We start from the raw sequence: 131215 nt of genomic DNA, 5'->3' as shown, positions 1-131215 counted from the left end.
GTTTTTTCATATTAAGAGGTCTTTTCAACACCTCCTTTTGGAACTGATTCCCTGCCCTCCCCTTTGCAGCCAGGGCAATAAGCACTGAACCGATCCAGCTCGAGGATCCTACCCTGCTCCCCCAGCTTCTGTGCATGGGTTGTCATCACTTGTCACGGGCTCCTTCAGAGCTAGACCACGTCACCGGCAGCGGCAGGGACGCACGCAGGTCGCGAAGCTGCCTCGGTGGGGAGGGGTGCATTTGCCTACGACGGACCGAGCAGAGCAGAAGAAGGTCTTTGTATGTGCTCTGCCACCACGTTTTCCATCTGCACGCTGTGGCCAGGCTCTTTGCACAATTCAAAGCAAGCTTTGAGCGGGGCATCATCAAAGCTCTCCGGACTTCTGAAAATGAGGTACTGTCTGTAACAGCATCAAGTCACGAATCTTGTAGCCTCCAGAGCAGTCAGCATTATTATCACAAAAATGAGTAATAAAAATAAAAGGCTCAGAGCTTTGTGCACGCTAAGTGCCATAAGCAAATTCTAAGCACGTGGCAATATGCCTGTACAAACCCTAAAAGCATAACTACACGGTGGGAACACGAGCGTGTTCTCCACTTTGGACCAGTTTTCTGGCTGGTTTGGTCAACGTCTCCAGGAGCCTGGCTCCGGACTTCAGTGAGGTCATTTCTGCTCTAACTTGTCTGGGAGAAGCACGGGCTCCCCCCTCTCCCCATGCAGCTCCTCGCCTTGTGTAACCGCTGCGTGTTGTAAGGGCGGGAGAGCAGCTCGTCCCTCTTAGCCTTTGGCTTTGCAGAGCTCATAAATCAGGTCCAGGCATCTCAGGTATTCAGGAGGTTTTGCGGTGTAACGAGCCGCGTGGAGGTGCTGGCGCACGTTATATCTGAGAGCAGCGTTTCTGCAAAGACACCAGATCAGTTAAAAGCAAATTAAAAAACCCCAATGTCTGGAGGGGATGTGTTACCCCTGCCAGGAGAAGGGTGGGTGGTGAAGCTCCTGCTCAGCCGATAGGGACTAAAGCCCTGCGAGTCTCTGTGAGATAAAGGATATGCAAAACACATTTGGGCCTGCAAGGACTTGAAATGAGGTTGCTGCTGGCCCTGGCTTTCATTAAACAAAAGTCAGCAGACCAATTGCACGTAGATAATAAAACCAACAGTACATGTAATCTTTCTACATCGAGCCTTGAGAAAATCAAGGCGAACGTTTTGGGGTTGTACCAACAGCAGCTGGGGAAGCGGTTGTGTGGCGAGAGGGAGATCGGGCCAGCCAAAGGCACGCGAGGGGGAGCTCAGTTTGCAGACATCACTGCAAGACCTGAAAAGGATGCCCAGACTTGGCAGGCCACGCTGCCCTGCCCCTCTGCCAGGCACTGCCAGCCATGAAGGCTGCCTGCAAGTCCCCGGGACACGGGCACTGCCGGGGGAAAGCTGGCTCGATCGAGGAAAAAGCCACCGCGTGCCTCAGGGACCCAAAGGAAAGATGCTTGGGTGACCATAAGCTGCCAATGTACCACCTTTCCACTGCTTCACCATTTCTTGCATGTTTAAAGTCAGCTGGTTGTTCGGATCTTGAGAGGATTTTTCCAGATGTCCTGATGAACTTGCAGGGCTGGGAATGCTCGTGCCAGGCTGAGCTCCCTGCTATTAACCACAGCCTCCTAACGCTGCCGAAGCCACCCGTCTGTCCGTCCGTCCGCAGCGTTGCTCCTGCTAAATGGCATTTCGCCATTTGCCAACGTTGTGTTTGCCTTAGGAAAAATAAATAAATAAAAAAACAATCCAGATTGATAAAGTCGCTTGAAACAGTCTTTTCAAAGAGGCGCTGGCTTTCCACAATGTAAGGAGTGTAAGCTCCCACGTGACACGTTGGGTTGTGCAATTACTGCAGAAATGGGCAGTGGCTCCAGACAGCGCGGTCACAGGGGGGAGCAGGAACCTGAGAAAGCAGCCAAAGGGAAAGCGCTGGGCTGACAAGCTGCTAATTGGACAGGCCTTCCTCAGGTACCGAAGATAATTGCTTCAAAATAAAAACGCCAGTTCCCAGACCCATTTGAAGTCACAATAATCCCAGTGTAGATTAGACCCGCTGAGTAACCAAAAATTACTATTTTTGCTAGCCACATTTCTTCTTTAGAAGGAATATTTGGGGATGGAAAAATCCTATTGTTTCTTGTTCGTGTTTGTTTCCTTCATATACCTCTAATATTCTCTAAAAAAGGCGAGAGGCCTGGCATTCCTAGTTAGAAAGCCTACAAGTCTCAAACCTCTCTAGCTTTTTTTTCAGTTTCCATGTTTAATTAGAATCAATATTTTAAATTAAAACATAGAGAACTTCAGCAAAAATAATCTGTCTTTTTTCTAGTACCCCGTGGAGCTTCTGAGAAGGTGCTATCACTGCTGAGCAAAGGTTAAACAGCTGTTGCCCGTCTTATTCATTAAACCAAATTTGAGAGAACCTCCTGCACCCAAGTCAAACAAGATAAACCCAAAAATCTTGCAAAATATTCTCTATGGGCTTTTCTTCTTGCTATGTCAGCCAAATACCATCTGGATTTCTTCCCTGCCCTCAGCACAGAAAAATAAGCCTGCGAAACCACTTTTATACCCGCCTAATTCTGGCCGTGGGCTTGCAGCCTCTTCAGTGTCTGATGCAAGACCTTACCAAGGGCCATTGCATCAGAAGAAAACAGCAGGATCCATTTTGCAGCCTATGGGGTGGGAAAGTGCCCGCAGAGGCACAGCTGTGCCCCGTCCTCCCCCGAAACTGGGGGCTCTGCTTCTTCCCTCGCAGGAAGCTCTTTTTTTTTTTTTGCAGGAAAGGAGCCTTATACTCAACCCAGCAGCCGCGAGGCTGCCCAGTGCAGAGCTGTAATGGTGGCTCAGAATTGGGCTGATTTGTTCCAGAACAAGATCCCCAGCAGAAACAGAATTTACTGCAACTATTGGTGTTTTAACCACCTTCTTGTTGTGGCCTGTTCTCGCCTGTGTGCTGTGAAAAATGCTTCAGCCTGAGAGCTTTTGGACACTGAAGCCAGCTCTGTTGATTCATGCAGGGGGTTAGGCAGGGAAGGATGCTTTCATTTGATTTTCCTTGCCCTTATTAAATGAATTCCAGCCTTTCCGTGCAGCTACATACCCTGCTTTGTGTGCCACGGTCTCCCAGGCACCAGTCCTGGTGCTGGTGCAAATCACGGTGCTGCGTTGGTGTTTCGGGGCGGTTTGCTCCGAGCATCGATGTGCATGCTGCGAGGGTTGACCTGCCGCGTCCTCACCCCCGAAATCCTGCCGGGATGGGGAGCTGCAACCGGCAACCCGCAGCGGCTGCATGGTCAAACCCTCGGGGCCTGTGTTGGAAAGAAACCACAGACATGGGGGAAACTCCTCTCCCACCCATCTCTGAGAAAATAGCATGGAGATGAAAGGACAAAATTAATCTCAAGGCTGGTTAATTCCAGCCAGGTGTGATGGAAACAGGGCTTGGGAAGAGAAAGGGAATTGGAGACAAAGAGGAAAATTGACCTGGAATGAAAAAGGCATCTTAATCCTGCATTAGATCAAAGAGCAAAAGGCACGTCAGGAAGAGCTTCCCTGCCGGGTACGTGGTTTGGTGGTGGGGCAGGCGGAGGACCTGGCAATCCTCCCCTGTACAAATAACCCTGCAGGGGTGGCAGGAGGAATTGGGCTACAACGTCTCAGGTTGGATTGCAACGCCTTTGAAAAGTGAAGGGCTCTGGATACTGCTGCTCAAAGGCCAGCCCAAACTCCCCGCACCGTTCAGGTGAAGTTCCCCATGTATTTAGGCCGATGGAGTTACCACCTGGAGCTAAAGGATTTTCCCCAACCGCGTTTGGTGAGGTTGCCCTCGTGGCCTCGGGCGCAGGCAGTGCTCGGCTCGCTGCCTCTCCCCAACAAATAACCACTGGCTTGTTCAAACCGTGCCGGCCCCCAGGTGCAGCGGATAAAAGTGAGGGATTTAGTAGGAATGAGGAATCCCAGCACCAGCCCATGCCTGCCTCCAGCTGAGCCCTTCGCCAGGCAAGTCTGTGCCTGGGGACAGCTGCCAGCCTCTCCTCGTAGCTGCTCTGCAGCTCAGAGCATCACCAGATTGCTTTGCTTCATATTTGGCTGATACGTACCGATTTTCAGTAATAAAAAGCTGTAATATGGCTCACATGAGCTAACAGCTCTGTGCAAAAGAAAACACCTTCCTGGTAGACCTCTCTGCTGGATGTCCCATGCCAGCAGAGCGGTACAGATGGCCTGTGTGGGCTGTGCAGCATCTTTATTTCATGGTATCCTGAAATACCCGTACTCTTTTTCGGGGACCGGCATCCCCTAGTGCCACAAGTGAGCAGGAGGAGTCTGTCCATGAAGGCAGCAAAGAATGGGCAGCTTCTGCAGCTGGCATTGCACATCCCCTGTGTCCTCTTCCTGGCACCTGCCCTGGGCTCTCAATTTGTACCTGGAGAGCAGGGAAGAGCGACTGTATTAAATCAGAGCTGACCCTTTGCCTGGGAATATAACCCACCCCTCCCGCTGGCTGCGATGCAGACAGCCTGGGCGAGAGGAGCAGCCCCAGAACGGGCATCCTGCAGCCCACCGGAGCCAGGCGCCCAGCCCCACTCCCGCTCCCGCTCCCTCCCTTGTGCGCCTGGGTTGCTTCCCACCTCCGCCCCATAATGTGACAGTTTATCTTGTGGGAAAGCGTGAAGCTGGCTTGAGTGTCAACAGCCACCATAGAAACCCAGTTTACACTCCAGATCCTTGCCAGTCAGCACTGCAGAGCAGCAGCAGATATCAGAGTAAATATTGGTTTTCACATGGGACCTAATGGGACCTAATTCCCATCTGCTTCATCAGCAGAACAGATCATGTGTGGCGCGTCAGATTGTTTTTCATGTGGTTATCTTAAAAATAAAGCTGTGCTTTCCATTCAAACGGCACAGAAAAAAACCCCACTGTGACTTATCACCAAGATCTGGTCTTTGCCTTCCTGTGTGACTCTTTCTTTTCTAGTGAGAGAAATGACATCACAGGTCAGGAAACCAAGATGGTTATTTCCAAGAGAAAAGAGTACACCTTACAGTGACAGAAAAACTGTTAATGGATATTATTTTCACTGGGATTGCAGCCTGAGGTTAAAATTAAACCTTTTCTTCAAAAAAACGAGTCACTGATAGACAGATATGGGAAAAATAATCTATTACATCATGTCTGTAAAAGCACCCTGAAACATGTTCAGAAGTGGATGTGATGTCAGCTTTTAAAAACAACATCATACTAATTGCTGGAGTATGAATCTATCCAAGCAGTCAGTGCAGGGGAACAGTATCGCAATGAGGTGGTGGGCTTTGTAGATGACACGTGGTGTTCTGCTGGAAGGCAAAAAGAAAGTTTTACCTACACTTCCCGGTCCCTAAATTGCTAACCAACCTTAGAGGGTCCGCTGAGTTTTTGGGGGTTCACAGGGAAGAGTGAGGAAGAGACACCTCGATATAGTTACAACCATGGGGCATGCATCTCCCATCTCCTGCTCCATGCACGGCTTCTCATGGCCACCACAACCAGACCAAAGCACAGACCCCACTACAGCAGCTCCTTCTCCTAAAGCCTAATGCTTTAGGAGTTTTTCTGCTTTAGGAGAACATTTCTGCTCATGAAAGTGGTTAATATACCCAAGTGTACCTTTTTAAGCCACTGAGAATTAACATCTATTTTCTTTTCTTCTGCAAAACCGCAAGGAATCTTGCCAGGGTCATCATTTCCTAAGGGTAAATATTTACCATGATAAGGGATGTGTAGAGCTATCTTTACTGAGGGGCTCACAAAACCAGACTGAACTGGAGCAGGAGAACATACCAAACCCCTCCAGAGTGCATTGCTCAGACCGGTAGAGCCTTGTCAAATCTAGGTGACAGCAGCAGGTACGGCAGTAAGCAGATAATCGGATCCCAATAGCTCGCGTAGCACTACCAGGAAAAGCAACTGCCAATCAGTTGTGGAAAAACCTGCTCACCCATCAGGCCGGGGTCAGTGGCTTTTTGTGAAGATAAACCAGAATTAATTTCATTGATGCCACTGTTATCCAGGCTGAGGTAGGTAAAAATCAAACACTAAGGGTGAGTCCATGTCCTTTACTTCCTCAGCTGTAAAAAATGGTAAAAGTTGGGCATGGGAGAAGAGTGAGAAGTGACTCGTGGCCACTCGCCACAGGGCAGGTCGACTCGCTCCAACCTTCTTTGGCCGACATTGGCCTCACAGGGTCTTAGACACGTCTTTGGAAATTTCACAGCCACCCCAGACAGTCTCTTCTCATGTCTCACCAGCCTGGCAGTCAGTAAGTTTTCTCTAATGTCTAAATTAAACCTTTCTCCGTTAATATAAAAGCCAGCCTCCTCACCCTACCTGCCATGAGATTACGGCAAGGTCTCCCCCCCTTGAGAGCAAGCCGAGGGAGCCACCGACACCAGGTTGATGTGCTCCCTTACGAACTGGTGGAGGAAAATTAGTGCTTGAGAGCACCTGAATGAGAGCATTGTATTTAGCCTGGTGACTGCAACAAAAGCCAGGAGAGATACTAATCCCTGTTCTGCCACAGCCTGCCTTCATATTACTGGGGATATCGTTTGCCCCCAGTATTCCTCCGTTAAAGTGAAACACTCCTCTAAAATATTCTGAGATCCCCTGATGAAAGGGTTTGTAATGGGAACTGAGCGTTGGCGAGGTGTTAACAAAGCACCGATTCTTTTTAAGTGAACTTGTATCTGCCTACTGAGGAAAAACAGGACTGATACCCATATGCAGTGGCCGGTCCTTTGAGTCCAAGAGAAAGCAACACCTGCAAACCCACTGCACGCTCTGCCTCTGGAGATGGTGTATCGCAATAACCAAGCATGGGCTGTTCAGGCACCTCACGGCAGAATAACTCTCCCTGGGTGAAACAAATGTGCTTGGACTTGTTCTTAGGCAAACAAAAACATCAGCTTAATACTGAGTCCCCACTGGAACCACTTTCTCTGTCACCTAATTCCTGAGGATTTAAGAAGAGGGAGGCACCACCTGAATCAGTGAAAGCTGGAGAGATTGAAATACAGAGGATTTCTTCACGTAAACAACCTCCCTTCGCTTGAGTACATCGTGCTGCTTTTCTCCTCGTATCCTGAAGCCTGGCCCTGGGCTTGGTTATCCGCTTCTCACTAGCAAGAGCTCTGCACCTCCGCAGATGATGCAACGCCTCAGCAATTCTTGCACCACGGTGCGTGTAGCCGGCTCAGGGCCCTTCCCTGCAGAGGAGCTGACATCTGGTGGGACAGAAAAGCCATTACAAGTCTTACTACATTCCAGTCTGGGTTGCATCAGACTTAGAATTTGAATAATGGGGGGGGACCGGTTCTGTACATGAGAGGGGATTTTAAGGTATTTTTGGCTCCTTTGCTCTTACGAGCAACATGACCTTTCCTGTCCAGAACTCACTTCTCACCCCAGGCTTTCTGGAGTTTCCTTTTACTCACTTCTTTTCTACCCAGTTCACTCAATTATTTATACTTCTCTTTAGAAACAATGGATTCAAAAATACACAGGGTGCTGTGAATGGGGCTGAGCCCCAAACTGTGCTCCTGGACCCAACCTCTCTACAACACCCTGACCCCAGGATGAGGTGAGCCAGAGACCTGTGCAAGGACACTGGCTTTTAAGAGGAGTGCCTCCGCACCACCTTGGTGCATAAATGAGGGGAAAAATATCTAAACAGGTTAATAAATAAATGGGAAAAGAGCAAAGCAGGCCTGATGACCTGAGGAAAAAGGATTTCAGCTGATATCAGCCAGACTCCGTCCCTAATACTATGAACCCTACAGTGAAGATTAAGCATCTCTAAAGAAGCTTAGGTAGCCTAATTAATGGTTCACTAGCCTAATTAATGAAGATTTAGGACAAACATAAAGGCAGTCTAAGATTTCTGCTTTCTCATTGCCGTTCTGGGAGCGGGCACGCTGACTCGAGCAGATTGATGGGGGCCACTGGCACAGAAAGACGTGACAATAGCTGGACAGAGATTTTCTGTGCAGCTGCTGGAGCATTTTAATCAGGAGCAGCTTCAAGGCTGGGCTGGTAAATACTGCCATGGCTTGGTGACACCACAGACACCCTACACACTTGAAATACCACATCAAATCTGCTCTGGTGAAATAGCGGAGGCAAAGACTAGTCCCTGCAGCAATCCATGATGTCTTAAATAGGATAAGGAAAAGAAAGCAGTGGCACATGCAGAGGAATTCAGCTGCTCTACGAGGAAATTTGTAGAGGCTGACTTGAATAGCATGAAAACCTTAGTTTCCCCAAGAGCCCTGTCCTCCGGTGCTTACTCATACATGCATGCATGCACGTGTCATTGTATGAAGTTAGCAAAACCTTTCTTTGAAAAGAGTTTCTGGATTCTGGTGCTTATCAGCATGGTGGTAAATTGGAAAGACGCTCAGGAAACAGTGGGAGCAGACCCTTCTCACGTGGCAGCTGTTCACAGTGAACAGCTGAAATAATTTAGCAGTCTTGGGCTGCTTGCTGGAAGAGGAGGAGTGTGCCCCATGAACAGGATCCCTGGCAGTACAAGGCAATCAGCATTCACTCATCACCCTCGTAGGCAGTTTCAGCTGTTTTGCACAATCAGAACATATATAATTCTCCCAGTACACAACCACTCTTAAAATGCTGATCAGCCTTAGCACTGAGCTGGGTATTTTACTGCCCTGAGAAGGCTCCTCTTCCATCTTTGATGCTAGAAATGCTGCTTGTGCAAAATGACCTTGCTTTCAGACCTAGAGCTATCTCCCACAAGAGCCTTGCGTGATGCTGAAGAATGAAACGTTACAGTGGGAAACATGTATTAATGCTTCCTGCTCTCCATCTACCAGGCTTCTCTGTGAGTAAATTCATTAAAACAAAGCCAGCACACCCAGGCTGGGCAAGCTTCATGCGTGCAGAAATATAGCGTGGTGCAGCTCAGTTTGATGTTAAAACCAAACTTACTATTTTAGGTATTAGCTGTTCATTTTAGTGCTTAGATGGAAGCATCTGCATTTAAAGCCTAAGCTCAGAGAGGGGAGAAGCAAGCTCATTTGTTCTGGATCAGTGATGGAGACATTCTTTCTTATTAGCTCTCCATCAGTGGTGGATTCGGATGAAACTTTATTTTACTGAGTCTGTGGGGGTTTTTTGTACCTGCAGGTGTTTTCTATATGTTAGCTGGAGTGGCCATCTTCATTATTACTGGTACTGATGTTAATAATTAGTGCTATAATACCACAGTGCTCTAACATCCTTAATTGGGAATACTGCACCATTATTAATGATCAGAAATGAGACTTTCTAAACAGCTCTCCTGCTCTGTCTTGCTTTTTAATTCTTTCTCTGCAATTTTCTTTCCAAAAACACAGAAAACCCAATGAAGTCCCACTGGAATGGCAAAAGTAAGGGCTTTTGCAGATTCACTGAGAATCTGTGGCTTCAAGTGTGATAATTTGCTGATGGATTTAGATTGATGTCCCTTGGGATCTGTATCTGAATGAAGCCACGCTTCGTACCTTCCTCCAGGGAAGCCTCTGTCTTCCTCTGCTTCCTCTGTTTTCAAGATATTAAAGCAGCAATTTCAAAACAGAAAATTCAGGAAGCCAACTGAATGGCCATGAGATATTATCAGCTTCTGGTTATAAATAAGCCTGAATGGAGCAAAGTACCATTGCTGTCTTGCAGCAGCTGCCTGCTTGGTCCAAATCCACTTTCAGGTGCTACATGCATAAGCAGGGATTGAGGGGCCTCCGCTGGACGGGGAGCATGGCCAGGATAAAGCCCCAGACTTTCTGATATGAGGGACTCTTTCCAAAACAAGCCTTGGCTATGCATGTGCCCTTCCTTGACCCTCAGCCATATTTGCCTTTGGAGATGAATGACTCTGAAATGCTGTCACCAGAGCCTGGAGGTCATATTTTTTTGTGGTTTTCTCCTCCCTATTTTATATGTGCGGAGAGGAAAATTGTGGCCCAAGCCTGGAGGAGACAGACGGACCTGGGCTTTTGACTTGTTACATGAAGCTTTCCTGCATGAGTTATACACCACGCAGCAGTCAAAGGAAATATTTTTTCCTGTGCTTCCTGACATGTCCCAGGGCACATGTGGCACTTGGAGCCCCGAGTCTGCTGATGTCCTCCAACACACTGGTGTTCCTGGGCATTATGCAGGCATGACTTTGTGTTCCCTGGCAGCATTCTCCTCTTGCTCTGCAGGGCCTACACCAAAATCCCGTTGCGGTGGATCCCAGCATGGCTGAAGCAGTCCCCACTCAGCAGCCCCACGGTCCTCTCTGTTTACGGGGCTTATCTTCATTCTCATCTTTCCATAAAGACAGTGTCAGTATACTCTAACACACCAGCTCTTCCTACAATTGCAATGCGTTTTTGGTTGATTTAGTTACTGTGCTGTCAGCATGTCCTCCCGCATAATCTGTGTCATTAATTCCTTCCTTGCTACTGGCTTCAGAAAGCATTAACAAGGGAAAAATAAATCAAGTGTTAGAGCACAAAGAAGACTTGTGGGAAAAAGCTTTTGAGTCTTTTCTGAAGCTTTCATGCCTGTTATTCTTTACTTTGCTGATACAGCTGGATTTACCATCCTGTTGAATGAGCATATTCCAGACTATAAAAAAATAACAAAGTAAAAGCCATGTGCTCTTTGTATAGGTCAGAACTGGAGATGGGCTGCCAGATATAATAGCATAGGACAACTTCATAGCAGTAGAACAAAATGTGCAAACACAGGCAAAGTCGAGCTTGTGCTATGTTCCTCAAAACAAAGCGGAAACTAAACCGAGACATAACAGAAATGAGAGTGTGAGGACATCTGTGTGTGGCAGCATGTGTGTGCGCGCCTGAACTCGGCCACGTTTGGGAGCGCACATCTGTCTGCCAGCTGGGTGAAGATGTTTGTGTGAATGTGTGGAGTACATCTGTGCATGCCGTGTGGGAATGTGGAGCGGCCCTTCCCGTTCAGGGCGATGGGAAGCCTGTGAAAAGGGTTCACCTTAGTCAGTTTTGGAGTCTTAAATTCATGTTTTGGGGCATTGGTGCTCTTGTGGCACAATTTTTAGTCTCATCTATGCAGTCAAGGTGTCCATCGGATCCCTTCAAGGAAGATGCATCTCTTAACAGTTGCCACTATTGCTGCAGCAGGATTTCTACACTGTGGTGGGGCTGGGGTATATTTATTCCTGAGAAGTTCACGCCCTGTTTCATGCTTGTATTGTGCTTTGTATTTTCAATGTGCAGTGCAAAGTTTTCTTTCATCATCTTTTTTCACATAAACCATGAGAAACTAGATTATATAGTTCAAGAGATCAGAGAACTCATACCAAGAATGTTCTACCCCATGCAGTTCCCCACATGGTGGCTAGCTCCGAATGACCCTGAACATCTGAAACTACACTCAGAAATATGGAAAATAAAGTTTTGAGAATGTAATCTGAGCGTACAGAGCTGAGGCTCTCCACCCACTCAGTTATGGAAATACCCATGAATGCTGCAGCATCAAAAAGGCTGATGCCTGGAGACAGGAGGAGCAGGGTGTGCAGGAGGTGAAAGACTCCTTGCTCCCCCGGTAAACTGATGGCTGGTGAAGACTTCAAGAGTGTGTTTCACAAAGATGAGGCCTTTTTTATTTCAAAGTCCTCCTAAAAAGGGTTAGAAGGTCTGGCCCCAGAGGAATCAGTGACCAAACTCCTGTAGACATGAGAAGGGGATGTGTTTTCACATACTGGTGTCTTTTTGAGGTTAAAGACCAAGAAGCAGCAGGGAGACTTCCTAGCTTGTGTGTAGCGCCAGGGAACTCAGCAGAGCTCCTGCATCTTATGTTGGCTGAGAAATTGCCCCATTCACTTGACCTGGTGTCTCCATAGCTTTCTGTTCACTTCCTGGACATAAACATTGACACCAGGCAAACAAAACACTGCTCTGGATGTACGTTGTCTGCAACCTCAAAATATTTTCCCAGCTCTTCCCTTTGTGCTTTGGGGCTCTGTTTCTAAGACCTGAGGTTCAAGTGTAGGAGGACGTTCAAAACATAGGATCCACCTGCAATTTCCACAGCACGTACTGGATGTTTGTGTTAACTTGGTGGGCATTGAGCTGTACCTTCAGTGAAGGATGAAAAACCTCACTGGTTTTTGAGTTAGGCGGTGGGTTGGACAGCAACGAAAACCACCTGGCTTCCAGGCAATGTGGGTTTTTGTGGGAATTCAGTAAAAAACATAATGATTATTCTTCTTCCCTGGAATGGAGAAACAATCACAAAGGCAATTTTAAAGTGCAGGGCGATGAAAGGAAACTGACAGATCAGAGATGTGCTTGAACCCATATTTACAATATTACTGCTGGTTATATGTTCAAAGTTGGCATTTCCCCAGAAATTCTACCTGGGCTCAGCATCTACATGAAATACCACATAAAAAGTGAAATTGTCATTATTCCTTCCCCACCATCGAGAGAAAAAAGCAGCTGCCTGGTGTCACCTCGCAGTGCCTGCCGTTTCCTTCATCTCTCTGATGCCAGAGGTCTCTGGGACCAGCCTGGATAAAACCCCATTTCCAAAACTTTGCATCTGAAAAAAGCCCCCCACCTTGTCTAATCCCCAACCCCCAAGGTTTATCAACCCGCAGTTTATTTTTATTTCTATGCAGGGCCTCACCCCAGACCTGGCTAAGTCCTCTGCCTCTCTAGGAGGGGCCATTTTGTGTGAGGGGAGGGGGCCATTTTGTGGGCTCGATGGTCTCCTCAGGGCAGGAATAAATGGGGACATGAGTCAAAAGGGGGTCTGGGCTCCGAGGATGGGTGGCAGGCAGTGCGTGAAGCGGCGTTAAGGCCTCTCCCCGCTCGGCAGGGCTCGGGGGGCCGGGCCTAGGCAGCCACCGCTCGCAGCACTGCCTCAGCCCCAGCCCGCAGCGGGGCGCCGCTGGCGGGAAGGCGGCGGGCCGGTGGCGGCCGAGCCGAGGCCGCCGGGCCTGCAGAGGGCCCCCGCGGCCACGCCGCTCCGGGAGGAGGCGGGCCGCGGCCTGGAAGCCCCGGGCCGAAGCGGACGCCGTTGTCCGCCCCGCGGCGCGCCAGGGGCGGCCAGCGCGGCGCGGCGAGCGCGGTGCTCCCAGCGCGGCCTAGCCCGGCCTCTCAGCCATGGGGAAGAAGGGGAAGCGGGAGAAGAAGGGGAAGGGGGCCGAGAAGACGGCCGCGAAGATGGAAAAGAAGGTGTCCCGCAGAGCCAAGAAGGAGGAGGTGAGGGGCGGGAGCGGGGGGCTGCGGTAGCCCTGTCCCGGGGGGCCTGGGCCCGCGCTGGGGCGTTGCGGTGCTCCCTTGGGCCCGCTGTAGGGCTCGGGGCGTTTAGTGAGGCGCGGGGAGGTCGGAGGAGCGGGCTGGCGGCAGGGTTGTTTTGAGTTGAAAGCAAAGGAGCGTGTGGTTTTGTAACTATAAGTTGTAGCCTTCTCTCTACAGTACACCTGCTAGTTTTTGAGGGTTAAACGACTTGTGCTGCTAAGCAGGTGTGCAGCCGTATTTTGTATCATCCAAAGTTTTCTTAACGACCTCTGGTTACTGTCCTTGATAAAACGAGTTTTATTTATGGTGACTAGAAGATGTTGAGTCCACAAATGATTATGGCCGCATCTGCGGGTTGCCTGTGCTTGACAACCAGACCTTCATGACATCTGGGCATCAGGGGTTTTGTAACGTAATGATAAGGCTGGGGCCAAGCAGATAGTATCGTGGGAGAGAAGATGACCCCCTGGCCAAAAACCCTAAAATCCCACAAAACACCTTCTGATACTGCTCCAGGTGTTCTGGTATTTTTGCTGTAAAAAACACCCAAACAACTTCACAAGGGAAGAAAATGCTATTTTGTGGGAAAATAGAAACACAAAGAAGACAAGTTCTAGAAAAGATGCAGTGGAAAGACTTCTGGGGTGAATATAAGGACTGACACAGGACAGAGCATATAAGGTCACATTTTGCATACTGTTGCCCTTAAGAAAAGGGCTGTGGGTGTCATCGTCTTCTCTTTCTGACACACCGATGACAACCTGAAAAATATTTGTGACTTCAAGAAATGGGAAAAATACTGCTAAAGCTTTCTTTATGGTATTAGGTGGTAATCCACATTCTGTCCTTGCTTGTGATGATATAAGCTCACAGTATCCACTGATTCCAGGTAAACTGTTCTATATTTGCCTATACTAACAGAGTAAAATTCACCCTGATATTCTTACAGGCTGTTATTTGGCAGACCAACTTAGCTTTAATGACTGTATCCAAACACAACTGGCTGTAATTTGATTAAGTGACTTAGGGACCCGCAGGTTATCAGCTGGGTATGAGATGTGCAGGCAGAGGGGTTTTGAGGTCAGTGCTCACCTTGTGAAGCTTTTAAGGTTAGCATTAGTGCGGTCCTGGTGAAAAGGTGGTGCTCTTTCCCCATGCCAGTGGGTCAGCATGTCAGGGCTGCGGACCCCTCAGTGCCCGTGTGCCAGGGTGCTTGGGAAAAGGGGGTAAGGGGTGCAATGAAAACTGCTACCAGGAAGATTTTTGCCATATCACTGAAAAGCTGGGTGCAGTGTGTGACAGCAGGTGTAAAAGGAGGCCAAGAAAATGCAGTTCAAGGCTCCTTGCCTTCCCTCTCCCCCATCCTTTTCTTCTTGTCTTAAAAGCAAATTAGAATGTTTGTTTCCCTCACTCCTATAGTGGGTGCTTTTATTTAGGCCTCAAAACAGCTACCTTTCCCTGGTCAAAACATGGTGTTACCAGCATAATGCAAAACTTAAGGCATGGAAGGTGCTGGTGTGCATGTATGCTGGCTGCAGGGAGAGCTGATGCCGTGCTGCAGAGGCAAAATCCCCAGATTCTGGAAATACCTGCTTTGACTGCACCTTCAGAAAGGTTAACTGAAGGGAGGTGGTGGGCAATGGGGGTTGTAGGAGAGACCATGGATCAGAAACTCCCCCTAGCTGCGATCCTACTTCTGCCCTTGCAACTAGGTGTATCTGCAGTTTTGGAGGCAGATCGTATTTTAAATTGACAGAAGTTGAAAGGGAGTACAAATACGTGCAGGTTTCTCTCCAGTTAAAGTATGAGCTGGGAATAGAAAAGAGTTTCTACTTCCATTTAGGCATTTTTCTGTTGCAGACAAAGTACTAGCTGGACTGTAGCATATAGCTGCTGATCACTTTGTTAGGGCTTAAATGATGGGCGTTTACTTGCTGATTTGTGCGGTGTGTCTGCTGCAGGAATAGCAGGTGTGCACTAAATGCACTTTGCATACCATCCTTTTAGGACTCTTCTGAGCAACTTGTTAGTGTTTTAGGGGAGACCAGTCTTTAAAGCATATGTGGAAATACTCAGGATCCATTTCTTGTAGCTGAATGAAGGGAACCTAAGCAGGCAGTTTTGTTTGTTTGTTTTAAAAATTGTGAGGGTGAGCGCTGGTTTCATGTGGTGTACCGGTGGCTCTGTGCATGTCAAGGAACTCATGTCTGGCTTTTTACTTTCAGGAGGATCTCGAAGCCCTGATAGCAGAATTCCAGAGTTTGGATGCTAAAAAGACCCAAGTAATTGAGTCATCCTGCCCACCGCCCTCACCCAGGTAAGAGATTGTATGAGGCTTTGGCCATCAGTTATACAGCGGTTGATGGTGCCTTTAATGGAATTTATGCATGTAAAGTTATTTCTCGAGAATGGAAAGCATAATATCTGGCGTAGCTGGTATCTGGAGTTATGAAATAGCTGGTATATTGCATCCCTGGTTAAAAAAGGGCCAAAAGCTATCTTTGGCCTTAAAATCTGCTTTTTAATCGTCCTATCAGTACAAAGGAGGCAAAGAGGGTTAGATTACAGGAAAAACAAAAGGTAAGAGGAAGTTTTGGATTTGGCCTAGAAAGCTGAAAGGACTTCAGAGGCAAAAGGATGTCTCATGAGATACAAGGCACTTGATATATCAAGTATAGCTTGGGTTCCACCTACCTCTAAGTTCTGTATTTCTGTTTCCTGTGGCCTTTCTCTGTGATATCTGTTTTCCTCTCCATGTGGTGGGACACGTCAGTACGCTACTGTTAACTCACAGGGGTGTTACAGTGGTCCGTTAGTTTCTCCTTGGGAGTGGTAGGGGTCTGTCTCCGTGTGGTGCACAACACTTTGGTGGTGTGTAGATGAGCAATGACCAGTGGTGACTGCAGAATAGTGACGCAGATAAGTTGATATGAGACAGCCCAGTTCTACCCATAGTTATGTGCCCCCATAAAACTAATTTTTGTTCTCGACACACCAGCATTAAAATTCAAGAGCTCACGTCAAAAGGAATGCTAAATGAACAGTGTAACGCATGCTCCCAGAATAGGAGAAGATTTCAGACAGTGCCAAATTAATCTTGCTGGAAGTTTTTAAGAAGTTAATTTCTTTGAGAAGTTTTTAGCCCTGGGGTGAATATCACAGCCTAGTAATTTGGCAGATGATGGAGAGACCTTTGTGGCTAGAGGGCAGAGGTGCTAGCGCTGGCTGATTTAAAGGCTTCTGAGCTTCAAGACTCTTGTACATCTACTGTTTTGGCCATTCTTCTTTCTTTTGCAGGCTGAACGGCTCCCTCTCTGCTCACCCTGAGAAAGACGAATTGATCCTTTTTGGAGGTGAATATTTCAATGGCCAAAAAGTAATGTATACTTAAATTTTTTCTTCTTTATTCTACCCTCTCCCTGCCTTTTACTGTAGTTTGCATGAGTCTCATTTGAAGTGAAATTTAAGGCAGCCATCATAAAATATGTATTTGTCCCTGAATGAGAGCAAAATAGCCTTTTAATTCTGCCGTGATACTGTCTCATGCCTGAAGAGTTGGCAGGAAGGAGACATGTTAGAACCCATTAAGGAGTCAGAGTGATTGTCTCAGCATCAATATTTCAGGGCTTCATAATTTCTCCAGACTTAATTGTAGCCATATCTGCCCCTAATTTTTGATAACTATTGAAGAATCTCCCCCTTCCACCTTTCAAAACAAGATACTTCTGCAGTTTTGCAGCTGGTGAGGCATTGTCTGCCTTGGAGATGTGTACAGTAGCAAATATTTGCAAGTGGGCACTCTCGCTACTGAATTTCTGCAAGTTGCAAATGTTCATTGTGCTCCTGGAGGCAAACTGGTCTTTATAATCCTAAGAAATTGTACATACTCTAGCATGAAAACTCAAGCCTGCCAATGATATTTGGCCACCTTAGTCACACCCAGTGTGATGTACTGAACTAATTCTGCTTGCATCACTACCTTAAGCTGTTCCTGTCTCTGGAGTTGAGCAGCAGTTTGGGCAACTTTAACCTGCATATCTGTGTTAAACTCCAGTTTCTTAAGTCCTCAGATCTTGAGCTATCACAAGCTTAACCAAAGGTTTGGGAAAGAACAGTCCAGTCCAGTGGATCACTGATAAAGTTGCTGACTCCCAGTCTAGCGGAGGAGGTGGTTGTCCTCCTTCCCTGCCTCATCAGGCAGGTGAGCTGTTGATTGCAAAGCTAGTGGTGTGCTCCTCCCCAAGACTCACGGGTAACCCTCAGGGGTGCCTGTGCTTGGATAGACTGACTCTGCTCACTGGAGAGCTGTGGTGATGTGCATTTTCTCTTGCTCTCTAACAGACGTACCTGTATAATGAACTGTATGTTTACAACATCCGGAAGAACAGCTGGTCTAAAGTAGAGATCCCCAACCCACCACCAAGGCGTTGTGCTCATCAGGTAAAGTACTGGGTGCCAGAGCAGCAGTTGGAATTGTACTAATGCTGCATTAAAGATGGATGGGAGTTGATTTTTCCCCTGCTCCCCACAAGGGTTTCTGGGTTCTCTTCCGTCCCCTTGTAATGGGCTGCCAATGGTGTCACTTCACCTCTTCTGCTGAGGGGGCCTGTACAAGCCTGTCAAAGGTGCTTGCGCTGATCACTGGGTGGCCTCTGGAATTGTTAGAGCTGAATGAAGATTTAGGGTTGTTATCCGATGGGTTGGCAGGACCCAAGCAGGACTCATGGGGGAGACTCTTCTTTTGAAGATGAACTCCCTTTGCGGCATTATATAGGGACCAGCTCAACCATCCGTAATCCCAGGATGGCACTGAATTTTCAAAATGCTGGTCAGGCTGTAACTTTGAATTTACCCAAAGTGCTATGAATGGCAGAGTTGCTGTGCATGATTATTTCCTTAACGCCCACAGGCCTACATACTGCCACTCCAGCATGTGAAAGACTTGTTACTGTAGGGTATCCCTGCTAGCACGTAGCGCTTGGGCTTTGCCAAGTGTCCCAACTGTACAACACGATGGACCTCTAGCACTGACTGTGTGTGTCGTGCCTTTGGGTTGTGCTTCTTCCCCGGGCCCGCCATGGCAGATGGGCTCTTTTTCTTTTGTCTGCAAAGGCAATAGACAAAGTTGTCTGAATTTTTCTGCGGGATATCATGGCACTCCCTGAGAATTCACCTCTCTGGTGCCTGTGTCACTAAGGTCGCTGGCTGGTTGTGGTGTTGAAGGATTTGGGTTTGTTTACTTTATGTGAACACCTGCACATTAGAAACTGGACCAAAGACTCATATTTTTTGCAGGTCTTTGGCCCTCGCCAGCTGCCTGATAGATTATCTTACCTGTCGCAGCAAGTGGCTGGGTGACTGGTACATTTCAAAAGCTGCCATACAGGATGTGAATGTTATTTTCCTATTCATGGCCAAAGCCCTTTAGAGCTTCCTGGTAAGATCCGATACCCTGGTTAGGTTCATACACCCTAGTTATGCTACATGTAAATGCCAGCCTTCCTCTGAGCTGTGTGTCCTTTCTTGAATTGTAAGGTTCTGACTTGATTTTTGGGCTACCTTGTCATGCTTAAAATAGAACTTGATTTCAGAGGCCAGATTCTACAAGGAAACCATAAATTCAAGTCCTGTTTCCCTAGGTGAGAAGGAGGTTTCTTTGCGGGTGTGGAGTTGAGAGGAGCTTGTTTGGGGTTGGTAGCCAGCAGGTGGCTGTCTAGCAGCTGAATCTGAACCGAGCAGGCAGGCTGTGCATCAGGGAGCTGCAGCGGGATTACAACAAAAATAAAATGACAAACCTGTCTGAGGAGTCCTGCTTCAACAATAAGTTTTCTGTCTGATAATTAATTATAGTCACACAGGAGACAGTTCAGCCTCATTAGTTGACTGGTTTGTTGTCTTCATTGTGACTTTATTTTTAATGCATATTCTGTATTAACTCAAAGGTAAACAGAAGTGTGCCCGTGGGTTTGTATGAGCATGTTTTCAGTCTTATTTGTCATTTCTGGTCTCTGACACACGATCTTCTGTTTGAGTTACACTGGCTTCATTACATCAGTTCAACAGAGCTGAGGTGAGAATAGCTATGGATCGGTGTCGTCAGTTGTTTGAGGAAAAGGTTTGGCTTTGTAATGAATTTTGAGCCAGCTCTTCAAAAGGTCACAGACAAGTATGAGCAGGCTGTTGCATATACCTTCCCCTTAAGCTTTCAAGCACTAGTTACCCATGAAAATCAGGCGTGTATCCCCTTTGTTTAGGTAACTTCGTGTTCCCACTAATCCTGCTTGCAATCACACCCTGTATTTTCTCATGTGTTTAATCATTGCATGTCTAGGCTGGTTTATGTCAGGGCATGGTCATGTGTCTGATGCTAAAAATCTTCTTTGCTGCTTGCTGGGAAAGACAGGCAGGTAGCAGAGACCTTCTGAAGAACGAGATCATTATCCCAGTGTTGATCTGTGATGGGTGCCCTGGAAAAAACACCGGTGGAAGAATTTATTTATAGTGTAAACAGCCCAAGAGGTCCCAGTCAAGGAAGAAATTTGCATAGTCACATTGTTTCCTTTTTGGGATTCCTTACTTCTTAGTCCTTACATAGATAATTTTGATGAAATAGGGTCTTGCTGCCTTCTCTGTGTGTTTAACTGTCAGCTTGCATCCCAACAGTGTGTTGGTGCTGCTCTGTGCCAAAAAAAAACCACACAAAAAATGAAAATCCCCTTTGATACTTTCCTCCCCGCTGCTCGCCCTAATCAAAGCAGTAACAGTCTCCTCCTGTCCAAATGCTGTGCGTTTCCTTCTGTAGCTGGGTTTTTTGTTTGGTTCGTTTGGATTGGTTCGTTTGGATTTGTTTGGGGTTTTTTTTGGTTTGGGTGGGTTTTTTTTGTGTTTTGTTTTTTTTTTTCCTTCACAGGCAGCAGTAATTCTTTTCAGATCTTGGGAAGTGTCAGGTTTGGACTTGTGCTGCAGCTTGGCTTCTTTACCGTTTGTTTTATAACCTACAAAAACTGCAAAGGGAAATTGTGCACCGTTAATTGCCTTTTTGAAGACTTTTCCCTGGATTACTCTGCCTGCCCGGTGCTGGGATGTTAGATGCGTCTTGGAGGCAGGACGTGCCCACGTTCCTCCCATGGCTCAGAGTTCATCAGCCCCAGTATGTCTTTCTCAGGACACTATTCATATGACTAAAGGATGGGTGAAGTGTTGCTGAGCCTTAGCAGTGGAGAGGTTTCCCTTTGGTGAACAGAGAGATTTGAACAATTGTTGTTAAACTAAATCCCAAGATTCTTCCCAGGGAACTTTGAATTTGTAGAACTGGAACTCAAGATGCTAGGAGGTGGGAAGAACCCAGCTCCTTGGCTGACTCTCCTTTGCTATAGAGAAGGTGTGCTTAACAATAAGGAACATGCATTTAAAATTGCCCTTCTTTCAGCCCCAGAGAGCTCCTGTTGCCAAGCAAGGCAGCAGCAGCCGCTGCCACTTGTCTGCTCTCTGGTATTAGGAGGCAGCTGCACATTTGACTGAAAGTTCTCCTGTCTCTGGTTTCTAAACCCCTGTTTGATCCAGCTCTTCCTTCTCCTGGCAGGCGGCGGTGGTGCCCACAGCCGGCGGGCAGCTGTGGGTGTTTGGCGGGGAGTTTGCATCTCCCAACGGGGAACAGTTCTATCATTACAAGGATCTCTGGGTCCTGCATTTGGCTACCAAGACCTGGGAGCAGATCAAGTAAGTGATGTGTTCTCAAGTCAACGATGTTGACTTCATGAGGAACTGTGTCAGCATAATCTGAGTTTGATTCCGGGTGTAGTGTTGTGATTTCTCTGCTGTGCACTTATCTGTCCCTTGAGTACAAAGGTGTCCATCCTAGAAACGGTGGAGAGGACAGCTTCCAGAAAGATGTGGAAATGAGATGTATTCCAGGTCTACTGAGGCCAAAGCTATTTTATTTAATAAGTGATGTTTGGAGCATGGGTTTGTGTGGGTGTTACTTAACTGAAAGAAAGAGTATTATGAACGTTGCTCTGTCCTCCCAGCCATGGTGGGTGTAGATGTCCAACTTCTGAACAGTACTTGTTACTCCATCTGCCTGGGCTCCTCCTGGCTGGGCTGTAGAAGACCGGTACAAGGGCCTCACCCAATTTTACCATTGCTTGAGAAGACAGCTTGTGTCTATCCACAGAGCCAACTTCACTCCTGATACCTGGCATTCATTGCCTCAAGATTCTTTGGGATAAACAAGCCAATAATTCAAACCTTTCAAGGTAAGTAGATGCCAAAAGCCCTGCTAGTTTCTGACAGGAGTTAAGGTGTCTAAATATCTTCTGTAGATCTGGCCTAAAGTCCTCTGCTCATGTTTCCTTAACTTTTGGCTTCTCGGTTTTGCTGCTCATGTTATATTAGCATGAGAGAAAAAGAGGTCTGGTGGGCCATCCAGTGGACTCAGAGGCAGGAGATGTGACTGTGACATAGACTTTCTGTTGGGCTTCGGGGCTGTCTTGACTGTGGGATTAGTGAGAGCGCAGCTTTGGGAGGGCTGCAACTCTGGTGCAGCTGACCGTTGAGGTGGCGGTTGGGAAGGCAGCAGCTTTTGAACACTTGCTCATCTGTTGTTTCACCTGTCGAGCTCCTGGTTATGAATTCCATGCCTTCCTTAGGCAGATTTAGGGCTTCCCACCTAGGTTGATCACTTTTCACCTGCTTACAAAGTGCAGGTGCCTGTTGTGTCTGCCTCTTGCACAGTAGTTGAGAGGGTGGTTTAGGACTGAGCTGTGCAGAGATGGATACCCTGGCTCTACCTTGGCACATGCCTGAGGCCACACAGTGCGTCATTGCACATGTCTGCCTTTTTCCCCCCTCCCTGCAAAATGGGAGCATCAATATTGCCTGAAAAGGGGGAAATTTAGAGGTTTGATTTTGCTCATATTAATGTAGCGCTGAAGGCACTCTGACCTGGAAGGTACAGGGGAAGGTACAGCCAAAGTGCAAGAATCCAAGGAGTCCAGAACAGGCTGTGTTAGAAGGATGCTTCACAGCACGGGATCCCAGGAGTCGACTGCTTTGTGAGAATCCAGGGATCGTCCTTTTGAGTAGCTCTGGGAGACTGAGGGAAAGCTGTTCAATTCATGAGTGGCTGTTTCCTGTTCATCAGTGTGGTTCTTGGCTTCAGACCTGGCAGTGTTAATCTAATAACAGCTGTAATTTGTCATGTTACAGGAAGCCAGATTAACTAGTCAGCCCTGCTTGTTTCAGAAGTGGGGGTGAGAGAAACCCTCCAAAATGATGGAGGGCTCTTTAAGAGGTGCAAGGATGATAAAGATCTGTCACTGTACAGGCTGATCTGCCTATTGTTGTTAGGCAGAAGCTGACGTAATGACTGTGACTGTACCCCTCCCAGCTCCCCCAAAATAACTTCTGAATCCCTTGCTCAGTCTCAGCCAAATAAAGGGGATGAGCTCAAATGTGTTACATCCCTACTGGTTTCATGTAAGCAGGTTGGGGGGAGGAAGTGATGCTCGCCGTAGAGCCCCTGCTGAGAGAAAAGGTTGACATTTGAGCCAAACTCTTGGTTGAAAAAACCCTCACCGGAGAGCAGTATTAATACCCAGGTGCAGGGAGAGCGAGGGCGGGAGATTATTTTTTGTGCGCCATCCGAGAATCCAGATGAGGCTTCGTTAGCTCTGCCACTGATGGCGCAGATTGTTCTCTCGTGGGTTTGCAGATGCGCTGCTGTAGAGCTGATTTAGGGTTTTCTGCTCCCAGAACAAACGCTGCAGTACCTGGCCTGCCTGGGAAGAGGGAACAAGGTGGTGGTTATGAGGCTCTAGTCGTCCTACATCTTATCCTGTGGAAGAGAGCAGCCTCAGGGATGCTGACTCTAACTTACACTGCAAAAGCACCTGTTCCCTCCCTCGAGCTGAGCATGAAGTTTGCATGCGCTGCGAGTTGTAGGATGCCCCCAGCAGTCCCAGGCCTCCAGGACTAAAACCGTGGCAGGAGATTTTGTTGTGATGGGTCATTTGAGTTAGTGAGGAGAGAGCCAGTTTGGCAAGGTGAGTTCCTAGTCCCACCTAGGGCTGCCCGGAGCTACCCTCCATCCCCAGGTGTTGGTTGTCTGCCATGCACTTGGCTGCCATGCCACAGTGCATATGGAGACACTGATACTTCATTGTGTCTTAGTAGCTAAAAGGATATACATTTTCGAAGTGAACATCATAAATTATATGGGCGGAAGTGCCCTGGAGAGATGATCTTTTCTCTCTCCCTGCCTCGCGCAGGATCTACTCCATTTGAGCTTCCTGATGTGTTTGGGTGGATGTCTGTCTTTCAGCCTTGCTGGAACTTTGAAAATGCCTGTGCCCTGGTCCCAGTGTTCGAATAAAACAAACTGCATCTCCTCCCCATCCTTGGGCAGAGCTCCAAGAGCTGCATTAATGAGGCATCTGGAGGAGGAGGCTGGGAGGGGATGTCTTTGTTTTAATGCTAACCTGACTGAGTGTGAAAATCAAGTTTCTGCAGCCTCTTTGCTTTTCCATATGGCATCTTGATTACAGTCTGCTTGGAAAGGGGAAGAGGAAAGGGCAGAGATGATTTTTGAGTTGTACGAGGGATTTTTTCCCCCTACTTCTTCTAAAACTATGATCATAACACGTGCTGCATTTCACTTCCTTCAGCATTTCGCTTCTCTTGCCAGGGAACCCCATTGATGCTGTCATTTTTCCACATAGGTTTCTCATGTCTGTCTGAAGTCAAGCACTTGCTTATTTTGGGTTGCCATTAACCAGCTGGGATGACTGGTGAGAGTAGGGGTCAGCTTTTGAGGCCTAGCGGTATTGGGAGAGTGAACGTCTACGTTTGGGAAGACTAAATGGAGGGGGCAGATTGTGCAGGCTTTTTTGGGTCAAGGTGGGGCACCAGCCTTGGTACAACAAGCCTTCACAAAGCAGGCCAAGCAGTAATTCTACGTGTCCAATGTGGTAGCAGTGTTATCTGAGTAAATGCCTGGCGATGGACATTTGGGGTACAGACTAGCATTGAGTTGGGTTTGGAAGATGTAATTTTTAGTGTAAGTAATAGAGTAACACAATTATTCATTAAGAAACACCTGGACAAGAGAGACAAAGTTTCTGTTTGTTTGACATGGGAAGAATCACTTGTGCCCCAATTCAGGTGGGTTTGAAAGTGTTGGTTTGCGTGGATTGGAGAGTTAAGACGACCCTGCTGTGATCTGAACTTGCAGTTCTAGGACATCTAGTTATTCCAGCCCCACAGCTTAGACTTCAGACAATTACGTTGTCCTTCCTTGCCTATGGTTCATGCCGCAGACTATCTTGGTGCTGTAAAACACTTCTGAAGAGAAAACCTTGAATAACTCATCCCTGTGAATAAAACACCCCTGTGCTGTGCCTGTGAAGGCTGCTGGGGAAGTAGATCTCCATTATCTCCTAGCACAGAGCACAGTGGTGCCAGTCTGCTTGACAGAGTTAAAAATTGCTGTGTTTAGCAATATATAGCTGTATTTACTTGCATTTTGCATGCACAAAGATGGTCCAAACACAACAAATCCCAGCCCATTAGAAGACTTGCCAAAAACTGACTTTGACTTGTTGGAACCACCATATCACGTATGTGATGCACGAGGTTGCCTCAGAGCACAATCTGTTTGTTGCTCTGCCTTAGAGCTAAGCAGAAATTTAACTTAATTGCCTCATTCCTTACTAGAAAGAACTGCCTTATTCAGCTCTGTGTGGCCCAGCGCACTACCTCAAAGAGGGACAGGGAGCATCACGCTTCAGGGTTGTGCCTGGGAACTGGTAGATCCCGCTTCTGTGTAGTTCTTTGTCATGCTTTTCAGCCTGTATGGCTCCCTTCCCTTTAATAGTGGAACGTTAACGATACTTCCCAGAACAGTTTTGTGAGATGTGGTGCTATAAATATTTCAGGATAGCGTTTCACAAGTGTATGTTGAACGCTGTTTACAGAGACAACTGGAGCAGTCACTGCAGTGCAGGATGCCTTTCAGCATAGGTTTGTTTCTGATTGATGGCTCTCCTTGCTCACGTGCTGTCTGTCACCGGAAAGATCAGGTCCTGCAACACAAGGTAGAAGAGCTTAAAGAAGGGTATTTTAGTGTACCATTGAGCAGACTTCCTCTGTCAGCCCAGAAGTGAGCCTTGGGAGCTTGTTCTTTGGTAGATCAGGAGCCAAATCTATAACTGTTGATTGTCTTTGCAAGGGATTCGATTTGAGGATTTTGCGCCTTGTGCCAATTGCGTGTTCACTTGCATACTTCCTAACTGAGTATGTGAACACACGGGTGTGCTCTCAGTGTGTGCCATTGAACAGAACGCCTGTTTGCATTCACAAGTGAGATGTAAAACTGAACGCTGAAGTCCTGGGCTTCAGCCGCCTCGAGTACCAGAGGATAAAAGTGCTTTGTCCTGAAATGCCCCTTTGATGGGTTGTTCTATCCATCATCGTTTTCATTATTAAGGAAAGGTTCTGAAATTCATCTGAGCGTCCTCTGTATGAAGGACTAAATGAAAAGGTAACTCACTTATGCAGTCTGTAGTTCTTGTGACACGTAAATCTTTAATTCTTGAATCTGGGGGCTGGATTCAGGTCTGTTATGTTACTATAAGTCCCAGAGTAACTCCCGAAGAAAAAGCAAATCCCTTATGGAGCAGTTCTGATCAGACTCATGCTGTACATGTGTAGAGCCAGTCCTTATCCAGACTTACATTTTAATCTATTTTTAAAAAAAGTCTGGAGAATTTACAGCTCCCTCCCACATGTCTGCTTTCTGGTGTCAACCCCATGAAGTAGAGTATTAATCATAAAGTCTGTGAAACCATTTCCAAAATGCTTGTTTTGGACCATGAGCAATGATACAGGTAAAAGGAGACAGCTTGCACTTGGGAAACAAGTCTTCGAGCTTGCAGCAGGCGCCTTCTGCAGCAGCAGCGCGCTTATGCGTTACTGCCAGTCCTGCTTGGCTGTGCCGTTTGGCTTTTCCAGTGTTGTGTTTGGAGACTGGGGACAAAGGGCCTTGGCTGTATGAGTATCTCTGTGTAAAACTACTTTCGAAGAGCAGTTGTTGCAAGTTTAGGAGGGCGTGTCCTTACATCAAAGGCTATAAACTTTCCTGTATAGTCCATTCCTGCAATGTGTAAAGCTAAGGCCAAGAGATAATACAAGGCAGGTAATACAGTACATAAGAGAAGATACAATACTGTGCAGGGTGAGGCCCCCTGGAACCATGTTCGTGTAGCTGGTATATCTAGTCTAAAGAAAGGGGAGAACAGCCTTGCGATTGAGAGCAAGTGGTGCTGGTGCTAGTGAGACTTCTCTGAATTCGGCTCAGGCCCCAGGCTGGATGTTTTTGTTTGTGACTTTGAGTTAATTGTACACTTGAGAACTTGTTTATTAAAACAGACGCATCAATAAATAAACTTTTTATTGTTCAGAATTGATTTTTGACTTGGAGGAAACCTTTCTGAGAAACGAGGCAGAAGATATTCTCTGAGAACAGGATTTTGTTGTCAATGGTGATTTCTAATTCCTTCTTTCCTTTAAAAAAAAAAAAGATTTTTAAAAGATACCATCCTTTGGAATAATAACGTGGGAGCTTTGTTACAGAAGAGAAAAAAATGGTTTCAGATCTTGATGAAATTAATACTAGGGGTGCTGTTCTGCAGGGTGATACTTAAAAATCTAGTAAATGCCTAGAAAACCCTACTCTCTTTTAGAATAAGAACTCCAAGCAATCAATATTAATTCAGTCTTACCTAAACGCTGCTGTTCTGCTTGGAGTTTTTCATTATGACTGGTGTGAGATTGTCATTTCTGATGGTGAATAAGGGCCCTCATTTTTTTCTCTCCACAGAAATCTATCACCACTCTTCACAGCTACCTGCTGCCAGTTAAAGCATAGCAGTGGGGTTGTCGGTTTAGGTTTTGCTGTTGTTTTCAACGGTGAGCAGGCTTCTCATTTAGGCAGTGATTCTGCAACCACTTAATCCGTGTTAACACTACCTATTTGAGGAGTCTTGCTGAGTTCAATGGTGCTAATTCTGTGCACTTTGGGAGACTCCTCAGCGAGACTGAAAATGGGATAGATTAATCCATGGGGACAGAGAACACACAAAGCAAAACCCTGTTTCCTCTGCAGTTTGGCCTAAAGTTGCCTTTGTTTTGAGAGTTCTTGGAGTTGTTTTTGTTCTCTGATATGATGCTCAGTCTGTAGGTGAACATGAAGGATACACATCTTTGTTGCCTCTCAGGAATGTCATTGCCAGCTGCATGGCTTTGCCTGAACTGTTTGGATGTGACAGATGGGGCGTTGTTGCTTGTTTCTGGAAATGGAAGTGGCGCATTTAACTGAAAGGTCAGGAGGGCTTCAAAGAGCAGAACAGGGAGGCGTAGCTGCTTTTTAATGTGTAAGATAATAACAGTGACCTGTTTTGCTGCAATGCCTTTATTCTTGAGGAAATCTAAGTAATTTACAAAGTCTTCTCACTGGTTTGATGTTGTATCCTAACTGTGGATAGATGAGTGAAGACAGTACAGGTACATGATTTCCGAAGACGTTGAGGGAAAGTGGATGTCGGAGCCAGTCCCTGGCTCTCACTTGGCGCTTGGAGAAAACATCTCTGTCTGAAGTGCCTTCTTGCACTTGCAGTAGTTAACTGCTATTCATTAAACCCTCCTGAAGGATTAGCTCCTGAGTCATAGCAGAAAAGACTTAAAGACTTTGGGTGCTGTTAGAGACTAGCTGGCTTATCACTAGGAATAAAATTATTACTGCAGAATGCCTGTGTTGCAAATACCGAGAGTCACAGGAAGAGCACACACACACTGTTCTGGAGAAAAGCATACATATGTATTAAGGCAACAAAGTTCCCCATGGCTTCCCATTCCAGGAGAAGAGAATCTGAACTCAGCCAGCCCAGCTGCCAATGATGTCAATAAAAATTGATTGATACACTAACAGGAAAGGGAACTTTGCTGATAAGTGGAATTTCTTTGCATTTCAGGGCATCAGGAGGTCCCTCTGGACGAAGTGGACATCGTATGGTTGCTAGCAAAAGACAGCTGATCGTCTTTGGAGGTTTCCATGAGAGCGCGAGGTGGGTTACTGCAGGATGGCTGGCGATCCTGAATCCTCTGTGAAAAAAAATAAATCAGAATTTCACCAGTAACAGAAAGCTGGGCTTTAATGGAGAGATTATCCTCAGCAGTACTGTTGCTGATCTAGACTTTTATGTTAGAAAGAGAAGTCATCTTGATTTAAAGTCTTCAGGTGTTTGAGAAACCATTGTACCACTTAGCTACCCACTGAAGTAGCTACTCATCCTTGTAGCTAAAGCTCAATGCATCACTTTTGGCCTCTGAATGTTGTCAGAGAGCCTTGTCTTCCTAGAAACATCTTCTCCAGTAGGCTCTCACCTACTACGTGAGGTCACAGCTATGCTGTCATGGGGACTGTGAAGAGAGCTGAGCTACGTATTGTCTCAGAGACAGCAAGCAGCAGAACCGCAGCTCCTCAGAGCACAGCGCAAGTTGCAGAGCCCACTCTAGATTTGGCAGCATCCTTGGGAGTTTAACCTGTGCGGAGCATTTTCCCTTAGCAATATGTGAACTGGCTAGTAGAAGGAGAACAGGGCATATGTATATCTTTCCCACCCCCCTAGACAGACAGAGCTCTAACCTGTTTTGGTCTTGTGTGTTCTGGTTTAAGTTACCTTGGACCATGCTAACAGGGAAAAGTTGGTGAAACCTCTGTTGTAGTAAGGAACGACATAAGCAAACAAGAACCCAGAGAGGCCTTGCTTAAAGGAGCTTTGTCAAATGCGAATTGTTGCCCTGAAATGGTAACCTTCACCCGAACATAGTTTCTCTACATTGCTATGGCTATGGAAGGAGAAAAGCCATAAATGCAAGGAATTGAATAAGGTGTTGCACCTCTTCAGGGGTTCCTGGTGCTGTTCCTGAAGTGTTTTTTTTTATTGTGTCCTAAACGGTGACCACTATAAAAATCCGTGTGTGCCAATTTGCTCTCCCTAGAGATTACATCTATTACAATGATGTGTATGCCTTCAACCTGGACTCCTTCACCTGGAGCAAGCTGACCCCATCGGGGATTGGGCCTGCTCCAAGATCTGGGTGTCAAATGGCTACCACTCCTGAGGGCAGCATAATCATCTATGGAGGCTACTCCAAACAGGTAGGAGGGACTTTGTGGTAAGCCAGTGCAGTATTTCCTGGATGCTAAACAGAATAGCTGATGGAAAACCTATGGGGCTAAAGTGAAAACTAAAATACGACGAACTGAAGTCGCCTAAATGAGGTGAAGTCACCTGAATATGATGGTCTTAACATGTGTTGGCTGTGTTTTGACTGCTGGGAGAGGGCAATGGGCTTAGAGCTTCCTTCTGCTCAGCTTTGCAAGCCTTGTCTCCAGCGTGAGATTTGGTGATCTCGTCACACAACTGCCCGCTGCTCTGACTGATGAAGTTTCCGTGTGTCAGGCAGCTGCCAGATGGCCAAAACCCACTGGTAACAAGGGGGTGTGTTAGCCTGTGGTTATGCCAGCTTGGAGCAAATGTGCAGTTGTGCCCTTGGATTGTTCGTATGCAGGATGGTTCAGGCTGCCGTGAATCAGTACTGCTACCAAAAGAGGCATCTTGTCTTCTAATTGCGCCTTTCCTCATGCAATCGTGTGCTGATCAAGGAGCTTATCTTGATCAAAATGATTTTCTATTTTCCCTGCTAATCTAATCCAATATAAGGAGGTGATATCATGGTGGTAGGAATAAATAACTGGGAGAAATGGCAATTTTGGCAACAGTGGTGGTTACTCCAACTTAAAGCATTCTCAGGTAGTACACGTGTGTATTCCAGCACATCTAGGTTAAAAGCAGCAGTTGCCAGGAGACTAATATTTTCCTGAATCGGTGAAAGGGTTAAGGGAGTGGCACAAGTTAGCAAACTTAATAAACCAAAGAAGGCTTTTGATGAGCACCAGGCTTCCTCTGCTCTGCTTCTTGCTTTGTTAATCATGGTAATTTATACTGGATAGCCCTTTCAACCGTATGTCCTCATTGACCAAGTATCCCTGTCTCCATGCTGGGTGGGAGGAAGTAAATATTTCATTGAGCAAAAGACTCCTGCAAAAGCTTTTAATGTTGCAAATGCAGACAGAAGACCCGGATCCTGCTGCTACTGTCTCAGTGGAAAGGCATTGCTTCCAGCAGTGCGTCGCTGGGGGAGGAGGACGCGTTGTTCTTCTGATGTGAATAAATGAACAAAGAAGAAAAGCAGGGAAAGGGGAGTGAAGATAAGTCTGTCCATATATTTAGAAGCATTTGTGCCTCCTCACGGCCTGTGCTTAGGGCTCTATCTCATCAGATGTGCATTTGATTAAATAGCAGTAACAATACAGAGGCATTTTCTATCCAAAAGGGCTTTGTCCTCTTCCTTTCTCTGTCCTGTTTCCTCATTCTTGAGGGTGGGAAGGAAGCATGAGCCTGCATGCTACACTAGATGTGGATCTCTCGTGGCTACTGAAAGCAGCTGGGGTTCAAGTGCCCACTGAGCCCCATGGAAATATAAAAGTTGACGCATGTTTGCGGTTGGTTTTATTCCACTTTATGAGAGTGGGCTCTGTCACACTGCTCTGGGTTGTTTTGAGCTACTAAAAATGAAGTAGAAGGGATGGGGGAACACAAAGCTGCCCTCAGCCTTTATGCAGGACACTGAGCAAGGATAAGAGGTGGGTGCAGTTCCTCTCCAGCTTAGAAAACACCTTGTAGATTAAAACCACCACTCCTGTAATGAATCTACTTCCTTTGTAACACAGAGAGCTAAGTCTGCTTCTCTCTGATGTGCCATTCCGAACAGGGACTTTGCTTGTGTATTCTGTAACACAGTGACCTTTCAGGCAGGGGTGGTGCAGCTGAGCTACAAAAGGACCAAAGTACTGGACAGAATTGTCTCTCTCTGCAGCTTTCCTGAGATGCAAAGGCAACAAACCTTTAGCACGGTCCTGAAAATTTAATTCAGCAAGATTTAGCTCCTCCAGGAGAAGCACAGCTTCATTAACGTGTGGCTATTTAACTCTTATTGTATCTTTACTTATAGCTGATTGTGGAGCTGAGTCTCTCTGGGTTTGCTTTGAATTGAAGGAAGTGTGTTTGGCTTGTGTACTTCTCCCCAAGTCATTGGCCAGGGTACTCTTGGGAGAAATAAGAGGTAGAAGGTGGAGGAAACAATACTTAATTGGAGCTGGACAGGAGCAGGAGAAGACCTATTCCTTGTCTCCAATTAGAGAGGCAGATGCTACATCCAGGAGTGCTATGAAGACGGTTCTGGGCACATGAAGACATTTTTGCATATGAAACCAGACAGGTGTCCAAGCAAAGCGCCATTCACCAAGTCATGTAGAGACTTCTCTTCTAATAAGAGGCAGTACTAAGTTGCATGTGTCCTGTAAAAAAAGGTGCAGGTTTGTGTGGAGGCCTCCTGAGGCCAGAGTTGCTACCAAGCACGTGTATGGTGTGAATAGATTTGGAGGCAAGAGGAGTAGAAATCATAATAGCTCCTCTGTTTTAATATCAGCATGATATGGCTGTCCTGTTGCTAGAGGAGAGTTGTGATGTGGTGAGGCTGCTTTCCTGTGATGTGCAGTTCTGACGCATTATATCCTGTCGTGCCCTTAGCCCTTGTAAATCTGCCTTGAACTACTGTACCAAAATAGCTGTGTGGTGTGGTATAAATCACTTTACTGAGGGCAAAAAGAGATGTAAGCCCAGGAGGTTCATGGTTGTGGGTGGAACTGTAGGCATCGTTGTACCCAGCTGGCTGTTGGTGCTCTGTAAAGCTTGAGCAACACTATCGCCAGAGATGTTCCCCTGACTGAGCGATCAATCTGCCCGTCCTCAGTCTGGTCAGCAGTCGTCGTGAGCTGGGAAGGGAGAAGCAGAGGGCTTTGGTTCCTGCTTTGATTTTTCTGGACTTCCATGGAGAACTGAGCGTGGAGGGTCAGTTTTCAGTAACGTCTGTCAGCCCGGGCCATGTGGCTGAATTCCTTTGATGTAACCTGAATAAGAAAGTCTCTTTCATAGCTGGGGAAACAGAGGCGGGAAAGATCAAGTGGCTTGTCTAAGGCACTCCAGTGCTTGCAGAGAGAGCCAGGACACGAACCTTGGTACCCAGGCATGCCTTTGCCTGTGCCAGTCACTAGACTTTGCTGTTCACGTGGTGAACAACCGCGATGCAAATGGTGAAAAAGGAGCTTTACAACCCTGAGTGTGACTAACTTGAGATGTTGGTGCACAAACTGATAAGAGCGTGCCTAATATCTTAAAATGCACAATTCTTAGCACAATGGTGTCCCTGTTTCATCTTCAGCCGAGAAATTATAAAGGCAGCTACTGCGATCCATTACAGAAGGGGATGTTGTGGACCTTATCAGCTCTGCCTAAAATGTGCCTCAGAATCCTGCAAGGAGCTCAGCCTTGCTCTCCTGCTGATCTTAAAGATGTCTTTGCCCGTTTCTCATGCTGGGGATGGGGCTTGGTGCGGCAAGCTGCATTTTTGGCTGTATAAGGCAATGAGACCTCTCTATTGCTAGGCAACGTGAGCGCGCTGTGCCTGACTGGCACGGCAAATGCAGCCAGGAGGTGTCGGAGGCTAACAGAGCTCTACCTTGCAGGTGCAAGCAGCCCACAAGCCATGGGAGGGCTGGCATTACATGTGTGCAGGGCTTTTGGATTCCAAAGATGACTAGCGTGTGGGGTTTTTTGGGGTATGGGGATTTTTTTTAAGTGGCAAGCTTTGCAAAGCTGAATTGGATTCTGCTGTGTTTGGCTGAATTGCAAGGTCTAGTGGGACTCTGTAGTTCTGCCTGCTAAGGACTTCTGCTAATTGGATGTATTTTGCCATTGTTGATCTCTTTTTATCGGACATGTTTAGCATGTTATACACTGGGAATGCTGATGCCCCTTCTTCTCAAGAACAGCTCTCCGTGCCTCAGTTTCCTTGCTCTTTGGAGGGGAATAAACAGGCATCTTGCTGTCTGTCAGTGGAGGTAGGGTGTCTTTTTTTTGGCTGCTGCCTGTAAAGCTCATGTAACTTGCTAGTCTACCTGTATGTGCAAACAGTAGTCTGTTCATATCCAAATCAGTTTTGTACTTGAAAGCAAACACGTGGAACTTCAAGGCAAGAAGGACAGTGGGGGGAAACAGGAGCCTCTTGTGACTGGTGGAGCAATTTGCTCAGGGCAGGCGGCTGTCCTGGGTGTGAGGGGGTTGATCTCTCCAGTGGCAGTGTACTGCTTGCTGGTGAAATGTCTGGTTTTGAGCCAGTGTGAGTTGGGGGAAACAGGCATCTCTTTGACAACAAATAACTAACTCCCACTCCACCTCATTGGGGTTTTCTCAGCCCAAGAAGCTTTGTCACGTTGCATATGCAGCGTGTTTACTACAGGGAGCCGTGTGGTTTTCAGGAGAAAAATAATGCAGTTATTCTACGCAGCTTGTACGATAGCGAAGCCAACTGCTCTCTCTGTGTTTGTTATTTCCCCTCCTTTCGTGCAGACAGCGCACATCTTACTGTGCTCCTGTACCCTTAGCTCGTGTGTCCCCTGCACATAAGAATGTGTGCCCTGTCTAGCATTTAAGGACAAATTGCAGCCTACCTGGGACTGGGGAGGAAATAACCACCGTTTTTGTTATTGTTAGTGGACTGGGGTGCATGTCATGTAAGGTGTAAAGGCTCCTGCCTGTCTGTCTGTCTCCCTCCCTCTCCTCTGCCCATCCACCCTTGACAGCTCTTTGCTCAGGTGAGGCTTGGAAGGGTGTTTGATTAAGGCAAGGGACAGACTAAAAAAGCTGCTGTATCTCAGCTGTCAGCAGCCTGCAGCTCGGTGGCGACCTCTGCCACTCAAGACCTGTGTGACAGAGACAGCGAAGTGTGACATTGCCAGAGGATGGCACTTGCTTGGCACAGTGACTCACAGCCCTTTGAACCTGAGTGCTGCTGCTTTAGATGTCACAGTACGTGTGCCGTCAGGCTATGAATTGGTGTACTCGATACTTAACAGCACCTTTCCTAGAAGGCATTTTGTTCCCTTCCTGCCCTGACAGCTCTCTCTCAAGGGTCTGTTCAAAGTGGGCAGCTCCCAGCCCCTCTGACCACGTTTCCAATACCAGAGCTCCTCTAGCTACACCTCAGAACCACTCATCAATAGAAAAACTTGTCTTGTTTCTATTCCATGTGCTGGAGAACTGGCAGGGACTGAAAGAGTCATCACTGGTATAAACTCTTATTCAGAAAACAGGACTTTCACTGATTCTTGTTGCTACAGGCTTCCAGTCCCTTGCGTGCCTGATGCTCTGTTGCTTGAGGACACTAGGTGGAATAGTGAAGTTGTTGACTTCATTGAAGTGGTTGCACAGAAGAGGATCTCTGCAGTGTAGACATTCTGTCCTGAGGAGTATGTGTCTCTCAGTTCACTAATGGGCACGCTTAGGTGCAAGTGGAGAGCAAGATGACACGTGAGCCACAGCCTAAACTAATAAATTTCCCAAGACAGCCCTACAGACAAACCCTGGTCTTTAAGTTAACTGAAGCTTCCTTTCTGCCGCACTGTGAGCAGAGTTCTCCTCTTAACCTCCAGCACTTCGTTATCAGCCTTCCCCCAGGGCTCCTGAGCATCCTCCAAGTTACAGAGGTGTTGTGCAATGCCTGAAACACACTTTCCCCTCTTCTGCCTTTCTGAAAATTGAACACCATTCCTACGGATGGGATCCCGGGCCATGCAGTAACAGCGCAGCGTACCCTGCAATGACAAAACCTGTCAAGTGCAAGGCCCAGGGCTGGGCACAGTTGTGCAGCAAGAGCAGGAGAGCACTGTGCTGTTGGGCTCTCAGGTGCACCCCAGCCCTGCTCATCTTCCTGAGGACTGGACCCATCCCTCCCAGCTTCTGCTGGGATCCACTGCCCGCATCTTGGAAGCGCTTACACAGCATAGCAATGCCATTGCTCCCAGGAGGAAGGGAATTACAAGGAAGTAGGAGCTCTGCATGAAGGATGGGTGGATAATGACATTATTAAAAGACCTCCTACAGTGGTGTTGCATAGTGCTGCTTTCAAATGCTGCATGTTGCTATGAGTGCTGGAGTACAGGGGCTTACACTGAAAGGAGCAAGGGAAAATCGCATTTAAAATTATGCATTTAATTGCCTCAACTGAGGCTTGATCCTGCTCTTGCTGCTGTCTTGCTGTTGCCTTTAGTAGGGGTGGAAGTGGGGCCTTCTGTTCTGTTTCTGTTTAGGAGAAAAAAAAACTGTTGCTCAAGGCTCTGTGGGGCCCTGAATGCTAAAAATGACAGCTGCAGTCAGGCTGTGGTGCAGAGAGCGAGCTGTCACCTCTGCTTCTCTTGTAGTGGGATGGAGGTGGGGGGTGGCAGGGACTGAAAGCCTGCGTGCTAGTCACAGATTTGTACGTAAACTTGGGCCTTGCAGATGATACAGCACAGACGCTCTGAGCTTCTGCTCAACATTCAAGGGCAGAATCCCAGAGGGCCTTGCAAGCCCTGTGGAAAGTTGTTGTGTGCCACCTTGGTGGAGTGGGTATCTGCTCTCTTTTACAGCTAGAGAAGCAGAGGCACAGATGTTAAATTAGTCCCTTGAGATTGAGAGCACCTGATACTGTCTGTGGCAGAGTGGAAGGCAGGACCTTGGGACTCCTGTTTCCTTAGCGCTGCCCACCCTTCCTTTCGCAAAACAATCTGTTTTAATCCCTTGTCACAATTTATTTCTCTTCTCTACCAGAATTCCTGCCCTTAAACTGCGTCCTGTAGTCCTCTTACAGCCACGAGTCCCAGGATCTGTGGTGCAACCTGGAGAGCCCTGCCTGGGTGTCACAGGCAGAAGTTGGCTGTGGCTCACCACAGGAAGCAGTCCTGGTTTGAACACTGTGGTTGTGAGCTGCCTGATGCTCCAAGAGCCACAGCGTGACCACCCCTGGGACTTCTTGCCCCAGTCACCATGTTTGCGTTTTCAGCCCAAGAATGTACAGGTTCGGGCTGTGATGGGGCTTATCTGTGGGGTGGTGAGTTCAGAATGGCACATACCGCCATTCTGCTGTGGGTGACTTTCTAAGCCTTGAAGATGTTGGACCTTCTGTGTTTTGAGCCCCTGAAACTGTTTCACTGAGCGTCCCTGTCTTTCTCTTCTCTGCAGAGAATTAAGAAAGACGTTGACAAAGGCACCCTGCATACAGATATGTTCCTGCTGAAGACTGAAGGTGCAGGCAGGGAGGAAGGTAAGCTACTGCTGCAGCTAGGAGGGCTGTGATGCTGCAGGACTGTGAATGCAAATCCTCTCTCTTCCTTTGAATAACAGACCAAAAAACCCCCAAGCCTCGAACAAAATTTCCCTTTTAATGAAAAGCACTATGCCCCAGTGTTTGCTCTGGGGCTAAACGCAGCAGATGAGTTGATTTAAATATTTCTTCTTCCCAGGAGTAGCTAAGTTCACTTGTGTACTGTGACTCTAGCTTCAAAAGAAAGGAGCTAGGGTGAAGGAAACAGCAGTTGCAGGGGGATATTGGAGAAATTATGTTCTTTGTTTATGTGTGCTGGAGAAGGAAGACAGGCCATCACACATGCACGCAGAATGCCTCGCTGTTGCGCTCTGCAAAGGGAAATGGGAAGTGGGCGCTTGTTGCTGCAGCAGACTACGTGGCACAGCAGTTCTGTCCCCTTCTCGCACTCCATTTTACAGCCTGAAAAGATGAGGCTGTGTGTGTTTTGCTGAGCAAAGCTTTCTGGTTAGCCAAAGGCTGTAAGGAGTTGTGGTTCTCAGCTCAGGTGACTTGATTTCAGAGCTAACGTAAATGGTAGCTCTGGCACAGTGACACGCTGGGGGATTGTTGCTGCTGAGAAACTGGCAGAGCTCTGGAGGAAGGTTGGGGTATGCTTTTTGTTAGAGAATTGCTTCTAGCTCACAGCATCACCTATGTTGACACCTCCCAGTTGGTCCTGGAATAGTCTGAGATGGCGTGGAGGGTCTCCAGGCTTCTTGCATAACTATGTGAGAAGCTCTGGCCTGCACAGGCAGCTTCAGGAAAAACTACAAGAAAGATATTTTAGGGATTTTTTTTGCTTTGTATGTGGGAGGGAATTAAAACAACATTTTGAAATTCCTGTTCTCTGGGACATTTTGATCACTGCTCTTCTATTTCACAACAGCAAATCCTTCAGGATTGCAGAATTCTCCACACTGGAAATTCCTGTGTTGACAAACTCGCTTTGGTAGTGGTGTCACACTTAGAGACTCTTAAGAGAGAAGACTGGGGGTTGGTCTCATTAGATTATCTAGTGCAGGGGTATTATCAAGAGCGGTTTTTAGTTGATTGGTTGTTTTGTCTGTGAATGTCCCCAGAAATAGGAATTCCATCATTGTCCTTAGGAGAGAGTGTCCTTTGTCCTTGGCTCAGGGAATGGGACAATCTTCCTTGAGCTGAATTTCTAAAATGTTAAAATTGCGAGTGATTTCTTTAAACCTAACCATTTTAAAGTGGGATTTGGGGAGGAGGGTTGGGTCACATGTATTGTCTGGATTCCAGACCCTGCTTGCATTATGTCCTATTTACAGTTTATCTGGTTGAAATTGTGGTTCCTTCAGAAGCGCAGTGCCTAGCCAGTGTGTATGCTTCTGCCAGCCTGTATTTCAGGGATTTGCTCTGAATCCGGAGTAGAAAGGATTGGAGCAAAAGCGGAGGGTTTAAAGCACAAGCCTTTACCCGCTACTGAGCTCTTTTTTGTAAAGTGTGGTTGGGTCTCCTTACAATGAGCTGTACTTATTCCTGGGGTTAAGGCAGGGGTGCAAGTTGGCAGATAAGATACTGTAGTAGAAGGGGCCTGTGGAGAGAAGTGGTGTAGGGTGGGCTCAGTGGGGTAACGGAGCTACCTTTCCTCAGTACTCAAAGGCTATAATTGATCCTGGTTTGACTTCCACCCTCCTGTAAAGGTGTATACGCCTTTCAAGAGGCCCCTTACCCCAGAAAGCATACCCTGAAGGTAGCTCTCTGCATTTGCTTTTGCTGAAGACACAACAGCTTTCTAAGGGTAAAGTGATGCGCAGATTGGCTGCATGATTGAAGTGGAAACGCAAGCGATTCTGATTAATGTTGTTGTTGAAGGTGCACTGTGCAGTTCTGAGACTGTCCAAAAATGGGTCGTTGAGCTCCTTGCTGGAGTACTGAAAGGCCTTGGAAGATAGAAAAACAATCAGGATTCTCCTTTGCTGATGCTCATATTTGCTTTTATCCATTACCAGACAAGTGGGCATGGAGTCGGCTCAACCCATCTGGAGTGAAACCCACTCCCAGGTCTGGCTTCTCCGTGGCGCTTGGTCCCAATAACCGCTCCCTTCTGTTTGGAGGCGTGCATGATGAAGAGGAGGAAGAGAGCATTGAAGGGGACTTCTTCAATGATATTTATTTCTATGACATCGGGAAAAACCGCTGGTTTCCTGGACAGCTCAAGGTTTCATTTTAAAAATAGCACAGATATATTCAGTTCATTCTCCTTGATCGTCTGACACATGTCCTTTCGGCCTTTTTTGGCCTCGTACAACTTTCTCGCAGTGTGGAGCAAGCCTCTGTTTCTAATAACTCAGGGTGCTCCAGAAGCTGAGCCACCAGGTGTGGCTGCTGCTTTGCTCTGTGACCCACTGATGGTGAAGAGGGGGAGAGGCTGTAGAAATGAAGCTGGGGATGTGCAACTCTAGCAGGTTTTTGCTCAGACCAACTGAATTCTTTGACTTTATGCTGCCCCTCTCCTTCCCTGCCATGTAGCTCCTTATGCTCTCCATGCCTGGCACCCACAGTGTGAAGCAGACTGTCGCCCTGCTGGGGAGAGGGGAAGACTGGGCCCTGAAGCTTGGGCACAAAGCAAGAGTGGTTCAGGACACAGTCGCCCCTCCCAGGAGTCAGGCTGCATGTGCCCTATTGTTGTGTAATGCAAAATGAAACAAAGCAGCATGAAAACATGGTTCTGGTGTTTTACTGGAGGCAGCTCCAGGTCAGATGTGTAAGTCTGACATAACGTAGTTCAGTAAAAGCTACTGTGAAGAGACCTTGTGTTGCTTTGGGCTCAAAAAGCCTCCTTCTCTTCCCCAGTGTTGATGAAAGAAGAGATGAAATATTAACCTTGGCTCATAAGAACTTCAGAAACATGGCCCTCAGCTCAGATCTTTGATTTTGTTTGAACTACTCTTAAGGGGGAAGTGAGGTGCAAATGACCTGGTTTAACTTGCTTCTTTCCAGCCCCACCGTTTCTGGCTTTGTTCTCAAAAAGGAGAAGTCAATCACATAATAACAGACAAACATGCACTCAGATGTTTGCTTCTGCCTTCCTAGCTGACTGTTTTCCAGCCATTTCATACAGTACTTTGAGGACCTGGAGTGCTTCCTGGTAATGCCCTGTAATTTAGCACCCAGCAATTGTTTTGATTTCACAGAATGGTGGGTTATTTTCTCTTGCTCCTATCACAGACTAGTGAACTCTGTGTGTGTTTGCGTGCATCTGCAAGATAGAGAGCAAAAGAGCTGTTTTCTGTCCTTTCAGCACATCTTGCCATTAATAGAGGAAGCAACTCTGTGCCATGGGTTCTTCAGGAGTTTCATTGCTCCTTTAATGGCTGGTAGAAGTTCATGCCGAGTGGGAGCTTGCATCTATCACTCGAGACTTACTACTGGAGTGAAAAATAATTGGATTCTCCCCCCTCCCTCCCAGCAGCATCCACAGTATTTGTATTAACTGCTGTACATCCTATTAGGGGCACACAATTCACACACGGTCTCCTTCTGTTCCTTGTTCCTGTCAACAGGGACCAAAATCAGAGAAGAGGAAGCGAAGACGTGGCAGACAGGCTGAGGCAGAGGGTGCTGGAGATGAGGAGATGGAGAAGCAACCTCCACAAGGCCCGGTGGAGATAGTCAAAGAGGTGGTGGCAGAAGACGGGACTGTCATGACAATCAAGCAGGTGATTTCTGGACCTGCAGAAGAGAAGGAGAGGTCTGAATCGGAGGGGGAGGAGGAGGAAGATGGAACCTTGGGCCAGCAAGTGGAGCCATGCCCACGTTCGAATGCCATGTTGGCGGTGAAGCACGGGGTTCTCTATGTGTATGGGGGAATGTTTGAGGTGGGCGATCGCCAGTTCACCCTGAGCGACCTCTACAGCATTGACCTACACAAGATGGAAGAGTGGAAGGTGCTAGTGGAGATGGACCCAAGTAAGCTATAATGGTGGGATCTCTCTGTCTTTAGTGTAACAAAACTATGCTAGGGGGAGTGAAAAAAATTAACTATGGAGCTTCCTCAAGGGGTGGTGATGAGAACCTTCGAGTAGAGATTTTTCCTGGACAGTGGCTCTCTACAACTACCTGAAAGGTGCTGTAGTGAGGTGGGGGTTGGTCTCTGCTCCCAAGTCATTAGTGATGGGACGAGAGGAAATGGCCTCAGGCTGCGTCAGGGGAGGTTTGGATGGGATATAAGGAGAAATGTCTTCACTGCAAGAGTGGTCAGGCCCTGGCACAGGCTGCCCAGAGAGGTGGGGGAGTCACCGTCCCTGGGGGGGTTCAAACACTGTGCAGACATGGCACTTGGGGCCATGGTTTAGGAAGCCTGGTAGTGTTGGGTTGGGGTTTGGCCTTGATGATCCTAGAGGTCTTTTCCAACCTTAATGATTCTGATTCTATGAAAAAGCTTGGGAGTATGTGATATGCACTGTCTTTTGGTCACAGTCTCTGCAGAAACCTGTCTGGTCCAGAGCTTTGTGATCCCTGCACGGAGTGAGCTCTGCTCTGAAAGCTTTTCTTCCACAGCTTTTCTATGCTGTTTTCTTCCTCCTGACTCTATCTCATCTCTTCCTGCTGCTCCCTGTCAGAGCCAGGCCCTGTACAGTGGGTGGATCTGTGAGGGCAATGAATATAGCAGGGCTCTGAAGGAGGACATATGTCTGACCTTGCCCTGGCATCCTCCGTGGCAGTTCTGAGTGTAGGAGTGGAAAACAGCTTTTACTTATTTCTTCTATTTTCTTTCTCATCTAAGAAGCACAAGAATGGCTGGAGGAGTCAGAATCGGATGAAGAGGATGATGATATGGAAGGTGCAGAGGGAGGGGAAGAGGATGAGGAGAGCTCTGAAGAGGAGAGTGAAGATGAGGAAGGTAATGATCAAGATGAATGTTGTCTCAATGTGAAGGGGGGTTTAGCACAATACCTGCTAGTACTGCTGCCAGCCTGGAAAGCCTCACTGGCATCCGGGTGCGTTTTCCAGCAAAAGCAAAGCTTTTTCAGTACACTGCTCTTGGGGCAGAGGAGAAATTTCATAGGTTACTGGTAGGTTTTAGGCTGTTACATTTAAACACATTAGCTGAAGAGTAGTCTTGGCCGGGTTGACACATGGAAGAGCAGATTGCCTTCATTAGCTGTTTGTGACCTCTCTTTCTGTCTTCTTCCCATTGTGTACTAGGAGAGGAACAACACCCATCTGTTCAGCCCGATGAGAAGCACGCAGACTATCTCTCCAGGACGGAGCAGTATTGGATTAAACTAGCCCGCAGCAACATGGGCCCGGATGCCAAGGAGAAGAAAGTGGTAAAAGTGGCACATGCCATGGCAAAGACTTTCTACGAAGATTCAGTCTAGATGTTGCTGAGGCTGTTCCATGAGTAAAGAACCATGCTGGAAGCAGTGGTTAGTCCCACTGAACTCAGCCTGCTGTGCCAGGCAGTCAGCGTGTCCGGAAGGCTGGCACTCCAGCTTTGCCTACTCTGAGTGCCTCTGGGCTGAGCGGTCTCAGTATGCCTACTTGATTAATGCTCTGGATATGCTGTTATTCCCCTGGAGACTGAGGGGAGGGTCTTCAGGAGCAGGGTTGCTGTCCAAGGATTTGTTCTGCTGAGACTGGCATATATAATGCTGCCGTATTTTTGTTCAAAAGTTGTTTTGAGTCTTTCAAGACAAAGTGGTTCACTAGTCCCAATTCCCTACCCTGTCTGGGGCCAGAACGTGTCCACAAGGGTTTCTGCAATAAACTTGGTTACATTATTTTGGTTTTCTCAGTTAATCCCATCTTAGGTTTCTACTTCTCTTTCTCCCACTGTGGAAGAGGGATCACTGTTCCCACTGGAAAATAGGCAGGTAGTGGTGATAAGATGCACCAGCAGCCCTGAGCCGTGGCTGCACTGCCTGGAGAAGCCTGGGAATCCTCTCATACCTCGTCTGTATGAGAGCCGCTGGAACCCCTGGTGCATGTAACAGTAGAAGCCTCTTTTTAGGGTTAGCTGTAGCAGGTTTTGCCTTTGCTTGTGGAATCTCCCGGTTCAGTTTCTCACATGTAGGCCAAGAAAGCAGTTGTCTTGCAAGTGAACTCTTTATGACCAGTAAAATGTCTTACCTTGAGACCTGATGGCATGTTGAGGATAGGAGGGAGTGGGGTGACACTCTCAAAGGACTTTTTTCTTCCACCCCTGCTTCCTGGCTCAGCGCTTCTCAAGGCATCGCTTTCTTTCCAGCAGTGCTGTGGTCCATAGGGACAACAGATGGGGATACAAGTGTGTCTGTTGCAGCAAACAAGTGATGACTTGAGTTGACACCAGAAGGCACTGGCTGTCCTTGTGCAGAGAAATCCAGGGTGCCATGGGTATTGTTTTGGCAGGGACATCACCGGGGAGTCGGCTCTCTGGAGAGCAGTGCTGGGTTCTGTAAGGCTAATTGGGATGTAATAAAGATTAAATAAAGCAGGCTGCCAATGTGATTTAATTGTCAAGATAAAAACATTTGATAGAGAGGTACCTTCTATGCAAAATAACGGGAGGAGTGAAAACAAACCATTTTTTGATATCCTAGAAAAGAATCTGTAGCACTTGCTTGGCTGACAGCATCAGTTGCCCTGTTGTCCTGTCACTTGGGTTAGTTTACAATACCCTGATCTCACTGATACTGGATCCTTTTTGTATGTGTGATGTCCATGGCTTTCTCTGCAAAGTTTTGGGGAATCTGCCAGAGTTGCATTTGCAGATTTTGTTTTAATTATTATTAATTTTATTTATTTATGGGAAATAGTAGGTTTAAAATCACTGCACCTGTGCGCAAGGCTCCATTCCAAAGGCCCAGCCAGACAGGGGAAAGCACACTTTTTGCCACATGTACTTTATCATTTTTTGCCTTTTCAAATACAGATACATACCCTGAAAGAATTTTTTCCCTGAGCTGAAGCCAGGTTGCAGCAGTGCCAAGGATGAAGGATGGCTTTGTACAGTGCTGCTGCAGCCGCAGGAAAAGACTCGCCCTCCCCCTTCTGTGGTAGACTGTTGGATGAGGGAACTAGATGCATCAGATGAGCTGGAGTGTGTGCAACAATAATCTGAGGTTTTTCCTTTCATCTTTTCCTCAAGGGCTCTGGAACGTAGTCCTTGTTGTGCTCTGTGCCAAGCCAAGTGTGACTGGAGAAGGCATAGACTGGAAGAGATATGCTTCCAAGGAACCTGTGAGTCAGGATGGGCCGCTCCCGCTCCTGCGATCGGCGCAGCAGCGCGTTTGTGCCGCCTCCCGCAGGGAGCACACTGCCTGCCTCCCAGAGCTGAGGGAGAGGAGGCTTTGGGGATGGGTTGCAGGGGAGACGACGGCTTCCCAGGGCTGTCATTGCTCTGCCGTGAGCTTGGGCTGACCTGGGCGTGCGGCTTGGTTCAGTTCCTCCCAGAGCTGGGCTTTTGGGTGAGGCAGCATGGGCTGCGGTTGGTCGTACGGCTTGGTTCAGGAGGCTCTGGTGGCTATCCTTAGGCTGTATGATGAGAGGATGCTGCCGTGGCAAACTGTCCTGGCCTGAAAATCGAAGCTTAATTGTCAGCTCTGACAAAACGAGGCTGTAGCACTGTAATTGGAACAGCCTGCATGGGCACTGAAACCCACACAGCGTCCGGTCTCACTGGAGGCGGAAAGTAATTCTGGAGCGTCTGCAGCCGCTGCTCAGCAGAATGAGCAAGACAAATGCAGCACTCCCTTGAGCCCTGCGGCCAGCGACAGCCGAAGATCTGCCTGGACACCCCAGCCCATCTTTTGCTGGTGTAACTGTGGAAGCCTTGGAAGTTGTCACATGTTGGTTGAGCAAATGAAAGCTCTGAGGAAAGGTAAACTTCTCACCTAAGCAGGGATGACTGGTTATTATTACTACGTTAAGTGCCTACAGGTGAGGTCAGAGTGTGATGGGCTCTGCCGTGGTCTTATGAAATGCAAGCTCTGATACTTTGGTATCAAGCTGTAATGGTACCTTGCTTTTCCGAGCGTCGGCTGAAACTCCCCTGAAGCCTGGATCAGATATCTGGTTGTTTTTCTTGTATTGGGTCCAAACGTACCTTAAAGAGGAAGGTATTTTCCAGGCAGACACGTCAGTGAAGCGGCTTGCCTAAAATGATACCCAAGAGAAGGGCTGGGGCTAGAACTTGGGGGAAAACCAGGAACCAAGTAACTTCAGCGGTGTCTGTCCTAAGAGTAGTTATTCTTGTCTGATGCGGACAAAGAACAGCATGTACCTTTTTTAATGTGTGAACGCCCAGATAAAGTTCAGTTATTCCCTTGGCATCCATCAGACCATTGCTTTTCCCCATCTCATTGTAAAGGGATGAACGTATAAACATTTACGTAGGAGAGAGAGACCTCAGTTTGTTATTGTAGCTGGAAACAAGCTGTTGGGGTTTTTTTCAGCTAAAAGACAAGGCTGAAAGTACTCACTCCTTGAGGAAAAGGTATTCTGTAAAATCCCTTTTCTTTTGGGCCACACGCATACTGTAACTGCACTGTAAGTAACACAATGAAATTAGATGTCTTATTACATTTACATGCACAGCTAGGAAGGGAAAAGGAATGAAGGAGAGTGCCAGCTGAAGTGCATTTTACGTTAGGGGTGGCACAAAAAAGGCCACAGTAGAGGGTCAGTGGTTTCACGTCTAACTCAAGCTTAGCTTGTACCACATGGGGTTGTTCCTCCCCACGTCAGCGTGTGTGTTGCGGTGTGACGAGCGTGGAAGTGAATGAACCTTGCTGTGGAGTTTATCAGAAAGCACTCGGGGTAATTGGGCTGACCCAGAGACAAATGCTGTTTGTAGGTGGAAAGACTGTTCCTAGCATCTCTGCTCGTGGGATTTTGCTAATAGTGAAGGCTTAGTTGGATCACGCTGAGTTGCTGGTCTCCTTGCAGCGTCGCCTACCTGCTGTGGTGGCTTATGGAGATAAACCAGTCCTAAACTCTTCTGCTGGCCAGTGGCTTGTTTGTCAGGCTTGTCGTGCTCTGCACGCACTGGGCTGATCTCGTCCTTCCTCGTTCATCTTGGAGAGGATCTGGATTCATTCAGCCTCTGTTTTGTAGCTGCAAAACTTCCACTTTCTTGCTCCAGCAATACCGTGGGTGGGTCCCACCAGTACTGATCAGCCCTGAGCATTTTGTGTCTGTCAGCAAGACAGAAAGGCTGAGGACACACGCGTTCTTACAAATGCGGGTCTCTGAGGGATGGGGGACTGGGAATGGGAGCATATCAAACGCTTTAGCTTCTGTTGGGAAACAGCTGTTGGCCCAACAGCTGCAGCATCCCTCGTCACTAACCCACAGTGACTTAACATTACAGACGAGCAAGAGAAGAGCTTTGAAACAAGCTCCACGCTGAAGGGGTTGGGGAGCAGTGCTCCTGCTGCTTGCAGGGGTAATTCTCACAGCTCTGCCTTCCAATGAGACCAAACACCTGTACCACAATGCAGCTGCTGCTGGGGCGGGGGCGGCTGCCCTTACAGAGGAGGCGAGGGGTTGGATGTCCGTGTTCTTACCATGTTAAAACTAACAAGTGAGTCTGTAAGAGAGCCTGAGCCTTGCTGGACTATCAGCGCTGTTACTAGCGTACCCAGATTGGGGATAAGAGGAAATAGGCAGGTGATAATGATTGTGAGTCTACTAGGTAGCCATATATTGGAGCAAATAACACCTGGGCGTGAACGTGAGTCTCTCTAAGGTTTATCTTCGACTGGCACCTCCAGATGGGGCCTGCGCAACTCGCCACAGCATTTCAAAGCCATCCATCCAACAAAAACTTCTGGGCATTGCTCAGCAGCTCTCAGCATCTAGAAAGTGACATTTCCTTTAACATTACAGAGCGTGACCTCTGAGATGCCTCGAGTGAAGGGACGCGGCTCAAATGGAGTTACATATTCAGACCTTTGGGCGCTGATTAGTAGCCATGGGGGCTCATTGCCTGTTGAAACTCCCCGGCTTGGCATGGTAATGAGGTGATTACGCATACCCTGGAAAAACAGGTTGGTGGTAGAGCTGAATCTGAGTGCCTGTGGGTTAATATTAGTCAAAATAGACCAATAAAAGGAACTCACAAGCTTGAAGTGCCTCTGAGGGAAGCATAGTCCTGGTGGATGTGTTATTCAAAGGCACGTGTCTAGTGCTTGCTGTACTCAGCGTTGTCTTCAGCAATGATTCAAGTCTTGGGCTCAGCACAGAGCTGGTCAGGGAGCCTTGCCATGAAGGCCAGTGGTAGGCAACAACATGGCTGATGCAATTCATTTAGGGGCTGTGCGAGGAGGTGACCCGTTTCCCTGCGCCAGGAAAAGTTGCCACCACGTCAGGAGTCTGCAAAGCCCATCTTCTCTGTGAGCAATTTACCCGCGTGCAGCAAAGCTGTGCGGCACGGGCAGGAGACCCAGTCCGCCCTCTGCTCTGTTCTGCTTTAGCACAGATCTCCAGCCAACCTCACCCTATGACAGCTTTTAAAAATTCCCGCTTTTCCATCCTCCCTTAATTTCCCGAAGCCTGTCAGGACATGTAATTAGTCCTCGGGTTTCAGTTAAGACCTTTATCACTCATATGACATTATTTCTCCTCTCGCCCCTCCCCTTCTGTTGCAGTCTGGATTTCCCCCCCCGCCCAGCGGTACTTCATAACTCCACACAAGGTAAAGAGATGCTGCAACAGCTCAGTATCTCTGAAAGATCAGGCCCTGGAGAGTCCCAGCGCGCTTGAGAATCTGGGTCTCGGGTACAAGCAAACCAGACGCCAGATGGGCTGGTGAGAAGGTGACGTGGCACGAGCAGGCGGAAGATTTTCTATATTCCTTCCTTCTTGCCTTCCCCAGAGATGTGGGGGCGACCCAGCCCATCGCTCCCACCGGTGGGGGCTGGCCGGAGGACCTGGCTGTCCCCGGGGAGGGACAGGTGCCCTTTTCCCAACAGCTTTACTGCGCTGGCAGGAGGTGGGCCGGTTCCTTGAGCCCCAGCCCCTCCTGGTGCTTCAGGTGCTGCTTGTTCCACTGTAGGAACATAAAAACGCCATTGCAGCCTTAAAAAAAAAAAAAAAGATATAAACCTTCAACTGTTCACATACATCTGTCGGTGTGGACATAAAACGGCACGTATGGACAATTTAAGTAGATTTATGCGCCACGATGAATGATGTTTTAATGTGCCTTAGTACATCTGCATAAATCCAGGGCTCATAAGACAGGGAAATATACTGAATTACCTCTCTCTCTGGGCTACTTCTCAGGAATATTTCTGGCCTTGGGCAAATGTGAATAGCCCAGAACTAAGACAAATTGCTCAGCTCCCCGTGATTAATAAAGGAATCATTATTTTTAAACACGTGGTTTGGGAGCCAATTAATATTAGTCTTCAGCTATCTTTCATACTGAACAAACCTCAGCTCGACTGAGGTTTTATCCCGTGGAACAGAGAGATGAAAAATCCAAGTTGCATTTGTGTTTGTACGTAGCTGCTGGTACACGGGCGAGAGCTGGAAGAACTAGTCGGTCACCGGTGTGAAAAAGCTAGTTAGGAAATCACTAGTACTTTTATTTTGTTGATAATGAGAGGCCTTTTCCTGCTGCTTTATATACATCTAAGTAGCGTACTGTGTTTGCGTGTAACCGTTTAACCTGCTCCTGGCGGGACCTTTGTCGTGCACTCGAATGTACAAAAATAGTCCTCGAGAGTCGTTACAAAGCATCGCAACCAGAATTATGAAACACGTGGATGAGTGCCTAGGGCTGCAGTCACTATATGCTGTTATTTGGTTCATTTCAAGAGTAAAAAAGATGAATAAGGACTCAAAAGGAAATTAAAAACCAACAAAAGACGAGGGACGGTTACTGCAGAAAATTAAATTAAAAAGTTACTGAGGGTCTCGCTGCCTTCAGTTACCATTTACCTGTCCACCCATAGCCCTCTGCCTGAAAAGAGAAAGGGAGAAAAAGAGGAAGAAAAACTGCGACAGGAGGGAATAAGACCATGTAAGGAGAAGAACTGAATTTAACTGGCACATGCTCTAATCCTTAGTTTATTTCTGGTTAAAAATATAGCAATCCAGTGCAGTGTAATAAGAAATCTGCTGAAAAGGTAGCAGAGAAACAGCTAAAACAGAAGCAAAGCAAAGCTGAGTCCACAAGTCAGGGCTGTACCCAACAACTCTGTATGTGAAATGTCGAGGAAGATCTTTTTCCCTCCTTCCTTCCCCCCCCCAGATATATCTGTGTGTGGGTTTCATCCCAGCCTCAGGTTGCTGCCGCACTCGCATCCCTTCTCCTGTCGAACGGAGCTGCAGTGGGTAGAACTGAGGGTGGAATTTGGTCCCTGGACGTCCCAAATCCCGAACAAACCCTTTGAACCGTACCTGGTCGTGGTGGGCCACCGGCAAAGCCCATCCCCACGGCGGGGAAAGGCGGCGCGGGGAGGGGAAGAAACGGTACAGTCGTTTCTGAAAAGCAAGGGGACGTCGGCCATTTCCAAGCAATTGAGCTGAGACCACGCTCTCGTCATTGGGACCATAACAGCTCAGAACAGGGATACGGCATCTTTAATGAGTATGCATATTATCAGTGGGGACAGGGGAGGGGAGAAAATCAAGGCAGGCATATTACAAAGATGGTATAAACAAACAAATTAAGTGACATAGGAAAAAAAAAAAAAAGAAAAGAATACATCCTCAGAGGCTGCCATTGCCAATGATGTTTGGTTTTTTGTTTTTCTTTTTTTTCTTTTTTTTTCTTTTTTTTTTTTTTTACAGGGACATGTTGGAAGCTGGAATATACATCCTGCATTACAAAGTGCAAAATACTACATGCTCAGAGCCCAAGCATGATGTCTGAAACAGTCCACAGCAAGATGTAAGAGACAAACCCACCACCCGCTCCCTCCTCTCTGGGACATGCTCCAGTGCTCCTCCCCAGATGCCTTTGAAAAACAGTTTTATCTTATTTTGCTTTATTTTGTTTTATTGTACCCTAAGTGGATCAGAGTTGAGCCCTCTCTCCCCAGTCCCTCCCCACCAGTCTGCTCCCCGGCATCTCGGTGCGCGCCTGTATTTGGGATGGGATGCTCAAGTAAGGCTGCTCCTCGCGTGTTGGTGAGCACGGCACAATGACCAGCAGCTACTCAATTCGTGGTGCTGAAGGTGCTTGCATGGTTTTTGGGGGGCAATCTGGGTCCATATTTTTACCCAGGACAAATTGGCTGTGAATTAAAAGTAGCACTGGGTGGTTTTCCAGCCTTGCTATGGCGGGGGGAGCAGCCTGGGGAAGAGGAGTGACGGCAGGAGGGCGGTGGGGCTGCTGCTCACACCTTGTGTTCCCTAATCCCCCCCTGCCCCAAGAAATTTAGCAAAACACCAATTGCTGCTTTGTTTTAAATAACAAAACGGGGCCCATTGCCTTTGTCCCATCTTTCACATCTAGACAGCGTTCATGCCTTCCCCGTGCTCCTCCTCTCCTCCTTCCCACGGCAACGTTTCTGCTTTGCGAAGGGAGACGGAAGGAAAGCCTGGTTTGGCCTTTCTCTCCCATTTACCTTACCATTAAAGCTGTTGTGGATTTCCCTGGGAAACTCAGCCTGGAGCATCCCAGGGGCCGTACATACTTCAGACAAAATCTCCCCCATGGTCCCCTCATCTAGTCTCCGTTTTGGGGTTCATTACTGTTGTTACGAATATATTTTTGGGGGGTGAGGGGAAGGGAAATGAGGTTTTATTTTGTTGGGATTCCTTCTTATCCTTTCCAGTGTTGGGGGGGCAGAGTGTTGATAGCATTTTGCCATGCCACACAGCATAGTGTTATACAAGCAAAGAATTTTGGCTAAAATCCAAAAAACATTACCCAGGAAAAAAGGCAAACTGTGAGTGAGACTCGATCGTTTGTTGTTCTTCTGTGAAAAGACTTGGAAATTGTCGTAGGACAGTTCGAGTTACGATTTTTCCCTTTTTGTTGTTGTTGTTTGTTTTTGTTTTTGTTTTTTTCCCCCATTCATACATGTAACTGTTATTTTTGCAAACAAGACAGTCTTGAATTAGATGAAAAAGTTAATAAACAAAATGGCGACTCCAATATTTAGTAAGATCACCATGACTACCAGGATGGGAGCTGAGCCCTGGAAGAGAAAGAGAAGGAGAAGGAGTTAGAAGGTGCATTGAAAGTCCCTCTAAGGTTGCCTTGTAGCATGGGTCGGGCGCTGTGCTGGGTCCTGGATACCGCAGGGCAGGTCTGCAGGTGAGCAGACCCCAAACGGCCCGTTTACACCCCAAAACAATCCCAAAGTGCTTGGTAACCCTCGCTGAAGTTTTGCCGGCTGCTGCCTTAGTGAGGAAGGTGTGAATAAAGATCTTCCCCTTAGAGGAGAGCGAACAGCAGAAGCAGGGACTAAACCCAGATCTATTGCCTCCGTCCCTGTGACAATAAACAGGTGACCCCTACCTCTTTCATCTGGGCACAATGTCCTCCGAAGGCAGCCCTCCCATTCTGCCAAGGCAGACAAAATCCCGCTCCTTTTTCACCAACAGAAGTGAACCGGGCTCTGCCAGGAGCCCCTTTCCTCCCTCCCGACACTGACCCATAGCCCCAAGGCATTCTTGGGGCCCACAGATTCCCTGGTAGCACTGTCCCTCTTAGGCCTGAGTGACAACGAAGCTGCCGGACTCCTGCTTTTCTGAGCCACTTCAACACTTACTCTCCATCCATTTGCCTCAATAGACAGGTGTACCTGCGAGTCTTGGGGCAGACTCTGTTTGCTGTCATGCATTAGCACAACGGCACGTAAGTCCCAGTGTGAGCTCTGGACGCACGCCCACCGGACCCATCGATGAAGACAGCGGTCGCTTACGGACCCCCCCATGTCATGTACGTTGGAAATCTGGCCTTAAAAGATTAGCTAAAATCGGTGGCTTACCCAGGGTCATCAATGAAAAGGAAAAGTTTATATCGGATCATGTAGCTGTTTGGGGATGGTTTGGAGGAGTCTTTAGAGGACATCTCCCAATGGACACGATTGCTCGTGCAAGTATCCTGATAACGGCAAAAGTCAGGCCAACATACAGCGGTCTATGTTAAGGCAACATTTTAGGAAGGCTCTAACAACCTTCCCTGAGGTTCATGTTAAGCTGCTGGGGACTGCGTGGAAACCGTTGCAGCTGGCCCGTGTCAGCCACCCACCGTCGGCTGGGTTTGAAGCGCACCCCAGAAGCATCCACTGCTTCCCACCGAGCATAAAGGCAGCCCAGACAACTTGGGTGGGACGTGATGTGGCCGCGGCTGCTGGACCCCGTTAGCATCCCAGCAATGATGGGAAGAGGCCGCCGGCGTCGGCACTGCAGACGACCCTCCAACGCATCTTTCTGCAGAACACCGGTCAGAAAAACATCCACCCTGCCACCTCGTCCCTGCCATAAAACATTTGCTGTCCTAAAGTGTTAACGTGGCTGGCATCAGGGTGAGCAAGTGTGTGTGCGGGTAGGTGGTAGCTATTTCTCGGCGTAGCTGGTATCCTCGTCTATTCTTGCTGCAACGGAGCCGTGCCAGCTTTAATCGCCCGGAATGGCATAAATGCTTTTCCCTATGCTCTTGTCCTTGTAGCAAAGCTCCTGTGGCCGTTGGGTTGGCATGGGGCAGGGGTGGGCGCCCTTTCTATGCAAGTCCTTGTGCCGCTCTGTGGAGCTGCTGGGAAAAAGAGGGGGGGGGGAAAAAAAGCCCTCCTTGCTGGCCGGAGATCATTTCTCTTCTGAGCAGGCTGATTCAGTTCGCATTTGGGAGTGGGTGGGAGCGAGGATGCTGGAGCTTGCTGGAAAAGCATATTTGTAGCTTAGCAACAGGGTCAAAGGAAGCCAACCAAATGGAGGGATTGCGGAGAGCCTCTCCTGGCAGCCAGGTATCCACGCCTGACTGCTTCCAGCAAATCTCTCCGCCTGCACCACGCAAAGCCTTTCAAAGGCAGAAACCACCCCCCTGTTACCACTCCTCCCCCCCAGCCCTGCCGCTGCCAAGCACTGCGATGCGGTGTGTTATTTACATTTGGGGTGGGGGGGGGAGGGTGGTTTTAGCTTCATTTCAAAAGATTATTGGGTTTTACAATTTTTGAGCTCGTGTTAATATAATAACAGATTGCAAGTGATTATCGCTGTCATTGTTTCTGTTGGCAGGGCACTCAGAGACACAAAATGCATTCGGTTCCCTGCACCTCGCAGCCAGGGCAGGACTTAACTGCTCGCGCTTGTATTTGCATGAGCCTTCGTCCGCTCGCCGTTTGATTTCCCCTGCCAAAAAAGCAGCCACCATTTCTGCCCCTGCTCTGCTCAGACTGCTAGATCATTTCCATACCATGAAGGAGGCAAAGTTGTACACCAGCTGACGTGAGCCCGGGATAATCTGGAGGCTGCTTTCTCCTCCCTGACAAAAAGCACAGGGCAGGACCGGCTGCCTCTTAAATTTGAGCTTTACCTTCACAAATGTGGACACTTTGAGATGGACCTGTTAGGACTGGCCAAAATCACAACCCTTTGGTACTTGTGTTGAGAGGATGCTGATGGGATGGTGCCCAGGGAGGGAGCACGCCCTGCGTTTATACCCCAGTACATCAAAGTCCTGCCCTCATCTAGAAAAATGGGGCGGGGGGGGGAGTCAACAAACGAAGCAACGTGCGCCTACCCGCTCGCATCAGCAGCAACTGGGTTCCCATGGATGGATGTTTTGCTCATCTCCCTGGTTCAGCCTGCACCTATCTGCAGCTTGCAGCCTCTGTTCAATGCTTGCTTTGCCACCGCACATGCGGGGTCTTCCACATTTGCCAGCAAAAGCATCCCACAAATAGGATGACCTGGGAGGGGAGGGGTCTCTGCAAAATGAGCAGCTCAGATCCGACTGTCTGACAGCCTACGAATTCCGCTTCCTTTTTACAGTTCCCTTTCCTCAGCACCCTCTTCCCCGCGCTACCGCCAGCGAGGGCTCTCCATGCAGCAGTTGCAGGTGTGGCTGCTCCCCCCCGTGAGACGCTGGAGTACCTTAGCAGGGGCTGGAGTCCTGCCTGTGGCAGCTGGTGGATAAGCAGCTTTGCGACTCTGAAGCTTCTGTTTTAGCTCCAATTACGAATCCTGCTGCACTTCTAAATGCTTATGTCTGGCTTATTTCTAACTTGTAAGGTCTTTGTGCTTTAACCTCTGCTCAGGGGAATCGCTTGCCCTTCTCCCCTTTGATGGCAAGGATGTCCTGGGATATGTGTCATCTGTTTCTAAGAAGCGATTCCTGCTCAGTGCCCAGGCAGCAGATGAATCGCGTCTGGGTTTGTGCTTCGGCAGAGACGATTTTGCTGAGCCCAGCCTGGCAATAGGTCAGTGAACTCCCTTTTACTGCAGCTACAGCCAGCATTTTAGATCACGCAGCCTTTACAACTCTTCACGCCACATCCTAGCCCTCTGTCGTGAGCCACCCCCCCTTAGAAAGAAGAGCGATAGCCCTCGATTTGCAGCTTTGCATGTTCCTTTAGTAGTTCGGTGGTGCTTTATCTCATCTTCGGCCTTCTTCAGATTTAGAAAAGCCCAGAGAAATCCCTGAGGCTAGTGGTATCACAGGCTCTGGGGTGCTAGAAAGCTAGAGGCCGAGCTGATTTTCAGAGCCTGGGGTTTGTGTGTCCCGGACAGCAAGGAGCCCGCAAAGCTCTTCTTTTTTATCTTTTGTTTTTTTAAAAAGCTACAACACTGTCTTTAGCCCTGAAATAGTAGTGCTAAAGGAGGCTGTCAGGAGCTGCAGAGATTTGTTTAAACCACCCTGCCTGTCATTCAGTAGACGGGGCTCCGCTGCGAAACGCCGTCCTTCCTCCCAGCACAGTGCCCGCCAGTCCAGAACCTGCTTTACTGGGAAGCAGACGCCGGTTGGCAGCATCCTCTCACCCAATTTTGGCTGTCTAAATGTTAGACATCTAGTCTGCGCTAACCAGCTAGGCTGTCTGGAGACCAAGTGACGTGAGACGAATCCCACCCAGAATGGTTACCAGCCTGGCTCCAGGAAAGGAAAAATTAAATCAAGCTCTGGTGCGCCTAAGCATCATCCAGCGCACCGGGCGATGGCAAATTTCATCAGCAAAACGAGGCAGCTCTGGGACTGGGATTTTTTATTTTTATTTTTTTTTGTAATAAGATCCCTGGGCTCCTTCATATGAGGAGGAAAACACCTGCCAAGGATGGGCAACATGCACCAGTATTAGCTAGGTGAAAGGCTGCTTCTGTGTAAACAGGGATAGTCTCCAAGGACTTTTAAGATTTCCTCCAAAGTTTAGAGAGCTGGAACGTAGACCCAAACCCATGGAAGCACTAAAATGTGAATAAACCCTTGTCGTGGCGCAGGGATAATAACAGTAATCGTAGCTGTAGAAGTAAGGAGCGAAGGTTTCTCCCAGCCTGCGGTTTTTGGCACACTGCGGCCGAGCACCACCATTCCTGCCCTTCCGTCTTGTTTGGTTTTATCCTTTAACTGTCGTGTCGCAACTCAAGAGTCTTACTGGGAATACAAGGGACAGCTGTTACAAATACAACTGTAGCATAATTAATTAAGCATTAACAATCCATTACTATCTGTTATCGCAGGGTACAAGCTCTGTCTGTCTGCCATGGAAACCATAGTGCAGGTTACCTTGGAATCCCTCTGGGATCTATCAAGTGTAATTACTAAGGACCTGGATCAGCAAAACATATATGTGCATTGTTTTCCAGCCTCAGCACTGTGGAAAGTGCTGAAAACTTAGACATTTGCGCTGAATTGTCTCATAATTGTCAGGAACAGGCTGCTGTGAAACGGTTAAGGAGCATTTAGCAAAAGAAACATGAGGGATTTGCTTTGCTTTCTCCAGCGTATTACAGCATCTCCTGTGACTCGAGGAAGGGAGCCCAGGAGATGCTGAATGCGCCCCTGTAAGAGGAACGGGCACCTGCCACCAGTGTGCGCCTGAGTGGGGCGGTATGGAAAAACCTGCTTCTGCAGAAAAAATACCAGTGGCTAAAGTGAACGCAGGGATTTATCCCGTGATGGTGTCTCTTAATGAACTGCCGTGTCGCCTCTGGCTCAGTCCTCGCGTTACAGGTGCCCGCGCGGCTGGCAGCCAGCTGCCTGTTTGGAGCTGTAGCTCCGGTTTAACTTTATTCGTTCTCGTGCGGTCAAAAGCCAGCGTTTGACCCCAACTTATTCCAAGCTAGAAGAAGATGTGGAGCTGGGCTCAAAACCCCAAGGTGAATCCAGGATGACAGGAGCAAAGTCAGCGAGGTGATCTTTTCAGGTACATCAAAGGGCCCCCGAGATTAAAAGGGTTTTTAAAGGACGCTGTCAAGCATCACATTTCTCTCTGAACATTATTTACTCTGTGTTGTTACAAATAATGCCTGCGATGTCTGTACATGAAAGAGATTAAAGGAAGAACAGTTTCCAATAATTATTTGTTTTAAAAAGAAACAGCCCCCAAAGCATTTGCTTTGCGCGTGCGAGGGCTCTTCCCGCGCACGCCGCAGCCCCTGCTCAGACCTGGCTCATCTCGAAGGGTGTGATGGCGACAGGGTGTCTGCAGGGCTGACCCTTCTCCTTATCCCCATGAAATTATAGCTTATGTATGTATGGATGTGTGTACGTGCCACGGCCATTTGGGATTGGGCTTTGAACCTGCTTGGTTGAGATGAGAGAAATAAGGGAAGCCCAGACACGCCTGCGTTAGGAGACCTGGGGAAGGCTCCTGATGGGGAAATAATGGAAAGTCCTGAAGTGGGAAGGCTTAGAGGAACACAGGGATAAGCCACGGGGTTTAGTCCCCAGGAGGATAACCACAAAAAAAGTCCCCAGGCCCCTTTCCCAGCAGGGTGGTCCAAAAGCAGATAGATGGGAGCATCTCTGTGCATGGCATTGAGCCTGGTCTAAGGTGCAGGTGAAGTTTCACTATTCAAACAGTGGGTGCCTGCTCAGGACAGAGACAACAGCCAGCTGCTATTTTAAACTCATTTTACACCCTTTAGGGCTAAAGGTGCCTAACTTTTTTGAAGAAAACGCTCCCCCTGAGGTCAATCCCTTCAAGAATAACCCCACAATCGCCAGAAAAGGGAGCATCCGTCACCCGCATCGGCAGCGAGGTGCCATTTCTGGGGCGAGTTGCTGCCCTCCATCCCCCACCCCCCCCGCCGACCCCCCACCTTGCTCCCTGGAAGCCTGGGCTGAGCCCCCTGGCCGGGTACCCTCCGTCGGCCCCGGCTCCGGCTGCACGGCGCGCTCCGGCGCAGCCCTGCGCTGGCTGCAGATTGGCTGCCTCCTCCTCACTTTCCCCAGCGACAGCAAAACCTGCTCAGAATATCTTGATGGAAAATACGCCCCTCGCGCAGAAAGCGAGCGAGGAAGACGCTGCGGCTGCTGGAGTCCCTCCCCGCCTCCCCGGCGGGTACCTGGAGGCGACAAGGGGGTCTCTCTGAGATCCCTAACCCAGCAGATGCCTTGCAAACTCCATTTGCTGCAACGGTTTCCCCTGGTTTGTTTGCAGTAAGAAGCAGTACCGTTAGCAAACAGCTGAGACCACTGAGATTTTACCCGACAACATGTGACAACGGAAGAAAATGTCAGGGGTGGCTGGGGTGGGTTTTTTTTTGGCTGCTGCCCTACCGTCAGGCTTTCTCAGTGAGATGAGACAAGGGGATTTTAAAGGGCCAAGTCTCCAGCCTGCTCACATCTCCAGGATGCCTTTAGTGAGACCACAACGTGTCCCTAGAAGTCTTAATCTAAATACCCGTGATTGCTCCTGCTAAATGAGGACAGGCAGATGAATCAGGCTCCGTGTGTGCCTGAACACTGGCCCTTCTCGCAGGCATGCTGAGGACCTCTGTGCCTAAAACACTTCTTTTCCCCTTTAGAAGCTGCAGATGTTCAGCGCCTGCAGAAAAGGAGATGTATTCTTCCCCCCCAACCCTAAAAATGTGAAGTGTTTAGTGCTGATGGATAAAAGGGTTGCTGGCATTTTAGAAAGCCTCTCTCCCTCTCCAGTGTCTCAACAATTCCTTTTTTCCTTTCCCGTTTTAGATCTTCTCAAAGGCTCTAGGAACCTGTGAAGCATTTGGCACAGGCTTGAGCTCTGAGCCTCGTAGGCCTTTAAGGCCAGGAAGGATGGTGACGTTCATATAAGTCCCTTAATCCAACAACGCCGACACCGGTCCTGGCGCATTGGTTTCCGTTTTCATCTGCCCGAACGATGACAAGTGATGTGAGTTTGCTCTGAGCGTGCAGGGGTCAGTGCACACAGAGACACAGAAAGATCAGGTGGCTTTAAAAGTAATTTTAAAGTGTTTGTATGACTGTAGCGCCAGCTTGATGACCCTGAAACCCCAAAGTCCCCTGATAGTGAACACCAAGCAGCGCCGAATTTCATTGGTGTTATTGAGTGGTGACCTCAAGAAATGACCTTTATAAAAGCAATTTTCAATTACTGATGTGCCGCCCCAAAGAAGGGGGGTTCTGTGAGCCTCTTTTTAAGGGACTGGTGTAAAATGACCGAGAACAACAAGGTCCATATAAGCTCATCTAGCAACCTACACGTTTGACTCCTCTACGGAGGTCTGCATCCCGACCTGGGCACACACTGCAAGAAGCTGGACACCAAGGAACCTCCCCAGCTGTTCCAGCCTCATTTCTAGGACAGAAATCAAGAGGTGCGGGAAGAGAAGTGATAATTTTAAGATAATTTTGCAAGACCAGCATCCCCACCCTGTTCCTGCAAGCACTGCCAGAGGTGTGCTTGCTCCTGAAGCTGGAGCTGGCACTCCAACGCAGAGCCAACTCACCGGGCTCACTGACGGCGTGTGTAGAGCTGGTTTATGGCAGATTATTTTTAAAACAAGCTAACCTGTGAGGGTGACCTTAGTCCTGCACAGGGATACTCCAGGTAGGGCAAAAATAGCCCTCCTCAGCTAAGAGCATCCTTCCCGTTCGTTGGCAGGCACCTTTCCGAAACAGCCCAGCTGCCTGCGAGATGAGAAATGCCCTTTTCAGTGAGCAGCGTCACAGATGGCAGTGCTGTGGATCACAGGGAAGCAGGCTGTCATGCAAGCTGAAACGGCGTGGGCACACACGCGTGCACGCACACGCGTGCGCGCAGCCGGCCTTTCCCGGGAGCTGCGGTTCGCCTGCACGCTGGAGGCGAGCTGCTGGGAGTCGGAAGGGGAGGGGTATTTCAGGCTGGCATGAGGAATGGGGCTTTGGGAAAGTTGGGGAGCCTTAATTCTGCTTGAAACGATCTGGTGCATGAGCAGGAGGCAGGGGTTTTTTGCAGGACTAGGCATGTGAGCGCCCTGTGTCACTGAGCGCGCACAGATGGAGGTGGATGTGGGCCCTGTGGGATAAATCCTTCCCCCTTAGCCTCCCCCTCCTCTTCCTCAGGGACTCACTACACTCACTGAAGTTTGAAATGCTTTGAGACCCTGGATGGCAGGTGCAGGCAAGGTCACGGCGCTAGGCAGGAGGCTGCACCTCCCATTCCTCCCCTACACCTCCTTCCCCTGCTCCTGTCCGATGACCCCGCTCCCCGCCAGGCCCCATGGAACAAAACCCTGCTAGCACGGCGCACTTCTTGCTAGAACAAATTGTTGCTGGCATCGTAGGTTATTTAAATCCACATATTATCTCTTCCTCTGTATTACATTAGCTTCCTCCCAAACCTTCGCCATCTGTTCCACCCTCGGTTATGAATGTGAGAAAACTGAACATGCTGCTTCACAGCTACAGCACTTAAAAAGTATGATGTGCATCCTAATGGCTTTTCTGTGCGCTTTTCCATGCAGGCTGTGCCCCTTCATTACTGCCTGGGACTCACTCGAAATAGCCATTAATGTTGTGTTGCATTAGTGGCTATTTACCTCCAGCGCTGCAGCTCAAGCCCTGGTCCCCGGGCGGGAGGTTTATGTATGACGGCCGAGCCGTGCAGGCTGGGGTCCGCCTGCGAGGTGGGAGCCTCGGCAGCGCGTCTGACTTGGGGAGAGGCACCGGGACCGCTTGTGCCAGCCATCTGCCCGAGGAGCGCTTGGCTCTCAGCGAGGAGGAATGATGGTTTCACTCCCCGTTTGGGGCCCGTGCCTCTCCCAGCCCCCTGTCGCCATGTGAGGTCACGTTAGCAAAGGTGCCGGACCACCTGTGAGTCCCACGGAGTTCAACAGGGTTCATGTCCATGCAATTACTGCTGCTGCTTTCCCCTCTGAAAGCCTGTCAGGCTCCTAATGCTGCCTGTCATTTTCCTAGTGCTTCACAGGCATCTACACTAGCAGGTAAGGACAGCCCGGTCTGGACTCGGCACCCGCCTGTTTGCACACGGGTGTGTGCTCAGGGCTGGCTTCATTTGAAGCCCTCTTTTTTTTCTGGGCTGGCAAGACATGTCCTACAGCGCAGTCCACTGGCAAACACACCGTGTGGGTGCTTTCGAGCCTGCGCCGAAGCTTGCAAGATGAATAGGAAGCCAGAAAGCTACAGGGCTCTGTGTGGGGGTGATTTATCCACAGCCACCGCAGGGAAACTGTGGCAGATCTGTAGTTTAGTCCTTCCCGCATCCCGGCTGCAGATGTCACCGCTCCCTCCTCTCGCCCACCCGTGCGCTCTCCTCCCTTGGCCGCAGGTGCCAGCACCTTTGCTCTGCTGGCAGAGCTGTCGGCAGGCGGCTGCGGGCGCGGGGATGCTGGAGGGGCGGCAACAGTAATCATATATTTCAGACCACGATGCCTCTAGCCCGAACTTTTGACATGACTGACAAATGTCATTTCGGTTTCATGACCTCTGTCTCGCAAACAACCAAGCATCATCTTCTGCTACCCTGACAGGGTGATTTAGCTCCTTTCTTCTGCCAGAGCCTGAAATGTCACCGCCTGAGCGTTACAGGCTTTCCGTTGCTCCTGTGCAGGTCTGGCCTGGGCTGTGGGACGTCCAGCAGCACAGGACCCTGCCAGCCCTGCCCTGTGTTTGGCACTGACTTGACAAGAGGGAATCTGGAGCGGTGTTGGCTTCCCCACTGCTCCCATCAGACCTCGCCATCACCTCCCCTAGCAACGCCAAACCAACGGGGAGGATAAGTGAGGACGCTGCTCTCAGTGGTAAGTCCAGGGATGCTCAAAAGCCAGGGCTGGAAAGGACCTGAAAATCACACAGCTCAGCCTTCTCCCATGGCAGGTTCAGCTCTATCCAAGCTATACCTGAGCTGCAGATGTCCAACCAGGTCTTCAACCACCTCCTCCCTCCCAGGCACCACAGCCTCCTTAGGCAATTTATTCCAGCCCTCAACTCACTAGGAACGGCTAATGGCCAACCACTGCCTCTAATGCTTGAATTTAAGCCCATTAATTCTGTTAGTTGAGAATAGATTATTCCCTTCCACTTTGCAGCAGCTGGTTTTTTGTGTTTGAAGTTCGCTCTGTCTCCTCTTCTCTAGCCTGAACACCTCCAGCTCTTCCCAGCAGCCAGCTGTTAATGCCCAACACCTCCTTATTTCTCCCAAGACGAGGAGCCCAGGACTGGATGTCTCACGAGGGGTTGTCCTGCAGGTCCCACAAGCTATGCTCCTGCTTAGAAAGCACACTTGTGCTCTTCACAGTAGAGTAATAGTGCGGGCTGATGTTTGGCTGTACCTGCTGTAGCACCGATTTGCAGAGCTCTAATAGCCCACTCCCCTTGCTGTACTTGCCCGTTGCTTTCCCTGCCTACGTATCCTTCCTGAATTGCATCCTCTTGGCAGCAGTTTGCCAAGGCCCTTTCACATTGCATCCCGCCACTGAGGGGCTCATACCCCCTCCCGGCTCAGCGGCATCCGCACACCAAAGAAACACGAGCTGTATTGAACTGTGCAGATCGGTAGAGGAAAACCCGAGCATCGGTCAGCTCAGGAATGCAACCCCTTTGCAGTGTCCCCTGCTCCATGACCACGGTTCCCTCCTCCACCTGGGTCGGGTCTCCAGTACCGCGGTGACGAGGCCACTGCTTCAACAGGCAGTGCCGTCACACGGCGGCCGAGTGACGGAGAGATGCTGCAGGTTGACGCACCAGGATTTAAGCACCGATGTTGCAACAGGGTCCCGCCACGCTCTCGGGCCAGCGTGAAGTTCTGTTGCCATAACCTAGCCACAGGGAGCACCACCACCACCTTGCCTACTCCTGCACCTTTTGCACCAGGCGAATACTCAAAATCCCAGCAATAATGTGTTTTTATTGCTGGTCCCGGGGCTGGGATGCAAAACAAAATCAAACTCGCTGCTCTCATCCTCCAGTGAAAAACCTGCTGTTCCCACTAAGTCTGCGGAGGAAACCCCGCACCAACTTCCAGCACACGCTATTACGCAGGATGGGAGAAGGGAGGAGGGGGGATTCAAGGCACAAACCCACCGTAATTCGGGGGTCAGCTCTGCTGGCAGAGCGACCTCCCTTCCCACTCCGCTGCAGTTCCACAGCGGCTCCGCACCGGGTTTCTCGGCCAGATTTCAGCACACGACTTTGCCTACTTACCGTACTGGATTTGAGCGCATCCCCATTGTCCTCTTCAGATTCTAGTGCAACAGGTAAGGATTTCTGTGGCGGGGAGAAGGTTAAGTCCCACCTTAGTAGCCGAGGTTCAGCTTTGTCCCCAAATCTCAGGTTTTCTAGTTTCTGCACCGTGGGCTCAGCAGAGGAAGCTGGCCTGAAATTCTCTTTGTTCTGGGACTTAGACCTCAGTCTCTGAACCCCGAAGCCCCGGTCTTCCCCGCGGTGGTCGTCAGCCATGCTCCTGCAGGGTCCCCCTTTGCTATAGTGTCTTTTTTGGGTGTGAATCTCTTGCATATAAGAATCCATCCTCATAAGGGGCTTCATCTCCATCTCATAATTGCTCATCTTCTCCTCATCCAGCTCAAGCAGTTTGGAGCTCCCTGAGCTGTGGTTGTGGGACCTATGGTGGGAAGTCCATGAAACCGTGGCTGGGGAATCTGTCCACCTCTCTCTTTGCTTGTGGTTGGAGGCCGAGTGTTTGTGTCCTCCGCTCCGACCTCTGTAGTCTTCAGGGACGGAGGCTGACCCCAGCTGACCGCTGCGCAGTGTCCCGCTTCTCACGCCGCGAGTCCCGCCGACCTTCTCTTCGCTCCAGCTGTTGGGGCGCAAGTAATCCCCGCCACGTCCCTCCAGCAACATCTGGATCTCCCCACCCCTCTCTTCATCCACCGAGACCTGCCTGGAGAAGTGAGCGCTCTTGTTCCTGCAGGAAGGACCCAGGGGCGGCGTGGAGGAGGGACTGGCAGGGAAGCTCTGCAGCGGGCTGTCATCGGGGGTCAGGTCGGACGGGGTGGTCCCTTTGCGGTACAGCTCAGGGCTCTCTTGTTGGAGAGGCGTCCCGGTGGAGAGGACCTCAATGTCATCGCTCGAGTTCTGGCGCTTCGGTCTCTGGCATTCGAGCCCTTTTTGTGTAGTGGTTAAGAGAAAAGAGAGAGGGAAAGAGAAAAGCAACAGGATTATTTCTATTCTGCGGGCGCCCACTAGGTTTTTCATGTTGAAGAATAAGGCTGAGAGTGTTGGACGGCAGGGAAACCACAGGGCAAGATCAGGACAGCAGCAGCGGAGCACAATAAGCAGCTTCTGCCACTAGATCAAGAGAAAAGGCATCGTTGGTTTTACACCAAACCTATTATCACCCCCAGCATCCGCAGAGCAGCGCGGCAGAAGCGGCTGCAGCCCGGCACGGGAGATGGTTTGGCATCAGCTGCCGGTGTTGTCAAGACAGGGGCATTGTGCATTAAGGTTGTGTTTCTCCACTGCTGTAAACCCAAGGGCTACCAGCTCTTTCAGAAACCACCTGGCACCACCATGGCTCTCACTTCCAGCTCATTCAAACAGGCTCAAGGGCAGCTGCTCCTTTAGCACCCGCAGCTCCCGCCTGCCCTGCTGCGGGCAGGCACGCTGCTTGCCTGGGCACCTGCGTGGAGCACCGTGTGTATCTATTACAAGCAGAAGGACTTGCAATAGTTTTGCATCCCCAGCGATGTGGGGAAGCCGCTTACGGTGCAGAGCTGCCCGGAGCCCCGTGCAGGCAGAGGAGCGGGTGCTCGGGCCCTGCCTGCGCTCTGCCTGCAGCCCTGCTTTCCCGGGTGGGTCGCAGGGAGGCAGCAGCTTCCAGCCCCACACGAAAGCAGCCTGCGTCGCTCCGCTGCACCATTCCCACGCTGTGCACGCCTCGCTCCAACCCCACTAAGGGGGTTATGTTCATGTGCATTGGCCATTTTTTGGGGGGATCCATCTGAGCACCTTTTCCCACCCGCTCCAAACCCAGTTTGCAGACACGAGAGGGGAAATCTGAGATGCAGCTGGTGGCAGCCTACGGCTCACCCCGAGCCCTCTGCTCGTGCGTGCCGGGCGCTGCTGGGATCACCCCGTGCCTGGTCCGCTGCCGGCAGCCTTCGCACCCCTCCCTGGATGGGAAACCCATCGCCTTCACAGCTGCATGGTTTTGGAAGGGGAATCTCACCTCGAAGCTTTCACACGGAGATGGTCCCATCTGGGCAGATGTGCAAGCCTCTCATTAAAAAATAAGCCCGCAAACCACGTGTCGAACAGTTTTCCTGCCTCATACGGACAGGGAGGGCACGGACATTTCCCCACTCAGCCCCCCCTTGCTGGATGTGATGGAGGGCACATGGGTGGCTGTGCCTCACGGGCTTAGGCAGGAGCCAGGTAGCATGTTCAGGGCTACACGAGTACAAGACACACCATCACCCTTATTTCATCGTGCTGAATGCCCTTCGTTCCCTTTGAGCCCCGAGCCCCAGGCGGTGTCTCCCTGGGGACGGGGACTTCGAGAGCAGCTGAGTGTCTTCTGCTGGAGGTGACCACCTGGCAAGAAACATGTCACTTCTCCGGACAATAAAAAACATCCCTGCAACTTATTAATCATTGGTGAAACACTGAATTATTTCACGGGGGTGCAATAGTGGTTAATCCTCATTTTACTCTACCAAGGCATAGCTGTTCCCAGCTAAAGCTATGCTAAATTACGTGAATAATTTGATAAATATATTAACTGCCTAATGCCCCTGAAATGCATCTAATTGCAATTGCTATGGCGAGACAAGAAATGAGTCTCAAAAAAGGAAGAACTCAATTTCTTACCATAGTTTAAAAATAAATGCTCTGAAGCGCCTGCTCTAATCTCGCCACTTCTGCTGAGTAATTTTCTCTATCACATCTTCGTGGGGAGCTGCTGCCGCCGGGACGTGCCTTCGCCCCCAGCCATCGCCATGTCCCGCCACACCGTGGTCTGGATACACGTGGGGCACGCCGGGAGCATGGGGACCGATGTCCCCATCGAAGCTCTTGCAGGGGAGGTAAATAGTAGCAAGGCTGCTTGGAAATGTCCTACAGAAGCAATTTCTCGATGGGAAATTGGTCTTCTAATGACTGGCAATTTTTTTTTTTATCATTTGCCACAGGAAATTCTGTTCGTGTTTTGGGACAATACTCGGATAGTTCAGTCTTAGTTTGTTCCCTGTGTCCCTGTTTGTCTGTGGGAGACTGAACCTCCCAGGATTTATCTGGGGCCCCTGAGCAATCCTCGTACTGGTGGGGAATTGTGGTGAAGGAGGAAGGGGGAGTTCCCCCCCTCCATTTTCATGCAGAATAACTGTCTCTGGGGAAAAACACAGACTGATTTTGTGGCTGTTGTTGAGACGTTCCCATTCCAGCCACCTTCCCATTTCACAGGTGGGAAACTGAGGCAGGGAGGAAATAAACAGCTTCGTATGAAAAAGCTGCAAAGCCAGTTATCGAAAGGGGCTCGCCCAAGACTTGGGGTGTCCCTGTTTGTCTCAGGCTGGAGGTGCAGGGACTTGAAAGCTTCCCACCAGCTCCAGTGGCTCCAAAGCCAGTCTGGAGTGGCACAAACAGCCACAGCCTCACTACACTCGCTGCTCCTGCATCTTAGCTCCAACCCCAATCTTCCCCGGCCCCCTGAGCCCCGTGATGGAGGCGAGAAAGCCCAATGATGCTCCAGCACCCTCACCCCAGAGACCACGTTATTAAGCACCCTCTCGTCCTAAATCTTTCCCACGTGAACCTGCAATGAGCTCAGCTAATTCTGCCTCTCCATGGGTTAATTCCCGAGGTTTTTGCAGCCCCTGGCTGGGGCTTGTGGATGAGCAGGGGCCAGCAGTGCTGGGGCACGGCTGCCCCTCCAGCCCGGCACCCTGCGGCGATGCAGGCATTTCCTTGTGGAGGAACTTGACAGATGCAGGGTGCCGTCTTGCCGGCTTTCGACACCCGAGGATGTGCAACAATTATTCTGAGCTAAAATTAGTCATGGAGCACGTGATGTTCCTGGAAGAACAGTTGTGAGAGCGCAAAGGAGGATGCAGAGCACCAAATCTGGATTTCCAGCAGGATTGAGGCAGCTTTGCCCGGCCGTGGCGCCTTCAAAGCCAAGCACGTGCCCCCGGGTGCTGCGGTGCCCCTGATGACCCACGTATGGGTTTTGGGAGCGGTGCCGATCTGCCACCGATGCGCTGCCGTCGCATCGGGGGGGGTCACTTCACCGGCACCAGCCAACCTGTGGGCTGACCCCGCTGGCAGCCACGGGCAGGGGCGTCCGGCACAGCCGGGAACCGGGGAGGCATAACGCCAGCGAGCGTGATGGGGATGTGGAAGATCCCCGCCCCCAGCAGAGAGATGGAAAACCATAGCAGAGAGCGTGATGTAGGGTGCTGAACAAAGATATTTTTTGCTTTTTCCAGGTAAAGGCCTTGCAGCAGTGCTGTGGCATGTCTGGGGTTGCTGGAGCCGGAGCCGGTGCCTGCCGGTCTGGAGTCTGTCTGTTTAAATAAGTGTGGCGCTGCGGGGATGCTCTGGGCCAGGACGCCTGCGGGGCTGGCGTTGAGGTGGGCATGAAAACCCCTGTGATGCTGTGAAGGTGGGTGGCACACAGCCCCCACGACGCTGTGCAAAGTGGGCACGGACAGCACCCACGATGCCGTGCAAGGCGGGCGCATAGAGCACCCCCAGCGCTGTGCAAGGGGTGCATGTAGAGCACTCGCGATGCCATGCAAGAGGGGGCACATCCAGCACCCACGATGCTGAGCAGGGGGGGGTGGCATGCAGCGCCGTGCCAGGTGGGCATGTACAGCCCGTGCAATGCTGTGCAGTGCGGCGGCAGCTCGCCCTGGCCATCTGCAACCTGAGGTTACAGGGTTGGGGTGGGGGGGGGCACGGCTGCTCACAGCTATTATCTGCCTGACTTGGTCCGCGAGTGCTCCCAGGTTTCCTGACATATCTTGGATGGTGTGTTTTTTAATGTGCTTTAAGTGGAAACTCCTTCCCCCCCCCTCCCCGGCTTCACTCACACACAACCCACCCAGACGTGAGCACTGGAAACACAAGCCCCAGCACAAGTCAAGCACCATGTCCCCGTCTAGGAGCTAGTAAAAAATGTATTACCTAAAAATATCTTTTCAAGAGGTGATTTAAAACAGCAAAGTCTCTTGGCAAGAGGAAATGGAGATGAGGAACATCTCAGGGCTGAAGAAGCCCCTGGGACCACGCAGCCCTGCAAAAAAAAGCTCAGATCTCCGATATACAAATCGGGCCTCTGCAGGAGGAGAAATGCCGAGAGGTGTTTGAACAGGGCTGCACCTTCTTCCAGCGAGCTGAGCGCCGCGTGGGGGCTCAGCTGCGAGGGGCTCTGCCCCCCGAAAACGCCCATGTGCATGTAGCCGTGTCTCAGATGGGGCTCTGCTACATGCACCACCCCAGCTCAGGCAGGGCCACAGCCGGAGCCAGACCTGAACCCCGTCTGGCTCATCGCTGCCAAGCTGTGGGATGCCCCCAGCCACCCCCGCAGCCTCCGCGCCACGGTTAAGTGAGGACTCGTGCATGGGCTGGCTGGTCTAAAAGATGCAACGATCCCGTTTCCCTGGCCTGGGGAACGGCGCTGCCGACATGAGTCACCGACACCAGCCCCTGGAGCAATTAAGCTGAATGAGTAATCTTCAGTTAGAGAGCTGGAAGGGGGAGAAAAATAATGATAGATGCTGCCTAATGAGGGTTTGGTGCAGGAAAACTTTTGAATAAAACCATTCACATATATTAATTACTATGTTAATTATTGCTGTGGGGACTTGGAGCTTTCCACTCCCACTCGCAGCAGCCCCTCTCGCTCCTGGATAGGCACAGCCTTCACAGGGCAAATCCTCCCCGTGTATCCACCGGTTGCAGAGCCCCTACCTAACCACGGCTTCGCTTCAGCTTCCTCCTCCCCGAGCCTTTGCTGAGCCCGAGCCTCTCGGCAGTGAGCAAAAAATTTGGACAAACCAGGAAGAAACGTCAAAGGTGATGGAGGGAAGGAAGAGCCACCAGGCAAACCCCAAACGGGCATTTGTCTGACGCCTTTGCACGCCCACGTAACTGCTTTGCACACCCAGGTGAAGGATTAGGTGCCAACACGCGCTGCCCCGGCTCTGCCAGCCCAAGCGTTCACAAGGAATCAGGAACTAGGCTCTAAAAGCCACGGGGGTAAAATCGGTGACCACCTCTGGGGCCATTTCTGTTTGCATTTTGCTTTTGGAGCTCGTGTTGGGTTTTTCTGTGCAACCATCAAGGTCTATGAATTAAAAACATGGGGGTGTTTTGGTGTGAAAAGAGGAGATCCCTGTAATGACAGGCCTGCACGGAGGGAAAGTGCTGAATATTGAAAGTGTTGTGCTAAATCCTCCGAAAGCTGGCGTTACGGGGCGATTTCTCACCCCAAGAGTCCTGGTGAGGACCGGGAGCTACAGGCACAGACCGAGCCTCTGCGCAGGGCTCATTTTTGGTGGTTTTGGGTCTTTGCAGGGCCGGGCACGGCACGGGACAGAAGCCACGTCCGTGGGGCCGGCCGGCGCGGCAGCACGCACTGACCGTTTTCCCTGTGCTGGAAGGAAGGCGAAAACTCTTTGGCAGTGATCCTGGCGATCCGCGCTTCCTCCTGAGCTTTCTGCGCCGCCGTCACAGCCGCCTCCGCCTTGGCCCTGGAGTGAGAGGTCCTGCAAGGCAAGCAGAGAGACAAGGACCGCGTGAGGCAGCTTCCCTCTGCAGACCGAGGCACGGAGAAACCCAAATTGCCCCCACGAAAACCCTTTGCTCCGGCCCCCTTTGCCCATGATGGAGGAGCTGCCGCCGGGAGCTGCGGCTTGTTGGGAAACGGGTGATGCTACATCCATAACACCTTCATGAACTGCTTCTCAGCCTGCAAATTCCCAGGCAATTTGGAAATGGGGACAGGATGCTTTGTTCCCTTGGGGATGCATCCGCCCGAAGCAGGCTGGTCCCCTCCATCACGCATCCCTCCACAGAGGACCCCAGCCTGGCAGCTGGCTGCAGCAACCTCTGTGTGCATCTCCCGTGAGCCTCTGGGCCTGAGGGCCTCGATTTAAAGCCAGTGAGGTGGTTTTTTTTTTAACAATAAACATTTGCTTTTGGATCAAAAAAGTGAAGATTTCCACCCCCGCCGCCACACATTTTGCGTAAAACGCTGGATGTAAATACAAGCGCGGTGTGTCACCGAGAGCAGAGATAGGAGCGGGGGCTTGCCTCTTACACCCCTTAATGCACCTTTATTGGGGCATTTTCTTCCACGCTGGGTGAGTGACTGTCCCCTGCACCCACCCGTTACTGGCGACTCCCCAGACACTCGCGTTTAAAGGTGTTTCATCCCATCGCTCCGGTTTTACACCCTTTTATACGGCCCCTCCGCAGCGTTCCTGCGAGCATCCTTCGGAGGCTGGTTTGCCCCTTCCCCTTAGCTGAGCTATCGAGGCACTTTAAAAAAAATGCCTGTTCCTCCCCACGCTGGTGCAGGCAGTGTTATAAATAGCTCAGCTGATTTCTTTTCCCTCCAAAATCAGGCCCTCCGTATCATCAGGCCCTTTAATCATTTTTTTTTTTTTCCTCCTTTCTGCCGCTCTCTGAATTCCCTCTAATTTTTTGACATCTGCTCAGAGAGGAGTGCCATTTCTGACAGGCTCCTATAAATGGAAAATAGGGCTAGTAATGTGCCTGGCGTTGCATCGTGCAGCACAAGCCGGGGATAGGAAACCGGGTGTGCGTGCGTCTGTGTGCTGTCACCTCTCTGAGCCCCGGCGAGACGCCTGGTCCCTGCTCCCAGAGCCAACCTGTCACTTGTTTTCAAGTGCTGACAAGTTGTCTTTGCTCTAATAAATGCTTTATTTATATAAATTGGCTGCTTTGGAGTAGCCGAGGGAGCGGATATGACCTGATCTCCCTGAAGCTACCAAAGGTGGCGGCGGGACTGCGGCGGTGCTGCTGCAGGTCCCTCATGTCCTCCGTGACCGATGCAACCAAAAACTGGTTTCAAATGTTGTTTGTTTGTTTGTTTTTTTTTACCCCGCCTGGCTCCGGCGCTCACTCTGCTCCACACTCATGCAGGGTTGGAGGAGTGAACAAGCATGTTACAGCCCCATCCCCTGACAGACAGCCCAGTTCAGCTCTTTTAGGAGGAGCAAGGATGCTCCAAGCAGGAGCTGCAGTGAACGGCTGGGAGAGGAGGTGCAAACTGCTCCCATTTTTGGCACAAGTGTGGCCGGTGGGAAAGGCTGGGGCGTGAGACCCACCGATCAGACCATGCCAGTGCCAAGAACGCTGCCACCTGAGGCTTAAAATTAAGATGCTGACTCTTTGAGGTTGTTAAAATGTCTGGCATCTTCCACGGGCGCTTCTCTGCGGTCTGGACGTCGGCTCCTGAAGGTCCTGCATCCATCTAGCCCTCTGTTGTCTCCTCAGACTGGAAACTGTTCAGGAAAGGGACTGTCCCTCCCATACTGCAGCACATCTTTACAGCAGGCTGCTGGTCCCTTCTGGCCTGATACAAAGGCTTAATAACGTCTGATAGTGTCTGGACCAAACTCAGCAGGCAGGATTACCCGCCGCCCCCCTAAACTCCTCCCTGGAGATGCAACTGGAGGCAGCTATCTGTCACTTCTTGCCAGGGACGGAGGCTGGGAGCGCTGAAAAGCAGCTTGTGCCACTTCCAAGGGTCCTGGGGACACACGAAGGCGTCTGCAGAGCGGGAGGTGACGCTGGAAGACCATATGTGGAGCCACCACCCAAGCCATGCTCCCTCTCCAACATTCATCACCTCCCCTTTTTTTCACCAAAATGGGTCAAAATCACCATCCCTGGGGGACTGATGGATTTCCATCCCTGGAAAACTCACTCCAGCGTCTTCTGGACTAGTTCATCCCTGTGGAGTCCACCATCAGCCCAGGAAGAGCCACAACTAGGGGCTTTGGCCCAGAAAGAGTTAAAAATCAATCACATTAATTAAGCCACCTCTGATTTAAAATATACTCAATGCCCACAAAGCGGATATAACACGGAGCGCTGCGCAGAGGCGCAGGCAGGCTTAATTGTTTGTAATGCTCTCTAAGATGCTTGGCGGAGCGGCGGCGGCGGAGTGAAAAGCAGAATTATGGTGATCTATACGTTGCATAATAAAATACATAAGTATTCCCAAATAAATGCAAGTAATCCAGTTAGTGTTCGCATGACTTTGTCACATACTAAATTTAACAGCTGTCTCCTTTATACATGCCTGCTGCTCGTGGCGTGCGCTAAATCTTAATTCCCCAGTTAATTGCTTGAGTTTATTTCCTTGTAAAGCGGGTCTTTCTCCCCAACACATAGACGGAGCCTGATCTAATCACTCTTCTCCTCCTGCCGTAAGCGCTGCCATAAATCTTTCCCGGACAGAGACGCCGTCCTGGAAACCGCAGTCAAAATAAGGTTGGATCCTTCCCTATGGATTCATCACAGCTGGGAGGGATGAAGCAGATCTTCTTGCATGGCTCCTTCGTTACCTCCCGTGGTGTTCTGCATCCTGTAACGAGCCCACCGGCTGAAAGCTGTTGTTTGCAAGAGCACAGTGCCCCTCTCGTCATGTCTGCGCTGATTAAAAGATGCACATCGGCTCAGAGGTGCTCGTCTGGGTTTCTTCTGCCATCGGTGGATGAGCAGGGGAGAAGAAGAGACGCATCCGGGGTGATGGGGATGGCCAGAGCTCGCTGAACATCAGCACGCGCAAGCGCAGAGGGACTTTTGAAGCTGGTTACACCCTCTAAATCTCATTTTAGTGCACTTGGTCGTCCAAGCTGAACTCGGGGAGGGTGTTTCAGCAAGGACGGGGCTGGGAAGAGCCAGAGGGTGATGGTAGGGGTGGTTTATAGCTCTCGAGACCCAAGGGTCCGGTTTGGGTTGGGGCAGGGAGTCCACACTGGGACTGGCTTGGGATATTTTATTTATTAATTTTTTGCCCAGCTGACTCACTCTTCTCAGAGGATGACTGGGCAAGTGGTCAAACTGGCAAGGAGAGCTGGCAGGAGGCAAGGAAAAATTGCAACCAAACAGATTTCTGTAAACCTTTGCAGATCACTTGTGATTTGGCCAGGACTGACAGGACAAGGGATAATACCTGCAAGTGGTTTGTAATGCCAAGTTTATTAACGCTGGCTAATCTATAAGAAGCTGGAATAAACTGATTTGAAAGGAAGAACTTGGCTTTTTAGGAATGCCAACAGCGACTCTGGTCTGGCTTTGCAGGCGCAAGGAGCTTCTGCTGCATATCCGATGCTCGGGGCTGGTTTAACCAAAAAGGGGTGAACTCTCAGTGAAATCTGTGGCACCTGATGGTCTCAGGAAGAAACGAAGCAAAATGAAAACCAGGCAAGGTTTGAGTGGTGTTCAGGTTACTGGACTACTTTGGCAGGACATGTGGGACAAACTGCTTAAAAACGAGGCTGGAAATTAGAGCAAGTTTACAGACCACCAGAAACATTTCTGGATGGAGACGGGTCTGTTCGGGAGCCATAAGCATGATACCTGTAATTGCAGGGACAGCACCTGGTGCCACAAGAAACCTGTTTCATTTCTGAGTCCTTCACCCTCCACCCAACTTTATCTGAGTGCTAAGGGCGAGCGGGATCCAGATGAGGGACTCACCATCCTTGCTCCTTTTTTTCTTGCATTCCCGTATGAGAAACAGGCTCTTCTTCGATAAAAACAGGTAACAGACACTTTGAGCAAAAGCATGTCTGGGCCCAAGGAAGCTGTGTGCTGGGCGCAGGGGGAAATCCGCATTATTTGTGGCTTAAAGGTGGAAAAGCATCATTTGTGCAAGATTTCTGGACAAGAAGGTCTGTTTTCCAAAATTCACGTGGCAGCTCTTGCTGGGGGACTTCTGTTCTTGTGCAGGCAAACTCCTTGCTTCTCTGGCGTCCCCGTCAACCCAAAGCTCGGCCGAGGGGTTTCTTGCCTGGCAGGGTTTAAGCTTGACAGGGAAGTACAAAAATGCTGCTTTATTGCTTGTGTTTGTCGGGATCCTGCTGCAGGGATAGAGCTCCCCAGCCCTCCTCCGTCCCATGCTGAGAGCTGATGGAAACCTCCCTGAGCTGTCCAGATAGTCCCAACTCCTCCCAACACACGAGATTGCAACAAGCCCTAAACCCTTTGATCAATACCAAGCTCATTTCAACAGGACTATCAGGGTTTAATCTTTTCTACCTTGTTGGTATACCTACAAATCAACCCTCCTTCAAGGGAGCTCAAAAAAAATCAAGCTCCTGGTAACTACAAAGGGGTTCTTTGACTTCTCCCCCTTGTTTTGCCTTTGCTTAGGTCAGGTGGAGGGGCTGGAGTGACAGACAGACTGATCTGACTGTCCAGAGCTTAGAAATTAATTAAGAAAGCTGAGATAAAAAGGAAATTAGTAAAACTATTATTAAAGTCTTTTTGCATGCAGGTTTTTTAACTCCTCCTACGGAATAGAAGGGGAAAACACGCAAACCTGCCATGTGCCATCTTCACTGAAGGCTTGGCTTCAGCAGATGAGCGCTGCTGGCCCGCAGGCACTCGCAAGCGGTGAGGATGGGGTTAACCAGCCAGTGAGCTCATCCTGGGACATAATGAACAGCCTCAAGTTTTCCTAAGGGGCCAGGCTGGCTCCATTGGATTCGCTTTGTCTCTCAGGTCAATATGTAATCAGGCAGCTTTTTGGTTTTTTGAAATGCATCTTTATCTTCCTATAGGAGCGATGTTTTCTCCCCCCATCACAGACGTCCACGTATTTTTCAAATGGCGAAATTCAATTAAAACATGCACTAGCTGCAAGAAAATACTTCAGGAAAAATTCAAGGAGAGCATTTGCAGGGCGTTTAAGACTTGGTGCTTTGCTCTCCCCTCTGCCTTTGCACGCGAAAAGCAGCGGCGGCAGCAGCTGGGCTGGCTCAGGGGCGCACAGGGAACCGTGGGGATGCGCTTTGTCCTGGAAAGGGATGGCTGGACAAGGAAAAGGAATTTTTTTTAGTCCAACCACCCCCCCGTGCAAAAACCAGGCTTGCGAGAGCACGAGCCCCTCAACTGCGTTGACTCGCCAGGGGTTATTTTACGCTCCCACCGGCACAGCGGAGAGCAGGATCCAGCCCTCACTGCATCAAGCCAAGACACACCAAGAAACACAAAGCAAAAGTCCCCGAGTGATCGATGCTGGTAACCGAAGCCCAGAGCCGAGGGGAGAGGGTGAGCGCTGATGCAACCCTCTCCCAAGGCTATCGCATCGCTCCGCACCCCGCAGCGAAGCACGGGCGCTCCCAGCTGCCGACCGTGCCGGCGTGGGATCGATAGCTGCAGCCAGCACCAGGGATGGGGAGGCGGAAAGAGGCTCTGCCTGCTCGGGGCAGTATCTCAAACCCTGCCTGTAAGGAAGGGAGGCTTGGCTGGTCTTCATGCTCTCCTAGATGGGACAAATTGGGACTGAATTATTAATAGCCGCTGCAGACTGTCTGGCTTCTACCTCTGCGGGAGCATCTCTGATTTAGGGCAGAGCTGGGGAGGGCTGCAGCGCCCATCCTGCCTCCCTTTGCCCCTTGCACGGGCTTCGGCTCGGCAGCCTTCTTCGGGCACCGCATCCCACATCCAGCACCTCTCTGGCCCCAGAAGTCTGCCACAATAACTGCAAGGGCTGGGGTAGGCGCGACCCAGGGCCAGGCTCTGTCTAGACATTTTCTTCAGGGAGTGGGGAGATGGCAGCAATTAACAACCTGTTTGTTATTTTCCCTATCTGGCATTTATTGCCCCGATAAAACCCACTCTTAATTCCAGCTTGACTCTTTTCACAGCTCTCCTGGCTTGGTTGTTATTGCACTAGGCTTTCCTCGAGTGATTTGTGAAGGCAGTAATACAGTGCCGGTACTCAGGGGGTGGAATATTAGACACACCAATTAGCTATCTGTGCATAAATTCCCATTTACCTGCTTATCGCAAGCATATTTGCCTTGCCCGCTTCCTCCGTCTGCTTTTTCCTCCACCCTCCCATCGCTGGAATTCTTAATCAAGAGAAAAAAGCAGCTAATGTGACCTCTGACATGACGTAATGCAGCCAAAAACGTCCGCTCTGGCTCTTTGCAGCCAGACAGAAAGCAGGTGCTGTGCATAGCAAAGAGAAAGCCTGGCTTCCCTGCGCCCACTGCCAGACTTCTCGGCTCTGGATGGAGATTTTGGGGTGGGAGGATGGACCACCCCTGCCTGAGCTCTGCGTGGTGGCGGGGAGCGATGAGCGCCGGGAGGAGGAGGGGGAACCTCCCATCAGCGAGGCAGCAAGAGGGAAGGCTTGGGGATGGCTGGGATGGCACGGGGCAGAGGGGGTGGTTATTGCAGGCTCTGAAAAAATTGCTCTGAATGTTATGTTTCAAGAGAAAAGTTCTGAATTAAAAATAAAAATAGTCAAACCCTTGAATCCTGAAAGAAATACCTGATGCATGCTTTTGTTATAGCCCAGGAAAGCGAAATACAGAGAAACATGGAAAATGTTGCAGTCAAAAGCCCAAAACTGAGTTTCCCCGTGGTTTTACACCAGGAAATGTAACGTTACGGGGGGAAACCATTCCCAAGCCAGCTGGGAGACCTCATGGAGAGCAGGTGCCAATGGGGCACAGCACGCACGGGGTCTCCGAAATTCGCTGAAACGGGGATGGAGCCAGTTCCCATTTAGCTTGTTGCTCCAGGCACCTGTGCCAAACTCTTCTCTACCTTTTTATTTTTGGAGCTTACAAATGGAGAGTGAATTCACCACGGCGTCATTTGCCATTTTGCACTGAAATACCGTTTTGTTTTTAACCCGAGTAAGGAAAAAAAAATATCCCAGGCTGTGTCCTTGCGTTTAAGTAGACAAAACGAGTTTTGCTGGAGAACTGAATCCACAACGTGTAATGGTGCAAGGTCATGGTGACTTGGGGGACAGGGACGAGCCACAATCAGATGTCACGCTCCCAAAATCCTGGCAGAAACGTGGCCCAAACCGCAGCAGGCAGCGAGTTGCATCGTGACCGTCTGGGCTGCTCCCACCCCCGCGCATCCCCCGGGACCCCGAGCCGGGTCCTTCCCGGCGGAGAAGGGTGAGAGCGGCTGAAGGGCCGTAACGCCACCATCCTCTCCAGCTCACCTTACTGCCATCAACCCAAATTGGGGCTGCTCTGATTTGTTTATTTTACCCCTGTTGTTGCTAAACAAAAAATACCAGCCTTGGCACAAGAAAATCAAACTCTGTCGACTTCCAAGGGCTGGGCCAGGTGGAGCTGGTACCCAAAGGCACATCTGCCACCCTCAGCCGGGATGCTGCCAGCATCTCCCTCCGGCCAAGGGGCACGCAGAATAAGCAGAGCCAGGCAGACCTGTGCATTTCCCTCCCAGTGGGTTTCCCTCCTAATTTTTTGTCCCCGGCAAGGGCAAAGCCGATGGGCCTTTTGCACCAGAAACGATGTGCCAGGCTGCCCTGAGATGTTATTTACAGCTCGCAAGATAATTAACATCTGGAGAGGGAGTGTCATCTCCTGCCATCTGTCACTTATAATGAAGCTACGCAGGATGCAGGCGAGTGATGTGGCCAGGCAGTACCTGCCTGTCCCGGTGCTTCGGTGCCAGCCCAGACCTGTGTGCAGGAGCTGGGCTTTGCCTTGGGAAAAGGACAGCTTTGATGCCATCGTCCCCACTCCTGCCCCAGCCTGTCCGGCCAAAGGAGGCGGGTTTGGCCTCGCTCCAGACCTGCCACTTTGCTGGCTCCGTGGAAAGGGCTCAAACACGGCCGCAATGGGCCACCCCGGGATGCAGCCGACCCTGGGGAACTCCCCTCCTCCAGACCAGACACAGAGGCAGCAAGAGCAAACTCCAGCTCCGGGGATGGAGTTTCCCCTTTTCTTATAAACTGGGGAAGGCATGAGAACATTTCAGCAATGCTGGGAGCGTGTGGAAAGTGATGGGTGGTGATGCAAAACCTGCAGGAACCTGCTCGGAGCAGGGTTTGGGAAAAGTTAGCTTCAAGGGAGGGAAAGGAGTGAGCGGGGGGGGAATCCTGCCTGCCTTCCAGCTGTCATGGTTTGGAAGGGGCAGGTTTCCATGGTTTTACTGGATAATTGTCATGTCCATAACGGAAAAGGTGACTGCCCATTTGGATAGTGCGAGAGGAAACGGGAAACACTGACGTCCTGCTCTTCCTCCCCTGCTCTCGCAGAGTGCCAGCACATAGCTCTCCACGCACGCGTCCCAAAGGCACGACCACGCCACAAATGCTCCTCTAACCCTGTGCAAAAATAGCGCATTACAAACAGCCCTGCCACTTTCAGGCAGGAGCCAAAACAGGTTGGAAGAAATCACTAACAAACCTTGGAGAAGAAAAAACAAAGAAGAAAAAGCCCTAGAAAAAGCAAGCGAAGGCACAAAGTCTCCAAGGAACCTGGGCAGAGCTGGATCATCTGCACACTGCAGATCTATACTGTCTGTATTAAATGCAAAAACAGAACAGCAGAAAAGCCCTACATCAATGCCGCATTCGGGTGGAGATTTTTAAATGCACAACAGGCCAAGTTACAGCTCCCCGAGCAGCCATAACTCAGCCTGCTTGGACATGTGCAGCGTTGAGTTTGGCGGTACATGCTGCTGACTGTAATGACTTCAGGCTGGATCCTGCATTCCTTGCATTGCCCTGTCTCTGGGCAAGGCTGGCTCCGAAGGCGGCACCGCCAAAACCCTCGTGAGCCTGTCCCTGCATGTTGGGGCTACTTGTTATGCCGGGGAAATGCCAGGTTTTTGGTGGGAGGCTTGGCCGAGATGGGTCTGGATAGGTGGCTTGGACTGACTTTACCCATCCTCCTGGATTTATTGAGGAGAGGAGGGTAGAGATGTGGTCGGGACATGATCACCCCCTGTCCAGACACAAATTTGGAGCAACCTTAGGATGAACGAAGGCTGTTAGAAAAAGGCTGTCTCAGTGTGACCTGGAGGGTACCAGGTGCCTCCTCCTGCCATGACCTGCACCAGGCTACAGATCAAAAGGTGTGGATTTGGTGGACCCTCAGCATCCCACCTAGGCCTCCATCACCAGAAGGCTCCCCAAAAGAGCCCACCCCTCCCTGTTTTTCACAGTGACCTCCTCGTTTGGCTGATGCCACACATGGGATTGAAGAGTGGGGTGGAAACCTCAATGCCAAAGGTGCAAAATGCAGCACAGAAAGAGAAACTCAATGAGGCCATGGGCAAAAGGAGCCAAGGGAGCCTCTGGTCTGCCTCCAGCGAAGCCCTCGAATCCCTTTGAGGCACCATCGGCACAGCCCAACCCCTTGGGAAGCATTAGGGGCTTTTCCCTACAGCCACGGGGAAAGTGCTCAGACTGAGAGAATTTGGGGAGTTCAAGCAAAAAACTCCAGGTGAGGGAGGTGATGACAAGTAAGAAAAGCAGATCAGTCCATTTAATTTCAGTTTCATTTTGATGCTAAAAAAACCCAAGTCAAACCAAACTCTGAAGCACAACACAACAGAACCACAAGGAAGAGTCTTTTTCCCTTTCCTGACCCTTCACCCTGTTCGGGTTTTGGCTGAAATGCGCCGGCAGGTTCACAAGTTTTGGTCACCTCAAGCAAAACAGACATTCGGCAAATGCATGTTCCAGGCAATTTTTTTTTCCGGCTGCTGGAGCCACAAAAGCCCAAAAGAGGCAGCACAACACTGAGCTCATGGTGCTCCTTTCCCCCGGTGACGGGCTCATGGACAGGGACAATCCATGACGTACCTCTGGCCGTGTACCTTTTTAACCAGCCAACACCCAACAGCAACGTCCCCCGCCAATTCAGAGCAAACTGCAAAAAAACTTCATCCACAGTCAACGACAAACTCGTTTAACTGAATTTAATATTTTAGTTCCAGCACAGCCTGCACTCATGCCAAGACATGGAGCTGAAATGGCCTCAGAAGCGCTGACAGATGCTCTCCAGCTGTTGGAGGAGACGTGATTGATATCTAGCCTCGTCCTCCGGGACTTCTCTGCTGCCTCCAGCCCTGTGGGGTAGGAGAGAGGACTCTTTTCTGGGTGACATGACAGGGGTTTAAGGGATGGGTTAAACGAGTTCGGTCCTCCGAGTGATAGAAAACCATATTTCTACCACCAGGGCTCTAAGAGATACTTGGAAAGCAAATACATCCGTGTCTCGCTCAACACAGCTGGGAGGAGGCTGATTCCCCACCTGGAGCGAGATGCTGGACATGGGGACCACTCCGTGCACCTCTTGCCACATCCAGCCTTGCCAGGATGGGCCCAGTGATACTGGGGAAGCTTCTCTCTGCTGTAAGGGGCAACTGGCCCCAAAGCAGCTAGTTGGAGAGAGCCACGTGTGGGACACGGCAGCATCATCCCCCACTGCCACGTCCAGCTCCCACATCTGCACACCCAGGGGTGATGAGAAAATACTAACCCAGAGCAAAAATGTTCCCCAAGGAAAGCGTGCCACAGACAGCATCCCCTTAACCCCATTGCTTAACGCCGTCCTGGAAGGTGCTGAGTGGGGACGAGGACCTCGCCTGGCCATGCCCCAAACCCAGGGTACCACCATCCCCCAATGCAGACGAGCCCCGCGTGGTTTGGGTGGACGTAGACCTGCACAGAAATCTCAGCTGGAAACGGTACCCACCAAACCAGCCCTAATAAAAGCAACATCAGATGCTAAAATACTGCAGAAATATGTTCAGCGCCAGACTGCCGTCACCCGTCTCTGCAGCTCCAGCCCCCAGGGGAGGGGTGGAGGGGACAGGAGTGTTTGGTGATATTTCTTGTTGTTTTGAACGCTGCCTGGGGCTGACCCGGCCCCGCGGCATCGTCGCCCAGTTCCCCGCATCCTCCGCAGCCCTGGTGGGTGCAGGCCCTGGGTAGAGGGGCTGGGGGTGTCCCCGGGGCTGTGCTCAGCCCTGGGCAGCCAGGCAGGGGTGGGCAGACCCCTGTGCGGTGTGAGTGCCAGCCGCAGCCCTGCCGACTGGGGGGGGGAATATATCATCCCAGTTGCCACAGCAACGAGCAGCTCCTGCCTGCCTCAAACTTCAGAGACCACCCAGGAGCCACTTTCCCCATCCCCGCTGTCTGCAAGGGTCTCTTCCCTCTGTTGCCTGGGGGGTTTTGAGCACCCAGGAGCCCAAAAGCCAGCCTGCACCCCTAAATATCCCACTTCTCATGAGGCTTCTCAAGGGGGGGGCCCACGCATGAGCTGCTGGGTCTGCAGTGGGGTTTGCCCGCTCAGCCCCGCTGCCTGCCTGCACCCAGCTTTCATCCTCTGCTGGTGGGTGCTGCTCATCCCAGTGCATCCCAAGCACCCTGCGGGATCCTCTGGGTGGGGTGCTGCCATCAGGGACCCCCTGGGGCAGCGGGTGCCCTTTCTGGTCCCCAAACACCAGCGTGCCCCGAGGCCAGCAGATGCCCCCGGGTTTGCAGGTCTGTGCTGCCTCGAAGGCAAAGCCCGTGAAAATTTCCATTTAAGCAGCCAGCACCACAACAGGGGAAGGGACTCAGAGCCTGGCTCTGCCAGGCGAGAATCTGGGCTTTTAATTATTTATGCTTCACCTCCGTGCTATGGTGATGAGAGACAGCTCAGACAGAGAGACACAGCCAGATAATGGAGAGAAGGCTGCAGCCTGCTTCCCCAGAGAGGCCGTTTATACAATTCAGGTGTGCTGGAGGGCTACCAGCCCCTGCCCGAGTCCTGCCCCACACCTCTCCCCTTGGAGACCCTCCACTTTCCCAGAAGGTTTGTCCCCAGGACCGAAGGTTGGGGAAGAGCTGCCACCTGCCTGTTTGAAGCTCCCCAGGGATCTTGTCGTGTTGGGTGGGGACCGGCCGTGGCCACCTGCCAGCAGGGTGGCTGTGAGACATCCACCGTGGCCACTGTGTCCAGCTCTGAGCCTACAACCCTATATCTTCTCAAGAAGGGAGTCCAACCCTGAGGAACAGCTACTCAGGGTTCAGGGCGGCATCATCGAACCACCGAGGCTCACGAGGATGACACGAGGGGTGTCCACTGACCCAGCCTTGCTTGGGTTCACCATCTCCAGCAGGTTTTGCTTTGAGGATGGATACCAGATGTGCTTTAATTGAGCAGAATGAATTCAGCAAAACTCTATGGCCTGGTCCTGTGCTCACTTCTGCCGTCAAGGTCCATGAACAGGAGCCAGTGCTGCCGGCACGGAGCCCACCCAGTTCCCATCAGGGTGCACCCAGTCTCCCGTGCTGCTCCTCATGCTGAACCAGGAAAACCAAGAGTGCCCAAATAATGTGCCATGTCCCTGGAGGGCAACGCAAAGGGATGGGACGGGGCAGATTCGGGCCGTGGTTGCAGCGAGGCTCTGCTGTCCCTGTCGGCAGCGAGCAGGCAGCGAAGGGCTGCTGCCCACTGCTGAAAAGGGGCAGCGGACCTGGGATAAAAGTGAAAAGAAGGTCTCGGCAGATGGTGGGCTGAGCACTGGACATGGCCATGTCACCACTGCAATGGGATTTTAGGGCGCTCAGCACCCTGAAGAATTGGGACCTTTCTTAGTCACAACTTTAAAGGGATAATCGGTCCAATCCATGGGTTAAATCCCCCTGGGATTTTCAGGGGGAAAATTCGCTTAGAAGGGTCTATGGTCAAATCCTTTAATTTCCTGGATTAGGAAGCCAAGACAGCTTGTCATTTGTCCTGTGTTGGGGAGGTGACTGAAAGCTCATTGCTAGAGGCTTTTCAAACGAACGACAAGAGCACCAAGGGATCGGGGACCCCCACGGCAGTGCCAGTCCCCCTGGCATCCCCATCTCTGGCTGTCGGGGGAAGTGATGCTCATGAATGCCAGCAAGGAAAATACTCAATATTTTTGTCTAGGTCTGCATGTTCATCTCGGTTGCTCTCCTGATATTGCTTTTGCCTCTCTCCGGGGAAGAAGGAGCTTCAGGGGGTACAGGAGCATGGGGGTGTTGGGGCTGTTGCTGCAGGGAAGCGGGTGGGTGGGTGGCTGGGGCGGGAGCAATGCAGCTGGCAGGAGCGCCTGCCAGTAAACCCAAAACGGGAGCTGGGAGAGGAAAAAAGCATGCAGGCCTCTCTTGAGAGATGGGAAGGCAGCGTAGCTGTAGTGTGGGGACCCCAAACCTTCCCCATGGCTCTCCTCTGCTATCAAAGCTTCGGTGTGCTGCAGCGTCGGGGTGCAGCTTGGGAGCGGGCAGGGACACGGCGCAGCAGCTCCCACCAACGCGGCCGGGGTCTTTAGGGTGGCAGGACATGGCAGCAAGGGGCTGGGATGCTACAGTCAGCATCCCCCGCATCTAGCCCTTGGGCTTGGCTGCAGGTTTGCATGTAGCCCCACCAGTCTCCTTGCACCCCACGGAGGGTGAGGATGAGGATGGAGGAGAGCGATGGGGCTGCGAGCCAGCCTGCCTGCCAGGCAGCTGCGCAGGCTGGGGGAGGATCTCTCCCTTCCCTCCTGAAGATAGCTGAGAAAAGCAACGCTGCAGTTTCTGCTCGTTGAATAGGAAAAGCAGCAGAAAGGAAAATCAGGGGCTGGCTTTTGTTGTGGTGGTTGGCTTTTCATTTTATTTTTTTTGCTCTCTGATGAAGAGCTGCTCCACCCGAAAGCTAGTGGGCGACAGCACCCCACTCCCCTCCTGCTGGCATCAGCGTAGAGGAGAAGAGGCTTCACCATCCTCTTCTTCAGCTCATTCCTTCTTCCCTGTGCTGTGCTGGCAGTCAGGGCAGACAGGAGGCTAATGTGTTAGTGGGGGGATCTAGCACAGCTCGGGAGGCTGAAATCATCCCGCACCAGCTCCCAAGAAGGGCTGATTCTGCAGCAGGGCCAGCCCTAGCAGGACGGCAGCACCAGCCGCTCAGCCCATGCACAAAGCTGGTAAAAGGCTTGGATTAGAAACGAGGCAGATGATCCGGGCTGCGATGGGCTGCCACATGATGCCAGGGAGGAGGAGGAGGAGGACGACGACGACGACGAGGCAGCCTCCCCTTCAGCCCCTTGCGCTGCCCTCCGCCTCCTGTCCAGCTCTCCGGGGCAGCCCCTTCCCGTGGAAGCGGCGGCTGCCAGGAGTGAATCACCCTCCCATCCTCCCTGCCTCGCTGCCAGCCGGTGCCATCCCTGCCCGTTTCCATCTGGTCCCACTGCAAAAGCAACCGCCGAGCAGGCACCGGCACATCGCGCCCCGGCACCAGCACAGGTCTCCCATCCCGGCTCTGCCGCCAGGCATTTCGCTTCCTCCCGCACCCCAAGAACCGTCTCCTGCTTCTCTCTACAGCAAAACCATCCCCTCCAGCTGTGCTCTGCTGCAGGCCTGCCGCAACACGGACCGTGCCTGCCAGGACCGCACGGATTTCGGAGACCTTCCCCGACGAGCGCAGGGAGGAGGAGGGCAGAGCTGGCGGGGGTCACGGTGAAGCCAACGGGCTGCCCCTGTTACTTCATCACGACCTAGCAATGTTGGAAATGATTAAACGAAAGCTCGCTGCACACCCGGGCCACGGAGCCGGGGTGTTTTAGTTCATACTCAGTTTGGTGGACAGGGAAACCAGTGGGAGCCACCAAGTTGGGAGCAGCATTTGTGAAGGCTGGGAGAGCAATAAAGGGAGAGGGACTAGAGAAACCCATGCCGAGCTGCTCTCCTAGAAGCTAAAAAAGACCCTGCTGAGGTTTTTCCAGTTGGATTACTTTGTAAAGCATCACTCCTCTGAAAGGCACTTAATTTTCCAGCCTGTTCACGTCTGTGCACGGATGTGCCCCTCCACCTCTGCACCGTGGCAGTCGGGGACACGCAGAGCTGGACCTGCGTGAGCTAGTCCTGACTTTTGACACAGCCGCAAAAGGGCTTAACGCTGTAAGTCCTGTCTGAGCAGGAAGTTATTAAATTGGCATTGTAGGAGGACTTAAACAGTCACGGTGCAGACAGTGGGTCTCGCAAGAGCCGGCAATGGGTAAGGACACGATGCTCCGGGATGCCATCCGGAGATCCGCTGTTCCTCGAGTGTCCTGGACTAGAGGTGGAAATTGTGCTTGCCGTGAGTCAGAGGCACCCGTGTCATCGCAGCTGACACCGACACACGAAAGGGAGGAATAACAGCTGATCCTAATCTCTGCTGCCGCGGTATCGCCTGACCCCTGTCAACACGCCGGAGCTTGTGCCTGGGCAGGAGGAGGTGAGGGAGGTGGCAGAGGGAAGGAGCTGGCAGGGAGGAAAGTCGGCGTGCTCTGCCGCAGCCCTGCTCAGCTCGCTGTCAATGGTAAAGCCCGTCGGAGGCTGCCAGCCCTGGGCTTTGCTCCTCTCTGCATTGCACAGGGGCTGTCTGGGAGGGAAGGAGAGCAGGAGGGAGACAGAAAATGCTGCTATAAAGAGAATTACCTCCTGCCCCAGCTGATTTTTAGCCTTCGAGTCACCCCCATCCATCCCGGCGGTGTTTTTCTCCCTGTTGCTCTGCCCTCTGCGCTCCTCGAGGAGAGGATGGAGAGACTGGGAAGGGATGGAAGAGTCACGCTTTCCCTGCATGAGACCCAGCAGGTACCAGATGATGCCATCACTGACCCCATCAGTCCCCAACTAATGGGCAGAGATGATTTCTGTACAGCCCCAAGCTCCAGCCGGCAAACACCTACCACAGGGAGCTGCAGATGCTGAACTCTTGCATGGCCTCAGCAGGGAAAGGGACAGCGCTTCTTCAAAGGGCCATAAGTAGAGGAAACCAACCCCTCCCCAGACTCAGCCCAAAAAGGGGCTGGACAAGGTGGTGGGAGGCCCTGACAGACTTGGTCTGATCCCTGAAGCATTCGCTCAGCCCCTTCAGCTGTGACCCATTTCGGCTTCAGTCTGCTGCCCGCTTGTCCCCACCATCCTGACCCGAGGAAGGGGACACGTAACCCTTTTGGGGCCACAGCATTCCCCTTAACTCACATCCCTCCTCCTCCCCCTTCTCCATCCGCAGCAAAAGCCCCTCCGGCAGCACGAGGCCAGGATTAGGGCGAGACTAATGCAGGAGCCCTGCAGCCACCTTCCCCAGGCATCAGAAAAGCCAGCAGAAACCTTAAATCAAATGCAGCTAAGTACAATTGCAAAGCTGCAGGCATAGGCCTGAGAGAGCATTAAGCAGCATTATTATGGCTCGGTGTACTGCCGGTAGTGACATTACCGCAACTTAAAATGTTTGGGACCAGAACTGCAGAATCTATTTTCTTCTGTGGGTTTTGCCCGGGCTGCATTTCCATTTTTCTGAAGAAAATACCTGTTTGGCTCAACCAACCTTCTGCGCTTTGCTGTTCAGCTCTCCGGGGCTTTTCTTGCCTCCCTGCTCCCCATTGTATGTCAAACGCGGACGGATGCTTCGCCCTCACTGCAGCATCCTGAAGGAGCATCCATGCTGAGTCCAAACATTTTCCTTTACGCGTCCTCGCTGCCAGGTTGTCTTTATTCACTTCCTTTTTCTTTTTTTTTTTCCTCCAGTTTCCCTTTCTGAAGTTGAATGACACTGTGCTAATTTGTAGTCCAACTCCTCCTGAGACTGTTGAGCTTAATTATATTTTTCTCATTGTTGGTGAATGGCTCGGCTATAATTATGCCTGGAAGTGCATTACTTAGGACTAACCTGAGAACAGCATCCCCTCCAGGGTGCTAGGGCATCGGTGGCTCCGGGGAGCTGTTATTTAAGGTGCTGAACAACGGGGCCCCATGAACCTCGTGTTGGAGAGGAGCTGCCTGTCCCTGGGACTCATATCCCTAGCACTGGTAACAGCCCTTCCTCTCATCAGTAGTCCAGCCATTAATTAAAAAACCTTGAACTGTGGTAGAAGAAGGAAATCCTGGAGAGAATTAGGGTCTGTCTGCCTTGCTTTAAAACTGCCGTCATCCGTCGCGGAGACCTGGAGTCAGTCCCGAGCTCCCCCCGATGATCCTCGTGCATCTGTCCTCCATGTCCAGCGCTGTGCCGAAAGCCGAGGGGTGAGGATGAGCTTTGTGGCCCACCTCTCTTGCCTGGATATTATATTTTAGTTGCCCATGACACACCAGCGCCTATCGACAATTCGCCTTAGGTAGCAACGTTATCACTAATGAGGTGGGAGCCGGTGCATCCTTTACCCTTCCAGGGTAGCAGCAGAAAGACCGATGACTATTGGCTCATATGAGAGGGGAACGGAGCACCCCAGAGCACAAAGGAGACACCCTGCACCTTCATTTTAAGGGCTCCCTCCCTGGCTACCTCTGAAAACCGATCGTTGATATCAACAGTAGTTTTTCAGGCCTGATTCAGAGCCCTTCTCACCCATTGACTTTACACAAATTATTTCAGCGAATGGGAGATATAAGAGGAGAGAAAGCGTTATTTCATTTTAATCGCATCAAAGAAAATTTAGGAGAATCATCCACTGCACCTAAAAACTGTTCCTTAAATGAGCTTACTTTTCTGTGTCAGAGATAGAATTGTGCTCTGTTCAGGCTAAAACAACGTTAAGAATCCAATTTACTTGTCTTCAGTACACTATGTTTTTAGCCTACTTTCCTCAGGAAATGGGGCTTACTTATGTGATTGTGCTGTTTATATATCTATATGCCATCACTCCCACACTAATAACTTTTGAACGTGTTGGCCAATTCCAACCAAATCTGACAGAGCGGTAGAGTTTTCAAAAATACTGAATTCTTACAAATTTAATGAAATACGTGGGTGGGCACATATTTTCCCCCACCAAGGGAAAGGCTGCAGAGTGAACTCAGCCATATTATTAGACAGAAGAGAATACACACACTCTCACACGCACACACACACATGCTGCCACACACCAGCGCTGTTATAAAATCCCCAGGTGCTGGTAAGCCAGAGCTTATGTTGGTATTAGGTGGGGAATATTGCACCCCTGAGCCCCAAAGCCTCCAAAATGAGCATCAGGGTTCCTCCGCCAATGCACCCACTGCCTATTCTGTGCATTTCTCCCCGTTTGGACGATGCAGTTTGGTGTGGGCAATGCAGGGGAGTGTTTATTCCTTCAGAAGCTTTAAAATTAATCAGACTAATTACATGAAAGCCTTTCTAGCTGGTTCTAGGTTTGTAAAACCTTGCTCTCTTCTGGGTCTGCAGGCTGGGACGCACCCGAGGAGAGACCGTGCAAAAACCCTCGCAAAGGGGAAGAGTTCGAGCTCAAGGGTCGTGGGGTTCAGACAAAACAGCTCTCCCTGCCTGCATTTCAAAGCCCTTGGGCCTCTCCTGCGTGCAGCCGAATTGCAAACCCAAGACACCATCCAAGGCTTGGGGTTAAGCCTGTATGCCCGCCTAAACCCACCCGCCCTGCGTCTCCAGCAAAGCCTAAATCCTGCAATCTCGCCCAGGCATAGCCGAATGATTTGGCTCTTTTTTGATAGGTTTTGGGGTCTCAACATAAACCATTAACACAGGCAGCAAAACCTCCTGGGACGGATGTCGCTCGCGGTTGGTAACCCAGCACTAATGCACAGGGCGCGTCACGCTGGAGTCTGTCTGTCCCCAGCTCGCGCAGCGAGAGGTGGGCGGCGCAGCCGATCGATAAAGGGCTTTTCAACACACCAGCAGCCCTTGTGCACCGGAGGCGACAGCTGTGCCATAAAAAGAGCAAAGCCCTGGGCTCCCGGCGCTGGCTTTCCTCCCCATGCATCTAGTCAAGAACAGACTAGTTAAGACCGAGCACAAACAGCGGAGGGAGCCAGGCTGTGGGATGGAGCTGTCAGGTTGTTCACAGAGCATTTTCTGGTGGCACCAGGGTCAGTCTCTGATGGAGTAACCTCGAAGCCATGCACTCCCATTCATTTATTTCTTTGCATCTCCACTGATGATTAAAGGGGTCCTCTGGGTAGTCCCCAAATCCCACAGCTTTTCTCCTCCTCCATGCACACGCGTGGTCACGGGCTGCATCCTCCCTCCCAGCACTGCTGCTGCTCTCCGCAGAGCTCAGGACCGCGTTACTCGGGCCGGTACAGGGGAGGAAGGCATTCATGTCCTGGCATTGTTATCTAATTTCATTGTTTTCCTTCTCTGTCATAATTAGAAGATGGAACATTCTATTCCAGGAGTTCATTAAAGTATTTCCAACATGGGGGGGGGTCATATCTCTTCCAACTCCATCTCTCATGGATTTCTACGACAATTACTGCCTGGGGACAGAGGTTGCTCAGGTTCTCAGACGCGGCATCCCAAGGCAGACTAAAGCTCCCCATTTCCAGGATTCAGGCCTTTGTTTGGAGGCATTCACATCCCCAGATCACAGGGAAAGATCTGGTCTTTCTGCTGCTCTGCAGTCTGTTTCCTACCTGGCAATCTAGTGGGAACTTCTTTTTTTCAAAGCTTTGACAACAATTTGGTACAACATCAGCTCGAAAACATCATCAAGCTCAAATATGCTCCCAAAGCAGGCCTGGGAGTCTCATTCACATTGCAGAGAAGTCATCGGCAGACATTCTGATCAAGATTTCAGGTATGACTCTGCATACAAATGATCCAGACCCAACAATTAATCCAGCACAGGCGACTGAGGAGGTACCTGGGTTTTTCCCCTAAGTCCTTTTCCCCGAGCCTGGCTGCTATATGTAGCACTTGCTCAGAAACCAGAAAGGAATGACCATGCTCCATTAAACCAACCCTAAAAAATAATAATAAGAGCTCTGAATTCGGCGGAGGAGCCTTTCCTCCTCAGCTCACCTCTTCTCTGGGACCTTGCTGGCAAGTCACAAAACTCCAAGCGCGTTTTGGGGACCAGCTAGAAGGTGCTTGAGTTGGCCCTGCTTTAAGCTGGGAGTTGGACCCTATTTCAACCTGAAGTAGACACAGCCCCTTTTCCCCTCTCTCCTGCTGGTTTTCAGCCAGATCAGGTCCCTGCTCTGAATCACTGAGCAGTTCCATGATGGCTACATCCAGCCCAGGGAGTGGGGACTTCTTGAGGCTTGTAGGGATTATTTGGGCACTCAGATGTGCTGCTTTCTAGCAGAGCCTCAGGCAGGGCAAACCCTCCCCAAGCATCGGCTGCAGCCAGCAATTTGACTGCTTTTCCACTCAAAACCTCTTTTGGGAACAGAAATAGCTGGGAATCCTCCCAGCACAGGCTGGGATGGTTCCTCTTGGCTATAAGTCAGACAGAGGATACAGGCAAACAGCATCTCAGGAGCTCTTCTGCTAAGGGTATCATCATGCTTATTAAAAAGGCTAGGGAGAAACAGGGTAAATAACCCAGTACCTCCTAACTGACAGCTATCAGCCTGCGAGCCCCACACCGTGACCCACAAGTGCAGTCCCACCACAGTACAACCACCCCCTGCACAGGCTGCAGTGAACGCACTGCTCTGGGTGACCCTGCACGGCCTCGGTGGCTGGTTCGGGAAGGTCACGCATCCCCAGCTCGCTCACAGTCAGCAGAGGGATAATTCAGCTTGGATCCACCCCATTTTGAACACCACCCATGAGGCTTGGGCAAGCCCAGCGGCTTGGCGTTCCAGGACACTGCCCACTCCGGCTTTGGGGTCCAGATAGCACCGACTGCTGCCCGCGCTGGCAGACGCCCGCTGCCACGCTTGCCTGCCTCCCTAAAATACCACCCCTCAAGCACCTACTACTGCAAAAAGTCCCATCCCACTTCTCCCATCAAACCGCGGCCATCGGGGAGGGACCCCGGCTGAGATGCCGCATCGGGACGGGGACCACCTTACCTGGATGCCGCGATCTCCGCTTTCTGCTTGGCGATGGTGGCCGCCCGCTCGGCCGCCTCGACGGCCCGATCCACCTTCTCGCGGATCTTGCTGGCCCGCAGCGGGATGAGGTTCTTCCTCTTGCCGCTGACCAGGACGTTCTGCTTGTACTTGCCCTCCTCCTTGGTGCCGTCGGGGAAGGTCATGCAGCCATAGCCGTGGCGCTTGTTGTTGGCCCATTCTCCCTCATATTTCAGCCCGTCCGAGCGCTGGCTCACCCCGAAACCCGACCGCTTGTCGTTCTTCCACTCGCCGACGTAGATCTCAGTGGTGGTGGCGTCGATGTCGTCTTCGATGACGGAGAGCTCGGCTTCGCCCTCGCCCAGGCTGATGGTGGAGTTGATGTCGCTGGCGGTGGAGCTGACCGTGCTCATCCCAGCTTCGCTCCGGAAAGAGCTCTGCTTGCTCCGCTGGCTGGCCAAGGAGCTCTTGGACTCAGACTTACGGAGCTTGAGCCCGCTCAGCAGCGACCGCCGAAAGATGCCTTTCTTCTTGCTCTTGAGGATCTCGGCGTCGCTGTGGGCCATGAGGACGAAGCCACCCCGGGAGACGGCAGGGCTGCCGGCCACCGCCGGCGAGGAGTCGGGGTGCAGCGCCGTGCCGTTGGTGTGCTCGCTGCGCAGGGAGTTGATGGATGTCCTCAGGGGTGACCTGATAACCGCAGCCATGCCGTAGGGAACGCTCTGCCGGACGCCGTAACCCTGGCGCATCCCTCCGACCCACTGGCCCTGGTATGTCCCTGGGAAGAGGAGACAAAAGCAAAGAGGGGTTTCACGGCATGGCACGCTGCGAACAGCTAACGGCATCAAACTCTGCGAGCCCTTTGTTAGCGGGAGCAGCAAAGTGCAGCTCTGCATCCCAGTCCCATCTCCGTGACGAGGATTGCAATGTCACGTCGTGGGAGGAAAAAATAACATCTTGGTTGGATTGCAGGCATGCACTCCAGCTGCAGCGCGGAAATATTAGAGACCAGCCAAGGCATCACCGAGCGATGCTTCGAGGAACTGCCCCTTAGATCAACCCCTAATTTGAAAGGGAAGGGAGCGGGGAGACAGGGTAGGGGAATCCTTATCTGGGAGCAGACTCCGATCCCGTCCACGCTGCCAGCAGTGACCAAGGCGGATGGTATACTACAATGCATTTATTTATATGCATAGTGCCTTTCATCTGGCGTGTAGCGGAAGGGAGTGGCTCTATAGAAGTAAAGGCCTCACGGGGAGAGATCCATTTGGTTATTCCCCTCTTTGAACTCCTGCATTTGCACGGGCACTTACTGGAGTTGTTTAACTGGTCATTAGCGGGATGAAATGCACACAGGACCTCACCGCAGCACCGGGAATGGAGGCACAAGAAAGCCATCCAGCCTGGGATGCGCAACGGGAGCATAACGCCTGCCCTGTGTACCGAAACACACGGCCATAATCTGCCCGGGGTTTATAATCCCTTCCCCTCCCGGAGCTCGGCGATTGGCACGCATTCTCATTTTATCTCAGCCGGCTGAACTGCGGGGCTCGTTTTTATTCTTAGGCCGGCTTAATCTTTTTTGGGCTTGCTCAAGATGCAGTGATTCACTGCCCGCCTAAGCTCTTGTGGGGCGGATTGATGAGCCTGAGGACAGCTACTTGCCTGGTACTGGTGCTACTGGGATGCTGCAGCCAGTCCCAGTCCCAGGCTGCCCTGCTGCCTCCCATCCCCAGCTGGTGATGCAAAGAGCAAGGTCCCGTGCTGGGACAGGCACAGGCAACACCTGGCAGCATCAGGGCCTCCCTTCGCTCCAGTCCCGCTCCCGCACACCAAAGGAGTCTTAAAATAGACTTGCTGAAATAGTGAACCTTGTGGGAATCAAACCGAAACGGCCCCGATAAAAACAGCCCAGATGATTACCGCGAGCTCGGTCTGAGAGAGGCTTTCCAGCCCCTCTCTGCACAAGATGCTCTTTGCGCTTAGCAATCAGGCTGCGATTCGTAGACATGAGCAACCCATCAGGTCCACCTGAGCCAGCTCTTCTGGCAGCAAAAATATCATTCCCCGAGACCTATCCACTTTGCTGCAGCGTTTTCCCTGTCAACTTTTTCCAGCAGCCCAGCAGAAAGGATTATTAAAAGGGGCTGTGCTGTCCATCCCCATCTCCATCTCAGATAAATCCTGCTCTTGCTGCAAGGATCGATCCCAACCCTACAGCTATGCATCCTTCTGCTCCGTTTCACTCCCCATCTCAATCCTACCCCCAGGACTGCCTGAGGGGTTTCCACCGCCCGGTTCCCAGGGCTCAGCAGTAGCTCTGGAGATGGGTACGTGCTGGAGCATCTCCTGCTGAGACAGGAACAGCTTACTGAGAGCATGGAACCAGCACCCAGGCACATTTTGGGATGCATTTTGGGGTGCATCAGCTATCTTATTTAATAGCCACCAGCACTTTGCACAAACCCCCCCAGGGCTCGGGCATCCTTCCTGGTGCTCCGATGCAAGCAACCCCCCAAGGTGCTACATTATCTGGGTCTTGTACACCCCAAAAAAATGCCAGCTCCTAGCTGGGGGACCCCACGAAGACTACCTCAGAGAAACGACATGGAAAGGCAGGGCCAGGCAGGCAGGATTTACTGCGGATTTATAGGATTAGCACCGTGGAGGGGGGAGAGCACTGGGATTATGGCAGGCACTGGCAGGGCAGGGCAAGGAGGTGGTGGCAGTGCTGGTGGGGAGAAGGATGTGGGACAACTGGCAAGATGGGTGGCGAACGGCTCAGTGGAGACATCGGACACCTCCTTTCATTGGGTTTGAGCAGTGAGGCTGGCTTGCCCCGCTGCAGCCCGCTTTGATGTCTCAAAGGACCAGCAACAACCGATGCCGTGCACCCACGGCTCTCCCCATGCCCACTGGCACCCTGGAACGGTGCCTGTGGCAGGGGAGAGCCCACCAAGTCATTGGTCCATCCATTCCCTGTACACCTGGCACCACCTCGCTCCCCTTTCTGGCTCCTTCCCAGAGCATCTTGGCAGGACAGCCTACTGGGGGTGATGGGAAACAGCTGGTGAGAGGGATTTTCCCCAACGCCCCGAACACCCCTGCAAACAGAGCCCCCGAGATGGCTCAGGATGCCCTCGCACCGTGCTCAGTCTCCTGTTTCCTCTAGAGATGGATTCAAGGGTTTTCAGGGCAAGATGCCAGTGTGTGCAAGGGGACAGGGAGAAAAGATCCTGCATGAGATCTGCCAGAGCCTGCCCTGCCCAAGTCCTGGTCTCCTTTTCCCTTGGCTGAAGCACTTGACTCGGTCCCTGGCCCCAGGCAGGTCCCTTGACCTCCCTGTCTCCTAGCAAATCTGCAGCTGAACTGAAAACCGGATTAAACCGAAGCACCGTAAAGCAAGCATGGCCCTTTGCTGCAAACCAGAGGCAGCGGCAAAGAGCAGAACAAAGCACTCGGAGCAGGCGTGACAGCACATCTCAGCTGGAGCAGAGGCGGCAAATTGGTCACAGCAGGTTACAGCTGCAGCGAGTGCCTGTGTGTATCTCCAGCAAGGCAGAGGTGCCCGGGAAGCTGTCATCTTTGCATGGCCTTAAAACCCACTCCTGGGATTGCACAGCTGCCAGGAGCAATCGCTGCATCTCCCTGGAAAGGTTGATCTTTCTAAGCAGAGGGGGCAAGGACTTGAGGAGCCACCCCATCCGCCTGGCCCGGCCTCCCAGCGTCATGGGGCAACTCCCCAGCAGAGACCAAACCCGAACCCCAAGTCTGCTTTCGTGGGTGTCGTCGCTGTCCTGATGGCTTCCCTGCTGGAGGCAGCAGCACGGATTGCCTTTGGGGATTGCCTTGGAGGGCACAGTCACCTCCGCTATGGCCACCAGACACCTGGCCACTGTCACGGCCACCAGCAGATCAAAGAGCTTCCTTCCAGGGAGATGAGTTCATCTGTCCTTCCTCACCCGTCCTTCATCTGACTTCATTATGTTTTAAACCCCTAAATATCCCAGGATTTGGCCATGAATACTGGAAGGTCTCAGAGCCATCTGATCTGCATTGCTAAGCACTGTCACCTCCTCCCCTTCCACTGCTCAGCTTAACCTCTGCCCCCCTAACATTTGCAGATATATGCACAAAGCTTAATCTCACAAGGAGCCTGGAGACCCTTCCTCCCTGCAGGGGAAACAGGATTTCATGGTTTTCCCCTTTACGTGCCAGGATGGATTGGCTACAGCTGTTTCAGAGCCAGGGAGCCGAAAAGGGAGCGTGCAATGGGAAGCCCGTGCAGTGGGGACAGTAGGATGGGGCTGGGTGTGACAGGACGAGCACGTCTGATGGAAAAGGTCCCCAGACTGATCTGCTGAGGTGCTGAACAGAGGTCCTGAAGGACTTCAGTGCAAATGCAGAGAGCTGAGCGCCTCCCAGGGTCGGGGCAGAAGAGCAGACAGCCTCTTTCACTGTGCACAAGAGGGGGACGTGCCCCCGTTGGGATGGGAAGCAGGGAGCAAGCCAACACTACCGCAACGCTGGCCACAGGCTGATTGCATTGCCCAAGCTGGGCACTACGGAAAAGAGGCAAAGCCACCAGGATGGAGGAGAATTGCTGGGGAGGAAAATGGGCCAACCTCTTCCCCCCAGCCACGCAGGTCACTCTTATGGATGCCTCCAAGATGCCACAAATATCCATCCCCCTTCCGCGTGGCCCTTTTGCACTGCGCAAAAAGGACAAACAGCAGCCAAAAAAGTCTTGGACGCAGAAAGAAAATCCTCCTGAGCTAGGTAATTCGTGGCTTACTATGGTAATACAACCAAAGCAGCAACCATTTCTGGGTGGTAGCTCTTCCCTTACTATCAATATTTGCAAAATGCTTCCCAAAGCATTAATTGCATGCGATTAATGGAGCGATTGCATCGGGGAAAATGCAGCATCCATTACGCGGTCAGGGCAGCACTGTGCAGGCAGCCTAGCTGTGCGGCCAGGGCTGGGGCTGGGTGCAAATAGCAGACAAGAGCAGATGCATGATAGGAGAGAACTGGACAGCCAAGCCAAGAAATCTCAGCCACCACCACGATCCTGCTGAAAAGAGCCTGATTCTGCCCTGGGAATGGGAATTGTGCCATTTGTCATAATGGCAGCAAAATCAGAGCCCGAGGGAATACGCAGGTTGTGCTCTCGCTCGCTGCGGTTTTACCCTGGGGGAGATTTCTTGGCTCCTGGTGTAATTGCTCCAGCAGGATTTAGCCAAGATAAAGGTGATGCCAAGAAGGGTGGGGATGTGGCTGCGGGTGTGCACACGTACAGAGCAGAGAGAAGGAGGGGGCATAACCTGAGGCTGGGAGAAAATAACTGAAGTCCTCCTGAAAGATGGGTGGGCGAGAATATTCCTCTTTTGGAAATACCAGATTAGAGGTGAGAAAGGAAACGGGCTCTCAAGGAAGATGAGGAAATTGATGATGGGATAGAACTATGGAGAAGAAATTGAGCCATGCGGTTGTTGGCCACTTTCACTTGTGTTCTTAAGCCCGGGGTGGGGTTTTTTTTTTGGCTGGCTCCCCTTGGAGCAAGGCTGGGTTGTTTCCAAACAGCTTTTAAAACTCCTGCAGGAATTTCTATTGCCTTGAGGACCATGCAGAGCCCCATCCTTGGCTGGAGCCAGCCAAGCTGAAAGCAGAAAGCGGGAAGTCACTAGCCTCCAAAGCATCGTTCCTGATGCTTCAGCAGAAGATCATATGTTTTGAGAAATGACAAGTACCAAAAAGTAATCTAATTTGTTGCAGTTATTCAGCGCTTTCTCAGCGTTTGGCTCAGGAGGCTAAAATTCGTTCTGGGAAGAGAGCAGAGAGTCTGCAGGGCTGCTCCTGTTGTCCCCACAATGCCAAAATCCCTGAAATCAGGGCTCGCCCTCGTTTGTACCTTGCAGAAACGGGGCGGCGAGCGGGACCCCGCGCAAAGCCGGTGGTGAGCTGGCTGGGCGCAGCCTCATCACTTCCACATTCCCTGCGGGAAACAGGGATAATGCAGCTGCACTCAGCAATTCAGGTGGGTATTGGGAAGACTAACTAGTTCCTATTAGCAAAGTGCTCCGGGAGGATGGGAGGCATCACAGACACCAGGAAGAATGACGGGTTTCTGTTCATTTTCTCGGCTTTGCCCATGTTGGTTTTTTTTTCCTGGGGAGCAGGGAAGGAGGGTACCCAGCTCCAGCTCCAGCTCATCTCCCCGGGGTACAGCCGCTGCGGTGGGGCTTGCGGGGGTGCTCGTGGGCCCAGGACCGTGGAGGGAGCTGCTCGCTTTTGCAGACAGGGTCTTCACCATGGCTGGGAAGAGGCAACCAGCTCATGGCTTGCTCTTCCCACATGCAGCCCACCAGCCTGAAACCTTGAGCAAGAAGAAGAGTCTCTTCATTGATGCCATTTGCCTCCACACCAGGTGCCTTTTGCATGTAAGAATTAAATGGGGAGGGAAAGGAGACCTGAAACCTCTAGAAAAAAGCCTTTCTAGCCCAGATGGAGATGGCCTACAGCGCTGCACTCAGCAGGTGAAGGTGAGAGGTGCCACAGGGTGGGAAGCCCCCGGCTTTGCCACGGGCTGCCCCGAGCCGGGGGGCCGCCTGCCACCCGCAGTCCTCTCCTGATTACGAGAGATGGCAAAGACCAGCAACGATGCCCAGGGGACGCCGGCTTTCAGACAAATAAGCAGCACCTTAGGGCATGCCAGAGCAATGGGTGGCTTTTGAACGATTCAGGGGGAAGCCCCAAGGGAGGATGATGGGCTGCTCCCAGCCCAGCAACATACATGAGGTTTCCCTTGGCTGAAGGTGGGATCATGCACTTGGATATAAACCTGGTCCATCTTCACCATGGCACTGGAAGGAGACAGGAGTCAGGATTTTTTGGGGTTGGAATAGCTGCATTTTCTTTCCTCCCTCCCCCTGTACCCAAGGATCTGGCATTTTGCAGGCTGCTGAGCCCTCTGGCTCCAGTCCAGGAACACCATTAAGTACAAGCTTTATGGACTGAAGGCTGCTCACAGGCTTTTCCCAAACCGAGATGGTTCTGTGTCCTGCAGGACGAAGCCCTTGGCAAGCACGTGGGGTGAAGCACATGGGGAGGGCTTGCACAGACCTGACCTGACTTGCCCCACTTCAGTTTCTCAAATGGAGACATTCAAGCGGTTTTCTAGGGTGTCGTAAAGTATTTCGAGGCCCAGGGTCACATACATATTATTATCACGACATGACCTTGGGAAAAGTCAAATGCTTAGAAAAATATTCCTTACCCCTCACTAATCCTGACTTAAAAAACAACAACCCACTAATAACCCACCACCATGGGTCAATACAAGGTATTTCCAGATTCGGTAAAATAATCAGCGACACGGGCGCAGCTACCCAGGTTTTCACAGAACATGGGAGCAGCAGGCTTCAAAGAGCAGGTTCCTCTGTAGCCTCTGTCCCATCCTTGAAGCGCAGCCAGATCCGCTTGTTACGGTGACCGTGTTTGGCAACGGCAGTGATCCAAACCTCCCAGCTCGCTTTCTCCACTCAGCAAAAATCGGGAGCGAGGTCTGAGTTGTCCAAAGTGCCCACCCACTTTTCCAAACCAAGCTGAAGTAATTAGACCTTGCAAATTGATAGTTTATCTTGCAAATGATCCTTCCTGGTATGCTCACCCCCGCTCTTGCCTCTGAACTCTGCAGCATATTAATTAAAGACGTCCGATGGCAATAATTAGGCCAGAATTATGACAGAAGGAGCAAGTTTTATAAGTATCACTTTCCAGCTATTCGATATCAGAAAGGCCCAGGGAGGATTCATGCAGAAATCACGTTTAGCATCTCACAAACTTCTATCCCAAAGAGAAGATGTCTGAGAGAAAAGAAAAGACTGGAGGATGCTCATTCGGCCTCAGTCCTGACACTGTGTTGATGGGTACATCCTTGTTGGCCACCCCAGCTGATGTCCAGCAATCAGGGGGCCTCGCTGGTAAAAATGTGCCCCTCCCAAACCTGCTGACTGGATGTATGGGTCCTCCCGAGCATGCACACGGGCGCACGTTTGCTGCCAAGACATCCCAAGAGCCGTCCTTCCCGCACTATCCCTCCCAGCAGCAGGACAAGGCATTGCGCTGGGTGACTCGCATTCCCTGCCCCGTCCCCAGCTGCCGGTTGAAAAGCAGCAATCGCCCCCCAGATGCTCACCTAAATCCCACACTGGTGTGATATGGAGGTCCAAGACTTGCCACCTGCGTTGCCCACCGTGAAAGGTGGGAATCAGTGATGGTGCGTGCGTGCAACGCCGCATGGATACAGCATCGGCAGCAAATTGCCTCCCCTCCCAGCCCTGCCAAGGCTCTCCATGCCTCTGACCATCAACAAGCCATGCTAAAAACACAGTCAGATGCTTCTGCTGTGGCTGCTAATTTGCCAAAAATACGCTCTGGTAACTGCTTACACAGGGGAAGAAATAAAGTATGGGTTTTTGAGTATGCAAATATAATCTGCAGGCACGAACACGTGATGGATGTTAGTCATATTGCTCAATGCGAGGCTGGATACATACATACACGACGGGCACAGGGAGGTCTAGGCATCCGTGGAGGAGAGAAGGGGAAGAGGGAAAGGACAAGGGAGAAGAGCAGAGCAGAGAGAAGAGAGAAGAGGACTGGAGCAGAGCGGTCATGGGCTGCTTTGCCTGTGTGCTGGGTAGCATTAAGTCTATTGCTGGGGCTCAACAAATACTAAATCATTACAAGGCTGCAGCTCATATCAGCATGGTTAGCTTGCATATCTAAAAGCTAAATGGCAGGGACCCTCCATCTAAGGAAACAAACCAGGGGAGTTGTTGGGTTTGGATGATGTACCGATCACTTTACAACCAGGTAGGGATGGGTGCAGGGCTGGCCCTGCCTCGCTGGGCACCTCTGCAGCAGCAAGAGCTGGGGGCTGGAGGGAGGAGATGGATTTATACAGCCTCATACCACGGTCAGGGAATCTGCCTCCTCCTCTGTGGGTGCAAATAACAATGTAAAGTAACTCAGGCTGAAACACCACAGAACAGGGATTGTTCAACTGTTCCCCATCGAGAAAATCATCTGAAAGGCAGGTTCACATGTGGTGAGAATGCTCGTCGGGGGGATATGAGTCCCATCCAAAACATGGGGAGTCCTTTATACTCTTATTGCCACGATGCCTGCCCCAAAGATACTTGGCAGTCAGGAGAGCAGCAGAATGAAGCTGCTTCCCTCACTGGCAAACATTAATGTGCGTCACGGTATTGCAAAGGCTGCTGATGTTTGCACGTATAGTTGGGAAACTGAGGCACAGAGCGAGACAAAGGACAAGCTCCTCCAAGAAAACGAAGTGTGTGCTCCTTCTGCTGCGGGCACGAAGTGGCTGTGCACAGCCTACAGCAAACCTATGGCAGGGCAGGGAACGGGGCAAAGCCCCAAAGCTGACGTCCTACCTCTGAAGATAACCCCAGCTGCAGGAATTAAGCCATTTTCCACAGGGACTGGCTGGCAATGAATACGCGCCCTTATAATGTTAAGGAGAAGACACTCCAGAAAAAATCACTTATGGAAACTCAGTTTGGATAACATCTGCGAGAGGAGCACCCCCCTAGAGCCACGACTAAGTTTGGGCTCACCTGACAATGGCTTCCAAGGCATTTCAGCTGCTTGCTTGGAAGGGGGAAAACTCAATTCGCTCTCCACCATTGTGCAGGAAAATCCGAGTCTGTCCTGAGACTCCCCTCCCTCTTCTCCCTCCTTGCTTCTGTATCTCCTGCTTCCCTCGAGCCTGTTTGTGTTCGTCGGTAATTGCCTTTTCCAGCCAGCATTTGGAGAAATGCTTCAAACCATTATAATGACAATCAAATCTCAGCATCGCTAATTCTGATGGGGCTCATAATGCGTCTCAGGCCGGTCGCGATTTTTGCTAAAGCACCAGGTCCTGGAGTCAGAGGAAATACAGCTTCTCAAAAGGGAAGAACCAAAGGAAGAAATTTCTAGTCTTCCTGGGAATGGGAAGCGCCAGGCCCGCCGGAGCCAGGGTAAGTCAGGGGAGCATCATCCCCTGGGGAAACAGGGCCCATAGTTTTGCCCAGGGCAGCTGAATCCCTGCAGATTCAGCCACTGACTGAGGCCAAAACCAGGATGAGGCTTTAACACGAGGGATGCGAAACACATTAACATATTGCTCAGCACCTTTATTAGGGCTAATGTGCTCCTCTCACAAAGCAGAGTGAAATCGGGCTAATGCTTAGTCCGTTAATCCTCCAGCGCTCTAATCCTCATCACAAACTCTGTGATCTCACCCCATTTCTCAGCAGAGCTCATGGGAGTAAAGCTAATTCTCCAGCACTCAGAAACGGCGCTGTGTGCTGGTGCCGGCTTTTGGGGGGCTGCATCCCTCGCGAGGTGTGGGAGATGCTCAGCCCCACGGGATGAGGCTGAGCTCCCCATGGACTGTGGATACGGGGCTGCACCAGGAGTAGGGATGGCGAAGGGTGGGACGAGGCGAGAGCAGGATTTCTTTATTTCCTGTGAAATAAACAATCAGTCCCTTATTCAGCCCAGGGAGACACCTTGCAGACCCAAAGTGATGCCCTGAGCAGGAATTCATATCTTTATAGTGATCATCTTGGTGTGAATATCTGCAGACTTAGGGACCTTGCTCTGGCTGTTCACTCATTCATGAAAATTCATGATGCTGCGCTGTATGTTAAGAGTAAGTGGAACCTCTTCAGGGAATAATTTTGGGAAAGAAGCGGCTGTTCTAAGGCAATGCTTATGCATCGATCGCAATTTTTAAGGATTTTTGATTCAAAGGCCAGGATCTGTCTTTGAAAAGCCAATATCAAACCCCAAAATATAAACACTTGCGATTCAAGTGGGTTTTTTTCTCCAAGCTCCCCCTTTATGTTAGCAAATACTTTAACTGTAAGTTAAACAGCTTATTGCTGGGGCAAAGCAGCATCAAGACTCTCCTGTAACTATTGCAAACTCCTGCAAAAAACCAATCCTTTCTTGGTCAGGACTTCAGGCAATGCCAAAGCCAGACCCCAGGCAGGCAAAAACTGCAAAATCTGACAAGACAGATGCTAAAGCACAGCGTTGCCCCCTGTAAGACCATCACCAGCCCCGTCCTGCCCGGGTTCTGTATCTTCAAGTCATGCCTACATTAATACAGATCATTCATCTACATCAGCGTTACCTGGCTCAAAGCATTCAAAATTAATCAGGTTCATTTTAAAATCAAGGCATTTTTAAACAGAAGGCATTTTTAGCTCTCGTCTGCTGGTTTCCAAGCCTGTAAGAATGACTTTCCTGCAATAGTCTGGGTGGAAACCTTGCTTCAAAAATGAAGCTGAAAATCTTGCAAAAATCACATGATTCCACAAGCTGGAGCTTCAAGGAAAAAAAATGCTCAGCTACAGGAGCAGATGTCACCCAACCACGAGGAGCCCCATGGGATATCAAATCACATGCAAATATCCTGAGATTTGCATTAAAAGCCATGAGAAGCCCACCCCAGCATCCCCAGTGAAAGGATATTAAAATTGTGCTGCAGGAGTTAAGTCTCCATCTATTCTGGGTCAGGGAGAGGCGTGTGAGGGGTCAGCACCCCCCAAGGTTGGGGTCCTCCACCAGCCCCTGGAGCATCACGTGCCGGATAAAATACTGGAGAAGATGGAGTGAGGGTCTAAGCTCGTCTGGCAACTTCTATCTCATGTACTTTTCCCTGAGGTCAAAATCCTTCTTCCTCTGTCCTGAGCTGTACCTGAAACTAAGCAGCGTGTTCCAGTGAGATAAGTAATTACCATGAGTTCATATCATTTATTTTTAATGATGCTGGTCAGAATCTTCATTAAGTATTTTGATTCATTTTTCTATGTTCGGCGGGTCCTCATGTTTCAGTCATTGCTCTCCTATAACCACTGTAAGCATCTTTTCTACTAAATCTAGATAGCAAGACACTTCATAAACACAGTTCATACCTTGCTTTTTTTTATTAGCAGGGTCTTAAGGGGGTCACTAGGACCAGCTCGGGCTGTGCCTGGATTCTGCAGGAACCGGGAGGCTCGGGGATCAGGGCGCGTTTGTATTTGCTTGTTTCCACCCACTATTTAAAATGCATCAACAATTCCTTCCCGGCAGCAAAATAAGACGAGAGCTGATACTTTTAAGGTAATTCTGACATCTGCGCTATGAATAGATCGTAAGGAAATTTGCCCTCCCTAGTTGGTTCCCTGCAGCTGTGGAGGAACCTGTGAAAAAGCCCGGTACGGAGTTAGGCAGGAGGCAGCCCCCGGTGATGCCGCTGCCCTTAGCGGCACCAGCCGGTGGTCGTTCATCCAAACCCACCTCTCGGCTCTGGCGAGGGGGCTGCGGCCCCTTCCCGATAGGCAGGTCCCCTGTGGCATCCCCCGGTCCATCCCCCCGGAGCAACCCTTTACACCGGCAAGGGGCCTGCTTTTGCAAAATATTTCATGTTTTTCATCTCCTCAACCACCTCCAAGCCGTTTGGTTGGTAGCACCGGCTAAGAGAGCGGCTGGAGGTGTCACCGGTGCCACTGCAGAGGTGGGGAAAGTGGGGCACGGAGCCGCCAGGGCTCCTGCCCGGGCAGGACAAGCTGTGAGAGAGCCCACGCCGACAGCTCCCACCGCACCGCTTCCCTCTCCCCATTGCTTGCAAAGCACGAAAATTTCCCAACCCGGGCCAAGAAAACCCACTTGCCTACTCACACGGTGCTAACAATGAAAACACTAATTATATTTCACTCACCTATCAAAGGGATGATTCATTTAGGTGAGTGGGCACGGAGGATTACACAAGATGAACACCGCGATGCGACTGCCCGGCCGTTTTGGGGTAGCCCTCCTGAGAAATAAGGCTGCGTGGAGCACGTGGGCACCCGGGATGGGGCGCGGGGGCGGCAGCAGGAGGGAGCCGGCACGGTCCTGATGCACCGCGGGCCGTTCCCCGAGGGCTGGCCGGGCACTGGGGACCCGAGGGATGGGCTAGTCCCTGCCTGGTCTCGGATCCCAAACGCTCAGCTGGGGAGAGGTGGAGGGAGGAGAAAAACAGCTTTGGCAGGGATGGAAAGGGCAAAAGCAGATTTGGGGCTTTCTTCATCCACCCCATCTATTCCACCCCCACAGCCACGGTTTCAGCAGCAAAACCCAAACCCTATGCACATTCCCATGGCAAGCCTGCAGTTACAACTCAAACTGTCCCCAGGGTACGATCACTGAGTATTTCCAAAGCATCCACGGAGTTACAGAAAGGCAGGAACCAGCTGGGATGTCTCCTGATCTCCAGACCTGCTCAGGAGAGGGTCTCCAGTGGGAGGAAATCCCCAACCCTCTGCTCCGGAGAGGTTCCACCAGCTCCCGCGGCTCCGGCTCACATCGGGGCCGATCCAGGTGGATGCAGCCCCTTTCACCTGAAGCGAGGGAGCAATCCTGCTCCCGCTCTGCAGCCGGCCTGAATCAGGCCCAGCAAACGAGCGGTGCAACTCCAGCACCCGACTGGAGCAATCCTCAGAAGCCTGGTTTATGTAATATCAGGGTGCTTCTGGATGGGGGCAGGAGGTGGCAGGGGGTTTTGGCAGGAAGATAAGGACATGTTAGCAGTATCGTGGTTTGGGGGGCTCCGAGGGAGTGCACGCGTGCAGGGGAAAGCCAGGACAGTGCAGGTGTGCGCCTCAGGTGCAGGACTGGGTTGGCCACGCCGTGGTGCCAGGGAGATTTGGCAAAGTGTGGGCTCCTGGGGGAACAGCGAGGCTGTATTTGCTTATCTGGGCTCTGTGCAATAGGTTTGCATCAACGGACACGTACCCGCACGGCTCAGGGAGCGCGGTTTGCGTTCATCCGGCGCGTGCATGGGTCGGAGAGCGCTGGCGCCGGGCTGGGGGCAGACCACGTGCGTGTGGGTATGCGAGCGGAGGGGCGAAGCGGCGTCTCGGCGTGGGGAGGAGAGGCGTGTGTGCATGGCGATGAGTGTGTCCGCGTGGGAGGTGCGAGATCTGCAAGCTGCATGTGGGGGAAGCGTGCATGCGTGTGAGCGTGGCAGGCGTGAGCACCTGGCGTGGGGGGGGACGGTACCCGGGGCGGCGAGCAGAGCCAGGACGGCTGCCGGGGTGGGGTGGGGGTGGCATCATGGCTCAGGCCACCGCATGCCACACCCTACGTCCAAGCCCAACACATCAACACGCGTGCATCGGTCACGCAAAATATCGCTCCCCAAGATAGCGCTGGCAACGGTTGGTGGAGTGTCGAGGTTTGCCCTTACCCACTGTTGTGCAAGGAAACGGTAAAACTGGAGTGAAACCCATGAATTCTGGGGCATCTCGCTTCCTGAGCCTCGCTGCGCATTTAGGGACCCATCCCCTAGCCCTGGTTGATGTGCTAAAAAAAAATATGCAAGGGATGAATATTTATCTGTGGGTGGCAAGTGACAGATGCTGGGGCGAGGATTCTAGGATACTTCAGTTTGATGAAGGTAATAACTTGAATAGATTAATGAGAAACATCCTTCCCAACAGTTGCCTCCCCGGTGCAATAGCTACGCAGCCACTCTTCCAGCAGAGCTCCTGCACACACCAGCTCCTTGTATCCAAACGCACAAAGTTCATTAAGGTTCGGGGTCCAGAAGGCTGGAGATGCTCAACTTTGGTGGTTTCCACCCAGAATGGAGACAGGCAACTGGGAAAGGGCCACGGCCTCTGGGTGCTTGCAACTGAGTTGGAGAATGTGCAATTTCAGCTGGATTCAGTCACGCCGTGGCAAGTGCCCAACCGAAATGGGGGGAAAGCTGGTGTGGCGGAGCCCGGTCGGGGTGTGCGTGGCCCGTCCCTGCTCCCGGCAGCAGGGTGGGCTTGGCCACAGGTACCATCGCTCCGCATTCCCCCAGCACGGCCGCCCCCTCCTCCCAGGATGGTTTGCAGAGTCCCTGGGGGGGGGAAGCATTTTGCTACAGACCCTGCCCTTTTCTCCCACTGACCCTCTTAACCCCCTCCTGAAATGATAAACATGCAGTATAGCTTTTTGGTTCCCAAACACCAAGAAGCCAGGCTGGCCTGACAAGATGGAAGGAAAAGCTCTTTGCTTCTGGTAGGTTCTCAGAAACGGTGAAGCTGCTGGTAAGCCACCCCGATTTGGAGATGCTCCCCAGGTTTCCCAAAGAGCTGCCGTGCTGCAGCTGACGGGGAGCGTGCCGGGGTGGGGACACGTGCGTGCCTGGGGACAGGGCCAGCCCTGCAACACCCAGCCCTCGGAGACCTGTAGTTTGTCAAGACTTCTGTCTGCCTTCCTGCAAACCTCCCCGGCAGGGGCTGGGCGCCAGGAGGGGAGCAGGGCGACGGCACTCGCGTTGGGAGCACGCAGAAACCCTCCCCACAGCCCCTCCTGACCGCTTTGAACGTGGGAGACCGCGATTATTCTCTGACCAAGCTTTATTCTCAACTGAAGGACTGCTGGGATTTATCGATGGCTTGCAAACACACACTCGGCAGATTCCAGCTCAGACCCCCGGTATTATTCCAGGCAGTTGAAACAAAAGGTTGCAGCTATAATTTCCTTTAGGAGAAAGCTGCCAGCACAAAATTATCATTAAAAATCAAGAGATTGTTCCACCTCTCCCTTCAAGAGCAGACGCTGGCAACGTTTAATCTTGCCTCCCTCCGTAATCACAAAGCAGCAAAACTGGGTTTTCTAAAGGTCTTGCAGCACCTTTCAGGAAGGCTGCGATAGACCTCACCGACGCTGTAATTTCCTTAATGTAGCAGTCCTGGAAAACGGTAACGTCTTAAAAAAATAATAAAAAAATAAAAGCCTGCTTTAGATGGATGCGTTTGCCAGCAAAACAACGGGGCAGCGCTGGCGAATGCCCCCGGCTGCCGGCAGGTAGGCCTGCCTCGTATTATGGTGGCAATTTAGATGGAAGTAGCCACAAAACATGAGAGAGGATGATACAGCCACTTACAGCACAGCACCAGCTGTTTCTCCTAGTTCGGCCTTAAAGCTTGTTAGTCCAGCAATTTTTTTTTTTGATCACTCCAATTGGGTTTTCTTGTTTTTTATTCAATTCCAGTTTCTCCTCAACATCTCGTTAAGCCGTGTTGACGGCAGAGAATAGCTCTGGTGATCCCTCTGAGCCCCTACGCTAAGCATTAAGCCGTAAACTAGGAGTGTAAGAAAGACTCTTGTCTGAATTAAAGTCTTTTGCCTGGTATTATGAAGTATGGGGCTGCGTTTGGAGGGGCTGCAGGGTGTGCAAAGACCCCAGCCCCTCGCTGGAAGCATTTGAAGCACCAGGGCTGCACCCATCTGCCCTGGCTCCCCACCCCCCCACGCCCTCACCTCCCCTCTGCCCCGGGGTTGCTTTGGTGCAAAATCCTACAGGTTCCAGTGGTGCAGAACGGCGAACCCCACGTGCAACTTGGGTCGTTCCCCTGACGGCTTGGCCCACCCTGTCCTCCGACCCGCCCTGGGCGGGAGCTGGGCGTCCCCCCACCAGCGCAGAAGGCTCCTCTCCCCAAAAAGCCAGGTCGAGGAGAGGCGGGGGGGGGAGGACCCGGCGCCCAGAGACCCGCTGAACATATGGGGCTACCTGTGGCAAAGAACTGATGCCATACTGGGCTGGTTCCTTATCTCCTGCGAGGTACGAGCATCCCTCGCTCCAAGGTAGCAGGTTGCAAACTCACAGACTCCAGCTTAAAACCAGGGTCCCCGCTCGGAGGTTTGTACCCCCGCACCACCGCCCGCCCTGGCCGCGAAGGTATCAATGCAGCACCTACCTCCATCCGAGTAGGTCTCTGTCCCGTAGCCATCCTGTAATCCATTGCTCCAGGTGCCTTCGTACTTGGCCCCGTTTCCAGTGCATTCTCGGACCCCGTACCGTCCCTTAAATCCATGGGTCCACTCTCCTTTGTACACCCACTTCCCCTTGCTCTCCATGCCAATGCCATGGCGCTTGCCCTGCGCCCAGGTGCCCTGGTAAGTGTTGCCACTGGGCCAAGTGTAGACCCCCAGCACCTCAAAGCCGTGACTCCAGGAGCCCGAATATTCACCTTGACCCTTCGGGCCAGTACAGATTCCGTGGCCATGAGCCTTTCCGTCCTCCCAGCCTCCACAGTACGACCCTCCATCGTCAAAATTAAACCTTCCCCCACTGGACATGCATGTAATTCGGTTTGCAAATCCCCCAAAAGGTGAAAAAAAAAAAAAAATAATGCAGGAAATAAAATACGAGCGATGACTTGGGGAAAAAAATTTTTTAAAAAATTCAAATCGAATCAAACTCGATCGAAATCATGCACCAGATCCAGGGAGCTGCTTAAGCCAGTTTCTTGTGATTATTCATTCTCTGGGAGTATGTTCAGGATCAGTTCTCTCTTCCCCTGCTGTGGAAACAGTATCATTAAAAAAAAAAAAAAAAAAAATAGCAGCAAGAACAGCAGCAGCTATTGGGTTTTGGTGCAAACGACTCCACCTAAAAACCATCCAAGGCAGGGAACGGGGGTGGGGGGGAAGGAGGGGAAAAAAAAAAAAAAAAAAAAAAGAAGAAGAAAAAAAAAAAAGAGGCCAAATGCCAAGAGAAGGAAAAAATAAAAGCGAGGCTGGGCTCCGCAGCCCGGCGCCCCCCGAAAGGCTCAGAGCCCCCGCTGCGCCCCCCGGGCGGGGCTGCCCGGGCGGGCGGGCTGGCTCCGGCGCAGGGCCGGGGGGGGCGGCGGGAGCGGCGGCATGGCGGGGCGGCGCGGGGGCTCAGCAGCAATGCGGTGCTCCGCCGCCCTCCCGCCCGGCTCCCCCGGCCTCTCCCGCTCCGGCCCTGGCAACGCGCACGCACCCCGCGCCCTAAAAACCCGCCATCGCCTCCCTCACCCCCCCTCCCCTTCTTCCTCCTCCTCCTCCTCCTCCTCCTCCCCACCGCCGCCACTCCGCCCCCAGCAAACCTCACTCCCGGGGGTACCCGCTCGCCTCGCCCGGCGGGTCCCGCATCTCGGCCGGAGGATGCTCGGAGCGAGGGCTGGATGCTCGGAGCGAGGGCTGGATGCCGGGGTGAGGGGCTGGGGGGGCGTCGGAAAAGACGGGGGGCAGAGGGCCTCCGCTCACCCCACGGCCTCCCCCCTCCTTCCCGGCTCCCTACGGGGATAAATCCTGCTTATTAATGAGCAGGGATCCTGAGCTTTCTGCTCTGCCTCATCTCCCAGCTCCTGGCTCAGGGTGGATTTAAAGAGACAGGAACTGCGTCGCCTTCGCCTCCCTCCCCAGCCAGGCCGCAGCCCCCCACAGCCCCCCGCCACCTCGTCGCAGCTCCAGGATGCTCCCGGATTTTTATTTATCCCTTCACGCCTCCCCCGCCCCGCTCCCGCCGCTCTTCAATGCGACGAGGGGCGGCCGCCCCCTGCCAGGCCCGGGGGTCCCCATTTGCAGGTGGGTGGGTGGGTTGGGGGTGGGACACACACGATGAGAAAGGGCCAAACGCCTCGTTCAGCGCCGCCAACGCCAAGTCTCCGGGCAGACTTTGCTCCGTGCCGGGTCCAGCACACTGCAACTGCAACACATATTATTTATTCATGCAAAGGCCGCTCAGGGTTTATGGCAGCGGTCCGGGCTGTATCCCCTCCCGGCTGGGCCGCTGCGCACCTCGGTCCCCTCCCTCCGACACAGAGCACCTCATCGGGATCCTGCCTATCCATCGGGAAGGTGCAAACCAGCAGGAGGCCCTCGCCAGTCCTATCCGCAGATTAATTGTGGTTGTTTTTTTTTTTTCCTGGGATTGCTGAAGATGTGAAATCCTTCCCAGGCGGTAGGGACAGCTCGCTTCGTGCCTCCGGAGCACGCGGGGTCCTGGTCCGGCGACGCATCCCCTTGTTTCTAAGCGTGCCAGATATTTGCAGCAGCGGGGTGCTTGTGCGGGTCTGTGTGCAGGCAGGGCTACCTATATTTGTATTAATACACGAGTGCACAAGTATTAAAGGGGGAGCTCTGCTTAACAAAAATTAAAAAGATGCTCACAAGTGCCTATAAAGCAAAATTTGGGCAATGCATGAAAACACGGCTCCTCCAGAAAATCTCCGGCAGGACTGCCAGGCTCGCACTTGCATCCTGCCATCGCTGCCGGCGTTACTGGAGGGCTAGTTTTGAGCCAAGACTATCGGCTCGGATTCGAGACTCAGCTCAGCCAGGACTCCAAGGGAAAAAAAAATGAGCTGTATAAACCCTGGTGCTGGAAACCCGCGGGATTCAGGCAGGTGCACCCCCACTGGGAGGGACGGTTACGCCCCGTACCTGCCTCGGTTGCCCACCTAGTAGGAAGTTTCAGGCTGCGTCTTCTCACTCAGGCTGTTTATTTTTTCCCCTGTATCGATGCATTTTCTTGTCCATCTATTGAAACACATCGCCACCCTCGCCTGGAAGGAAGCCTTCCTCTCTCTCTCTCAAACCTGGAGGGAAGAGATGCAACCAGAGTGGGTGGAAATTTTCCCACTGAAGTGTTTTTTTTTCAGTTGAAAATATCTTTTCAAACTACACCGAGTCCTTTGTGAATGCGAGAACGTTAAACGTTGGGGAGGGGGGTTGTGTTTGGTTTTTTTTTCTTCTTAAAATCCCACACTTCAGGTACTGCATTTTTTGGCAACTGCAAACTCCCATTTTTTTTTCATGGAGAGAGACTTTGGGTGGAAACCCCCAAACTTTCCAAGAAAAACACTACAACTGAAGTTGCTTAAACACATATAAAAATTCTGGCAGAGAAAAAAAAAAAAGAAATCCCAGCCCCCTTCTGTTGTTTTCTCAGTAGTTTTTCATGGTTATAGTAGTTTTACATGTTAATTGGCGTGGTAATTAATGGCCAGCTATTCCTTCTGTGGAGTTAAATGGGGTGGAGAGACCAGAGGCTAAAGCCTCGGCACGCGCCAAGGTGCGATGCACCTCCGACCAACGCGCTCCTCGTAAAATAGGTATTTAAAATAACAGCGTGTTTAACGGTACCTGGTGAAAAAGAAATCACTAATAACAATCTGCCGAGGAAGCAGAGAGAGAAACGAGATTTACCAGTGACAAGTGCTGGTGTAGGGCGATGGGGGTGGTGCGTGGTTTTAAAATGAGGATTATTTTAGGAGCAGCGCCTTTGTGTCCGACGAGGGGGCAGGTTCTACACTAAAAATGCAGCCACGTGTTACGTCTTCATTTCATGAACCACTGGTTTCGTGGTGTGCCCGTGGCCTGTCTTGCTGTCCCGTGGGCCGGGTTTGGTCAGAAAGGGCCATCTTGGTGATTAAAGGGTTTAAGATGGGCTCCAAAACTTGCAAAAAGCCACGCTGGCAGCCAAATAAAGGAAACACAGAGGAAGGGGCTGGATGGACGATTACAGACGCCGGAGCGATCGTGGTGAGGTGGCCAGCCACAACGCAGCCACGCTGCTGTCCCTGAGCCTATTCCCAAATAAATCCGTTTTTTCGCAGACTTAACCCAAAGTTCAGAATTTAGTTTAAAACAAAAACTCACGCCCCGATCATTTGCAGTCCTTCTGCCCTGGGGAGTCCTTTCCAGACCAGTTCATATTTCCTCGGTGCTGCTGATGTGCAGGAGGCTCATGGAGAGGAAAATCCAGATTACGCTGCACACCAGCCCCAAACACCCGCGGGTTTTTCCCTCTGGAAGATGCTTTTGCCGCCGGCGAGCGCCGGGCTGACCTCCGCAGTTGCTGCCCTTAAACCGCAGCGGGATTTCTCCAGCACACGCGGCTAATGCCGGAGACATTTCCCCAAAGGGTCTGGGCAGTGTTAGACAGGGCTGGCAAATTTTGTTTTTCTAATAACCCAGGGCAGGTGTGGATGAAGGGAGTGAGACAACATCTGGGATAAAAGAAAAATTCTTTAAAAGTACAAGAAAAAGCAAATCAGCTTATGATGAGTAACTAAGCGTGGATGGGAGAAGACAAAATAGCACTGGGCAGCGGGAGCGATGCAAAATACAGAGAATACAGTTAACACCTGCCTATTCCTGGGGTGTCTTGCAGATAAAAAGTGATGGAAAGGCACAGATCTCCGGTGGATCCCATCCCGCCCTTGTGTGCAGAAACCTGCCTCGCCCTGCAAAGAGCGGGGCGCAGCCCAGCGGGGCGGCTCAGGGAGGGGCGGGGATGCAGGCAGGCAACGGTTTCTGATGTACAACGTGGTTCAGAAAGACAAGCGCAGGGCATCGGGGAGACCCAGCCTTCGCAGAAAACCTGCCGGGAAGTTTGGCTGTGCTTAAGAAGGAAAAAAATCTGCCACAGAGCAAAGGGAGAGGGAGGATTAGCTGGAGGAATCCACGCTGCCGCAGCATCCTCAGCGTGAGAATAGCGGGATGTAGCTCTAGAAGTCCAGCTGTCCAGAAAAACATCTCCAGCATGCCAGGAAGGCGGGCAGCTTTTTCTGGGAATTTGATCCTGCAAAGCACAACAGAGGATGGGGAGAGGAGGAGGAGGAGGAGGGATGGCATGCTGGCCTCCCGGAGCCCAGCCGCGAGGTGCGATCGAAGGCTTCTCAACTCAGTGGGCCACCATCCACGGGGGAGGACGGTTGTTTGGCACTAGCAGCAGGGCTTCGCAGGACCTCACAAATTGCAGGCAGCTCCTGGGGATGCTAAGATGATGCTGAAGGGGCAGCACATCAAAGCGATCTTTAAAAAAATCGTCACTGTTTCACAGGGAAAGAAAGGAAAAAGGATAAATTCCACATTTATCTAAATGTGGAATTAAATACCAAGTTGTTTAAGTGGTGTAGGGAGGTTTGTGTTTTCCCAGGGTGAGGCCATCCGTGGTGGAGCTGTACAGCTCAGCTGACCTCCACCTCAAGGGGAAAAGCTCCTGGGGGGGTTCTGTGGCCAGCCAAGCCAGCAGCACGTTAGCCTGGTAACGTAACGGAGGAGGAATGAGGGCACAGGTCCACACTCGCCTCCCCCCCAAAAATACAATGGGGAAATCACAGGAGGCAAAGAGAATTAACTGCAGCGGCAAAAACCACCGGCACAAGGCGGGATTGCTGAATACACACGGCAACTCCGCTCCTAATGCCACAGGGTGGAGTTTTCTCTGGCTGGAGTATTGCAGCCCTGCATTATAACCACCTTCTCCATTTGATTTCCACCCCTGCTTGGAGGTCTTGATCTGCCAGTCCTGATCCACATCCCGCTGGGACTGGTTGGGGAGCAGGTATCTCCTTCTCCTGAGCACCGGCGGTGCGAGGCTGGTTCCAAGTCATTAGCAACATGGAAATAAATGATCTGTGGTGTTTCTGGATCAATATCCTGGGAAATAAAGCACGAGGCCAGAATGGTCTGCAACAGGGACTCAACGCAATCTCCTTCTTTAAGCAGCCACATCCATAATATCTAAGAAAAATGTTGTGATCATGGGGGGTTCGGACCGAGTGATGGATGCTGGAAGTCCAGAGCTGCCAGTATTGAAATATCCTTAGCATTTCAGGGGGAAAAAAAAAGATAATTTCCTAATGCAAAAAATATTGCTTGCAACATGAGGGAATTCCACACTCAACCTCGCCGTGGCAGGTGAAGATGAATTTCTCAGTGTACTAGGCACAAGCGATCATGGCTTGATTACATTTGTTATGTGCAAGCGAAGTAAAGCTCAAAGCAGTTATATATATATATATTTATATTTTTGTATATTTTTAAAATAAATATATATATATATTCTTTGGACTTTAAAAGGTCCTGTTTCGCAAAGCAGAAAATAATTACAATTGTCGTGGTTTAGCCCCAGTCAGCAACTGAGCCTCACCCAGCCGCTCGCTCCCTCCCTCCCAGTGGGATGGGGAGAGAATTGGAAGAGTAAAAGTGAGAAAACTCGTGGGTTGACATAAAAACAGTTTAATGATTAATTTAATTTAATAATTAAAGCAAAAGCCGCGCACACAAGCAAAGCACACCAAGGCATTCATTCCCTCCTCCCCACGGGCAGGGGGTGCTCAGCCATCCCAGGGCAGCAGGGCTCCGTCACACGTAACGGTGACCGGGGAAGGCAAACGCCATCACCCCGAATGTGTCCCCCCCTTCCTCTTCCTTCCCCAGCTCTATGTGCCGAGCCTGACGCCGTGTGGTGTGGGACATCCCTGGGGTCAGCTGGGGTCACTGTCCCGGCCGTGTCCCCTCCCGACCCCCTGTGCCTCCAGCAGAGCGTGGGGAGCTGGAAAAGTCCTTGCCTAGTGTAAGCACTGCTCAGCAACGACTAAAGCATCCCCACATTATCAACACTGTTTTCAGCACAAATCCCAACCACAGCCCCATACGAGCTGCTACGAAGAGAATTAACTCTATCCCAGCTGAAACCAGGACAACAAGTCAAGTCAATTTGGAGAAATATTTGAAATGTAAAATGTGTTGAAAAGGGAGAAGCCTTTAAGAACTTTTTACCGAAAAAGCAGCACCGCATACAGGAGTCTTTGTTAAAAAAAACAAACAACGTGGCTTGAAAAGGAAGTAAAAGCGCCACCAAGACTAACACATAAAATATAAACTCACAAAAAGAAGAAAAAGGAAACTGGTAGCAATTAACAGACCTCAGAAGCTGGGGAAATTAAAGACAGAAGGATATTTTCCAAGATTTTCAAGAAAAGGAGCCTTGCATTAGCAGTGGGCCGATACTCCACAGAAACGGGAGATTTATCCATAACATAGAAAAGGCAGAAATGCTCAGTGCATGTTTCTTCCTGGTATCTGGTGGAAAAAAGACAACGTCCTAATGAAATACTTTCCAAGAGTACATAGGAGGTACGCTGAACAGCAAGCTGATGGAGCTCGATATTTTTAAACCAGCAGACCTGAATAACTTGCAAGAGTCGTAAAGGAGGTGGCCAAGGACCTGTCTGGATGGTTAATGGTGATTTTCAGTAGGTCTTGGAACAGCCATTGGAAGTACTAGAGGACTGGGAAAAAGCCAGCGCTGTGCCCACGCTTGGAGGGGGGAAGAGGACGCCGCCGACTTTAAGCCTTGAAGCCTGGGAGGGATCTTGGACAATCGAACCACTAACACTGAACTTGGTAGGTAGAGAATTAAAAGAGGGCGGTGTAACGAGTGGCAAACAGGAGCTCGAGGGAAATAGGGAGTGGTGAGCTCACTGCCTTTCGCCGACGAGGTTACGAGGGTGTGAGGTAGAGGTACCGATGCGATATCCTTAGCTTTCCGCACAGCCCTTGGCTTGGGCCCCTGCGACAGACAGGTCGGGAAACAATACAAAATCAACAGGGCCTGCATTAAATAGATTAAAGCTGCGTAACTGTGGGGGCTCCAAGTACAGTTGTAAACAGCGAGTGAGCGTCAAGCGTGTGGCCAGAGGCATCGCGGGTGAGCGGCTTTGGGCTGCAGCATCCCTGGCGAAGGTGGTCTGAATATCCTGCCTGTAGCACCAGCACATGCAGAGGAGCTAAACGCTGGGGATCAGAGCAACCTGGGGAGAGGAAAGAGGAGGGTTTTAGTCTCTAAATCCAGCTCTTTTTTATTATTATTGTTACTCTTTTTTTTAATTCTTTTTTTAATTATTATTCTCTATATCCCCCTGCACAGTAGGACACCCAGAAAACACATCTCTGTCAGCAGGGGTAGGAGTCAGTGGCTCAAACCCCCAAGGCTGGTGTGGGGTCCTGCAGCAGTCGGAGGGATGGGGAGCCCTTTGGGATGGGATCAGACTCGATACGGAGGGTTTTAAATAAACAGGGCACCTCCCACCCTGGCTCATAAGTTTTTTGAGGACTGCTCGTCTTGCGTGTCTCTCCTGGGCTTGGACGGGTGGTACGGCCACCACCTTGCCACCACCACCAAGCACAAGAGGCAGAGTATTCCCGAGGTCTGACGGCATTAGATTGAAATACGCAGCTTTGGAAACTGGAATGATTTTCAATTTTGCTTCCCGCTCATTTCCTCCCCCAGTTAATTGAATTCCAGGAGTATACAATCACCTGATGTTGTCCCCAAGTCTTCTCTTATCTACTTGGTCTCCAGCTAAATTACCCCAAAAACCAATTAAAGAGCAGAATGATACTGCAGCAAGCAGCACTACTGCTAATCTTCCGGTAGACTGTAGCTTATGAAAGTGATTGAAATGGTTGGAAATTATATTACTTGAAGAAGGTCAGCCTTCCAGTTGTAAGTAGCGTTTTTCTTTTTTAATATTTGGCTGCTTCAGTGCTAATGATCTCTCACAGGTCAACAAAAGTCAAGACCCGGGTTAACCAGAAAGAGAAACTCCTGCGTGTCCTTGGGTTTAATACCGGTTTGCAAAGGGCTCGGGAGAGAACGATGAAATGTTTTGCATTCTGCAATAACACTCATTGTCTCAGAGGGGAAATGGGTTTGCAGAGGGAGGAAGGACAGGGATGGCTAATGGGCATGTTGCAGGCATGTGTACAATATATTACCTTGATTGTCTTCTCTGTGCTGGGCATGGGCTAAGTGCATTTACTGGTCACTGAACGTATCGCATTAACCTGCTGCATACAGTATGTGTCTGTTTATCCTGCCAATTACTGCAAATCTAATCAGCTTTAGCTGGGTAAAAATAGAGCTAGTTTCCGTGTGGAAATCAAGAGGCACAAAAACAGCAGCAAAGAAGCTGATCCTGATCAACTGAGCACATGGGAGGGAAGATTTGCAATGCCGGGACCGTGAAATGTGTTATGATGCTTTCTTCCTTGTGGCCAGATGGATCTTTTCCCCCAGGCCTATATTCTCCCCAGCACCCAGCAGGCAGCCCGAAGGAGGAGCTGGGGGGGTGTGGGAACCACAGGCAGGCAGGACAGAGACCTCCTCCGAGCACGGCTGTTTCGTGCGCTTCCAGGAGCGAAGGAATAGGGCTGCAATCAGCTGGAAGGGACAAACAAGTTGAGATCGACGCGGAGGAGGCAGAGGTGTGCGTGAGGTGTTTTGCAGTACGGGCAAAGAAAGATGAGCAGGTAATACAGGTCATTTGGCATTCAGGCTGGGGGAAAAACCATGTTGCTGCAGGTTTAAATAAATTGGTAGATGGATAATGACCAGATTTGAGTTCCTACGTGCTGTGGAACATACCCAGCAAGCGTGCTCGGCAAAGTCAACCTGCTATCCTGGGTAAAGGCCCGCGAAGCAAATACACAAGGGGAAAAGGAGCAGTATGTGGCTCTGCAGGTGGTGGCATCATCCTCCTTCCCTCCCTCCACCCCTCCGTGAGGTTTGCTGAGGGACAGAGGTAGCTTTTGCCCACTGTAATGTTGGAAGCTGAAAAAGAAAGCGAAAGGAAAACATGTGATTTCTCCCCAAGATGCCTCATTTGCCCTTTTATTTTACTGGATCACCCTACAATAAATGCGTGTCGAGCTGTTTGTTCACGATGAAACCCAGATCCTTCTCAGGGTCAGCGCTCTGCAAGCCGCAGCCTGCCACGCAGAGCGGCGCCGCTTTGCCCTTCTCAGCCCAGATGACAAACCTCTGCAATCGGCAATACAATAACATAATTTATTTGAAGGGGCTCGGCTTCCCCAACCACCCACATCTCCCCGTATTTTCCACCCTGCTCGCCCGCCCGCCGCTCTCGTGGAGGGCTGGCATACCCCTTGGCATGGCAGAAAACCCAGGGTGACTAATTTTCCGTAGCTGAAAGGTGCTGGTAAATAAAACCGAGGTAGCCAGTCTTAACCAAACAAAACACGGCCTTCATTTCAAGCCTCTGAATTTTATGTCTGAGACCAAGGAGCGGGAACGCTGCCGATAATTAAGGGACATCTGTCACCCGCGTGTTCCTGCTGGTCTTGTCAGGAAATGCGGCTGACATAATGTGAAGAGAAGAAACCTGCTTTGGAAAACGACTTGGCATGCTGGTTTCCATCTTCATCACTGCCACGTGCAAAGGCTGCTCCTGCCCGCTGCTGGTGGCAAGGGCCAGAGGAGCTAACGCGGGGCTCGTCAGCCTGCCCGCCCCGGACGAGTTACATCCCAAAGCTTTGCCGAACCTAGTGGCAAAAGCCACGTCTGCTCCCTCTGTCCCGCCTCGGTCTTGGGACAGGATTCAACCCGCATGAGATTTTAAAAAATAAACAACTCAGAGAGGTTTTTTTGTTTGTTTTGGGGACATGCAGGGTGTTTTCTGGAAAGAACTTGGTTTTTTCCAGCTTTTCTTAACAGCTGCAGAAAGTCACCTTTTCTTAATTTGGAAAGACTTCTGGAGCTGAGGGTTACAAGTGTTGGTCAAAATGGCTTTCTCTTTTCTTTCTCAAGCTCCCAATGGACTGAATATCAATACCTGATTTCAGCAATGGAGAAACCGAGGCAGGGACCGATGACACGGTTTGGCAGTGGTCACAGAAAGGCAGTACCGCTGCTGTCACACCGTCACGGTTCAGAAAGAAACTCTCGCTCCACTGGGACGACCCTTTGGAAAAGGTGCCGCCTCTGAACCCCAGGATCAGGATTGGCTCTTGCTGGAAGAAATAAGGCCCTTTCCCAGTTTTCAGGACAACAGAAGACTATCGGCGCTCCACAGCTCATCGTGAACCAGCGCTGGCTGGTCATTGATCAGTTCATTGTGATCAGTTGCTACCTCGGAGCATAGGAATTTTAGGATGGGTCGACCTCTCTGCAGGATCACCTGCCACTCGCCAGCCTCAGCAAAGCCAAACATTAAGCTTAAAACCATGGACACTCAGGAATCAACCGAGTAACAAAGTAGTTTGGCACCTGATTAGAAAAAAGGGATTGTTTTCAGTTTAATGGAGATGCTGATGTACAAATTTCTATGTGAATAATGAATGTTTGGAAATGCTTCGAGCATTGCAGATGGTGAGGACAGTGTATTTTCCTGCGTTCAGAAAGCCAGTGGCAGTAGTTCCCAGAATTGTTTGGACTGTAGCAATAGAGATTTATAATTCATAACACAGAAGAAATGTCTTTCATTGAAGCAAGAAGACACAGTGATGTAACAATGTTGACGTTACTCATGTTCTTTTCTTATGAAATCCTGTCACGCAAGAGTGTTCAAGGATCTTTTTTTCTGAGCAGATAAACAGCAATGGAAGGATTTCCTCCATAGCTGATGCAGCTTTTTAAACAAGGTTTCTTACGGCCTCTTTTACAGAGGGTTTAAGCAGATGCACTCTGCAGTCTGGAATAGCACATCTGGACTGTCTAAACACACGGAATTCCTTTGCTCCCGAAAAGCCGGGGTAGAAAGCTATCCTACACATTTCATGCGTCGTGTTTAAAGAAAAAGCAAACCACAAAACAAACCTCCACAAAACTCAAAGCCAGATTCACGGGGTTTCAAGATCTGCTTAAGGAATCAGCAAGCAGGATTCAGGAGTAGTTAACAACAGACTGTATTACGTGGTACCTATTAACATGGGATAATCCAGCAGGAAAAGAAAGGGCAAGGGATAAAGGAATGTCGCCCTAGAACAGCGAGACTTTTAGAAATCAAGCCATGAGAATCCTAAACCACCAGATTACCTCAGCTGTCACTGTCAAGCGACACCCTGCGCACAAAGCACGGGAGGCAGCGGGGATGAAGAAGGAAAAGGTATTTGAATGTTCACTGTGATGAAACGCGCACCTTGGTCCTGCCGAAACGGAGCATCCCGGGAGCACGCAGTGGTGATAAATCCCAGCTGGGAACTCTTCTGAAGTGGGGGAAAATTTGGATTTGGACTGAAAGTCCACTGCTCATCCCAGACACAATGGGATGAACGGAGCTCCCTGAAAGGAGCGGAGCTGGAGGTTACCTTCCCTGTCCTCTGTCTTGTTCGCTTCTTACCCAGTTTCATTTTCAGCTGGGAATAAAATCTTCTTTGGGCTTCCTCCTCCTAGAAATGCTCTTCTCACAATCACCCCAAGCTCCTCCTTTACCCTCTGCACATATTTACCAGTATTGCTTGATCCTTCCCTTTGTGATTAAAGTCACCAAGATTTTAAAGAGCCTGTGAATGGTTAATGGTTAATGGTTCAGATGGTTAATTCTGGAGAAGGTCTCAGACTGAAAGTCAGTGCCAAATGAATACCTGCTTCAATTTCTCCCTTATCTCGAATGCCCCAGGGCCTGCCATCTTCATTAGGAAACTGAAGAACATAGAGGGGTCTGAATTTTTAAAGTAAGGGGCCCAAGTCAAACTCTGGAGTGAAAAGCCTCCAAATTATTTGTTGAAAATGAAAATTTGGAAGAAACTGGCTTTCAAACTGCATCCAACTTCCAAGCTGCATGCAGGCACCCAACTGATTACCAGAGCTGCTGAGCACTCAGTTTTGGTCTTCAGCTCCGAAGGTATTGACCCTACGTGCTTACACATAGCTCTGGAGTGCAGCAGAGCATCCTTCGCGCCTGCTGACATGCTGGCAGCACTCAGCCCCGTACAGGATCCATCCCTAAATCTGTGTACAAACCTCTGAAACTGCAACAGCCTGCTTTCCTTGCTGGGCAGGGGGTGGCAGAGGGGCATGGCCTAAAAAGGGGAAATCACATCCTGGCTAAAACCAGAACCCTCTGAAATGAAATCCTGGCCCAGCGGAAATCAATGAAGGTTTCGCCACGAGTTTGAACAGATCTGGGATCTCACTCCGTCTGCAACGGGCATCTGTTTCAGTGTCCCAAAAAGACCTCTTTAAACAAGAGCAGGCTGCCCATGGTTTTCATCAGTCTCAAGTATTTCCTATGTTTATTTTCTTGGCCAAGCCCCAGATTTGCCAATTGCTGTGCTGTACACTCTGCTGGCCTGCGCTCCCTCCGATGTAGTCAGACGTCGTGAGTATTTTCCCTTCCTATCCTAAACTGCTGAGCTGTGCCGCTCTGAGCTGTGAGTCTCGCCCCATGCTCCTCCCCACATACCTCTGGTTTATATTTACTCTACAAAATGCTTCGGGATCGTTTTGGGAAGAAAGACGCTTCAGCAGTGTAAGGTAACACCATCTTTCAGTGGCTCTTTCCATGAGGATGTGACTGCAGCCCGGGAATTTGCTATTCCCGTCCCATGAAATCAGAGTGCTTCAGAGGTATGAGAGGGACTGGAGACTTGGGTGGTGAGTTTCTTCTTGCGCCATGGCCACGGCAGCAAGGCAGCAGCCGGAGACGAGCTGCCCATGGAGGTCCGCCTGTGCTCCACATGGACCGCATGTGAACCAGAGTTTCCATCCTTGCGACAGCGGGGAAACCACTGTGACCAAAAGGATGGCCTCAGCAAACACGAGCACTTAGACAAAGTTTTATTGCAAAACTGCTGTCTCAGACAAGTCACTTGCTCTTTTACCACCCCTGTTTTTTTCATTTGTCACCCAAAAATAATTGCTGGCACATGATGCTAACTTTTGGGTCCAGAAGGACTAGCTTCCTCCCAGAGCTGGGAGAACAACAGGCCGTGTGCTGGCTGCTGACATTTCCCTCACCAACCTGGTCAAGACACTGCTGCTCCTGCTTTACACTGAAGTCCCAGGCAGGAAAGCACAGATCAGTCTTGCACCAGCCTCAGGGTCAGCCCTTCATCCCATCTGCTCTGAATCACCCCACTGCGGTGGGACAGGAGCAGACGGCTCCAAACCCTGAGCCACGTTGGCTGAAGTCCACAGGAAAAGCTGTCAGCATGTGACAGAGCCAAGCAGCACTGGGCTTTGGGATCTAGACACACTAGCCCTCCCGTCCCATCACGGCTACTACCTATTGCCTTCCAGCCACCGATCCTGAAAAGCTTCATATCCCCTGGTTAACTTACCCAACAGGAAGCCACATGCCCCAGAAGAGGACTGTGCTGGACCAGCAGATGGGGAAAGCGAGGCACGGGGATGGATCTGCCCAGCATTGCACCGTGAACCACCGCAGAGGCAGGCCAAGGACAAAGATGCCTCCCAGTCCAAGGATTCATCTTGCTTTTTCCATGCGTGAGCACCAGCGTGGCCCCCTGCAGCTGCACCAGGCATAAAGACAGGAGCGAGTGGCCCACGTGTGGCCATCTCAGCTCTTTCCTTCGGTGGCCTTAGAGGCAGAAACAAGAGCCAGGGTCTTCACGCTGCTGAGAGCAGCTAACTGATCTGAACATCTTCGCTAACACTCTTCCCACAAAACTACAGATCTTGGAATTGTTTTTCCAAAGTTCAAAACTAAAAAAGGAGTCTTTAAGCCTGCTCTGCCATGCTCTCTCCCAAAGTCTGCACTCCTTTTCAAGAGCCTAACTTGGGAGGACTGGGTTGCCTTCCCTTTTTAAAAATTCATCTTACGTGTTTAATCGCATGCTGTTAAGACTCATATCCTAATTTCTTTGGACTGCCATTTTTTTTAACCCCATAGATGGTTGTGGCTAATAATATAGCAACACCTGTGTTGAGAAGGGGAGACCAAGTCCCGCCGCTTGCTTCAGTGGTCAAACACACTGCACTTTGAGAGCTGGAGAGCTGCACACACCCTGCCAACCAAGGAAGGATTAAAACAGTGCTGGGTGTCTGCTGCATACAGCGCAGACCTGAGGCTATTCTGCCCCTCCAAAGTGGAATCTCTGGGATGGAGAAGCGGCTCCTTTTGATAACTGGGCGGTTCGTGTCATACCTGAGGTTGGGTGATTTTTGGCAGGCTCAGACTAGAAGACGTGAGCCCCATCCTTCGCTGTCTGTCCTCACCACTAGACCCAGAGCACAAGAGATAGCCATACAAACTATTTTTTCCTGCTAGAGCTATCACCTGTTCTTTCATTTTTTGTGGTTAATACTTGGGGTTTGTATGAGGATTTCCTATTCAAGTAGCGCCCAGAATCCCTTGGCGGTGTTGAGATCCCATGCTCTCCAAGTTCCGTTCTTCAAAACACCCATCTTCCTGGTAAAACACCCACCATGCAGAGGAGATCCAGGAGAGACCCCTGACATTTCACAGTTGAAGGGCTGGGAAATGCTGCAGGAAGGTTTTCCTTTTCTGAGAAGGGACTGATGACGCAGGGGCCACCCTGACAAGTGTCAGTCACCTCCTTTTCCTTGCAAGCATCCAAAAGGATGCCGCAACCCCGATTATGTGTGTTTTGGGTCTAACAACCCTAGTTTCCAGGCTGAGCAAAGCCAGCTCTTTGCACGTCTCTCCTGTTGTCACTACCTCCTATATAGAGACAACCTAAAGTGGGGAACGCTGGACTTGACCCAAATCTCATCAGCACCAGATGAAGCCCAGTAAAGGCCTCTCCCATCCCCAGCTGATGCTCCTGCTCACGCACAGCAGTGTGAGGAGGGCTTCGTCTCACTGAGTTTGCTGCGGGCTCTCACCTGCCCATGTGCTTTTGATTTACAGCTGCCCCATCAACCCTTCCCCGTCGCATTTCAGCACGGCAGTCCAGTTACTTTAGTTGGTCTGCTTGGGCAGTACAATGATCGGGTGCCCAAAATGGGCACGATTCGCCTGGTCCCAAAATGTACAGGACAAAGTCACGTTTTCCATGATTTCTGGGGTCTGCAGCAACAGTAGGTTCCTGGCACCCTCTAATGGAAAAGATAAGTCACTGAATTACTGTTCCCTCGGTCTGTGAGTCTTGGCTCCTGCGTTTCTATTTTTAATCTAATATCACAGTAATAACTTCTAGCCAGGCACGATACACCCCGTGCCAGCACGGACCGGGAGAATGCGCTGAACAAATGTCAAGGCTGCTCTGGGGAAGGAGAGGCTGCCTGGTGATCGCGCCCCACGCCCCGGACGCCAGGGCGCACAGGGATTGCTGCTTTACTTATGGAAATGCAAGGCAATAGCTAATCAGCTCTGACATTTGTGCCTTGTTCGTGAATTTAAGACACACGCTAGTGGGCTAGTCTTGTTACATTGCCTGTCCTTCCCTTTCCCCCTCCTCTCCCTTGGCCACATCAATAGGGTGGCATTTTCCAGGATGTTTTTCCAAGCTTGGCAGCCTGGGAGCATCTCAAATCTCTGCTCAGGTTAGACTGGGCTCTGGATTGTCAGAAATTCGTAAACAGAATTACTGTTTGAATTATAAGGTTATTTTAAAGCTTAGCTCTTGCTAGAAAGTGACACCCATCGCCAGAGAAGTTCTGCACGCAGCCCTTTGGCAGAGCTCTCGAAAGATTTGGGGGTGGGGGACACCTGACATTTACAGGCACAGAAACAGCCGGGGTGGTGGCAAGCACAGCGTTCCTGCGATGAGCCAGCAGCCTCGCGCAGGTCACGGCCAGGCGGAGGGGGCGTCATGCTGCCGGCTTTTGGCATCTCATGCAGGAGCTTGGCTTCGGGCTGAGGATCCTTAGATGGGCCATGGGGAAGGACTGTTTTTTCCTTGGGTGGCTCAGTGAGATCCCTGCCCCAGGTAAGGCATGGCATTTCTGCCATAGCTGACTTGCCAATAGAGGGTGCGGAGTAGGACCCAGTCCACCAATCATGCTCTTGTCCTTTACACACTACACCCAGAGATAAATAAAATAATTTAAATAACTGTTTAATACAGTAAAATGTAATTTCTAGGAAACACCTATCCACGTTGGTCTCAAAGCTCTGAATTTATCGCAGTGTGCAAGAGGTCTGCAAACTTAGCACCGTGTAAGGTGGTATTTTTCTCGGCAAAAGGCTCCAAAAACAATGAAAGTGAAAGAAAAAAAGCAAACTGCCCCGAGCCTGGCAATATGCCATTGCCGACACCCAGAGTTTGACACCCCGATAGCTACCCGTGCATCTTTTGCCTCACAACAGAGAGCAAGAACCAGGCTGCAAAGCACCAGATCACAAAAAAGCATAGAGGACCGGTATCCCCTGAGGGCTGCTGAGACCATCAGATGTATTTTACTGGCAAGTTTAAGGCACAGTTGAACACAGACCTCTGGAAGTGAAAGCTAGTACTCAAATTCAGCAGGTCTCTTCTAAAATCCCTTTAAAATCCTTTTACTTTTAGAATCCCAGTTTCCACAGCAACAAGACACACAGCTCTCTGCGGAGTTTAGGGCTATAAATAAACCCTAGATCTATAGTTGTGATATTAGCTATGAGGGCTTTAAAAAAATTGCATGGGGTAATGAAGCGAGAGGATCAGTGCTGAAAGGAAACAAATTTAATGAGGAAAAGATGGTTCCTAACTCGGTTTAGAGCGTAGCTTTGAACAAAGGAAAACCGGCAAAACACACCGCCTGGTAAGATCCTGCCTTTGCTAAGGGTCATATTGATTTCAATCGAATTGTTGGAAGAGGTGCCTTGCAATCTTCATTTTACATACGTTTAAACTCTGTGTTTAATTGGTCGTCTTGAAAAAGAAGGAGAAATGGCCATTAGCCATTGTTTTCACAGCCTTGCTGTTCCTGGGGAAGCAATTAAGCAGCTAACGATGGGCCAGATTTTAACAGCCTCCTGCATATTGAACCTTGCCTGCCATACCAGTGACTCCACTGGCTCTGCTTCAGAGAGCGTCCCTATTTAGAAAAGGACTTCTACGTGTGCTAACTTTAAACACATATTTTAATCCTAATTGCCTTCCCGAACTGGGACCGTTGGCTGCTGCGAGACTGCCTGCAGGGGAAGATGTTATTCCATGAGACGCAGTCAGAGGGCAGGAATTTGGTCTGCTGGATCTAAAGAAGTGCTGTCCTTACCCCTTGACATCAGCCTATAAACAAAGACGCAATCCCATAAGGAAAGATAAATATTAGCTGTCTTAGAAGCAAAGAGGAAATTAAATAACTATCACATGGCATAAAAACAAGCTTGTCAGGGGAGAGAGAGCTGGTGGTTTTGAGCTTGCAAAACAGATTTGTATATAGTAGTGAGGGGAAGGAGAAGAGGAAGGAGAAGAAAAGAAACACAAATCAAAAAGTTATTTGGAGTTTCTTCTCTTAAAGACAGACGGTCCATGTTATTCAGATGTACCGCGTGTCACCAGTTTTCTGGTGTTTGTTATTTTAAGGACGGTCTTAGGAAGAAAATAAATTCCACTCTAAGGTTCCATTATATCCATTTTAGGCAGTCAGTGGAGCGAAGCCCAAAGAGCCGGGCTGTGGAGATTCCTCCAGGCTCAGCTGGTGGGACATCCTCTGCTCCCTTCCCAGCAGGCAATTTTACTGAATTGCTGGGAAGGAAACCCACCAGCAGCTCCACCTTGGTTGGGTCAGGCTGGGGCAGAAACCCACCATCAGCACCGTGGAGCTGCTTTGCTGCTGCTCGCCGAGGGATCAAAAGAACTGGGAGAAAAAAGGACGTCTGTTATGACATGGATAGACTTGGGCAAAATTTGCATGTGTCTGCATGTAAATGGGAAGTCACTACCCGGCCATAGTCCCCAGCGAAGACACCTCTGCCTTGGGCTGGGGGAGAGAAGGGCTCTGCAGCAAGGCTGGGGTAATCCATTTAAAGGTGAACCCTACAAGTTCAACCCCAGATCTGAATGTCAGGCTGGGTTCTCCCTAGCCTTATCACCAGCAGGAAAGATCATGTGGATGATGGTCTGCAGTTGTGCCTCTCCCCATTAACTGGCTTTGCAACCCAGACTAAAATAGGAAGCGGAATGACATTGCAGTCTCCCGTGAGTGACACCAGAATCAGGTTTTGCTTCTCCTGAAGGTGTTGCCTTGCCCATGGTAAGAAAAGCAAGCCATAAAGCACGTTATTCTGGTCACTAACACAAGTGGTCTGATGGAGAGACCCATGCAGGCAATACCGTGTGTTATAAATCTGTTACCTGTGTGTTATAAATCTCAAAGCAGGGCAAAGCAGTCTGCTGTTGAGGCTGGTCTTACACGAGGCAGCTCTGACAAAGGCACACGCACCAGTTCGAACTGATGTATTTTTCTAACATCGCCACATTCAGAGCAAAACTGTGCTGTAGGAACTTTTTGGTGGGAGAGAAACACCGTAAACATTATCCTTACAAAGGGAAAAAAAAACCCATAAATGTCCAGTTGCAAATTCTGGGCTCAGAGTGCAAACATTTAATTCTTGCACCTTCTGCCCTAGTGACCATTCTGGATTGATTCATATTTTCCAAAAGGCTTTCAAGCTCCTGTGCCCCTCGGTGTCACCTTGTCTGGATAAAAGCAAAGCAAAAGAATACAGAAGAAAAACCTTCCACTGCAGAGAACACATCGGGCATAACACACACACTCTGGGACCGACGGCACGTTTCTTTTCCTGCGATTAATTGATCATCGAGACGGACAGATTAGAAGTAGCCCTTTTAACAGAAGACACAAAAAGTTGGAATCAATAAGCAATAGTCAAAGGGGAAAAAAAAAAAAAGTCATTGCAGAGGAAGCCGGCACCAGGCCCATTCTCCGAGGGCTCTGTCCTGCTCCCACTGAAATCAAAAGGAGTTCTGGAGCTGGCTGCAGTGGAACAGGAACAGTCCTTAAGGCACTAATTAGTACAGCTGGCTGAATAATGCATAATGAACAGTTCATTCAGCTAATTTCATCTCTTTTTCTATTCATGAATTGCCTGTGAACCAATCCCAATTTTCTCATTTTGGTCATCATTCAGAAGTTATTTGTGGGTTTCTTCAGGAAATCATCCCTAGCGTGCAATTCCAGCGCGCATAGCGACATGTAAATATTAGAGGTTTGCGCAGAAGCGTGTGAAGCGTGGGGCTAGCAGGTAGGGCAAATGACATTATCTCTCTTGCCCAAGCTGCTATTTCTGTAACCAAGTGTATCGTGAACTTCAAATGTTGCAAAGAAACACTGAACTTTACGTGCACACTCGGCAAATACTTGTGCCCGCTCCTTTTCTTCCTCGTGCTTTCTCCTTGAGCATTTTAAACTGTTTTAGCCGGTTAGTGGAATACTGATACAGAGAGAGGGGGGATATGATGTGAAAACAGCCCAAGGAATGTCACTGGAATAGTCAACAAATACTTCCAGACTTTTCTTTTCCAGCTGTAAAGTGATTTGGCTGTAGCCAAGAGTAAATTAACATTGTATAATGGATGAGAGTTGGAAGCAGCCTGCGGACAGGGGAGGAGAGCTCCGCTCCGGGTTGCTGCATGTCCCTGCCAGGCTGCCGGAGCAGCACCCTGCGCACAGGGCGAACGTGGGCTCCGGCAACCTGGCCCCCGACGTGGCAACAGCTGTGCTAGCTCAAGCAAAAGGAAACTGAAAACAATTGCAACACCCTCTTGTTTTGTAAAGAGTCACCCAAAATGTGACCTTTCTGGGGTGAGATTAAAGCAAGGAAGAATTCAGAGCAGGAATCGCAAGGAAATGACTGCCCTGCAACTGGGATGGTGGGGACAGGGAGGCTGTAGCTTCAGCAAAGGCTGAGACATCCCTGTCCTTCCAGCCACGCAGAGCAAGAGAGGGAGGGACAGGTCAAAGCACGAGCACCGAAAGACAGTGTTTCTTCTGCAGCAGTTTCTGAGACGGATGTAAGGAGAAAGGGAAGGGAACGGGGGAAAGCGTTTTTGGCAGCCAGGGACGGTGGATTTTCATGCTGAGGCAAGCCCCACGGGGAATCGCACAAAGCCAGAGGTCTGCCTGGCTTCTGGGGCCAAGAAGGGACGTGCCAGGGCTGTCCCGCAGGGGAAGGGACACGGGGGACGCAAGGGTGAGGGAAGTTCATGGCTGACTCGCACTTTGAGCTTTGAAAGGTGGCAGATGAGGCAGGGTGGTGATCGACCCTTACTCAGGGAGAGGCAAGTCTATCGCTTACGCCTTCGGCTGGAAAAAAGCCCTGAAAAATCCCTATTTAAAGACACGTCTGTGCCTGCCAGAGTCTATCGGCAGAGGGCAGTGACACTCACACGCACACGCGTGCATGCACACCCACATCCCCGACACATCACTGCCAGCCTTTAATCCACCCTGCTTTTGCTGCCGTCACACAGCAAGGACACCTTCCACCAACGCCGTCCAAACCAAACGCGTTCGGTTTATTATTTGAAAGGCGAACCACATGGGATGCTGCAGGCCCGACATCTGGCTTCGTTTTCTCCTTTTTTTCTTTTTTGCCTTTTCCCAAAGCCCACGTGATATTTTTCTATGTGCTTTAAAGCTGGGGTTTGTTTGTTTTTTCAAATCCAAGAGCTCCGATTTCAGCATCTGCGAGAAACCTTACAGGAAATAACCCGTGTGCACAGAAGTATTTGAGTAAATGTGCAACAGCAATATTTATCTTTCCCTTCCGTATAACGGCGCAGACGGCATGCAACGCTATTGCTTCTGTCTCTCACTGTGGCCCAGCAGAAAAGGAAACAGGGGAGTCTAGGATGGAGCTGCAGGATCAAAAAATTTCACTAAGTGGGGAAGGGGAATGGGGGAGGCAGACGCCTGGCAGTTCTACCAGGCGATGGGGAGCGAGGTTTTGGAAGAGGGCAGCCAGGAAGGGGATGTGGGGAGAGGCAGGGGATGATCAGCCGCGGAAACTTTGTGGGAGGCAGGACTGAGAGGAGGAAATGCAAGGAGGCAGTGCTGGGTGCCACAAAAGGAGCCAGAAGCTCCAAGGTGAAAGTCCACAGAGGCCCCACTCAGCCCACAGCTTGTCTGTTGGGTTTTATGGACATCGATTTACAGAAGAATGCTTTCTCTCAGCATATTGTCCTGGGACAGCACTCAGTCCCAGCAGAGAGGAGAGATGGCTTTGGGTGGAACTCATGCAAGGGAAGGATGCCCATCACAGCTAACTCATACCCTGCGAGACCGAGCCAGCAGCAGGTTCATCTATGGCTTTGCAAGTCATTTCGGGAGAAGACTTAGAATTTCCAGGTTTAATTTCTGGCAGAAGTGCGAAGATTTAAGCTGCATTTAGGAGGCCTGAAAATGCCAAGCATGCAAAAACCTCTGCCCGTTTAATGACAGGCGTTGAACAGCCTCCTAAAGGAACCGGAGAACTTTGAAAGGTGATAGGCAAAAGCTCTGAAAAGGTCCCAGTGGAGGAATCCTGTGGGCTGGGAGCACTGGCCATGAGCGAGATCTGGGTAACTCAACTGGCCTTTTAACCAGCAGCCTCCGAAATAAAGCTTCCCCTCTCGTTTCAGTGGTAGAGGTTCTTGTCTCCTGCTGGCTCTGTGGGTGCACAAAAAAGTGAAACAGCTCCTTTCACACATGACTCAGTTGCCCACCTCACATTGAATTATTTCAGTTAATTTTTATATGCTTTTGGACATTCCATGTTGCACTGAGTCAAACCCACATAAAGGAGAAATTTTCTTGGTGGATTTGGCTATGTTTGCTCGGACATGTTGTTTAAAGGAAACTAAACACTTGAGCCAGGCTCCTTGGTTAAACAGGATCGAGGAAATTCGAGTACAAGAATTCAGACCCTCAAGACAGCAGGCGAGAACTGAAGTAGATGTGTCCAGTGTTGAAGAAATGGACCGTCTCCCCTCTCCTGACTGCGACATTCAGTTACAGCCTCTGCACATTCTGAAAATACAAAAAGAGGAAAATAACTGCACTTTCGGTTGTGGTTGCTGCTTACTCTGACGAGAAATCTTCCCCAGCTGTTCGTCTCAAACACGCACAAGGAGAATTTACAGGATGAGAGAAGATGCAGGAAATGGGATGATCTGGGGATGAAACAAGGAGCCGGTTTTGGTGTCCCGAGGGCTGTGCTCTTGCGGGGAACGCGGCTGTACAGGCACCCCAGAACGACCTTCACTCACAACCTGCTGTCTTGAGCAAGTGGTAACACGAGCTCATACAAAGTTGATTTATCTTGCTGAGGACAGTTCCTTGCTTTGCCCGCTGGCTAGCCAGGAATTCTTGGTGGCTTGTGACAGAATTATATGTCATGCTCCTTTCGGTTTCCTCGGGCTTCACCCAAAGCCACTTCTAATCAGAGAAAGGGCTCCCACTTCGTATACTACACTTCAGATTAGAGTTTGTCTTACTGTCTGGCACTGAAGACAAACAATTTCCTCTCTGGCCGTAAACCACAGACTCGCTCTTCAGCAGCAAAAATTCTCATTCAAACTTTCATTTGGGCTCAGGCCTAGACCTGGTTCCCAGGCAGAAAAGTTTAAACTTTCAGCTTGCTACAGGCCAGGCAATCATCAGATACCTGACTATGAGCACAGCATAGTGCTTTCAGGATGGATTAATGCTGGGATAGAGACACCAATGTAAGCAGAAAGGCCACCAAAGGGCTTGGCGTCCCTATGCCTACTGCCTGGCCTGTGCTTCCATTCAATGCAAACATCTCCTAAGGGACTGAGAGCACTTCCTCTGTTTTCTGCATATCCCTTCCTCTGAGGGACAATACTGGGCACGGCAGGAAAAGGAAGCGCATATGGTTTGCGCTCAGTGACGGATCACTACAAGGAAAGGAGATGGAGAGGCTGTGGGATTTTCAAGGACCCTCTCACAGCAGGACTCCGCAAAACAGAAGGAGACTTGTGTAGCTTTACAATATATGACATTATGCAGCCCCAGTAAGTGTCCTTTGACTGCTTACTCTTGCATTCCAGTAGGACCTCAATAAATGCAGTTGATAGTCTACGATATTCCACAGGGAAATAAAAAAGGATAAACTACCGGCATTTGGAATTTTTGTGGTGCAGCCGTTCGTCTTAGCAAGGTGTGTAATGAGATTTCCAATAAACCACCACCCAAAGGAATAAACGTTTTTCTCTTATACAATACCAACACAAGCGTTCATGCAACTCACCTGACACAAAGCAGCCCGCATTTGGGCATCGTGTACCTCCCATAAAGACCAGCTCAAGCCAAAATGCGATTGTGCTTATAAAAACATCAGCAGTGGCTTTTTCGTTTATCTGCGTTGCAGCGATGTTGCACCTGCTAAAATAAAAGATACGGTCCATCTTCCAAGGAGATTACAATAATATAAAAATCAAGTCTGGAATCATCCTTTGCCTGCCCGGGGCTGCATTTAAAAGTGTTATTCCTGGCCCGCTCCACTTAAAGATCTCCACCCGTATCAATTATCTAGTCGATGTGCAGTCTGGCCACTGGGCTACAACTGACGTGCAGCCGAGTCCCATGGAAAAACATCATGGGAAAAAAGAAATTATGTGTCTGCCTCTTGGCTGCCGGATGCCATCCGTAGGCAAATCTGAAGCCGATAAAGCTGCTTCAACACGTGCAATGCTACCCTGCTGTCAGCCAGAATCCCGGTTTAGAATGGAGAGTGGGAATGCAGAGTGGGTGGGGAAAATAACCATTTTAAGAGGGCTTTAGTGTCTCTTTTGTTTCTACACTGTATTTAAAGACAATTTTAAGTCAACTGACAAACTGGCCTTGAATGCAGCTTGGTTCGGTGAGGCTGCTCAGGCAACTGCTGGTGCCAGAAGCTTTACGGGGATGTTGGCATCCCGCACCCAGCCGGTGTCCCATGCCATGCTGCACCCATCTGCTCCACCCTTGAGCTCTTCGCCACCCTAGAACAACAGCTAAGGGAAGAGGGCATCGTAGCCATCCCCTTTTCTACTCCGCAAGGCTCCTCGTGGCTGAAACCAGGATGCTTTTGACAGGAAAGTCTGGGAAGAGGCTATTACCACACCGGAGGGAGCAAAGAGCACGGCTAGCGAGCGCTCTTGGA

At 50.6% G+C, this 131215-nt stretch overlaps 2 protein-coding genes across 3 annotated transcripts; one reads left to right on the top strand and one right to left on the bottom strand.

The window, feature by feature from the left end:
* The first annotated feature begins 13000 nt into the window (after nucleotides 1-13000).
* KLHDC4 (kelch domain containing 4) lies at nucleotides 13001-42464 on the top strand. 2 transcript variants are annotated; one of them, XM_064459727.1, is made up of 12 exons: nucleotides 13001-13311; nucleotides 15576-15667; nucleotides 16648-16726; nucleotides 17692-17790; nucleotides 20933-21069; nucleotides 28377-28469; nucleotides 29407-29566; nucleotides 36588-36669; nucleotides 38688-38896; nucleotides 40242-40647; nucleotides 41465-41581; nucleotides 41887-42464. In XM_064459727.1, the coding sequence occupies exons 1-12, from the start codon at nucleotides 13213-13215 to the stop codon at nucleotides 42060-42062; spliced, it is 1749 nt and encodes a 582-aa protein (XP_064315797.1). In that variant the 5' UTR covers nucleotides 13001-13212; the 3' UTR covers nucleotides 42063-42464. The 2 variants fall into 2 exon arrangements, with proteins under 2 accessions (XP_064315797.1, XP_064315798.1); XM_064459728.1 differs by lacking the exons at nucleotides 13001-13311; nucleotides 15576-15667; nucleotides 16648-16726; nucleotides 17692-17790; nucleotides 20933-21069 and adding an exon at nucleotides 21529-21605.
* Nucleotides 42465-49238: 6774 nt separating this feature from the next.
* On the bottom strand, nucleotides 49239-107943 carry JPH3 (junctophilin 3). The gene is made up of 5 exons (XM_064459726.1): nucleotides 106550-107943; nucleotides 89748-90525; nucleotides 68609-68733; nucleotides 62210-63129; nucleotides 49239-50822 (listed from the first exon to the last, which is right to left on the bottom strand). Exons 1-5 carry the CDS (start codon nucleotides 106929-106931, stop codon nucleotides 50742-50744), a joined length of 2286 nt encoding a protein of 761 aa, XP_064315796.1. The 5' UTR covers nucleotides 106932-107943; the 3' UTR covers nucleotides 49239-50741.
* Nucleotides 107944-131215: the final 23272 nt, after the last annotated feature.

The sequence above is a fragment of the Phalacrocorax carbo genome, chromosome 8, assembly GCF_963921805.1.
Source record: "Phalacrocorax carbo chromosome 8, bPhaCar2.1, whole genome shotgun sequence".
In the NCBI taxonomy this organism is placed as follows: Eukaryota; Metazoa; Chordata; class Aves; order Suliformes; family Phalacrocoracidae; genus Phalacrocorax; species Phalacrocorax carbo.
Note: the sequence above shows the minus strand (reverse complement) of the source record. Positions and strands in the feature narration are given on the sequence as shown.

Excerpts from the sequence above, each read along its gene's own strand:
- KLHDC4 (XM_064459727.1), top strand. The coding sequence starts at position 13,213 with ATGGGGAAGAAGGGGAAGCGGGAGAAGAAGGGGAAGGGGGCCGAGAAG. Across the intron at positions 17,791-20,932 it reads CAAGGCGTTGTGCTCATCAG|GCGGCGGTGGTGCCCACAGC; the intron begins GTAAAGTACTGG and ends TTCTCCTGGCAG. Across the intron at positions 28,470-29,406 it reads GGTTTCCATGAGAGCGCGAG|AGATTACATCTATTACAATG; the intron begins GTGGGTTACTGC and ends TGCTCTCCCTAG.
- JPH3 (XM_064459726.1), bottom strand. The coding sequence starts at position 106,931 with ATGTCCAGTGGGGGAAGGTTTAATTTTGACGATGGAGGGTCGTACTGT. Across the intron at positions 68,734-89,747 it reads GCGGAGATCGCGGCATCCAG|GACCTCTCACTCCAGGGCCA; the intron begins GTAAGGTGGTCC and ends CTTGCCTTGCAG. Across the intron at positions 50,823-62,209 it reads ATGCGCTCAAATCCAGTACG|GGCTCAGCTCCCATCCTGGT; the intron begins GTAAGTAGGCAA and ends TTTCTCTTCCAG.